We start from the raw sequence: 136,236 nt of genomic DNA on the forward strand, positions 1-136,236 counted from the left end.
GAGCAGAATCAGAAAAACTGTAAAATTATTGCCAGTCACGTTTATACCCCTAACCCCTCTTTTGCTCGACTGTAATTAAAAGCCTGTGAGTGGTTGAGGAGAAGAATTATTTTCCCTGTGTGGAATCGCAGCAAGCTTAGCCAATAATTTGGCTGTTGTTGGAAACGTTTGAGCTCTCCGCTGCACCTTCTCCTCCCAGAGGTCCCAGAGTGTGCTGAATGCTCCAAGATGGTGACACTCTTAATATATACTCACTGTACAAATTATTAGGGACATCTTACTGATTAATGAGCTGCAGCCCAACACACACACACACACACACACACACACACACACACAATCCAAATCTTAACTGCCCCAAAGATTTAACATTATCTTCTAACTCATACACTTCTTTTTATATACATTCCTTTAAGGTTGGCATAGATTTAAAAAGGGATAATGGCTTTTACTCAGACTACTTAATAAAAACAGTAATATGATGCAGTTTCACTGTGCAGACAAGGATCTGAACATGACTCTTTTCCCCCACAAAAGGTTCACTTTGGTGCCACCCACTGATGCCCACATTGTCAGGTTACCCTTTTTTCTAAGAAACCTGATTGCATTATTTGTCATTACTATCAGATGTGCTTACAACACTATTATGACAAAATTATGTAAGAGCTCAGTGTGCAGTTATGGAAGAGTATGGTGCACCACAAGACAAACTAAACAACATGGCAAGCCATATACAATAAAATAAATTTATTTATTGTTTATTTGTTTATTTACCTATATTTTGTAAAAATATAGATTTGCGTCTGCAAAGCGTAACCCGGTAAGATTCACCATTTCAATGCAAGGTGGCAACCTGTGGTGAAACTTTCAAGCGACTGAAGTTCTGCGGTGCATTTAGGGACACGCAGTATCCAATGAATGAGCGGCTTCTCTGACGATGCTGCCAAGCGCTGCCGGTCGACACGCCCCCAGCATGGATACAACCAGCAGGAACAGGCGCTCAGGAGACACGCTCACTCTGCTGGAGAGTGGTTTGAAGCCGCGATGGGAGTTACCACATCCAAGTTTTTAGAGTTCTTGCTACCAGCACCGTTGCACTAAAACAGAGACTTTGCCTTTTGTCTGTCTGCGCTTTTACCCGAGACGTTTCTCTCACAGGATGTTGATGATATTGGAAAGCCGGGTAAGATCATAAAGTCAGTTCTCTCTGATGAGAGCGACCTCCTCCTCCTCCTCCTCAACACCACCACCACCAACAACACACAAAGGGAACCACGGAACAAGTACTTTTTACACGCTATCAGATTATTTTTGAATGTCATAAAGAAGCAGAGGGGGCTGTTTCCAAGACAAAATGGATCACTTTGCAGCAGAGTGCCTTGTTTCTATGTCCAGTCGTGCAATTGTCCACGCTCCTAAAGGGAATAGGGAGATTAAACCAGAAATCCCGTGCTCCTCCAAGAACGGAGAGGAAATAAAGGAGCCCTTGGTAAAAGATAACTCTTCTCTTTTTGTGGTGGCGCGGATTCTGGCGGATTTTAACCAGCAGACTCCCAACAATGTTGCCGACCAGGCAAAAATAAAGGATGAGAGCATGCCGAACCTCATAGATGATGGAAACTCTGCCACACCTACCACCATCTCCGATCCTTCGCTCAAACAAAGAGGCAAAAGATTGAGAGGTCGAATTGAACAAGAATCACCTCAGAAAAAGCACAAATGCCACTATTCAGGTTGTGAAAAAGTTTATGGCAAATCCTCCCACCTCAAAGCCCACCTAAGGACACATACAGGTCAGTTTCATTGGATGCAAATGTTTGTTGCTGTATTGAACGCTAGCCTACTTGCAGAAATCGCTGCCTACGAGAGTGGACGCGATTATTATAAGCGTGAATACTGCTAGAGAATATGATTCAGTTTACAGTCAATGCGATATTTTCACAGAGGGAGGGCTGAACGACTGGTCTAATTCACTGAGCCTGTGTGTTCTTTGGATCCACCCAGTATGGATATGATCAGTATTTATAGTCTGCACTGCTGTGTATCTTATAATCGCATTGTTCCTTTAAGTTGGATACAACTTTGCGAAATGCCCTTTTAATTTCAGGGGAGGGAGTCGAAAATAGTGCCACTCCCACTCAAGACTCAGAGCTTTGTCACGGCTTTCCTCTTGCACCCCCCTGCATTGGACTGTAAAGACTGACACTGCAGTGCAAATGCAGAATTAAATTCCGATTTCGAGCTTTCCCCTGTGGTTATTAACTAAAAATCAAACTTTGGTTAGTTCAGTGGCAGCAGAAAATGTTTTTCCCCCGAGTAACGTCACCTAATGTGCATCACAGAGGAGCCTAGTGCAGTTATAGGGTTATCTTCTCTACACGGACATGCAAAAAGTTTCCCAAATCAGTCCGGTAAGTTGCATTTGGTACCGTCACACTGCAGGGAGAAAGGGTCATCAAATGAGAAATGAGGCTATCCACATCACCAACATATTTCATTTGACCTTCCTGTAGGAGCGTTCCTCCATATCTGCGCTTTGCATTCCGCAGGATAGGCTACTGAGGGGGGAAAGATGTAGATCAAGTCAAACTGGGGGGCTGATAATAGCTGTGCAGTCGCCTGTCTGCCCAAAGCCCTTTGTTGTGATGTGCCACACCCCCGCCAGACAGACTGCCAGCTGATCTGGCCAGCAACAGACTCAGCTAGCAGATCCCAGACTGAGGCTAAAGGAGCCTTTCCCTCTGCTCTATAGGCTACAGCCCACAATCATGCTTCCCACTTATATCATGCATTGGCACACTTAGATCAGCATCACCCCATTAGACTGATCAGGGGGAAATGGAAACACATGAGAACCACATTGTATGAACTTTATCTATCATGCAACTTACATCTGTAATGGTGAATAGGATTCAAGAGCTGCTGATTTACTAACTGCAAGCAAACATATTCAACAGATTTTTATTCAACACTATCAGTCAACTTGTAAATCCTGCTCTTTCTATTGTATCTGCCACCTTCTTTGTTAGGTCTCTCTCTCTCTCTCTCTCTCTCTCTCTCTCTTTTTTTTTTTTTTTTTTTTTTTTGGTAACCATGCTGTTGCCAGGATCAGTGGTTTCATAATCAAGATTGTCTCTTTGTCTTCTTTACATTTACCTGCATATGTTATAGCCTGCTGGTCCAGGTTCTCAGATGGTATCACACGTTTGTCTTTCATGTTTGTATGTTATTCCCCTTGAGTTTCTGAAAGAGGTCCTGCCTGTCAGTCTACCTTCTTCTGAATCAGTCTCTGATTGTTTTGATCAATTTCTTCTAACCACCTAGAGACCTATGTCCAAATTACTACTTATCTCCAAAATTCTCAACAAGGTAGTTGCTGTGCAGCTCCTAGAGGTGGTTTTAGCAACACTTTTGAAATTAAGTCTGGCATATCCCCAAAACACAATATTTGAATTGTAATGCTAATGGTTATTAATGACATCTTGCTCGACAACCTTTGGCACAAATGACTATATTTTTTTCAATTGTTAGACTTAGTAAATTTGTTGGTATTTCTGGAGATGCTGTAAAGTGGTTCTCCACCTTGTCTACTAGAACATTCACTGAATGTATTGGCAATGTTTATGTCTTCATCTGTCCCTTCAGTTACATGGGGTTCCCCAGGGGTCAGTTCTAGGACCTCTTTTCTTTTTCTGTCATATGTGCTTCCCCTTCGCCATATCAGTTGCTGCGGTTGTATCCCCTATTGCTTTGTGGATGGTGCACAGTTTGTATCTATTTTTTGCAAACTGAGCAATCTAAATAATGCATCATTTTTATATAATTGATTTCTTAATTCTTCTGATTAGTTACAAGGCTTTGCATGGTTTGGTACTGGCTTGCATAACAGCTGCTGAGCTCTTAGAGCCCTACAAGGTTACATAGGTTCTCTGATCAAGGACTCAAAGACATGTCTTGTCCCAGACTTGTAACAAAAGGAGAACAAAACAAATGCAAAGATTCTGGTTCTGTACATATTTATGTTTGCATGCATCATATACCTCACCCAGTTCTCTTTATCTACATCATCTTTGTGGACGGTATAGATCTAATAAGGTAGATCAGTGAAGAGGTAAGGGCTTTACCTGGATGCTCTTCATTTCACAGCAATACTGTGAACTAGGTGTAATATCCCTTTGAAGAATATCATATTGATGCCATGGTAGATAATAATGCCAAGGTCATTATAAACTTATGGTTGAGCATTACAGAGACACTATATGTCCCTCCAGGAATATTGCAGTGCTATTTTTTTTAGAGTGGGTGTGTATTGGTATTGTTAATTTTCAGTCCAAATGGTTTGTATTCTTGTGGCAGGCATGTGTAATGCCTGCCACAGCCCTATTTACACCAAATGCAACTTGGTGCATAGCATGTCTGCAGTGTTATGTTGTCATTGTTACATTGTGAAAAACACATTCATACTCAGAAAATGAAACACTGATTTGTTTTATGTGTATACATAACCAGGGGGCTCATAGTCCAGTAATATTACTGAAGTTATTTCCTACAGAAATAAAATGTCTGGATTCACACCCCTGTGTCTTTTTAGTACATTTTGTTCTCTATCCGCCCTACCCTCGTCTTTTGCCTTCTGCATGCCTTCCTGCAGGGATATACTCCTGTGTCTGGTTGTGCAATTGGTTTGTGCCCTATGAATTTGGATAATAATGGCAGTTTCTGCTTATTTGACTGGATAGTCGGAGAATGTGGGTCATCTGAGTTCAGCTGCTTTGCCTCAGTTGAACTTGCAGTGTTTCAGAGAGCCAGCAGTCAGTGTGCTTCCCTTCAGCCTCGACTAGCAGAGTAAAGAGAGAATAGATTCCTGCCCAATCCCAGCCAAACACCACTATCTAATTGATGGGGGGACACTATCACAGACACAAAACAAAGAGCCAGAGACCAGGCATCCTTACTTGGCTTCTGTAACGCCCAAAGCCTCATCCCAGCTTTTAAAATCCTTCTGTATGTAATTTATCAGAGTGCAGCGGGAACTGGAGCCTGAACTGCATTTTAGCTTTTTTGGCAATGTATGCAGTGCAAAAATTCAGTCCCAGCATTGGTTCAAAATTAACTTCACCTCACAGTAATGTCTTCGGAGAGGCTTCATATTCTTTGTTTCAAACCATGCATGGATTGCTGTGTGACATTTATCTTGTTTTTGCTTTTATTTTTAACTTCTTGTTATTCATGGAGATCAGCTATTTGCCATTAAGTACTTTGAAATAGGTTGCAAGTCTTGCTACTTATGACATGTACGAATGGAAAGAATGGAGATTTGATGAAATGTGAACTTTTGCTATATTTACTATACCTTTATCAAATTCTACAATATTCAGTTCACTATCCACCTAAGTCTATTAATATTTATGTTGGGGATATTGAGGATTCGCCACCACTGCAGATCCTGGCTGTGAATGTAATAACCTGAATACTATTTGTTTGAATCTTCAGATTTGCTTTGCACGCTCTTGGCTGTTTTAGAGCCCTACGAACCTATGACTTTTCCTCGAGCGCCACCATCAAGGCAAACTTTCAATTTGTGAAAAAAACTAAATCAAATATCATTTATTGTCATCTTTTCAAATTCAGTGGGCACATGACCCCTAAAAGAACTGCCCTGTTGATTTTGATGACCCCATGACCATAGGTGACCTTTCTTCTAGTGCCACCATCAGGCCAATCTCAGGCACTTTTAGAGTTATATCCTGCTGTCGTTCACTGACAGCAGGTCTAGTTTGACGATGTATTTTGTTTTCTTCCAAACCCGTGGATCACTGTTTGAAATGCAGTGATGAATTCTTAATGCTAAGTCAACTACTATACTGATTTCCCTACTGAAGTAATAAGACAATTGCTCATCTCATTGTAGTACCATATGATTTGAATCATGGCATAGTAGACATAAGTCGTATGTTGATGAGATCAGGTTTATCTATATCAGTGCATATAGAATTCCCAGTTAAAGGTCCTGCCATGGCCTGCTAGCAGGTGTCATTTGAGGTTTATCCTCATTTTGAGGTTTATCCTGCATTACAGGTTGTCAGGGTACATTGTGAGAGAGACATCAGGATGTAGCAGACATGAGAGTCTGCACCGAGTATAAATCACTCATTATATTGTGCTGAGTTTGATAGCATGGAATCCACAGCAGTTTGGGGTCTAAGGTTACGAGACAGCTTTGTCTGATCTCCTGCAGAGCGAGGTAGGGCTTATCTCATACACATACACATGTCCTATACCACGGAAAATGGGGTCATGTGATGCTAATACACAGTTTAACTCGGGTTTGCAGTAAACCGTAACAGAGTACGGGAAAAGAATGATGTGACCATTAGACCTTGAAACCAAAACCATGCAAGGTGAAACAGGTTCTGATTCATTCTAAGGAGTTTCACCTAGCACTAGTGAGTCTCACTAAATTTATTCTTTTTTGTTTAACCCTCTGTCTTCAGAGGCATAACAGTCCCTAATGACCAAGACCCATTTTCTCAAGAAGTGTCTTGTGGTCATGGAGTACAGGGAGTTCTCTGTGCGGCCTCATTACTCTGCTCTGGTCATGTCATGCAAACTGCCATCTCCAAAGGAGAGATGGCCCCTGACAAGCTCATTACAAGTCATGTCTTCTTCAGAAAGAACAGCTTGAGCCTTCTGTGCCCCCCACAGCTGGGCCTCACAGAGGGCCATCTTGTCAGTGTACAAGACCAGTGCTGAACTGTTTGAATCACTGGGTGGAACAGGGTCAATATTTCTCAAAGACAAAGAGGCTAATGGCATATTTTACAGTTGGTTTGACATTTTGTCTCGATCTCTTTTGTGCTTTACTGGGGGTACCTCTAATATTGTGAGATAGTCACAGAGCCCCCCACCAGCTGTCCTAAAAAAATAAGTGGCACCACCAGGCAGCATGGTCCCACTACCATGTAGACCCAGTTTTACATGCATGCCTATTTTTAGTTAAATAACTTATGCTTAATGACACATTTTACCATGAAATTATCCCAAATTCCACATGGAAAATGAAGTGGGAATCTCTACATCTCTGCCAGTGGTTTTATTTTTGGCCTGCTCCACTACACAGAGTGCACTGTGTTCCTGTGTGGTTGGTGGCAGTGATGAGGTAGCAGGGTGGAGATGGGGTTTTCCTGCTCTTCCCTTGAGTCTGACCTTGGCTTTGGGGCTGGGTAGCATCTCTGCTGGGGCACAAAAGGTCATTCTGTCTACCCGCCACATGGCAGGATTTCCACCCTGCCTCCCAATTCAAGTCTGTTTCCACCTAGAGTTTAATAAAACAACAGCAGTACAGTCAGGAGGTGTTAAACCCCACTGTCTTCTTCGTTTTGGTGATATTACAGTTGAAATTTGTCATGAATTCACCAATGGACAAATTCCAACATTCTGGCCTCCAGTATGATTACGTTTTCCTAAAGGGGGCTATTGTAAATGGAATCTGATTGGCCCATGAAGGTCATGTGTTGCTGCACACTATGTGTCCAATGAAAACAAGGTCTTAGTTAAATCTACTTGATCCCTGGGATGTAAATAAAACCAAACTGGAGCTACCATCTTGCCTGTTCTAATCCTCTGGGTCAGCTCTGCTGCTGTTTTTTTTTTTTTTTTTCTTTTTCGAAGATCCCAATCCTTGACAGACTAAGGAAGCCATATCTAAGTGCAGCAGCATCCTTGTTGTCCATATGTTATCCTATACCTTTACATGTAAAGCCAATAGTAGGATAGTTCCTGACTGATGTCGCAGTATATAACCCCATTCAACTGTGTTTAAGCAGCCAAGCATGCCTGACATTCATAATACTGAAAGGCCCCTGTCAGGCAATTGCCTTGCTGTGCTGTTTTCAATGGCCCATAGAGCTCATGTATTCTTTAGTTAGCTCTGGAGTAGTTTTATAAAAGCAGCTCTGTGTATTTCCCCCAATGCCAGCCCCTCCCTCTGTTCTCTAGCCTGCTCCAATGCAAAGCAAAATAGGTGCTGAAGCGTGTTGTGTTGCGAGGCCTTGCCCTGGCCGCAGCTTGTGACGGGGTGTCGATTACCAAAGGCAGGAAGAGAGGGATATAGACCTGTGGAACACTGCATTTTTCAACTCCACTGTACAAAAACCGCCAACTGCATTTCACACGCGAGCGAGGGATCTGCAGTACAAAGAGAGAGAACATACAGTACTGTGGGGTGGGGGTGGGGTTAGATACCAGGATATACACTGTCAATGCCCTCCATTGATGTGGGTCATTTATTCAGCTGCATTTGCAGCTAATCTGATTAACGTTTGAAGGGCTGCGACCTCGGCAGGAGAGAACACCCCTGTCAGCTCAGTGCTGAAGAGGGTCTGTTTGGAGGGTTGCACCCTGACAGCGTCCTCCACGATGAATTCGGCGAGGCTTGAATAAGAGAGGAAATGCCCGTTTTTGTGTAGACCTGATGTCAGATGAAGGGTTTTACCACTAGCTTGGTTGGTTTCCTTCATTATAGACTATAAGGTGTGTCCCCGTTCCTCTGGGTGATAAATCAGATCATGGCAGGCAGACCATGGCGCACTGGGGTGTGGTCCTCCGAGGAAGATGAGGAGCATTTTGTGGAGCATAGGGCATAGAGCCATGGGGGAGGAGGGGGCATAACCGTTTCTCACAGAGACATGAAAATATTCCTCTCTCACTCTCTCTGAGAGTATCAGATAAGATGTTGGACAGCAGGCACCATCTCCAGCCTGTATCTCGTCTTATCTCCATGCGCTGTAGTGAGGCCTCTTGCAGGGCTGTGGCTCTTTGTTTGATACTGGATAGCAAGGATATCTACAGTATCTCATATGAGCTGTAGTATTTGACTCCATCAGTGGAATGAGCTGGCATTGTGCTGCGTGAGTGAGAGTCACGGATGATAGGGTATCCCTGCTCCCACCTGCCATTGCCAGTGCTTCTGTGGACATACCGTAAACACCCATTAATGTCTGCAGCTGTTTCCATGTCCTTAGTTAACCAGGGTTAAAAAGATTAGCGGACAACAAAAACTGCAACACAACAAGGCTTCAGGTCGTTTTAGCTTGCACTCAAGGCTGAAAGAGAGAGCCCACTCAAACTAATTGAGGCAAATGTGATGAGCTGGTCAATGCAGTTGAGCTATCCCGTGCCTCCAAAGAGTTAAAGGGATGAAGTAATGTATGGCTAAGTGTCTGCAGGAATCAGACAGTCACCCTCGACCCCACTGTATGTCTCTGGGTGAATGTCAATAGCCGTGTGCAGTGCAGACCAGGGGGAGTGAGTTACGGTTAGTTCGCACAGCCTGTCTGATTGAAATGCATTACAGGAGAGCCTCTCCTGCTGGGAGCGAGGCTGCTGTTATTGTTCACAACGTGACAGCTATAGGCCCACAAGGGGAGGCAGACCATTCAATGGCAAGCAAGGTCCTCTCAGTAAAGACAAAAGATGATAATAGATCAAATGCGCACTAGTTTAGGGGCTTTTGCTTGACCAGTCCTCATCACCAACACCTGACCCACCCATGGGTTCTTTGTTACCCCTGCAGAGACGACTAATTCTCAAACGTATCTGCGTCAAACTCGCGATGGAGCCTTTGAGAAAACATGTTTTGACTGAGTGATTTTCTCAGTAATTTGACGCCTCCCCCACAGAGCTAATTTTTCATAGATGAATACCAGCAAACACTTGCTCTGAGCTCTGAAGTATTTCAAATCAAGCAATGTTTTCTTTCTTCCTCGCGTTCTTTTTTTTTTTTCTTTTTCTTTTTCTTCAGACCACACTGAATTCTCCGAGCCTTTGTTGTTATTTTTGGGGTAGGCGGGGGCTGCATAGAGCGCATGTTAAAGTTGGGTAACCGTGATGAAAAGAGGAGCTGGTAAGCCTTAATGTATGTTTATTGTTTTCCCCACACATGTTTGTGTTTATATCCTCATGGCATGTTATAGTGGGTGAGAGAGAGGGAGAGGCAGTTGGGTAGGAACTTAACCCTGTCTTGTCCCATGGTGGGTGATGTCATGGACAAAGACCCGCTCCAGCACTTAGTCAGTGTAGCATGGCTGTCTGACTGGTTGCTGGTTGCCTCCAGGTCATATTTGGTTGTAAACATGTAAGAAAATTACAGGATTCTGGTGAGCCCTAGCACTGGAGTTAGTGGTGTCCCTCTGATTTCATGTTGCCAAGCTGGCTGTGCCACTAAGCCAGCGCTGAGGTGAGGCAGCTCTAACCCCGATGAGCTGTGATCTGCAGAATGACTCTAACCTCACCGACACAGCTTGTAGAAGTCCACATAGCTTTAGTGTGCGTTTTGCCTTTGTTGGTTTCTGAGTAAGAGACATTTCCTGTTCTGGTACTTACTGTGTCTACGTGGAGCAAAGTTAACTTCAAGGTGATCTCTGATGCATCCACAGGAACTGTTTGTTTTTTTCTCTCCCTCCCTCCCTCCCTCCCTTTTTTCTCAGGCCACAGTGCTATGTACTCTCGTGCTCTTATGGCAGACTCACATGAGGCTTTTTAACCGTAAGCTGTGTGATAGTTTTGGCCCATGCCTGAGGAAAGATCAGGAATGTTATCTGCACTTGTTTGAAATGCTGGTAGCTGTTGTTGGAGCAGGTGACTGAATCGGAGTCCTCTGTTGCTCACGTCAAAAAGTGATTTGATCTCCCCTTTGCAGACTGTGTCCCTTATACCCCAGAGACCTACCCAGATTCCATTACTCTTAACCATTTCTGCACAAGCCCAGGAGTCGATTTTTAAGGCAAGAATGTGAGGAGGATAGAGGCAGAGGAGCTGCAATGAGCTGTTTATTTACTGACCCAGTGGCCCCAAAAGGAACAGTTATATAACAAGAGTACCTGTGACATAATCACATCGCCTTGGAGGGGGACACTAGTGCTTAGTAGAGGTACAGTTTGCGTGCATGATGTAACTCACTCAACGGGTAACTGGGTCATTGTGTTCGTTAGGGAAAAGCTCCCCTAATTACTCCCCCCACATGTCTCGCCCGCCATATCTCACACATTCTGAGCAAGACAAACCACACCCTGTGGATGTGGTACGCTGCCAGAGATGGACCAGCCAATCTGTAGGCAAAGCTATCGCAGTCGCCACGCTGCCCTGCTGGGACAGCACCGAGAGTGAATGGGAAGAAGAAAGGGCTGAGGGGAGTGGCCAACTGGATTCTCTCTTTCATGGAGATGCTGAGTTGTGGCTGCAGTCTATTGAAATATCTGTGCGAGTGACACCCTCCCACCACTGAGGATAATAGTCCCTATCATCATTTCCACTCAGGATCAAAGTGTTTGTTCCTTAATCCTCCCTAGCACTACCCGAAATTGTCTTTTACCACCCTCGTGGACATCCCAAGCCTCATGTTATGAAACGAGCTAAATTAATTGGGGCATTGCATGTTTTGCTTTATGTAAGTGAATGTTTCAAGGCTGACGTTACAGAGGCTGCCCTTCTCTTTTTTGATGCATAGAAATATTTTTGATCTAAATGTGCAAAAAGGTGGAAGGGAAAAATGGGCTGTGTGTCTGTTTTTGCTCTCTTTTCTTGAGAACTCATGGATCTCTAAATAGTATAGGACATCGCGGTGAGCTGGTGTTGGATACCTGATGCTTCCACTATGACTGTATTACTGTATCAGGGCAGTTAGACTGGATATCTCAGCCCAGCTCTCTGGTGTCCGGTTAAATATTAATGCTGTTGGATCCGTTACACTGGTTATTGAGCCTTAAGCAGCCTGCAGAGCTTAGCTCTACTTTTTAGCCAATAACTCGTTTTGCCATGCCAGGTGGCACCACAGGCTGTTTCTCTTGTTAATAAGGTAGGAAATCAGAGACTATCTTAAGTGTGTGGAGCGACTCAAAAGCCTACTGAGTGTAGTGTCCTTCTTTCCTCAGGATCTATTGCCTAATTCTCGTTTTTTTGGCTGTTTTGTTTCCGCCTCTTGGAGGGTTTGATCCAGAATGTGTATATAATTTCAAACAAACATGACCTCTTCGTCTTAATACATTGTAGCTTTTTATGGGAAAGACAACTTGAAACTGTGTGTTCCTTTGTGTGTTTACTCTAGTGGCAGAATGAGAACAGTGCGTGCGAGGATAGATGATTTGTGAATTAATCTTGGTAGAAAGGAGGTGTTTTCGCAAGGCTGTGGGAAATGTATGTGTGTATGCATACATCTGTGTGTGCCAGAGTGCATGAACACTGAGCCCTGTAAGAGCGAGCAGGAACTCCAGTGGGCAGGGCTGACTGAGTTTGTCTGGAGCTGAGGTGAGGCGTCTGAGGCTGGAACAGACTGGGCTGTCTAGACTTGCTCTGTCTGTCTGCATGTTTTGTAACCATGCAGTATAGGGGGAGGGACCATGCCTCGTAGTTCTTGTTTATGAGGCTCATTGGCATCAGGTAGCATATGAGCGTTTGATGCTGAACAGCACTGTTTCCATTGTGGCCCTGAGGGAAACCACAGAACAAAGATAGCGTTTGGCAGCCTGCTCTTATGCGCTTATTTGTCATGCTACCAATAAACATTTATGCATGTCAGTGTGTCTTCCTTTTCATATATCAAATCCCTGGCTTAGTTTTGCACATGATGATTGATGCTATTCTATGTGAAGAACTATAACATTAAAGGAATATGCCCTGCCCTTCGTTATAGCACCGCAAGGTCACGCTGGTAAAATTAGAATGCTGGATCTAGCTATTGTCAGGCAGAAAATCACTGAAATGGAACTAAAAGGAATACAGCATTAGCCATACCGGCCAGTGAGTGCAGAACACAGCGTTTAGACTCCATACACACTGTTTCCACATCAGAATAGAAGGAAACCACAACAAGATATATAGTACCATCTGGCTTTGGGTAGATGTGTGTCAAAGCCCACTTTTATTGCCTGATGGAGGGGGGAAGGGTATAATTTCCCATGCGCAGAGTCACAGATAGTTGCATGGTGGAAAATGGGCTGGGTAACCATTGTGAATATGATTAGCATCTGGAGCTAAGATAATTAAACTGTGTGGCTGTTCCTCTAGCAGAGGGGCAATTTTTAGGTGATTTGCCCCAAGTCCCATGGCTCACTGCAGCCTTTTTGTCCCCTCTTCCCTGATTTTTTTAAAGGTGTCTTGTGTGGATTTTGAATTTGAACATATTCCACCCCATTACTTTCTTCAGTGTGATCACATCTTGAACCTAAGTTTGTGAATGCATCACGTGGAAAGAAACACGGCGTGTCCGTTGCTCAAAACATTTTGCAAAACATTTTCCTCACTTTCCAGAGATGTTCCTCCGAAGGCGCACGGCAGATATAAATCAGCCGTGAACATGGAATAGCATTGTTGAAAGTTGTATTTGAAGACGAAATGATTGCTTTTTGTTGAAGTCAGCAGGGCACACAGAGTTTCTTTGTGCGGAACTCGTATGACCTATCAATAACCTTGTGATCGTTATGCCTTGATGACGCAGAGAGGAGTAAGAACAGAAAACAGCCCAGTCTTGTTCAGCTGGCCTAGTCTTGTCTGAAAATGTCTGTTAGCTATGCATGGCAGTGTTCATGACTTGTTGACCCGTAAACACCTTTTAATAAATCCGTGCCCTATGGTGCTTTGGTAAGCTGTTTGTAACATTGTGAGTGCCCGCAGAACAGCCAGTCTGGGAATACTTATCACTAGTTTATTGTTTATGGCTTTTTTTTCCCATTTGTTTCATATGACACTCAGCCACACTGTTACTAGTCCCTAACAACCTTATGTAACTGATTCCATCTTAGCCTGGGTTAATAGTTCAAGTCATAATGAAACTGCATTTTGAGAGCCTCTTGTCTCCTTATTCTAATGCATTTGTTCCTGTTGAAACAGGATGTTGGGTGGGGCTTAACGTGGACAGGCATTTTCAGAAGTATAAACCAATGAGAGCTTATTTACGGGGAGAATGGCAGTGTTGCTGGGTAGGAACAAAAAGTCCACTCTCACACGTTAGACTGAAATGATCTGATCAGAACACAAACGCAGTTTTTATTCCTCCTGCCTCCATCTGATTGACTCCTCAGGTGCACCTGCATCAATTACAAGGTCAACATGTGACCAATATAAATACAACATGACCCACATGTATGTTTATCATCCGTTGAAAGCCACAGTCAGGCCTCTTTCATCAAATGAAACCGAATGTTAGACTCAGGAGAGATCAACTGATAGGTCTCTCTCTCTGCCTAGAAAGGAAATCATATTCTTTGATATTTTCTGCGCTTAATGACGGCTATAAAAATAAACATTTTAATGAAGAATGACTTACCCAGTTGGAGACAAGATGTTGGATACCATTTTCACCTCTGTGCATCCAGTGGTTTGGTTCCTATTTCAGGTTAGCTTAGCATAAAGACTTGAAGTCTGTGGCAGTTGTTAGCCTAGTTCTGTCAGAGTGAAAAAATAAGCCTTGCAGCAACTCTGAAGCTGTCGTATTTATACAGTGAATTATGTGTATTTGAAGTACACTTGCACAGTATTCCTTTAAGATTAAGCAGTGTTGATGTTTTTTTTGTTGTTGTTGTTGCTGTTTCCTATATACTGACTACAGTGTCTCCTATCTTCTTTGTGCTACAGGAGAACGGCCTTTTCCGTGTACATGGCCCGACTGCAGTAAGAAGTTCGCCCGTTCTGATGAGCTGGCCCGCCACTACCGCACCCACACAGGGGAGAAGAAGTTTGGCTGCCCGCTCTGCGACAAGCGCTTCATGCGCAGCGACCACCTGATGAAGCACGCCCGGCGCCACTCAGATTTCCAGCCCGGCATGCTGAAGAGGCCCCACGGCGGCGGCGGCGGCAACACCGTGCGTCCCGGCTCCCTCAGCGACTACAGCCGCTCCGATGCCTCCAGCCCCACCCTCAGCCCCGCCAACTCGCCTTAAACTGAAACCCGGTCGCACTTTCCGCCTCCAAGCTACGAGGCCTGTGTTTTCTTCATAACACGTGTGTTGCACAGTTGTCAGCAACCCCCCTTTGCTAATCCTGCGCTTGCTGTGGTGTACCATACTGTACATAACTGCTTATTGTAGTGCAATTACTTGTGTGATCCTAAAAGAAGGTAATGCCTTTCCCAGATGGCAATATTTACATTCTGTACCATATGTCTGTATTTTTTTAGCTTCTGACCATGGCTAGTTGTCCAGCAGTGTTCTCAGTCAACTAAACAAGGGTTAGAAGAAAAAAAATCAGACACACTGACAAGTCTTATCAAGTAGTTTTTTTGTTCTTTTTTTCTTGAATGGGTGAGGAGAAGGGGTACACATACACCTCAGGATTGAAGACAGTTGTTTTTTCTGTAGTACCACAGTACGTAACAGTACTCACATTTACTGCACAATAAACGCATCACTTTACTCTGAAATTCAACAGGGGTTGAATTTTATGCCCTGCTCAGGGATGGCCTTGTTAGCTTGAAAGAATGAACATGGTGAAGAGAAACATACATATAGCAGCCTTACACTCAACACAATTTGCACTCTTTTCCTTTGTTTTTGTTAGTTTTCACTTTCAAGGAAACTAGCCCTGGTCATACAGTCATTCATACACAACTTCATGTTATTTTCCCCCTTATGTGTGTGTGTGAAATTGCTGTGTGTAATGAAAACAATCCCAGAACCCCCCCCACAGCAGTAAACAAAATAGTCCTGTTCCTCCACTGCAATGTTAAAATTCAGTTACCATTACACTGGGTTAAATAAGTATTTCATTGAACAGCGACGTGCAGCATGTCCTTTGTAAATCTGCATTGGAAGGGTAACAATCTTTATTGAGATACTCACTACTAGGAACCTTTAAATAGAGACACTTAAGTCTGAAAGCAGCTGTTTTTTCCATATTTAGAAAAAAAAAAGCGCTACAGTATTTCATGCAAAACCAAGAAAAAGGGACCACAGTTGAAACAATGTTTATCCCTCTCACAAGCACATTGGAAAAAGTACCAAAGACAAGAGTGAATGAAAGCTTTCTATTCAGTCTTGTAAGCCAGCCTGCACTGAGGCCTGGCTGTGGCGGTCGGCAGTATCACAGGTAGAGCCAGACAGCCAGCTCACTTCCCTCCTCCCGACTCTGCCTGTTGTGGCCTCCCTGGAGGAAACAGCTGCATCCCACAAGAAGCTATTCACAGCCCACAGGAGGGATGGGAACATGCCATTCCTGGGGAGTACTCCCTAACATTTCTGGCTCTACCTGTCCTGTCAGAAAACGAATCTCACAGTAGGGCACCAACCCTGCCAAACCACAGCCCGGGCCTCAGAAAGTTGGGGCAAATGTAGGCCAGAGTGTTACAGCGGCGCAGGGCAGAGCTGGGTTGGGCTGCAATGTGGTGGAGGGAACAAAGCAATTATCTGCAGGAGGCTGGAAAGACAGGGCAGTTTCTGATAAAGAGGCAAGTTTTATCATGAGCCGAGCAGCATAGAGGAAGAGACACCCAGTCACAGACGCCCCCATCGCCCCCTGCCACCACCCACGCACTTCAAGTTTGCTTTGGCCAACAGTGGAAACTGTGGGAAAATATGGCTGTAATTACTGGGTTGATCCAACCTCTGGGGTATCCCCTGTTTTTACAAAGAGTATAAAGAGAAGAGTGTCAACAACAGTACTACCTATACAATGCTAGCAGTGTGGGTGGGATGTATCCGACTCCACCCTAAGCACAGGGAGAAATCCTCTATTACTGCTGGAGTCAAATTTCAAAATGCCAAGGAATATGTCGCTTCAAATTCAAACGCGTAGCCTGAGCTCTCAAACAGCTGCTTTTAAACTTCTCGCTGGTAACAAGGGGGGCTTTTAAACTGTTGTAACAACTTTTTGAGCCAAAATGAACATATCAGCAAAGTGTGGGGCTCACCAGCCTCACTTCCTCCTGCCTGTGAAGCTCAGATGTCCCGTGAGAAAGCTGACTTGTGTTTCTAGACAGACATGCCTCAATAAGTCAGGCAAAAGGCACAGTCAACCTTCCATGCAAAAGGGCACCACTATCAAAACTGCTGCAGCCCCGCCAGTCTGTGTTATGCATACATTTTCTTTTAATGCTTCAGCACGATGATGGTCAAAAATAGTTTCAACCATTGTAGGTTGGTCCTGTCTGACCCCTGCAGACTGTTGCCAAGCTCCAATGTCATCATAATAAATTGCAAGCTCGAGCTTCTACCCCACTTCCCACCCCCACCAACCAGGCCAACTCTTTCCCTATAATCCTGCGCCTCTCTCTATATGCATGTTAACAAAGTCGCCCTAGCTGTGTAGAGGGTTTCTGGGGCAGACAAGCAGGTGTAAGTGTATGAATGGCAAGCCTTGTCCCCCAGTCTCCCCAGCAGCCATCTCTCTTTAAACTTGTGAAGAAAGCCACACATAATTATCAGCTTTATCACATCCTCCAGAAAGAAAACATCCCCTATTTAGATAAAATGCAGTACTTGCCTCAGTACACCACATGAAAAAAAAAAACCCTCTCTGTAAGATGAACTCTGTTAAATAGTTTCCAGGCTGCAATATGACACTTTGAATGCCACTGATCAGTAGCTCTCAGTGAGGGATAGATATTTACCGTTTGGGTATAATCTTTGATTTTCAAAAATTAATTCTTGAATTTGCTGTTGAGCAGCTTTTTTTTTTTTTTAGGTTCCTATCCATAAACTCACTTTTCTGTTGTAGTCAATCTTTGACTCTGTCTGTAATATTTATCATTTTTTTAACATGCAAGAAAAAAAAAAATCTTCTAAGTGGCTCACCCTCAAGCAGGTTTCATAAATCATTTCTTAATCCATAATCTGCACATTTACCTCAGGGTCAACATCAGCAAAGCGGATATGTGATAGTTTGTGGATTTTGTCGTTATATGCTAACATCAGTCACTGCACAGTTAATTTCTGCCAGCCTTCCTGGTGTTCCTGGGTGCAAAGTGCTCACTGCTGGTCAGTGTCCAACCACACTGGAAACACAGGAACTCCTCAGTACAGGCCCAGCTCCTGCCTAGTATGTCTTCTTACGGTCCTACAAGTCCAGCTACAACTTAGTAAGCACTGGGCACTCTGGAGATGTTTTTTTTTTTTTTTTTAAAGAAATTCCCCTTTAAAAACCCTTCACCCTTGGTGTCAGTGGACTCACAGTAGGCTACATAAAGTTCCTACCGTCTGATACTAAAAACAAAAAAGACTTGACAGCTCCAAAAATGTTGATCCCAGTCTATCCATCCAGACTGCACCATCGACACACGGGCCTCCACAGGCGGTGTGTCTAATAATTTTTACTTTCACTGTACCAAATCTACTTGAATCATTCAACACAAAAAGGCCATTGAACACAGTTTTGTACATGTCCATTTTTACTGTACTTGCTTTTGTTGTCAAATAGTCATATTTACTTCTGTGGAGAAAGGTGTACAGTCTCTGCTATTATTTGATTTGATGTATGTTTTTTTTTTTTTTTTCAGATTTTTTTTTCCATTGTCATCAGGTCATTTCAGCAAATCTTTTGAATTTATCATAGCATTGTGGTTTTTGTTGGGCTGTTTTAAGGCACCATTTTTGAAAAAATAGCATAATTTTAGCCCCATTGAGGGTTCGGCCCTCTTATCACAAACACTGAATGCTCTGTTGATGTCAGGATACAGGTTATTGCCGCCTGCTGTCCCAAGAGTCTTCAAGTTAAAAAATAGACGGGGCGGGGGGAGTGATGATAAGAAAGGGAAACCACCAGACCTCTGTGTACATCAATTTTTCAGATAGTGTGACAAATTTGCTTTATTGTTTAGCTTCTTTTGAAAGTTTTCCATAAGCATAGAGACCACAGCATTGTGAGTTAGCAATGTAGTCATGAAAACTTTTATTATTGTGTACTTTTGTCTCATATTAAATGTTTCATATTGTATATTTTCAAAATCATACCTCCTTTTAAAAATATTTGACTTCTGTTTTACCTTCATATCTTTTTGAAACATCGATCATTTAGCTGATGTTTGCTAGATGAGTAGCACAAATAATTGGTGGTTTATTTGTCCCTACTTGAATGACCTACTTTTTTTTTAAAGAAAACACTGGGCTACATTATTTTGTAATAATCATCCCATAGTGTCAGAGTCCCACAAATCCTTGTAGATCCTAAAATAATCTTTCTAAGAAATGATAAAAATCTTTTCTTATTTCATAAAGCCTAAAAAACATTATTTTCATACTGACATCCAGCCATTTGTCTCAGTGGGAATGTCATGACGTCTCACAGGCAAGAGACTCTGTCAGCTATACATTCCTCTGGAACTATAGCTGGACATTTTGTTTTTAATCCCACTTTATTTTAACCTGGTAATCCCACTGAGATTAATAATCTGTCTTTCAACACCTGTGTGAAAGGACAGACTTAAAATAATGACAAAACGGAGATACAAGGTTTCTGCAGGTCATTAACAACAGACTGGATTTATAAGTCACTCATGAATGAGTAATTCTAAATGTTTTCCAGCAGAAGACCCCAGCTGTTGAAAAGTTAACCTGCTATTACACGCTATTAATCATTTATTTTCTGTTAAATATGAAAATTAATTCAAGTGAACTGGTTTTTGCCTAGTATGTAAAGAAGTATCATTCTTCATGAAAATAGTTCATATTAATGACATGATTGTATCACTGATCAGACATCTCAACTTTCTGATTGAATGACTCATAATGACTTATTACAAAATACAAGCATGATACATGCAGTTGTGTGCCAAACACATAATGGTAATTCCATAAAGACGATTTAAACCTTGATGGCGCAAAAACTAGCTACTACCGGACATTAAACAAACTTGTACAGTTTTATAAATGTGACAGGTTTTTATGTTATGTACAGGATTGAATGAAGCAACTTTGCATATTTGATATGCAAGTGTTCTAAGTTAAGATGTTTCTTTTCTGCTTTATGTAAACATTTTGATTGTGTAGCTTTATTTTCATTGGTTTCCTGTTATTTAATTTGTTTCCTTTTCGCTGTACAATACACAAGCAATGTATAATGGCTTATTTACGTTTTTTTTTTTTTTTTTTGGACATAAACAATCTTAATGATAATGAAAGCCCAACCATTCCAAAGGATTGATAATTGAATTTGCTATAAATGTGCTGCTTACATCAAACCGATGCATCACTGCATTTTTGTAGGTTATGAATAGAACTCTGTCTTGACTGTGAGGTTTAACAAGTTGTGAGTTGTGCACAAGGTACGTTTTTCATTGCCATCGAATCCCAGGTTTACTCTCTCCTCTCTACTCTGCAGTCTCTTTCCAAATGAACAACATGCATTCAAGATTTCGAAACAAGAAGACCCAGAGCACATCTTCCCTCATTAGAAATGCCCTAAGGCTTTTTACGGTGGGGATAGTTGCTAATCTTCAGGAGGCAGCCATGATAGGATAGAGTGGTTCTCGAGCGGTGAGGACGACCTCACGCTTGATCAGACAGCAGAAGCCTGGGGTGTTCACACCTCATCTGACGCTCCGCAGTTTCAAGTTGTAACCAAAGGCTTGGAAGGGAAAGATGAATGTTGCAGTAATTTTGAAACCCAGCCCCAGTTTTGACTCCTGGGTTCAATTTTATGTGCTGTAGGTTTTTTGCCGGTCGATGGATGTTATTGATGTGCTTGACATGGACCTTTTTCTGAACCTCTGATAAGCAACTGTTTATTTATTATTATTTTTTTTTAATCAGTCACTTGAATGAACAACCCATTTTACTCATGAACAAAACAAGCTCCGAATGAGTCGACGTCGAGAAACACAAAAGAGATTGACTGAGTTACCTAAGAACATGCAGCGAGGCAGGGCCGCAGACCGTTTTCGTCGGTAACCCTCCAGTGACCGCATGGTCTCGCTCCACTGCCTGAACTGACACTGCACAGCGAACGCTCTCTACAGTAGAAACGCACGCTGACCATGGTCTTGATCAAGTGTTGGATATGTTTGCCCTCATAGGAATTTGTCTGTTGCAGGTTATTCAGCATACAGTGCTGTCAATGGCTTCCCTTTGATTATATGTTCTATAATGTAAGACTGGGAGAGAGCCTCTCGCCAGCCTATTGGTTCTGTACCCTGTACCTGTTTGTCCTCAATGTACCTCCTCAGTGTGATGTTAACTTGCTCTCTTGATACCTCTGTGTGTATCTCCTCTGCCCATCACCATCAGTTGCCTGTTGTAGTGACTCCATGGTGCTGCTCTCCTCTCCCAGCACCAATATAATCTATTCTGTAAATAACTCTGACTCAACTATGGCCAGTACATTCTGCAATGACCTCAATCTAACTGTCAGGTGTCATTTTCTTTTCTCAACAAACCAAAATCACTACACTCAAGTATTACAGTTGTACAGTTCCTCAGATTCTATACACATTCAATGTGCTGGTCTATAGTTGCTCTGCTGTACCTTTTTATGGCATTATTTTTTACATGTTAGACAATATATTGTGACCATGTCCTATGCAAATATGAAAAATAACAGATTGTTGAATAATGTATGTTGTCATAACTTGTATGCATGAAATAGTGAAGTTTACATTTGGAAATAAATTGATAAAATCAGCAGCTACAACATGATTCGTGCTCATTTCCCTTTTAGTTAACGGCATTTAGGATTATGTAAACCATTGCCTCAGTTTACTGGAGAAACTGCAGTCACAATCACAATCACATCACAGTGCAGTCTTTGGGTAAACACTAGAAATTGTTGATGGAAGCATTATGCTACCCTAGATATCATACACCTTTTTGTTGCACAAACATTAAAGACTGCTTTGAGAATTACAGTGAAGAGCTACAGAGGGGAGCAAAGTGGGTGGAGTAATCACAGATTTCTCCATCAAACATCCTTTTCACATGTGCTTCAGTATTTTTCTAGCAACAGGAAGTACACCTTGTTCCCTCATTGCACCCATGCAAATATTTACAGTAACTGCTGGGGTAATAACAATGGGCAGGGCAACAAATGCTTAGGAGTCTTTCCTTATTGCAGGATCTATTTCAGGCCAAATAGAATGAGAGATTATGGGATGTTTCCCTTATACACCCAGTGTGCTTGCACATTTAGAGGAAGATATGGTTTAGAGCAAAGTTCAACTTCAAATCAAGCTGTATAATATTTTAACATAGAAATGTAGGGCTTTCTCCTTGCATCAGAATTTGTTGTACTATACATTCCCTAACACTGTGCCTTTATCCCTTTGTTGGCTGAGTGTGCCAAAACAACACCAACAGAGATCACAGGCGTGGTCCTTCCAACTTAGAATGAATCATGCAATGTAGAAGTGAAACAGGATGTAAGAGAAAGAGGGTAATGAAATTCTTGACGAGGAGCCTGTTGTGCTCGCTGCTCAATCTGTACACCTCCTGTCTCCATGCAGGTTGGTGCCACCAGCTCACCATGCTGCAGCAGCAGACAAGCTGCCGCCCCTGGCACCACCATGCAACTTTGTGTGCCATCATCGCAGCCAGAGCACACAATGCGTTTAATACACTGCACAATGTTCCAGCAATGTTATGCTTTTCATATGTCATGTTTTTCATGTGTGGTAACACAAGGCCCGAGGTACCTTATATTTTAATTGACACTTTGTGCTGTCCTCAGCTTTGAGTGGTGCCAGGGAGCTGCTGCCTAGCAAAATTCAACTCTGAAATATACAAATCATGCATCCTCTCTTGGCTTGAACATTGACCCACTGGCCATGCAACAGTTTTTCACTCCCATCACACACTACTGACTGTGAAAATTCACACATATCATGCCTAATTGCAAAAAAAGTGCTCAGGTTTCGCTGGGTATGTGAGATTAGAATATTTTCTCCCTTTCAGTCACAAGCCTTTATTCTCAGAATGACACATTTCTCCTCAGTGGTGAGTTACACAGGCAAGGCACTAATAATTACACAAGCTCTGAATGAGAGCACATCTCTGCTGGTATCGCTCATCGCTCTATAGATAGGATGTGGGGGAGGAGGAGGTTTCAGTTTGACTGATTTATCTCTTCATTTGCACCTTTTTCTTTGGATTATCAGCATTTTGGGTTCCCCTGTCTCCAGGTAAAATTCTGTAAGCAGAGGCTGATAAATGTATTTGCAGTCTGATGAGAACACCAGCGAGGAGTATTCTGGATGCATAACATCATCCGAGGAACAGTATGCATGTGAGAGAGATGCAGCTAGATGAGGATGAGGTGTGGGTGGGTGGTATTACCCAATGCTGAGGGGTGTACCCAACCCAGACACACTCCAACTCTGCGTGGGAGACTCTGTGGACTCAAAAGGGTCTGCACTCCATCATGGTGTGTGGGCACTACTGGCTTGAGACTGACTCATAGTGGAATTAAGGCACAGAAAGGGAGGAGGTGGGGGGTCAGTAGCAGCATCGGTCCTATTCACACAGAGGCCCATGTGTATACCTCCCTCTTCCTCCATGCCAAGCCCCAGAAGGCAGGCTGAAGGGCCATGTGATGCCACCCACTCCTGAGTGCAGTGCATGGCAGGGCTGGCGCTAACTCCTGTGGTGGGGGTGGGATGAGCTCAGATATTGGAGGCTGGCACTGGCTGAGAACAAGGCTTATCTATGGGAGGTGGGGGGAGAGAGAGTAGTTTGGCGTTACCACTCTCTGCAGCAGAGGCATCAAAGACAGGAACAGTATTGTAAATGCTGTCAATAACACACAATTTAGGCGATAACTAATTGGGGTTGCGGTGAGTACAGTGTAAGTAGGATCTAAGATATTCAATTTATACACATGCAAATGCGTGATTGTTCCGTGCTTTAATTTCAACATCTTGATGAGACAACTGCTTAACATAAAAATCAATATTTATGAACTACTCTGTTGTGTTAAGGACTCTGATGGGTTCTGATTGTGTGAGAAAGCAGACAGATGCATATGAAAGGAAAATAAAAATCAGTTTAGAACCATCCTGGTGTTTTTTTAATAAGTGCCTTGGTTTAGAAATTACTTCAATGCATTTGGCAACATGGAGTCTGTGCTGTCTCCTCTTTGAGAGGATGAGAGGCCTGCCAAAAGACTGCTGTATGCCTGATAGAGCTCTTTGTTGCTTTGAACAGCAGGGAGGGCCCTCATGCAAATTCAAAGGAAATTCTAAGAAAAGGGGATCCAAAGAACTGGGAAGACAATGTCTCATTCTCTGTGTCTCATTCAACACTTGTTATGGAACAGGGAGGGTACAAGGAGTTGGTATATATTACTGAGGAGAGAGGTCTTCACATGCAAACATGTGAGAAACATTAATCATCTCTGTGAATTTGAGAGTGCAATCCAGCCTGAATGTCAGTTCTCCAAAAGTTAAACAAATCATTCCATATGATTAGCAGCCACAGCTCACGGCCATGACCTGGAGCATGGAGAAACAATTGGAGAATTGACTGTAACCCACACTGCCCTCACTACCAGCCCAGTCACGAGACTCCACTCAGAAGCATGCAACTCATCCCACACATCACAGGCTGCTGCCCACAGAGCAACCTTCTCCTCAGTCGCACTCCACCAACTCACAATGCCTGCTAGCTTGCTAGTCTTATGTACTGTACAAACTTGAAAAAAGCAAAAACTTCATTTCCATTCTTTGAATTCTCTCAGAGATTCATAACCTTGACTAATTGGTGTGACCCAGATTTTTTATTTATTTATTTTTTTTTTTTTTAAAGAAAACGACCACAGACCTGGAGGTTTGTGCTGCATTAGAGGTTCATACATACAATATAAGCACTAAATTAGGTCATTTGAGAATGCTGACAGACAGTGCTGGGATTGATTTGATGGTCTGAGTCTAGGCTCACATACACTGCACTATGGCATATACTGTCAGCTAAGTGGACTGATTTTCTCCTCAGCCTTTTCAGAATGAAAGGACTCTCAGCAAACACATCACAATTGTGGTGAATGACTGCTTTTTCTGCCGTGGGTGAGAAAATCTTACAAACCTTGAGACCTTTTCAAAACCAGTTGTATAACTTCAAAAATGCATGGTTGCCAATCTCACAAGAAGTCTGTTTTTCTGAATCCTTGATATTTTTTGGATATAAGAAGATTTTATATGATAGCTGGACTGGAAGCTTTTGGGTTAAAACACACAACATTTGACATAAGAGATGTTTTGGTGTTTCTCAGGCTGCTCCTTGCCTCTGTCTGTGAGAATTAAGCTGTAATTAAATTCATCCATGTTTGTGATGGCTGAGAGGAGATCACACCTTTCCTTGAATTCACCTAATATCCTCTGATTTCCTTTGATGTGGTGCTTGACACTATGTTTGTCTCGATGCATGACACACACCCACATCCAGCAAGCCTTCACAAGATTTCAACCAGACTGGGATAGATAGGATACTTGACATGAATACACTTGCAGATGTTATGCTGCTTTTTGCAGGCTTGTTCCACTGAGTAGCAGCAATCCTCTCGCAAAACGTACAAGAGTCTCTGGAGGAAAGAGGCAGGGTTTCAGCTCTGGAATGCTGCCCTACTTGGCAGTTGAGTCCTAACGATCTCAACTCCATAACCTCAGACCAATTTTGGTGGGAATTTTCCTCTCATTCCATTTTTCTTTGCTTTTTTCTAAAAACAGAACCCCAAATTAATTACCTTCCCCATTTATTCTGACTATCATAACAACTGCTGCAGCTAACCTCCTCTAAAAATTTGGATGGCGGCTCATGGATGTTGGGTAAGTATGACTGCCGATTACAGCTGCCAGCAAAACTGGGACTGCTCAAGCAATACTCCTCAGCGTGTGTTGTATGTCGAACAATAGTACAATAATATGGTGCTTTCAGCCATGTGTGAACTTCGTATGGGCCTTATTAGTATTATTATAATTATTATTAGTAGTAGTCGTAGTATTAAATATATATTGCACTAAAAAATCTACCAACTTAACCAGCTGTGATGTCGTTGGTCCAATCAGTCCTCCTGTATTAGGTCTGCTGTCTATTTTGAGTTTAAAAATTTTTTTATAGGCCATCCACTTGAGCAATTAAAGTATATATATATATATATATATATATATATATATATATATATATATATATATATATATATATATATATTTTTTTTTTTAAATCATGGTAAAGCACCTTTTTAGCTAGGTTTTTATTGTACATCATTCTTTTTTTTATATATTCTGTTTTGCTCTTTTGCATTTTATTGGTGTACAGCGCCTTGTGACTTGTGTTTGGAAAGGCACTTTATAAATACAGGTTTATTTACTTGCCTCACTTTCATGCTTCCCCAATGCTTCCCTTCTAAAGCCCTATGCACTACAGCACTGGTTAAAAATGAGTGTTAAAAATGAGTGTTCAAATGATAATCTCTACATTTTCCCTTACTATGCCTCCATGCAGAAAAAAACGACACAGACACATCATATTTGTAACAATAAACTATTTTTTTCCCCATATTTACATCTGTACCTAATGTGCAAATTAATAATTTAAAGTAGTGTAAAACTCTCAAAGGAATACAAAATCATATCTTACAGTCCTAACATGGTGAGAGTCCATGAACTGGTCACATAGAAACGAGGAGGAGGAACACTGCAGTGTGTGGAGTAGAAAGACAGAAGCGAACCGAGGGAGCAGTGGACATCCTTGGCCAGGACACACTCAGTTAAGGACAGCGTGGCATATTATTATCCAAGCATCACCAGAACAAACAGCAACACAAACACTGCTTCTTTACAGTAGTCATGTCGAATGAGCAGAAAGCACTTGGAGGCCCGGGGTTTGAAACCCACTGATTGGTTAAAGCACTGATGATCACAAAGGCTTGAGGTGCTCTTATAGCAGCAGGTGCTTTTTTTAAATAGCCTCTAGATATGTAAGAAGAACAGACAATCTCACGTTGGACCGGTGACACATCTATACTTTAGGTCACCACATAGTGCTAATAGCATGATTGCACACAATGTTGTGTGTGGGGTAGAGACACATAATTACACTTCAGACAGACAGGCGCTGGCCTGCTCTCACAGCCCACAATTCTTCTCACCTAATACAGTTACCAACAGGGTAGTTAACAGAGAACACACACCATGAACACTGCATATCTGAGAAGCAGTTCATCCCATGCATATTACTCAGTGTTTGGCACATAATGTACATTTTGCAATTTTAAACTGCTGATGGTTAATTTTTTTTAGAGAAGCCGGTTTGGCAGTGCTTGTGATATTTAGCAGTTTGACTAAGGGTAAGAATTTGCGTATCTTACACAACATTTTGACTCAAATTCTGACACACCAGACCCTTGCACCATGGTAAGATCAAAGGTATGTTTTACAAGCGTGATAGCTTACATTAAATCCTAATTCGGCATAATCCATAAGGTTGACTCAGTTTTATTCCTGCACTTCAAATTCTTTTACAAAACACACTGTGACAATTCTTTACAATATACAAGACACAGTTAACGTACAGTAACTATTAATGGTGCATAGACAAAATTGGGAGAGGGTGTAACAAAAATCACCAAATTATTGCTTTTAAGTTTAGTATTTACCTCCCGTTGTATTTCTTTTGATTGCAAAACAACTACAATTTTTCCCACAAATACGTTTTGAAGAACTAAGCAGAAGTATTGCATTCAAACTGATTAAAATAGCCAAAATATTCCACCCAAATGAGACACAGATCTTTTGTACTATGAAAAATACAGGACTTTCCCTTACATACAGAAAAAAACCTAGAACATGAAGAGATGACTTTTACTCTAAAACAAGTAAAAGACTAAATTCAATGAGACAGAAAACACAAAAATAGCACAAAGTCTGGCCAAAGCTGCTCACTGTTTCAAGTTCTGCTTCCCCCATCGTAAAGTAGTATTTTTTACTAACAAGGGAGGGGTGACAGGGATACAAGAAGAGCATTCTTAAACAGAGTAGGAAAATGTATGCCATTATGTTATGCTAAATGCAGAGTGCAGATGGTGTTGTTTCTTTAGTCTCCTGTGGCCTTAGTCTGGACCAGCTGAAGTGGCGATGGTGGCTATGCAGGCCTGTGCACTTTGTTCTCCCTCTCCCTGCGTTTCAGCTCCTCTCTGTAACAGTAGGAGCAGTAGTTGTCTGTCTCTGGCCGGCCATAGAAGGAGCAGTTCTCCCTCTTGCAGCGACGCTGCTGAAAGCAGTACAAAGGGCCTCCAGAGCTCCGCCCTTTGGTTTTGTCTTGGTTGAGCCAGGTGTGAGCCGAGGGGTCCTCGTCTGCAAACTCCAGGCAGTCCTGAATGTGTCCTGCATCGAATCCATTGGTGTAGGTGTGGGATTTGTGTTCCCCGGGCATGTTGTAGGAGAGGGTGTCGATGGTGTTAACAGTGCGGACCCCTGACATGCGAGCAGGGCTGTAACTCTGCGATGAGAGGGAGCGGTTCTGCTGGGGATAGGTGGCACACGTCTTTAGGGTGCCCACCACAGGCTTATGCGGGTCGTCCTGGAAGCTGGAGGATTGCACGTTGACATCTCGTAAGTGAATCACGCTGTGCCTCTGGATGGGCGGTGTATGGCTGTAGTGGGCAGACACAGGGACGGGCCCGGGTCGCTTAGCACCAATACTGGGAGAGGAGTAAGGCGCAGGGGCTGGGGCTGGGTGAGAGGTGTGGTGGGTGGCTGTGGGTGGGGTGGGAGGTGCGACAGGGACTGAGGCAAGGGGGGCTGCAGGAGTAGGGCTGTTCCTGCCCTGCATCTTGAGGCCTGGCGGGGGCTGTGAGCTGTGGCTGTGGTTGTAAGTGTGGGTGTGGTGGGGAAGCACTGGAGAGCAGCTCTCTGGGGGCGAGCTGTCCGACCTCTCCCTATGGAAGACACTGTCATGTTCTGGTTTCTTTGTGACTGCCTCGTTTGTGATGGGCGGCTTCTTCTCAGCCTCCCTCCTCTTCTGCTCCTGCTCCTGGCTGAAGCGTTCCTGGGCGCTGGTCAGGTAGTAGCTGATCATCTCCTCATGGAACTGATGTCGATGGCTAGTGAGGAGGAGGCCTGCAAAAATGAACTTGCGCTCCCCCTGCATGGCAGCCCGCAGGATGTTGAGGCTGAGCTTGACATCAGTGCTGTATTTCCAGTTATCCAGGCTCTTGTCCCCTGAGACTCTCCCAGCACTGTCCTGCCTTTCAGTGGGGGAGGAGCTCGAGGGCCTGTCTCTGTCTGTAGGGGAGGGGCTGGTGGCCTTCTCAGAAGAGGTGGAGCTGGCCGACTGGCCTGACTCCTCCTTGCTTCCTTTGGTCGTCTTAGACTCCTTCTTCTTCACCTTCTCCCCTCCGTTCTCCCCGGTACGACCTGAGCCAGAGGTGGATTTGTTCATTTTGCCGTGCACAAGGCCACCCAGACCTCCCATGTTTTTCTTCAACTTGATTCCCAAGGTTTTGCTGAAGCTACCGAGCTTGTTGGCCACAGAATCAGCCCGGTTCTTGTCTTTGTCCTTGCGCTGCTTGTCTTTGTCCTTCTCTTTGCAGGGCTTGCCAGTGTTGACGTTGGAGTTGCTGCCGACAGACTCACGGTCAGAGTCCATGGACTCAGCTAGAGACTGGACATCCTCACCTGCAGAGGCTGTGGGAGACTCTGGCTGAGCCAGGGGAGCCTGCAGGACACACACACACACACACACACACACACAGACGTTGCGTAAACAAATATTGAATATTATATAAACAATAGCTTCTCAGTTACATTTTCACATCATATTATGGAATATACAGTTCAAAAATTTATATTATATTATTAGTTTATGAGTGAAGAGCTCTCATGAATTCCTTAAATAGTTCAGATCAGTTAACAACAAACACTCAGACAGACCCTCACGTCCTGCTTGAACTCTGTTTCTTATCAGCACTCATAAACAAGTGTATGATTTACTGTGTAGCTGCATTCTGACACTGACAATAAAACCAAATTTATGGCAGTGAATGATATCATGAACATCTGGAGTGGAGTATCCATACTGAGCTAGATTAACCATGACAAACATGACACATGTGTGCCTAAAAAGTTACCCTTGTTTCAGATGGAATTCGGATCCATGTTACATTCATGTAGTTGTGCAGCAGATTGAGCTTGGCCTCCAGAGACAGGATGAGACTGCAGGATAATATTCATCCATGGTTAACAACAAGTAGTTTTATGATCATCCTGTAACCATTTCCAACAGACATGACATTTGACAAATGTTTTAACCAAATCCTCATGGCATAAGTGACTCTGGGTATAGGTACACAGTGAATATATCTATTGAGTATCTTATTAAATCTTATCTTAATTTTCTTGATTCTACCTTTTACATCTATCTATCTATCTATCTATCCACACACACACAGACACACACACACACACACACACACACACACACGCGCGCGCGCATGCATGTACGTATGTATATGTTGGGTTCAAAATGCTTTACATATGAACTGTTCATACTGCAGCCTGTTCAAGGATAAGCTAACCCCCTGACTGGCAGGAATGTGAATCAGACACCCTTACATAAACTCATTTCTAAACCCAGGGGCCAATCCGGTGAGAGTGTTGCTGCTTTAGCGAGCCCATTCCTGGGAAACCCTATGGATGACTGACGTGACTCACAATTTGTTCTCTGCTCGCTCTTTGAAGTGACCTGAGAGCCTGGAGCCCATAATCGGAGCTAAATCCCCCACATAGAGCACTTTCTCACTCTTTATGTGGGACTGCTTTGGTGCACGGCATCACTACCTCTGTACCATGTAGTCTCTACTCCCTGAGATATGATGCAAGCCTTACTTGGCGAGCTTGGCGTTGTCATTGTCATCCCTTCCCCACTCCCAGTCCCTCCCAGGGTCCACAGCAAAATGGAGTGCCAGCAGCTTGTGCTCCGAGTCGGTCAGAGGGATAACAGCTGGAAGAGATGAGATTATCAACATGTTAGTCTGGTCAAGCCTCATCACTGCAGTACAAACTGCCCGTGCACACAAGGCCATCATGGTGTCGGAGATAACCTGACACCGTGATGACACTAAAATACTGGGGATATATAACACATCACTCATTGATGATGCCTGTTGGCATGTTATATGAGGATAATGTGTGGGCGCATTCTATCTAGTGACATCTATCTTTTACACAGAAAACTGACCATGACCAATGAGTGTCACCCAAGACATTCAGCCATGACTCTCTGAGGGTAGGCTTAGTATTTTTCAATCCAGACTGTGTTAAAATGTTGATGCCCATCATTTATAACCACACATAGCACAAACTCAGCACTAGCTTTAGTGACAAGAACGTATTGTTATAAATGACATTTAATGTCAATTTAATGTCAACATTTTAATGCAGCCTTGGCTGAAAAATATCAAACCTAGCCTTTTAAATCTTTTAATTTGTTATTTATGTCACAACAGAGCCAGTCCCTGTCCTGTTTACCAAGGCCACAGCACCAGCCTGTCTAGCCTGGTGTAGACACTCTTTCCATATTTTAACATACGGTTTATAAGAAGTCTGGTGACCCAGTTTGTAAGCAGGGGCTTGGAAAGGCTTGGTATGCTGATATGGATGCACCAATACCACAAGCAGGAGTGGTGGGAGATTGGCATGACGACACCGCTGCTTAGATTGAAGAGGCACTGAGTGGTTCTATCACCTACTACTGATCGGGACTGTGCTGTACGTGATGATTTGCTTGAGTAATACAGTGCAATCACCAGGCAGCAGTGTAGTGTGTGAGCAGGAGCACTGAAATAATTTCATTCATTTTCTGCTGATATGATCTCACTTCTCACAAGCAGGAAGAGGTTTTTCAACATTAATCACTGGACGGAGAACATAAAACAGACACCCACCCATGCTTCCTCTCGTGGGAGGCGTGTGTGTGTGCATACTCTGACTGTATATGAGTGAGTGAGTGAGTGAGTGCATGTCCGTGTCTAAAGCCGAGAGCGAGGAGGTGCTGGACCCCACTGGCCCACCTGACAGCTCTCTTCAGGCTATGTACTGTGGGGGCTGTTGTCCACATGACAGCAGAGAGAAACAGGCTGTTCAGGCCCAGGACATTCCAGCCTTCACTGTCAGTCCCAGATGGAACATACAGTCTCCTCCCCGCCTCATCAATCCTTTCACTGCCAATAGCCAGCTTTGCTCTGCAGGCTTCATAGAGAGAGATACACCGGCAGCAACGGCCCCTCCTGTGCCACTGATGAAACTGCAAGTCAAATCCTCACTCATTCTTTCTCATGTCTCTGTGTGTGCTTTAACTTTTGTGTGTGTGTGTGTGTACTGTGTAGTGCATGATTGTGCATGCTCAGGGTGGGACAAAGATAGTAATGATATATCACACTGAAGCCTTCCTTTTCCCCCACAGAAAGTCAATTCAGTTACACCCAGACTTGTCTGCCCTCTCTGTTGATGTCCTCACTTATTCCTATATGACGCCACTGCATGCTGGGCTATAACAGATTCCATACCATCAGTGCAGCAAATACATCACCAATAGCGCTGTGATGAATTGCGCTAGTCTGGAAATCAGATCTTGTGTCATACCAGGAAATTAAAATGCACTTCACACCAAGCATCTAAAAAAGGTTTCACTGGTGGTGCCACTTTAGCAGAGCCTGGCTACAGAGTCAGACAGGGCTGCCAAAGACACATGGAGGTACTGGCATGCCGATGCTGAAATCCTGGGAAAAATAGGTGGAGTGGTAGATCTCCTTAAAGAAATATCTTCCTTAGAACACTTCAAAAAAAAAAAAAAAAAATTCAGTCATATGCATGAACACATGAACAGATTCAGAGGACAGCGAGCCACATCCCACTCAGTTCCCACTCGGGTCATGCAGCGGGCAGCTGAGGTCTATGGGGTTGCATCCTGGCTCCCACGATGCAGCTGTCCTCCCTTCTCGCCATTCCAAAGTGCTGTGTGTGCTGTTGTTCCCATTTGGGTTTGGTCCAGTTCCATAGTCTAACACTGCCAATTGCGCTCTAGGGGAGTGAAGTGTGCTGTAATGTATTTACTATCCCTGTTGGCAGCTTTGTTCTGCTGTCCTTGAACGACCGATTCCCATAGCATATGCATGGATGACATCATAGCCCTCTGTGGAATGCGAGCTGTGTACTCAGCAACATAGCTGCTAGCTCACCTCGCCTTGCACACTGTGCAGCTTTGATTCGGGGTGATGTAGAAAGAGAGAGAGAGGGGGACAAGCTTGGGTGTAACCTAGAAGGAAACAGCTGTTGGAAATAAGGTGGAAAACAGTTCTATTTATTTATTGACAGGCCCTGACTGGACATAAATATCTTTCATGTGTGTTTTTTCATAGTTGACATAAAGCGAGTATCTCAAGTGTGCCATGCCTCATTTCATGAAAACAGGAGAGCAGATTATCGATTCTCTTTAGTTTACTCCCTTTAGAGGACAAAGTCATACATTACAACCTCTGCACACACCAACCACTCTGAGCCAATTTTTCCTCTGTATTGCTATTCAAGAACAATTTGTACTGTCTGGAAAATGCACAAATTTGAATTCCTGACTTTCTCTGACCACTCTGCACAGCTGCAGATTTAAAGGGCCCAATTCACCACAGTAAACAGCTGTCATGCATATAAACAAGCCAAGTTTTTTTGCCACGCATATTTTAACAGCGGAAACATGGTGGTAATTAGAAGAGCATCACATTTTGAGAAACACATAAAACCACAACAAAAATGTTTTTTATCTGATTACCATATTGACATAATCATACTGACAGCCTAGAGAGCAAGACGCATGAGCGGTGAAACCTTGCCAGCACAGGATGGCCATACCACACAGTTATGTAGGTGGTCTTTATGCAAAAACAACCATTTACTACACTGAAACGAGAGTTAGAGAGTTGATGATGAGATGCCAAAGAAAACCTGGAAATCTTTTGATACTGGACCAGACCTTGAAATAGCTCTGGAGTTTTCCAAAGGGCCAGCTCCACTAATATGTCGCTTAACCACAGGAGCAAAAACAAGCTGGTAATAGGCATGGCCAGCGGCATTTACTGAGCAGCCAGTCATTATCACACAGTAGGTGAGCAGCAATTGGCTGACAGACAACATACCTGTGTACAGTATTCAGGGCTAAAAAAAAAAATAAATAAATAAGACTTAACTGCTCTTCTGGGTGTTCAAAAAGCAAAAAACATGAAATATATAAAGCCCTTGTCCTTTGCAATAACCCCTGGGCCCTGTTGGTTACCTCTAACCACTATACAGCCCCAGCAGCCATGCAAGCAGGCCATAAAAGGGGCAGTGGCGTGATGTGTCAGTGTGATTTAGACTCAGGTTACTGGGAGGGACTCCACTATAATCTTCCATAGACAGAAGTGAAGAAAGAGCCAGTATTCCAGCCCCGCCACTGGCACCTGAACATACACAGGCCAGCGGCCCCTCTGATGCTCTTCGCTGGCTTGGGGGAAACTGAGAGCAACCCTCCACCTGAGACTCGCACACAGTGGCCGGACTGTGAAAGAGGCACGTCTCCTCTTGTGGAGGGAAGGAAAGAGCGTTGGTTTGGTGGGGCCCCCGCAGCCCCAGGACCCTGCCCATATGTGGTGATGTGGTGAGGGCTGAGGGGCTGGCTGGGGCAACTCTGACCTAATTGGCTGTGGCAGATCAGGCCTGTCTGTCCAGCCCTGTGCCTTTCTGTCTGTCTAGCACCTGTTCAGAGGCGAGGCAAATCTGTATCAGGACCTGGTGTCCTAAACAGAGTCCAGGTGAGGGGTGTTTTCAACATGGCAACAGTAACCCTGAAACACAGGAGTGATACAAACAGACAGTGACCACTGTGCACAAACATGAAACTACACCGTTTACTTCCATGGGAATGCAGAGAAACTGAACGGGGGCAGTGGCTACTTCTGTATGTTTGCTGGGTATTACCATTCATCATGTGATATATAAATGCACTGAGCTAAGCATAATGCATTTTGATAACTTCCTGGAGCGTGACTGCGGACAAAATGCACTCTGATCCTATCATAGGATACCTTGTACCAGAGTGGCTATGTTCGGTCATGCACCGAGTATGTGATCAAGCTACTGTGGGTTCTCTGGACATACGCACCATCTGCTGGACAAAAGGGGAATACCCTACATTATTGTAAAACACCCAAAGGACAATTATGGGCTATGAAATGGTTTGGCTTTGATGTGCTGGCTTTGTAGAGAATGACTTCGGGGCAGGGATGGCAGGTTAGTAATCACGTCTGTCTGCTAGTCTGCTGCGTTGTTGAGACTGCACTGGTTGTACCATGCCTTAATGACTAGGTTGGTGTCTATAGGCCCAGAATAGGACCTTACATAGACACACAAACCAAGAAAAGCAAATGAGAGACAGAGCAAGACAGAGAGGGAGAGAGGGGGGAGGAAGATGAAGAGAAGAAGCAGGGGAGTTTGCGGAAGTCTTTCTGTGTGTGTGTGTGAGTGTGTGTGAGAGAGAGAGAGAGAGAGAAAGAGAGAGAGAGAGAGAGAGAGAGAGTGAGAGAGAAAGAGAGAGAGAGAGAGTTGGCCAGCTGCCCACGCAAATGACAAGTGTGTTCCACCCACTGAGGCAGATACAGAGGAGTGCTGTGACTACTGAGGCTGGTTGTCAAGGAGATCCACTCTATTTGCCATTTCAAGGAACTCCTTGTGAGGATTACTCTGACCTCGAGCATGAGCAATGTATCCAGAGTGGGAAAGTTAGAATGTGAATAGGCAAGAATTGAATCACTCAGCACCGCAGAAAATCACGTCACTCTCCATAGCATTAACAGAAAGTCAATATGCTCTATAAATCTTCATAACTCAAATTATTACCGAAGAGGCAAATGCATCAAAATATAGCTGGACATGTTGTGAACCAGAAAAAAGCTTTAGTGTTATTTCAGAGAGAAAACAAACCGTAACATTAAGACGTAGCATAAGTGCTGTCTTTTCCTGGTTTTAGAGGCTGCATTACAGTAAAGGGATGCAATTTTATGAATTGATTAGTCTGTTCTAGCTGTTCGGTTATTTACCTTCACCTGTTTGGTCATTAAATCCTCATTACCAATGACTGTTTATCAAAAATCTCTTGTGTGTAAATATCTAAAGCACCAACAGTCATCCTGACAATATTGTCACAAAGTGCGTGATCAAAGATACTGTAATGTTTGATCGTGTCCACATCACCCAGCCCTACATCCAGGCTTGCACTTTTGGTCAGTGTTGCTAAGTCAAGATGCCTGAAGAGACCCACTGTCCACTTTCTCTCTCTGTCAGCCACTCCCTGGATCCTGCTGTTTTAATAATGGATCACAGGTAATTAGACTGCTGTCTCATACATTATTCACCTGTAGCAGGACAGGCAGGCACTCTCCCTTTCTTGCAATCTACCCACTAAGTTCAAAGCAAAGAATGAAACTGCCTGACTATTGCATATTACAGTGGCTGATCAGCTGCAGGGTTTGGAGACAAACACTGCAGCTGCACAAACCCTGCAGCTGAAGTTTTGGAATTTTTTAAGGTGCACTATACAAAACTGCTGGGAGTTAATTTAAGTGAGGCCCATTAAGACTGAACTGACAAAAAAGTGCAAGAAACATGTGATTTGATAATTTGTTGAGTCTACATAGTTCACATCATAAGCCTGACGGATAAATTAAGTGTTAATTCCACATAATGTCAGCTGAGTCTAAATGGTCCTCAGGTAAATGCATAATGTGCCTGCACCTTTAAGAGCTGGTCAACAAGAGCTACCTATTGCAAGAATTCAAATCAAATCTGTTTTCTCTGTCAAAATTACATGTGACTAGTGGCTTCTGGATCTGTGATGATCGACGGCCGGTTACCTTGCTCACGCTGCTGGTCTCTCTGCTCCATGGACACCAGGGCGGAGAAGTGAGCCTGGTCATAGGCCAAGACCAGTGGGGAGCAGTGGCAGCGACTTGGAGGCACCTCCAGTGGCAGATAAAGCCCTCCAAACGGGATGGGAGCAAACGCTGCAATGCAGGTTTAACATCATTACTCTCTGCCAATTACTCATGAGATCCTGTGCATGTAGAGAAGTGTTGACAAGTTGCAGACTACCTTCTCCTCCCGAGTCTCTGAGCATAGTGTCAGCCACCACGACAATTGGCCTGCGCAACACATGGGCCAGCACAAACACATGGAACTCCTCCAGACTCTCATAGACCGGGTCCTCGGAGTTATCCACCCTGCAGAAAACAACACACAACACTGTTGGGTAGGGTGGGCTTTAAAACTGGCCCAAATGGTATAGAACCTAAATAAATGAAGAGGAGAATGGAAGCATCTTGCAAACCAGAAATACCACCTCATCTGCCAGCCAGTCAAGTTGCAGTTTACATCCATGTCTGTCCAGAATTATATAGTATTTAGTGTAGTGTAGTGAAGACTTTGAAGAAATTTGGTAAAAGGTATTTTTGTCCAAGTGGAAGTTATTCCAGTGAATAATTTCCAGTGAGAAACATGCTGTCTTCACTTAGAGACTGTTTTTACAGAGCATTACTGAGGACTGATAGAGAGCTTGGTCACTTGGTGCCATGATAATCACCTGAAGCTCAGTATCGAGAAAACCGATGAGTTTGTGGTGGACAACCAGAGGAACAGTAAGCCCCCTGTCCTGGTTGTCATGCAGGGAGAGGAGGTGCAGATAAAACGCTGAGTTATGGTGTTGAATACGGGCTATAAAAGTGTTTTTGCAGAACATTATGATGCCACGGCAAAGTTGACCTTTGGGATATAAAATGTCATCGCTTCATAATTTTATCCCTTCAGAAATGTGTGTTAAACTTTGTCACAATTAGCACATGTAATTCTTGAGTTATGGCCAAAAATATGTTTTGTGAGGCCACGGTGACCTTGACCTGTGACCACCACATTCTGATTGAGTCCAAAAGGACGTTTGTGCCAAATTTTAATAAATTCACTCAAGGTATTCCTGACATATTACATTCACAAGAACAGGATAGATGTGAGGTCACAGCGTCTTTGACATTTAACCTCCAAAATCGAATCGGTTCATCTTGAATCCAAGTGGAGGTTTGTGAAGAAATTCCCTCAAGGTGTTCCCAAGATATCACGTTTATGAATGGAATGGCTGTATGGATGTATGGACATGCTAATTTAATTTTGCACAAGATTGGATTACATGCTGCCTAAGGAGAACTGACTTGAAACATGTCGCATATGCTGATGTTTGTATGTATGTTTAGTGGGCCAAGTTTAGTTTGCCTATTGCAGAGCCAGCCAAGAATACTGGATTTCGCTAACCGATTCCGTCGGTCCATCGCTGACATTTGGATAGCTAACTGGACACACAAGGTTTAAGTTACATTTTCATCAAGTTTATTGTTTGGTGAGCATGTTTGCTTGTATGTAGGGATGTATTCAGTTATGAATGACAGAATTTACAGCTTTATCAGCAGCCGTAATTACCACAAATGTATTGTGGTTTTGTATCTTGAACCATGGTTGTTTATTTGTAGTTAAGGCAAGCTCGATAGCTGATTGGGGTGCATTGAAGGGAGAACCAAGCCAAACACACACTTGCTAAAAACAGCATTATCACAGTCCAAATTGAAAAGCTCCAAAAGACCTCAGGTCCTGAGAACCGGAGGAAGACGCTCCGTGCTCCCTGGACTGCACGCAATGACTGCTGATGGGCTCTACTTTACTGCAGGGCGCTGACAGAACTGCAGTAAAAATGTACTCTAGCAACGTGAAATAGCAGAGTAGAAAACTGTCTCAGTGATTCAAGCTGCAGTGGCAGTCCAGCTTCAAGTGGGCTTGCCTAGTTTTGTCTGAATTATACACACAGGAATCACAGCAACGATAGCCACAATAATATTATTATTTGTTGATATCCGTCAGTCTCGTTGCTGCGTAATTGAATCTGATCAGCTTGGATCTGTTGTGAGCACTGCCCTCGAGCCTCCTATAACAGTAAATGTGCAAAGTCTGATAGGAAAAGAGAGAGAGAGACAGAGAGAGAGAGAGAGAGAGAGAGAGAGAGAGAGAGAGAAAGAGAAAGAGAAAGAGAAAGAGAGAGAGACAGAGGGGCAGAGCTGGCGACGGACAGAAAAGCAGAGCAGAGACTGAGCTCTCAGGCATGCAACCACCAGGGGACCAGGGGATGCGCAACAATTAAGTTGTCGACCACACAAACAGTCACGCTGCCAAATTCACGCTAATGAAGAGCCTCTTAATATGTGGATCCCACTCATCCTATTTAGGGGCTCATCTCATACTAGGACCATCAAACATCCCTAACCTGATTACTGTCAAACTCAATGAGAGGTTAAAACCTCCCGACTAAATGAGTAAATTATAATCCTTAATGGACTATTTTTAATCATAGAGATGATGCCGTTGAAAAGGTTTGTGCATACAGTGTGCATTAATAAGGAAAGACAATGTCAGAGCAGTGTGTTACTGTCAGACAATGAAATCAGCCAAAATGTTTTTGCCAGGTTGTGTAATGAGGTTAGAAAATAGAGACTGCACATTTAACTTAATCGCAATAATCCCTGACAAGAATCTATAAGACTTTTGATGATACCACTACTAAAAACTTCCTGAGACTGAATGGCACTTTAAACCACAGCACACGCTTTAATGAGTCTCTCTATTTCCTTTCAGACATTTGACTGCAGTGTTTAGATAACTGACATCTTCTCAGTTTAATATCTTTTTGTTTTTTTTCCCACCAGATCAGTCAGCGCTCACAGCGTGTGTGTGTGTGAGCAGGCGTGTATGTTTATTTCAGTGGAAATGGAAACACAGAGAACCACAAGGTTTCTGTGCGTAGGGGGAGGAAACCAAAGTTAGTTTCCAACCTGGTTCTCTGGCCTGAGATAAACCCACTCACGCGCTTGTTTATGCATCAGGGGAGTGCACGAAGCACGTCACCTGCTAGAGCTCAAACCACATCACTGCTCAGGGTAAAATGTTACACAAGAAATGATGAATACTGACGATAACCAGTAGATGGCAGAGTGTCACATGTGAGCTTCAGACATGATATTAAATCAAAGAAACAATTTACAAGATCCACAGTCCAAGTGGGAGCAATAGGTTTTCCTGACAAACCCATCTCAATGAAAAGATCTTTTTTTATTTTATTTTTTTTTTTATTTTTATGGCGAGCCTTCTGTAGTGTTTTAATCAATATACACTGGCTGATTATGAGGCATGTAACACAGAGCTGTGTGATGCGGGGTGAGCAGGTGAACAGACATCTGGTCGGAAGATACTGATCACAGTGACATCCTGGGGACTTACCAATGTATTTAGGGGCACTGACACACACTAATGAGCTCTCTGATTGGTCCCGTGACATGTGATGCTGCACATTTAGCCTTCAAGCTCTGGTTCCTTCTGTTTTCCATCCCGTACAGTGACTACTGAGTAAACCTTGCTGGTAAATGTAATGTAATGTATGCACCGTGTCTTGGAAACAGAAAGTGTGAATGGTAGCAGGGTTTTCAGGGGAAATATGTGTGTGTGTGCGTGTATGTGTGTAGTGAACAGCTTACCCTCCACTGGTGTTCCCGTTCTTGCTGAGGTGAGTGCGTGGTTCACTGGAGGCCAACTTTAGCAGCTCATTCCACTCTCTCTCCCACTCCTCCTCAGTGTACACCAGCCCTGACTGTACATACACACACACACACATATACAGTAAAATGGTACAATCACGTGCTCATGCTCACCCACACAATACCTATTACTATTCCACTTCTGTGCTTCAATCTACATCTACAAGGTTGTTTCTTGAAGCTCTGCACACCCACACATGTAGACACTTTTAAATATGAGCATCTGGGCCAGCTCTTTCCCTGACCTATCTTTGGCAACAAGAATTTTCTAACAGAATTAGCAAATACTTTAATCTATGGATATCAAGAGGGAGAGCTAGTGCAGACGATTTGACCGTATTCACACTGCTACTAATGTAGGTATCAAAGACACAGAGAGATGGGTGAAGAAAATGAGCATCTGAGGCAATAATCACCATGTCCCAGGAAGCTAAAATCAACACGTATTACAAGAGGTTAGCAGAGGCCGATCTCTTGCGGCTCATTTGGATTTAATAATGTGTCATTAGTGAGAGAGTGGAAGTGATACATGTAGGAGGCACAGCGTGGTGAGATAAATGCTTTCCTGACCTCTTTGTTCTGCTGGGTCTGCTGCCACCTCCACCTCCTCTTCAGAGCTGCTCTCTCAGCTCCGCTCTTCATCATGGTGTACAGAGACTTCCTCAACATTAGATCTCTGTCATGGAAGCCCCACATCCCTGATCAGTGCAAACACACACACAACCATTAGCGCATGCGAGCGACCACAATGGCACAATGGCAACATTACCGCAATAACACGTCTAACATCGAAGACATAAACTCAGCTTGTTGGATGAACGCACAGGCTGAGACAGGTGTTTGTGACTCTTGACTGCACCAACATACATAAGGATGTCGATTAATCATTCTGACATGACTTCAGCTCTCCCTTTCATGTCTAACAATGCCTTTCATCACTCATCAAAGGGCCTTAGTTGTCTGCCAATGCAGATTACACTGGGTCTCCCCTGCTCCAGCGCTGCTCACACAGGGGAGTTGACCTTCTCCCTCAGTCTGGCCCTGGACAGGGTTATCACCCCCAAACCCTGCAGACAGACCCTACAGACAGTCTCAGTCTCCTATTCCCTGTAGGTCAGCCATCGCCCCTCCCTTCCTCTGTCCTTTCCATCACTCCCTCTCTTCTCCTTTCTCACCCTCTCCTCTGGATCAGCAGCTGTGGCACTGTTAACAGACAGCTGTGACACTGACTTTGGTACATCGTGTACAGTTGTTTGACGTCAGCCAGATCCTTGAATGTTATTCTCAAGGACTGCTGTGATGCATCAAATATTATTGTTATATATTACATTTCACATATATGAGTGGCTCACCTAAAGAGGCAGCATGCAGCAGGCAGTTCCCATCCCCTGTGGTGGCTAGGGGAAGCAGCTTCTTACAGCTGGTGCACATGGTGGACCACCAGTTCAGACGACCTGCACATAATAAGAATAAGAATAAGAATAAGAATAAGAATAAGAATAAGAATAAGAATAAGAATAAGAATAAGAATAAGAATAAGAATAAGAATAATATAGAGATGTCTGGAACCACTTATTATAGTGGAAAATGTCTGCTACAAGAATAAATCATGAAAAAGAGTTATCTGTCTGAAATGCTAACATATTGCCAGCACACAAAATTCCCTTTATTTCTTTAAAAACAAATGTGAAAGTCACCACTTTTGTCATTGTAACTACATTTATTTTTTGGTTGGAAAGCATAGACTCTGACAAACATTCAGAAATATTTACAAAATCAGTAATTATATAAAATTACAAAATATATTAACAAAAAAAATGCTTCAAAGAAATTGAAGAAGACAGAAGTTAAGAGAATTTCATTTAGGTTTCAAAGGGCTGTCAGAAAACACTAAATTTCAGTCTAGTAGCCTGTGATCTTTTAAATGGCTTATATTTAAATGTAACCTAATGTGACTCGGTCTGTCACATATGGAGCATGTACAAATAATGGCCCATTGAGACAATTAGCCACAGCGCATAGGAGCCATAACAGCTGAACATTGTAGGCATTGATTAGCACAGCCCATATGCTTGCACCCACCCTGCACTTAGCACTCCTCCCCAAAAACAACTCTGAAGCCGTGAACGTCTTCCTCCCCCATTTGCCTCCTACAGTATCTCCAGTTTTTCCTCCCCTGTGCCTGGCTCCATCACTTCCCTCCCACAGAGTGTGTCCCAGAGGAGGAGAGGGCTGCTTCACAGCCCTGGGCACTGCACGCTGCTTTACTTCATGCAGCCTCACTGCTCTGAGCCTGGGGTGATCTAAGTGCATCATTTATTTAACAACAGTAAACACACAGGAGGCTCTCAATGATTTGGCCTCAGTGTAGTTGCGCTCGAAATGCAGATATTTTTGTTCCGTCTCTGTTCATTTAATTATTCCATGCATTAGACATATGAGTAAATCTTTCCCCCACTGAGGGAAGATGGCTAGGCGTTAATTCCCAGTCTGTTTACTGACGTTGCATTCATGAATCACCAACATTACCTGTAAATGGTGACACATCTGCAAGGCACATGCACTAACACGGTTGAGATTCAAAGGCGATTAGATCAGGCTTACAAAAAAAAAAAAAAAAAAAAAAAAAAAACTCACAGGTTTTTCCTTTTTATTTTACAACTTGATGACAGCAATATTTTTACATGGATGTCTCAGTTCCGTGTCTTTACATGCAGTTTTTGATGGAGACCAGCTGGATGCATTTTGTCATGGCGCTCTGACATTTCTTACAACTGTAAATCTCTCACTGGAGATTGTGTGTGCCAGGGCTGGTTGGCTCAGTCCGTGGTACACTTTTATTTATGAGACTTTTTTAGGGCAACTTCTCTCCTATTCATGTATTTATATAACACATCACTGTGGATGTCAGTATAGTTTATGACCCCAATATTCTGTGACTGTCCCCAAATATTTCCTCCAAAATCAAAACAGATTTAGGTGTGAAAGCCTTTATGATCTGTGTACCCTCTGCATGGAAAAGCCTGCGCAAACATTTGAAACTAGTTTCTCTCAGTGAGTTAAAAGTTTCTGTTCGAAGATGAATCCCTTGGTAATTGTTGGTGCTCTGAAATGGTTGTGCTCTTGCTTCTAGATGATGCTGCAACTCCGCTTGGCTCTCACTCTCACTTTCACCCTCAGTCTCACTCTCTATTTCTTCCTCTCTCTTACTGACTTTCACAGGTGTTTCTCTGAAGCTTCAAGCCTACTGCTGCACTCTTGACAGAGTCTTCTAAATAAAGAATACACTGAAACACATAGGATCCTGTTAGGTATCACAAATCAGTAGTAAGATAATTATACTAGATTGCATTACTGTCTGTGGAAAGGTCTGTCACGGGCAACAGTCAACATTACATTGTCATGTTGCTCTAACTTTCAGGGAGTATCATAAATCAAAATGTCAAAAAAGAGCAAATGAAAGGCAACTAAAATTTATATGTAATTTTAAAGATGTTTTACTTCTCATCCTCTGAAGAAAGAATCAAAACAAATGACATAAAAAGCTGTTTCCTTTGATTTGCCGCTTGCCATGGCCTGGATGGCTAAAAACCCTCCTAAACATTCATCATACAACAGAAATTGCTCTGTTCCTAGCCCTGCAACAGTCCCAAGGACCCCTGGTGGTTGCAAACCAGGTTGGGACCCACTGTACTCACCAGCCTGTTCCAGAGCCATCATAGTGGACTGCTCTATGAGGTCTCTCTCTATGAAGCTCCTGAAATCCTCGCTGTAGACGCTGAGGTCCGGCAGCTGGAATGTGTAGATTGGCATCTCAAGAGGGAACTGCTCGCTGGTGCACTCGCTGGCCACATGTAGCCGTGCCAGGGAGACGATGGCAGAACTGGCGTGCGAGATCCCGCGGGACAGACGCTTCTCTAGATGGGAGAAAAAGGGAGACGACAACAATAGAAAAAGATAAATGGGATGCCATCGGAACCAAAAAAACACATATACAAGAATACGGAGGCTATTGCTGGTGGTGATATCACACTGGTTTGCCCCTGCCACCTTGTGCATTGTCCTCCTGCTTCTGTGCACACGGCCTATCGATCTTGCTGACATGGGTGGGTGTGTCACGTGTTTCCAGCTGCTTGTAGTAGCGTCCCTCGTTGAAGACTTGCGGCAGGTTGGCAGTGTGGACCTGCCTGAGCTCCTCATAGTCATTCAGAGCAGCACTGAGGTCCCAGTTTTTACCTGCAGAACACAGACACATGCAAAGGTATATAAACACCAATGATAATTTACTGTAACGACATATGTAGCTCATGTAAAATAAACTAAGGCTGTGTTTTTTGTGTGAGGGGAAAGTGCTACGTCATGACCAGGGTGACTAAAGGTTGGGCGGCGCCAAAAAAAATTACAATTGTGAGGGAAGACAGATCCTATAACACAGTGACAGCAATATCCTGATGCGCAGGAGGGAGCAACACAGAGACTCAGACACACCCATACATTCACACAGTCACAACACACTCATTTACAGGCACACACGCACACACACTTGTCTCCTCTGGGTGCCATCCCTCTGACAGAAATCCCTCCCAGGTTTAGAAGACACGAGTGGAGCCTCAGCCTTATTATAACTCAGTGGGCTGCCTTATGAAGCCACAAGAACTATCTGCAAAACAGCCTTCATAAAGCACACATTAACACCCACGACTACATCACAAACATCGAGAGGGCAGAGACGCACTCAGTGTACGCGAATATGAAATATGAGTATGTCTGTGAGAGAGGATACAATAACTGTCTGTCTCCCCGTCGAAGAGATCTACAGGGGAAGAGGTCTTCTCTCCTTCCTGTTTTCCACAAATGGTCTCGGCAGCTGGCACCACTAGTCATCATCACTCATGTCAATCAATGAAAATCAATCAATGACAACCTGATTCCGCCTTATGAATCTCACTGTGCTTCGGCTGGTCAGATACGAGAATGCAATTTAGGGTTCAACATCGCAGCCACTCAGCACCTAATGCATCCTCTTTACAGGCTGCTAAACATTCGCTTTCAATCAATGCAGCATGTTAGGCATTGTTTAGGCCTTGTTAATGTCCGACTCGCTCCTCCATTTGAAATGGCTGCTGTCAGCAAAAGCAACACTGATATATTCGTCTGCCCGCCAACTTATGTACATACATTAAAGCTTCCAACAGAATAACAGTGACAGCGCTGAACTCCAAATTGATTCCTGTTTTCTCATTATGGGAATTTGAATCAAAGCAGCTCCTTTTGTTCGTGGAGATGTTCTCTGCAGGGAGAACGGAAATCAAACTTGGATCATCATGCACAAGTACTCTGATTGAATTCTGCAAGTTCACTTTGAGCACAAAACTACATTTTTTTTTTTAGATAATTATTTTCAACATTGTTCATATGAAAGACAAGGTATACTGCGATTTACACGAAACTACATTTCCTCCATCCTTATACAAAATAGATTTGTCTTCTCCATTCTTGCAACAGTCAAATGAAAAACGCTTGTGAAAATTAAAATTGCCTGTGTCATTTTAAAGAGTGGTGACTCAGCAATGTATTTAGACCTACATCAATATCCAGGTTCACAATGCATTTGACAGTGGAGATGCTGCTTGGTGCAAATTCAGTGCACAAACCAGCCTCTAGGGGGAAGCACCACATGCACTTGTCAGGCCTGTCTGCCGCTTTGCATGTCTGTCTCCTCTCACTTCCCTCAATCAGGCCAGAGGGACACAGAGCAGCTGACTGACGCTAGCCTGGAAAGCTAATGCCAGAAATAAGCAGCAGGCATAATATGACTGTTTGAAATAGGGCACCCAGGCCCATCCCTGTCTTGTCTGAGTGCTCTGTCGTGTTTTGTGTCTGTGAGCCTCACTAGTGTGCCCCTGTGACTGAGCGCCAAAGGAGGACCAAAAAATAAAAAAAGAAAGAAACAAAGAGTCAGAGAGAGAGAGAGAAAGAGAGAGAGAGAGAGAGAGAGAGAGACGCCCAACATTTTCCAGATGCAGGGTGCATACTGTAAGCACACAAAACAGAGATACCAGGACAAGCCCGCACTGCACCACTCCCAAACACACTTTATGAGGATTTCATACCCTAATGGAAGGCTGATTAGTGTGGAAAGACTTCAGTGTGGTGCACCCTTTTATTCCAGTGAAGTAAACAACACTACATCTGCAGTGGAAGTCTGAAATACAGTCAGAGCTTTGAGAACATTTTTTTTTTTTACTGCAGCTTGACCAAATCCTGGAATCCACATGCTTTTGGTCAATGTGAAATTGTAAGAGATTGTATAAATGCCATAGAGTTCTTGCTGCACTTGTGGCCTCGAAAAGAATACCAAAAAATATCACTGTTGCACTAAATCTAGATGCTGAAGCCCGTCTATGACTGCGTGGCCAGTTTCTTTCACTGTATGTGCTTTTGCCCTCCTGCTTTTTTCCCTGAGTGGGTACTATACAGTATGTAAGCTGTACTAGTGCCAGTAGCACTCTGCTCCTCAATGAGTTCCAATGAATGGGCACAAAGCTCTCCCTGGGGAGTGCACTCGTAAAACCGTCACACTGGCCTCTAAATCAGCGGGCTGGCTCGCCACTGCGGGCCCCTCTCTTCGTTCGTTTCCTCCTTCTTTCCCCTTTCTGTCCCTTCCTTTCCTCTCATTTCCTGCTTTCTCCTCTTCTTTCCTCTCCTCTCGTCTCCTCTCCTTGCTTGAGTACAGCTGCCACACAACAGGGAGTGGGTGGTCAAAATAGAAATACGCAAATATCACAGCCTAAACTGAGCCTTCCATACAGTGTGTGGAGACGTGGGCCGGTGTCATGTGTCTTACCTTCCAGCAGGTCTCTGGCCAGACCCGGTTCTGCCCCTGTGGACCGAACAAAGTCTGACAGGACCGCGTCCATGTCCAGAGTCATGTGATCATGTGTGTGCGCTGCCCAGGGTGCAGCGGAGGCCTTGGTGGACGCCAGCCTTCACGTTCTCATCTGGAGAAAGAGCAAAGAGAAACACAACATGTCTTAAACACACCTCCTGCAATGCAATTCAGCTGCACTATCAGTGAAGCCCAGCACTCACTAAACCCTGTGAGAAAACAGTTACTGGTATTAATCTCACTTATTCACATCCTTGCCAATGGTCTCAGTCTGCTTCTACTGATGTGTAATGCTTCATAGCTCTCATGCTTCATAGTACTGTGAATAGCACTCCACTCCCACTGCTCCTCCCAGCTCTCACTAATGGTCATAACATGATATCCAGCAGCACAGATGTAATGTCAACAACACAGCCTTATCCAGGACACACCTGCCTATTCCAGCAGCTTTTGGCTGCCCGCCCATGCTCATAACAACACTAAACCTCTTCCTGCCACCAAAGGTCAGCTAGGGGTTGCTGGGTACGATCCAGTATCTTCAACCACATCAGCACTCTGAGCCGGACTGAGAGGAGGGATGACTCACTGTTGTTTGTGGCGCTGGTCAAAGAAGTGTGATGTTCTTTATTATGTCCTAGCTGAGGACCGTGTTTACATCACGGCTACATAGCACCCGGCCTCTAATGATCAACATGGATTGCCTTGCGACAACGTCATAAACAACACTTGCAAGACGCACGCAGATTCACTCCCTCAGCCCGGGGAATGTGAGAGTATATGCATAGCTTCCATTCCACTTGAGGCTGTATGGGTGTCCGAGGAGCGCAGCTCATACCATTGTGAGTGAAGAAACAAACACCCACAGGTTTAACGCTCTGACACCAGGCCTCTGTATGTGGACCAGAGGTCGGAAGGCTGCCCCATTCCTGGGATCTGACACAGGAGGGGAAGCAGTGCTGGAGATCGACAGATACCCTGCTACTGACTCTGAGAAGTAAAAGGGTTCCAGCTCTTATTAGCGCATCATGTGATGGGACTGTCCATCAGACGCTGGCTCGCTGTCATGAATGGACAGACACTCTGCTCTGGCAACAGAATTGACTCGACAAAAAAATGCTGTTGTTTTCTGCTTCCGAGGCTAAAGAATATTTAAGGATTAGTCTGTAATGTTTACAACTTCTCGCTTCTCAATAGCATGAACATGATACATATCTATATCCAATGGTAGAAACTGAAAGTGTTGAACTTGAAAAATCCACTAATTGAGCACTGATCATCTCCACACAAAATAAAGCCTCTGCTAAAAACAAACAACACTTTCCACTGAACAGCTGAGCACTGCTTGATCCCTACCATCACAGAGAGAATATCTTTGCTCAAGACCCAGCAACTTTAGTCTTTATCATATGCATTATTTATGGGTCAAAGCTGCACTTAAGCTGTAGTTTAGCTGACCTAGTTACTGTCAGCCATTCGCATTGTGTTGCATGTGCATTATTGTAGTGAGAGAGAGTTTCATCACATGCAAGCTATGGGAAACACAGGGCAGTCAGCTGTAGCCAAAGCACAACAAAAGTTCATCAGGCCTTTGAATGAGACCATGAGATCACTGGTAATGCATATCATGTATGATAAAAGGTGACCTGATCATATGACATCATCTCAGGGAGGCCAGGCAATAGTTTTAACTTCTCTTTTGGACAGCGGCGAATTATTTGTCATGTTATAAGAAATGAAAACCGGTGTGTAAGCGGGTCGTTGTCCTTTGACCACCGCAGAGACAAAATACATGTGCATCATTAAACTCTCTTGGGGCAGACACTTAACTCTGAACTGAATAATAGGCTGCCCCATGAAGTGAGAATCATGATATTGCTTTGCAGGGCAGAAAGCAATGAGTCTACTGGTGAGAAGAGAGACATGGAAGTAGCTGAACATTACAAGCCATGACCTAATCTTTTCCCATGAGAACAAACCTATTCAAAACATTTTCCCTGTGGGAGGTCATTATGACTCAGAATCATCCTGCTGTGTTTTTCTGTCTGATGTAAAACACCATGTGGGCCAAAGAAACCTGGTACTGTACAGACTTTGCTTAATTATGATGAGTGGATTGCAAATTTGTCACACAAAAGTTCAGAAAATATGAAGACTTTACACCACCAAATTTGGACTTAATTTAGCAGCCATCGGTGACGACAGAGATGCCTCTGATTCAGCTCCCTTCGGTTTGCTATTAGTACAGGAAAACAGGTCAAACGTACTTTCTGTATTTTCACTGAGGTTTGTTGAGAAGCCATCTGATGACCGTGGGACTGTCAGGACCAGACGGTGCTCTAGTCCATGGCTTCAGAGGCAGCCGAGGGAAGGAAGACACTGGGGAGGCAGAGAACCCTGAAACACACACACACACACACACACACACACACACACACACAGACATGTTGGAAGACATCCTTTTGAAACAGGAACTGACAGCCCTCAGCTCTGATGGGCTTCGTTCAGCTCGGAGCCATTGTAAAACATCCAATATACACTTAACCTGTGACCACTTCACTGGAACTTCTTGTGTCATATAGCAACCACACACTTTTCAACTTTTCAAGAATTATATTACTTGGCATTTGCATTGTAATCCTGAAACAGTTAACATTTCATTACTGTAGATCAGTTGAACATTCTCTCTCTATTAGAACAATGACGTGTTGCCTCTGGTTTCTAAAATCAATTCTCTCATGTGATATAATGCTTTTAGAATAGCTGAGCAGGCTTCACTCTGCTGCCTCATAACTGTTATAAAATCCCACTAAAACAGAGCCTCTCGTGGTTAATTGCTTAATTCGCATTGGAAAAATTATTACAAGCAAAGGAAATAGTCTGTAATGATGACTCTAATGGTCTAATAGTCACTATCTATGCTGTACAATGACACTAGCAATGGCAGTTTCTCAAAGATAAACATAAACAGTCCTTAACCTAGCAATTACTCTGAGAAAAAAAAAATATATATATATATATATATATTGTATAACTTTTAATGTCCTGCTTTCAGAAGTTATTCACTTAGTATTACCTCAGTCTCTGCTTCATTCTAAGATGCAGGTGTATGTGACTCCACTGTCATGGTCATGAAAGTGCAGCGCTAGCTTCACAACGTCTGCCGTTATGTAACACAGCGCTAACAAATGCTGATGCCAGTAAAGGTAGAGAAGGTCACAGTTGGGCTGCTCTGCACTGAGATGATCCTGCATGGCACAGTAGACGAAGTAAGATGTGCTTATGGAGTGCGTGCGGGGTGGGGGCATGCATATAGGGAGGGATATACTGAGACGAGAGTGGGCACAGAGTGCACAGGCACAGTGGACATTTGTGTCTCATCTCCAGCTGGCCACAGCAGCCCACACCTCTCTCTCCAGAACACGGAGAAGTGCTGAGTGTCAAAGCCTTCATGAGCAGGGACTGAAATATCTTGCAGTGTCGTGCATAATTCAAGTGAACAGCAGAAAGGTTCACATACATTTCCCCTTTTTATTTGTAAAAGATAAAAAGACAGGTGGAGACCAGCCATAGGGTGTGCAGTTCATAAGGGGAGGGGAGGAAACTAAAGGGTGGAAGGGAAGGAAAGAGGAAACACTTAAAAAAAAGGCAGGTGAGGCCAAGACAATTGAGTAAAACAATATCTGATTCAAACAGTGCATCAGCAACAGACGTACATACTAACCCTTTTAGTTGGTATTTCACATTGTATTTTTACAATCTCTCTCACACAGCATTTCTGACAATGGCTCTCCCATGGGACTTTTAACAGCAGACAGATTTGTCACTAAAAATGACAGCACTACAGGTTCAAGAGGGAAATCAGAGGAAGCTGACACATAATTATTGGTCTTGTAGGATTAACTAATTATTCTACTCTAAAGAAAATTAAATCTGGATCAGAATCTTAACTGATTTAACCAAAAAAAAAAAAAAAAAAAAGTCTGGGAAGCTTCTCTGGCGCAGCCAAATAGTAAAAAACTAATTACGGTAGTGGAAAAAAAAACAAACTAAAAATACAATATGCATCATGATACATGGTCACGGATACAATTTGTATCAATACACTGCAATATTCTTCTGAACTGAAGAAAATGTATAAAGACAGCTTAAAAAAAAAAAAACAAAACACAAATTACTACATAACTCCTGTGTAGACATAAAATATACTAAATGTTTTATAGCAATATGATAAATTGGGTGACAAAGTGACTCAAAGTAAACTAATTAAAGACTCACATTCCAGTTTTTAGATGTCATCAAAAATAATACTGTGATACTCAGCTGTAGATATAGTGTTGTCATCAATAGCATGACCACAACTACCACGTCTTCAGCCTTCCCTGCTGACACCTTGGTGATTGTTAGAAGAGCCTCTGGTAATTAGCCTGAGAGCATGTCCTATTCAGGTGAGAGATGAAGTGAAGAAGTCCACTGTAAGCTGTACATTTCCTCCCAAGGCAAACCACAAAGGTGTTGCACCAGAAGGAGGGGAGAGTGCATCTTTGCAACCAGCTACTTTCTGTTTTCGTGGTCAGCTGTTTCTGCGGTTCTGCACCCTCTTCTTTTCAAGCTGCTGTTCTTTCAGACTGCTGAGGAGGACACCGTTATGGCGTTCATACTGGAACTGAGCCAAGTTGTGTTGTCCTCTTACCGTATGCACAGCACACACACTTAGACACACACACACACACACACACCCTGCATTGTTTACCACTCATCATCCATTGACCCCAGAGCATTCTGCCTGCCGTCCCTCCATATTTACGAGGGCACATTTGTAGACAGTAAAAAACAGAGATGGAGAGCCCGTCTCTTAATCATCTGCCTGCACAAACACTGGAGGACTGCCCGCTGACTTCTTCAGGATCACTGTACACAGGAGTAATGGTCCACACACACACACACACACACACACACACACTGCAGCTCTACAGTATGGAGGCCAGGAACATCACAGATAAAATACTCATTTTTACCCTATTTTGTATAAGACACTAATATGCTGTCATAAAATAAAATCACATCTACCAAATCATTTTTCATAAATAACAACAATGATTTGGACACAAGCATGAAAAAGTCTGTATAAAAGCCTGCAATTAATGAATCGTGGGTGTCAAGGAGAGCTACTGATAGCAATTTACAGCTGAAATTGATAAGTTGAGTACCAAAACAAAAATAAATAATTACATACATAAATAAACAGATAAATAATAAACACACAGTACTTTTGTGTGGTGGCAGAGACCTATTTATTTATTTATGGCAACATTTGAACTGAACTAGCCCACCAAGTTTCACATGAACACTTGCAAGTGCAGGAAATCACAACCCCAAAGCTTGTGTGAATTTTACAGTTCGAAGGGTGGTTATGGTTGCCGAAAATATCTCTTATAAATGAAGGCTGTGGGAAATATCGTCTAATTAGCAATTTTACATTTTTTATTTATTTTGATTCGGAGAAAAAACTTATCTTGTCTTGCTGAATAAATACAAAAGTTCTAGCTGCCTGGTATGTATATGTTGTTGTTGTTTTTTGCTTGTGACAGCACACTCACCCGTTCCTTTCCAGTAAAATACCACTTGGACTTTCTCTACATCAAACCCACTCAGTCAGTCAATATATGCAACTGGTCTTTTCAAAGTAGATGGAAAAAAAGTGTGAAATGTCTCACTGTGACAGAAACTACAAAAGACTTTCTGATGACAAATTGCAGGCATCTGTTGTTGTGCAGCTTTTGCGTAGTACATTGTCGTGGTCTTTTCCGGATAAACGTTCTGATGTACTTTTACATAATACTGCTCACTACGCAGAAAATGTTCAGACGTTTGCAAGTGTCGCCTGGCATGCGTTGATTTTTTTTTTTTTTTTTTTTTTTTTGACTTTTTAGACAAACATCCAGGATTTTGCTTTGTGTTGCTTTGTTTGCTGGACAATCTTTTGACGCTAAGCGGGTAAAACGTGTTCACTGTACACCCTGCCCCCATTTCCGGTGGAGGTGTATGAACAGTTTGTGGAAAACCTGCCACCCTTCCATTACTAAGATACACGTTTCACTCAACAATTACCTGGACACAACTGAACAAAAATGATCTATTCTTTTCCACTGAATCTGTTTTTGTTAATTTCCAATGACATGCCCAAATCTGCTGTGACAGACATAGTGTACATTATTTAGAGACAGATCAGAACATAATATTAAATAGTCACAACACTGAAAAGGTTTGTATAAAAGACAGGTTTAAAAAATTAAAATAACTCTCAGGTGAGCAAAATTGCAGTTGAAAGCCACTGCTGCTGCATAATTTGAAGAGAAAAGATGTGATAGGAACATGAAAAAAATATTAGCAAAATATATTACAGTTCACACACAATTTAAGAAGTCAAGAGCTGAAGCGATGGACTGAATGTAACTCAAACAAGAAGTCTGCTTTGTATCTTAGCTTAAGTGATGAAAAAAACATAAAAAGTTACTCTTTACATATTACAACAAGGAGGACATTTTTGTTGTGTGAATGAGCAGAATCTCACACCAAAAATCTTAAAATGTCTCACTTGCTTTTAACAATGAGACACATTTGCACAAACATGGGCTGAAACAGAAAATACTTAAATATTTCTGCGCCAGGTTTTGCTGCAGGTTTGAAAAACGCCATTTCTCTAAAAATCAGTGGAAAGAGATTAAATCAAATCTTTCTTTTCTTTAAGTAAAGCCGAGGCAATACTCTCCAATCAATCACCAGTTAGAGACTTTTATTGGACCCACTTTAACGTTCATTATTTAACGGATAATTCTAGTATTTCTCACCATGGGCCCTATTTTTCCACTTTTTGGAAATGACTGATAGGGACACAAATTTTTGGAATTGGTCCAGTATTGAGCAAGATTGCTCAGGCCGGCCGTGAAATGGGCTGCAATGTAATATACACGGGGCAAGTTCGCTCGTCAAATTACGCGCACTGAAAATGCTTGTTTTTGCCATTGACGGGCTCAGATTGTTATTATTAGTGTCTGACAGCATTATGGAAAGGATCCCTCTGCGTTCTTGCTCAATAATGGACCAGTTTCAACATTTTTTGTCCCCTATCAGTTCTCGTACACCAATTAGAAACCTAGAAACCTTCAAACTGTCATGGGGGAAGTGTTTTGTCGCACCCTCCCCTATGGAAGCACCAATCTCAATTCCAACTTGACAAAGTGTAAAGCTGTTCGGTGTGAGGAGTGGATGAATTGTTGCTTTATTTAAGCCTGGATCTCACATCATGGGGAGCTGCTGCTTAACCTGTCAGAGGCAGACCATGTGCTGTCAGAGGAGAGCCAAGCCACTTCTTCATCAGGCTAAACATTTTGGGTGTAGGCTGCCATGCCTTGGCAAAATAAGTAGCAATGCACAATAATATTGGCACATTATCGGTATCAGCCGTTATTGGCTTCAAAATGAAACACCAAAATATCAAGCTGAGATGAAAGTCTCTGCCGATATGACGTGCCGATATGCCAATAGGTCAAATTTGCCCTGGTTGTGGTTATTATCAGGATTGTCTCAGGGAGAGCATCATCCAAGCTCATTTAAGTAGGATGAATCTTAACAGAAAATGTTATATAAAAATAAATATGGCAAGTTTTACACAAGCTAAGTTGAAGTACCTTTCTTGTTTTGCCCACTGAATGTGAACATTTTGAAAAGCATTGTATTTTATGTCTGCATCTGCCAGTGAGCCATCACAATAAGAGGAGGAATAATAATATATTAAATCTACCACAGGAGAAACTTGATGTTCTGTACAATTAGGTAGAAAAAAAAGTGGATATATTGGTATCGACACTGGCAATCTGCCAAAAGTGCTGGAAAATATCTGCATATCAGATGTCGGTAAGAAACCCAATATTGTGCATCCTTAAAAATAAGGCTATGCCTTTACTGAAGATCAGAGTACAGGTCACACAAATCTCATTTACTGATGTGTGGTCTGTGTGATGTGTTGCTAAAGAGTTGTGGCTAATTGCTTTTCTGTTGCTGTGAGCTTTCATATGATGTGTACTCTTTTTCCTCTTTTTTATACTGGCGGCAATAAGGAGCACAATACCATATCATAAAGCTTATAAATAAGTCAGTTGATCTCTGTGACTTGCCAGGGTTAGCTCACCTCACCACTCCAAAGTAAAGTAGGCAACCCTGCTCAACTGAATCAGTGCGGAGAAACCTTAGACCTAATTACACAACAGCGGGGAGAAAAGTGTCTGGCAAGGGTCACACTACAGATGTGGGCCTGCTAATAAAAGATTTGGATAACAGAACCTCATGGAGTCCATCCTCTGTTGAACAGAACAGTCTGGGTTCTCTGAGTGCTCGCACAGAGAATGAAATCTTATGTTTTGGCTCAAACAAACAGCTCTGTGAGGCCAACTGAGGTCTCGCCATCAGTGGGTGAGACGAGCTGTAGTTAGTCAGGCCAGGCACAAACAGGCTGAAACTGCTGTGTTCAGCACCGCTACATAAACACTCCTGTGCATGACTGCGTGAGTGCACTTACCGTGCTTTATTGTATGTTCCCCACTCAACATGTTTACCCATCTCAAAGCCAACAAAGCAAGCGCTTCCACGTAGGGCTGCCAAAAGACAGCTAATAAAAGATGGCATTCTCTTATTCACATTCCTGTGCACACCAAAATGTCAAGCCATCCTCTCAGTAGTCTCGCATAGCCTGACCCATCACCATACTTCATTTTAAAATGCTCTGGCTTGTTCTTTAAACCAATCACAATCATCTTGGCCAGCAATAAGCCCAGGATGCAGTGATGGTGCCCTTGCAAAACAGCATTGGGGATTAGCGGAAGGGGAGGAGAATTACAACTGAAATAGTCGGTCGATGGCAGGCTTTTACCTGCAGTCTACATCCTGTAGGTCAGACTACCCTCTCAGTTATGGTCCGAGAGTGTGCTTTACAGAACGAGAAAATACTTTTTTGTTTGTGTGTGTTTTTGCCAAAAGATGATATGGCAAACACTAAAAGCCAACAACACGCTGTAAACATTGCCGTCTTATGGTGTAATTTACTGTAAGTTAAAAAAACAACAACACAGAAACAATGAGAACAATGGAAAAATGCTGTTATACTCCACTCTGGGTAATAACATCCTCTCAGTGGAGAAGTTTGACAAACACATTTTCCAAATTCAAGGGAAACAGGCAATCTCCACCTTGCATGGGTGCTGAATAATCAACACGATCCATTAGCATGCCTCATAAAACAGCACACTCAAGTGGCATGGGAAATTCATGTAATGTGATATCACAATGTCTCGCCAAACTACACACTAAGCACTTCCGCTTTTTTCAAAGTCCTTGCTTGAGAGCACAAGATTCAATCAGTGAATTTCAATGCAGAGTGAAAGGACCACTTGCTATTCAGCCTTCATATCAATCAGTGAGCCTCAATCTCTGTCCCTCCTCCTCCTGCAAGCACAATGGCAAGCTTGTACTTGTGGTGATTGTGTGTGCATGTGTGTGTGTTTGTGTGTGTGTTTCTCCAGCGCACCGGGCGAATATAAGAGTAAACGTGTGCATGTGTGCGTCTGCATGTCTGTGTGTACGTGTGTACATGTATATACACTGTCATCAAGTGGATATTATTATAGACTCTGCCTGTGGAATGCATGACTGTCTCAATCAGTCCCTGCAAGTACATATTTAGTACAGGGAGGGCTCTTCACCAAACATCAACTCATCAAGTTAAGCCATTCTGATTTTTGAGAGCTCCATCTCTGTCTCTCTCTCTCTCTTTCATCACCACCTGGGAGTGTGCCACGTCTCCTTTGTCCCTCCATTCTGCACTCTGTTCACTAAAGGGACTCTTCCCTGCCTTCAAGACCCATAGCTTGCATTTTCTTTATGTGACCTCAAAGAACCCTGGGAGATATCAGTCGCTGCGGAATCCCATGTCTGCCCATTTGGAGAAAGAAAAAAAAAGAGAGAGAGAGAGACACAGGGAGACAGGCAGACAGAGAGATAAAGAGCCAGGCAGATGGAGGGATCCTCTCTCTGCAGTGTGTCAGACACCAGCCCCACCTGGTTGAATCGAGGCAACAGAAACAGTATAATATTCCCGAGTCCTGACCTCTAGACGGGTCTGTCTCAGCACTACATGCATGCTCTCTCTGTTTCCCTCTTTCTCTCTCTCTCTCACACACACTCCCTCTAAAAACCTAAAGAAGACAGGCCTCTGTGGCCCTTTGTGCCCTTTACATACTGAGAGAAATATGCTGTTGGAAGCAATAATGTCACTTTACATCTCATTGCTGTGCTGCACACAGCCAGCGCAGCATATGAATGGGCTGGAGAAACGCTGTCAATTTGCACTAAAGGCATCATCACATTAATATCTGAGGTAAATTTCAATTTACGCCGCAGTGGACAGCAAGGGAAGTGCGTTATGTATATATCCAAGGGAATCCTGTTCCTCGAAATCTTTTCAGTGGGTTTGATGAATGGTGAACGTCAGGCTACATGCCAGGACAATCTAAATTTGAATCTATCAACAGGACGAGAAATTATACTATAGCTCCCATACCACTCAAAATATGGTTTACAGGCACACACGCTGCAACAGCAACATTCAGAGCATCATTTAAATTCTAATAGCAGGCGTCAGGATTGACACAAAATATAGGGAATAACTCTATCTAATAAAGCAATTTTGAGACCAGTAAGTCTTAAGCTTAACCTTACATTTAAGTCAATCTCTGTTCAAACAGAGCTGCAGACACAGCTCAGCTGTGTGTGAACACAAACAAAGAGCTCGTTGCTGAGGGGCACAGGAGAAGAGCATAACCCCTTAAAATGTCAGTCCCTGCGGTCCCCCCTCCATAGTGGCCAATACCTCTTTTCCTGGCTGGCCTCTCTCCAGCAGAGTGCCACAAGCACACAGCTGTGACCAGAGGTCAAAACCCCTCCAAGGCAGAAGCTTCTGGGCTTTGCGTTGCTATAAGCTATAGAAATGTAAAAACCTTCCCTTCAACAGTACGTATATAAATTACACACTTACCAGCGTCTGTCAGGTATATTAATTACAAGATGAAAGGGGTGTTTCAAGGGTAGGAGCTCGGATGTTAAGAATACACAGATGTGACGTAAAGAACTGCTTGCTATCTGAATATTCATCTTCTAATCCCACGTGAAATGAACAGACCCACTAGCTGAAGCCAGCTGGTGTTGCCTATTTGAGTTTGTGCTGAGGGAGAGCGTCCTGTTGAGTGTTGAACCACGAGCTACAGACGCACAGCTGAGATTCTACTGAGATGATCTATTAGAGAATCCTTTCCCCCCTTACATGTTCTTTGCCAACCTCAACCCTTGCAAATTTCTGCCAACACACATGATTTGGTTTGTCTGTAAGATATCATCACCTACATATCAGTGATATCTGCAGGTAAAGATTATTACTTTTTACATCCAAGCTCAGAGGATGTATACAGAGTAGACTGCAAGTTGGATGTTTCCTGGACTGGAAACATCTCTGTGTTACAAAAGGACACACACACACACACACACACACACACACACACACACACACACACACACACACACACACACACACACACACACACAAAGTAACATATAACAAAGCAGCTACTGTACCTCATGCTCCACTGTCAACCTGATTATTTCATTTTGGTACCGTTGCACAGAATGAAAAAAAATAGGAAAAAAGCATGCAGTGCACAATGTCTTGTCATCTAGAATCATGTGCATTGTGCTGCTTCCGCTTTCTTAACAAGCAGCTACCCTATAGCATACAGAAATATCAGCGAGGTGATCAGTTGAAACTGCATATTGCACATTTTGGAGTTTCAATCACAAAGCAGCACCTTTGTTTGACACTGCCAACCAACAGAATTTCAGAGGCCCCACATATAGGAAAGGATACACAAACAAGAGCCTTTATAGAGGATTGTTATACTTTAGATAAAGATAATAACACAAAACACCTTTTTCCTTGTAGAAAAAAGGTCTAAAAATCATTAGGTTTCCACTCAAACATCCAATAATTTTCAGTCTATGCAACAGGAATGTTGAACTTTCCTTGATTGGTTTAGCCTAACCGCCATTTTGGTTGTTAGCAATGATCAGGAAAATTGAATGAGTAACAGTCTCATCTTACTCATCAGCTACTGTCAAGCTTTCCTACAGTAAAGCACTTAAATCCCAACTGCATAATTGCCAGAGTATTGCAGGTCTCGAGGGTCCTTCCACAGATGTTAACAATGCTGTTTTTAAGAGTTGCAGCCTGGTGCAGACACCTAAGAAAGCTGTGGGAATGACATAACAATTAAAGGTAATAGACTATACAATCTGCACACCTCACTACAAATAACATGCTTTCACAAAAAGCTAATTTGGAAACAATGCTCACTTGAAAATCAATGTCAGTCTGCTACCAATCCCTACCCTCAGGTTAGCACAAGCCCCAAACATGGAGGAGCAGGAACGAGGAGGCTTGGCACCTCGGTGCTGATGTCAAAGCTACTGAAAAAGGAGCAAAATGCAAGTGAATTTATGAAAACTGGATGTGTTGATGACCACCTAGCACTCAAACAGTGGAATAAATTAAAGATACGCAAAAAAGAAAACGATACAGCAATCTCATTTTCCACAATACTATATTGATTTTCTCAGCTCTTGTATCAATATGCATTGTTTATGCAATTCATTTTCATATCATACTATGTTTATATTTTAGTGCACTGTGTTAGGGTGCGTATACTGTGCTATTTCTGCTTTAATAAACTGCAATTTGAATTTTCAATTAAATAATTCTGGTTAATTTTGTCACCCAATTTGTGATATAGCCTAATGTGTTGTATTTTAGCAGTTTAGCCAGGTGTAATAACAGTAGGCTGTATTTTGAGCTCTATTTATACGTTTAGTCAATTCTGTAGAATATTCCAATGTATCTTGATAGATTATATTGTATTATATTATATTATATTATATTAAATTATATCACTGTATGTATTATGTTATGTTATGTTATGTTATGTTAGGCTATGTTAGGCTATGTTATGTTTTAGTGTGTTACCAGCACTTGGTGAAAATGGGAGCAATAAATGGAAAGCTTGACATGCATGAAGTCACACCCTACTTAAGAAAATAATCTACCAAAATATACAGCAGATAGGCCTGGACATTAACAAGAGGTATTAAACATAGAAATAAAGGCTATTGAAAAATATGGCTGTGCTGTAACCACTGACATTTAGTTATTGTTGAGCAAGCCCTAAATAGGATTTCAAGTGCGGGTGTTCTGCTTTGGGACGAGATCTTACAGTTGCGGGCAAAGGACAGCAAGCAGACCTGTGAATGTGGGTGGGACAGGCACACAAAAGCAGTGGGTGAAGGGGTGGATGCAAGATGAATAAAACAAACCTGTGAAGACTTCTACCCCAACTGTGGAGCTGCTTGGCGACTTAGCAGGAGTCTGAATGTGAACCTATATGTGCAGCTACATGAGTGGTAATGGAAGGGATTGTTTGAAAAAGAACTGTATTCCCAGAAACTCCTCAGTGGATAAATAAAGGTCAGCAAAATGCACTGTCCTTCCTGACCCGCAAGTTGAACCACAGCTTCTCACATCTCTTCCTCCTCATCCGTGAAGCCATGAGAAAAGGGCAAATGACCTCCCAAGCGTTGCGTGAATGGGTTTAATTTAACACTTGATGAGATGCTCTGTGTTCACGGAGTGGAGATGAAACAAAGGCAAGAGGCGCAGAGACGAAGCAGCAGTGCATTTTTCTCTGTTTCGGAAAATGAATGACGCATAGCAACCTGAACAGCGCTACTGCTCTCTTTTTCTCAGAATTGTGTCTACCTTGCATTTCCCTTTTAATACCCCCCCTGTGATGGGAATAAACAGTGGGTCCAAACGGAGATACATAAATTTCCAACAAAATAGCCTGCTGCAAATTTCTGCATAGAGAAAGGGGCCAGGCCTCTTTTTCTGAATGAATAAAAATGACCTATGGGAGCCTGTGGGAATCTAAACTGAGTCACCAGGGGCATCCCGTGCAGTAGTGTCCTGTTTGACTGAGGAGCTGCTGGTGATTTGGGGCAGGAAAGGGGGGTGGGAGTGTTGGGGGGGTGGCTTGTGCCCACTGGGCCTTGTGGGAAAACTGTTACAATGGCAGACGACTCCAGAGGAGCCAGCCTGCTGAGCCTCAGCACCCAACAAGTGAAGCAACACAAATGCAAATAGGTGAAAGCACACACAACCACACACACACACTCACCCACACACATGTACACACAGTCACAGAATGGTGTGCCATAAGGTCCAATTCCTGTTGCTGCTTCTGTAACACTGGGATAAAGATTGAAGAAATTGGGCTTTCCCTCCCTGCGTCCCACTCTCTCTCCATCTCACACATACAAACACATAAACACACACACACACACACACACACACACAAACCACACACATGCACAAAACAACCCTCAGTATTTCCCTTTCCGAGTGTAACTCTTTGAACCTCTCTAACTGGTATCGAAAGTTCACCCAGAGACACAGTACTGTCTTAATCTGTACGTAAACATGCTTATATGCCAGTGTTGTAAACTAACACTTTTTCAAAATGCATCACAAAAAGCCTACATACTGTACAGTCAGAGAAATGTGGGGCAAAGATAAACATTATAACTCTGGTTGTGAATATTACTCAGAAAATCATAAATTTTAACTCTATAAGGCTAATAGGAGCTTTGACTATTAGCTTCTAATCATGCATGTTATAATAATGTACTGAAGTGGCAGTGGCAGTAGTGCATAATAACTATTACAATGAATGACCTTTTCAGAATATCTTCAGCCACAAAAACTTGTAATTATAATGTCAACAATTTAAGTCAAATTGTCTCACATAGTGCTATATGAGCTCAGCATCATCTTTTCAGAACTAGGTAGTGATGATGATTGAATATAATTAAACACAAAATGGCACTCTACATACAAAGGCATATAATCTAGTGGCTTCTAGTTGTGTTTCAGCCCATAGCTTGTGGCTTTAGCAAGTCTCAATTCAACACTTTGACCACTCAGTGTCAAACGATGGTCTAAATTATGCTATGAGCAGTTCAGCATCACTTGTCATAATCCCTGCGGGATCCCCTTTTGACAATTCAGACACCAAAATCTGACAAAGAGGTTAAACAAGCTCCAGCTTTGCGAGAAAACACCATTAAATCTAGCTTTACAGTGGAATAACAGCTCACAAAAGGAACTGAAAAACAAGAACAGCATGGTTGCTTCACCTTGCTGACACACTTCTGTTTGTGGCTGCAGTCTGCACCAATATATTCAAACACAGAGTGTAAGGATTCATGATATTTGCCATGGAGGCCTACAGCTTCATTTCTATGTGACCAAGTTTGCTGACTGTGCTGGACAGAAATCCTTAAAAGCACTGATCAAGCCCCATATCCTCCAGATCCACACATGTTCACAGTGCAGAGAGGCCAGGAAGGTGAACTAATCATTACCTTCTACCGTCCCCTATTTTGATGTGCATGAAAGGAGCCCCTCTTCCTGCCTTCATGGCCTCCAGCTGACCTCCCTCTGCCTGCAGACAGAACACTTAACATTGCTTCCCCACCTGTGGAGATGTCTGAAGAACAGGGCCCACTTCAAAGCAGTGCAGTGATTGGGTCATGATTGCCATGGGCCACTTGACTCATTTCATCTCCTCTCAAGGACTAAACTTGGGGGGAATCAGGCATGGAAAGATGGAATGCTTTTGAAAGGCAACAGTACATTTTAGCCCCCTTTTCAGGTCTTTCTTGTGTCCCACATGATGGTTTCGTTTGACAAGAACCTAAAATTAGGCAAGAATCTAGATTCCAGTGGGAAAACACACAGATCCATTACTGAGTCTTCTGGAACATCTTGTTTAAGTGTGAAGTGAAAGCATTTTTTTCCCCCATAAAGCAATCAAAGCGTCTTTGTAATGATAGCTTATGAGGGTAATTTCTCTGTGAAGGTTTTTGAAGTAGGCAATGGGAAATTGGCACAGATGTTTTCAAAGGAATGTCATTTTGTATCAGTCTAGGAGCAGTTTGATACAGCCGCACTGCCACAGTGACATGAAAGCCCAACTGGGTTCAACAACAACCGTCATCTCTGCTCTGCTTTTCTCGAGCTAAATGCCACTGACAGGAACAGAATTCACTGTGGTAACTGATCAGGTGCCAAGCGCCCTCTCCCCAGTGCCCTGGTGCACTGAAGCCCTCTGTGGTGCTGGCATGGCCTGGCCTGGCCTGGCAGCCAGGGGCTCTGCTTTGTAGCTCTGCCCTGATTGTTCTATCTGTCTCCAAATCAGCCTCTACTGCTGTCAACTGCCCATCTCACAAACCCCAGTAATGAATTTGCACAGGGCTTGTAGGGGCTGAATAAGTTACTCTATCGCATACAGACAGTAAACAAGTCGATTCAACCTGATTCACTGTAGGAAATTGTGGCCAAATAATATGGGCAATGTGTACAAGCTTAGGTTTATAAAAACCGTGTTATACAAAGCTCAGACATAAGCTGGATATTAATAATATACATATTAATGATAGCCCTGAGGCACAGTGTTGTAGGCCCGGGAACATGAAGTTAATATACTGTAATAATGAATTAGTGTAGCCATTATCTTTACAAGCAGGTGTAGTGGCTTTATGTTGTGAAAAGGGAACAATAATAAAAAATAAATAAATAAATAAAAAATGTGAATGGACACAGGAAAATTAAAGCAGGCCGTGTCATTTGGTCCTGCAAGCCTTCCCTCATTCTGAGTTGAATAGCCATAAGTAAGGTTGCTATGACTGCCATTTGATGAAACATGTATTTGTATGTATTTCATCACCATGTACATGTGAAGCCATCCGGCCCAGAATACACGGTGATGATTAATATTCCCTGGCTGTATGGAGAACCTTAGCTTTCAAGGCTACACAGCCTCAATAAGCTAACAATTCGACCATCATAAAACCCAGCTCTCTATACATTACGCCGCTGCTCCTACATCACACAGGTCTGTGACTAGGCACACAGATACAGTACTACATCCATGTTTGCTGCATGTAACTCTGAGACTCCGGCTGCATCCCAAAGCCTCGGTGAGATTATCTGCCATTAAAGCTTCTGCATTCAACAAAAAAAATATAAAGACAGTCGCAAGGAACCTGAGACGCACTGCCAAGTTGAATACATTGAGGCACGTACTCGCATAAAGGCAGGTGCACCTGTCTGCAGTGCTATTGTGTTCAATATCAAATGAGCCATGCATTGGCCTGGCGCTTGAAAAAAAAAAAAAAAAAAAACAATAAAAAACAAAACAACAAAAAAAACAACAACACACACAGCCTGTCTCTTACCGAGCTTGTTTCAGTCATTACTCCCCATCGTAACGTTTTCAAGTCCAGACCTCTGACGAACAGTTAATTCCCATCAGCCTGTCGCTGTCTCACTCTCTCTCATCCCCATGTCATATTTCTCCGCTGCAGCAGAACAAAGTCACGCCTCCTCCAGGAGCCGCTGCCGCGTGACGTCGCCCGGTGAAGAGAGCTAGGCCACGCCCACCTATAGGTTAATACAGCGAGGAGCCGCGAGAGGCCGTTGTGCCGAAAAGCCTCTGAGCCTCTTCTGAAATCTCTGCAAAGCACGGCGTCTAGTGGCTCATTGCCTTTACAAACGGTGGCAACGCACCATTAAAAAGATATAATACACATGTTTATTGCTGCTTTGACTTTTAATCAATAATCATGATCATAAACAATAACAATGTGGCCTAATTATGAGTTTAGACCACGAATAATGACTAAATGTTATTCTTTATTGCTCTTGAACTGGATCTAAAGTTAATAGCAGGCCTAGGCTATGAGTGATGTTATTGTTTGTTTGTTTTATTTGTCACCAGAATCCTATATAGGCCTACAAGAAGCAGACTGCAATGCATTGTAGCTATGAAGTGTATTGCTTTTATTAAACTCAAAATGCACTTTATCAAAAAGAAATGGTGCAAGTAACTATTCATTATTGATTGAATAGTAAACAAACTACCCATAGCTCCCACAGTAGCTAAAATGCATGTTCCATGTATTGCTATACACACACAGGTGGCAGTGAAAGTGGTGATGTTTGGTGAACTGTGGTCACAGGTGTGTGCTTGCTTATCAGGCACTGAGCAACCGGACTTGTCTTAGCCAATCAGGACTGAGACAGGCTGCCTATAAACTTCCCTCTTTTTAGAATCACTAATCTTGATTAGACACTGAGGAATAGTCCCTTGGCAGATTTGCATCTTAAAAACCAAGGGCATTTTGAATATGTATGGTGCAACACTAGGAAATGCTGCTTTCTGCATGTATTATTTAGAGGTGCGAGTGGTTTAAAGACATGTCTCAAGATAGACTATAGGACCCGTGTGCAATTGGTGCACGTTAAAATCAAATTGTAATTTTCTAACATTATAAATACATTTCATATGCGCGATTGGAAATGTCCTAGGCTATGCCAGCACACCTCAAAAAATAATTCGGCCATCAGTGGCATCCACAGGGATACCAGAATTGATTGAATCTTCATGGACTAAAATTGATTGCATTTATTTATTGCATTTTTTCTATGCATTTTCTATATGTGCGCACATAAACTAGATATTTATGTTGGTATCTATTCATCTATGCATCCTAGACTTCACTGAAAATTGTGACAGAAAAGTGAGAGTGTTTTTCCGCCTTTGATAAGATCATTTATGAAAGCCTGACCACAAACTCTCCCTCATTGTCCAGTCGCTCCTGAGCGAACTGGTCCAGCAAGTTATTTCTGGGCTGGTGTCACAGAGCCCCATATCGATCTGCCAGCTACCTGCCGCACGGACACCGCGCCTTTGGAGACTGTCCTCTTTTCCTCTCCTCTCTCTCTCCTCTCCATGAGTCCTCAGGCATAGCAATGAAGTCCCTCGCCGTGTTTATTATTTTCTACTGGCTTGGATTCATTCGGTGTAAACCCTCGGCGTCCTGTCCGAGGGGACAGTTTCTGCTGAAGAACCAGTGTGTCCTCTGCCATCCCACCTGCTCTGGCTGCCACGGCCACGAGCTGTTTGAATGCACTACCTGTGGAGTTGGTGAGTAATATGTCCGCTTTTTCCCTACTCATAAAATCCAGCATAACAGCAAAAATTCACCGACGGAGCAACAACAAAAGAAGATGCGAAGTGTCATAGTCGATTTTATGCTTATGTGTTTTCTGCGTTTACACGCTTCATATGAGACGGGAGACATGGCATGATGTATTTTTATATAGTTTCACAAAGCATATTGGACAACAAATAAAATATCTCCAGCTAAATAAAGGCTACACCGCAGATCGGCACTAGGCTATTCACACTGTCATATATATGGCCACTTATTTCAAATTCCCATATGCGGCTATTCCACTTGTCTGTGTTACTGATGATATTGTCTTGTCCAAAATCTGAACATTGGATTGTTTGCCAATAGCTTGTGTAATTCTTCTGTCTTGAGTTGTGGCTTCACAGCTGCCAGAGTCAAACAAAGCAATGTCACTGACTCATTAATACAACAGTCAGAGAGGGTGTTCTCTCAAAGCAGTGCTATTTGGTGGTTACCAAAGCAGAGTTGCTCAAAGGGTGTGGAATTAGAGGAGGAATATTTCACCTCGGGTTTACCTTCAACTATTGTTAAGCAATAAGAAACAGACATTTTGTGCTAGTTTTTTTTTTTTTGCCCTCCGCACCCAGGACAGGACTGGCTGATTGCTGTTCATAGAGGCACCTTTTTAAAAACTGAAATAGAAATTTAAGGTGTGATCTTTCTTCCTGGGTTTTCATAGTGAAATGGGATAGTGTCAGAATGGAGCCTTTGTTAAACAGAGGGAAAGGGAAAAATATCCCCCCGGGCTAAAAGTACTACTGTTGCAGTTCACTGGGCATAACCTGTGTCTCTCTCTCATTCTCTCTCTCTCTCTCTCTCTCTCTCTCTCTCTCTCTCTCTCTCTCTCTCTCAACCCCCTCCCTAAGCATTTGTCTATTCATGCTGTGGCAGAAGAGTGCCTGACTGATTGTATTTGAAAGTCAGCTGCACTTGGACCAGAACTGTAAATGATTCTGTATATAGTTGATTTATGCTTTCGTTGCTGTTGCGTGTATGTGAAAGAGTATTTATTTTTATGCTATTCCTTTTTCAATGTTGCTTTCATATGAGGTGCTTCATCAAAGAACATTAAAATTATTTTCTCCCTGTACACTCCCTGTATTTAATATATGCCCAGCTGAATTTTTAGCCACATCTTTGTGCATGCAGAGGTGGAAGTCTGCGGAAGGTTGAAATGAGAAAGACAGCAGCTTGTGGGCCCTCTCCTCCTTGTCTCACACATCTTATCTGCAGCACTGAGCAGATGTGACAATACTGTAACTCAGCTGCTTCCAGAGCCGCCTCAGGTGCCACAGCTAGGCTAGTGGCAGGTGGCAGAGAATTAATCAGTAGGGCCGAGACACAACAACATCTCTTCCCACAGCTCTGATCTTCTCTCGTCTGCCTCTGATTGCCCTTGTTTACATATGTGACACCCAGCATCATCACCCAGTATATTATCATGCTATTTGAAGGCCATACGGTCAACATACTGGACTGTGTGGTCAGTTCATGATGTCAGTCATGGCTTTGAGATGCATGTATTTTGGTCAATAATGTATCATGAATTACTGTAGGCATCTTTGTTTAAAATTCATAAGTCACTAAGTGAGCCTTTTGCACACCTGTAGGTCTGCAGGTGCTTAGGAGAAGATGAGCAAAGACGAAGTAAATTCAGAACTTCGTCAGGTTATCAGATAACCTGGGTGAAGGTCTGCGTAAAAACATCTGATCACGACACTATGTTTAGTGCTGTCATTTGCTATAGGCGTTCAACTTTCTCACAGTTGGCAGCATGTCCTGTCATCTTTCCTACGTCCCATGTGATTGCCAGGCCCATTTGGCTCTGCGTTCTCATTTATTACTAGGGCTTCATTGATTCCCGCTTTTCAGAGGAGTCCACATTTACAAGAGGCAATTCCTGGCTGGAGTGCCTTATGGCTAATGGCACCTGCATCAAGGGAGAAAGTGGAGCAGCCTTTATGATAATAAGTCGCACGTGTTGCCCCCTCCACAGATGAAGACGGACAGGAACGCTTCCTCCACCAAGGTCGCTGTCGGATGCACTGCCCGCGGGGATTTTATCCTGACAGGGGTCACTACGCCTGCCTGCCCTGCATAACCAATTGTGAACTCTGCACCGATGCCAACATATGTGCCAAATGTCGGGAACAGTACAAACTCCAGAATGGGGTCTGCCAAGCAGCATACTGTGGCATAGGTAAATGTAAAGCACTTTCTTAGTTGCCGGCTGTGGTCTAAAGGAGAAAAAAAAACAACAACAAAATAAAACAAAACAACCTGCTATTTTGGAGTATTCAGCTTGTGCTCCAGTTCTAGAGGTTTTTTGTGTCTTTATGTTTCAGGGCAGGTCCAGGATCCTGACACAGGAGAGTGCTTTGACTGCGAGATGGGCTGCAAAACATGTTCCACAGGTAAGCCATACTATACATGCTGCAGAGCCTAACCAGGCTAACAATACTATACTGCCCCCATACTGCAAGGAAGCTTGTCATTGTTGAGTGCACTCCATTGAGTCTAATATACTTCACCTGTTACTGCATGACGTTTTTTTTTTTTTTTTTTATCATTTCTACACAGCAGACCCTGAGATCTGCAACAGCTGTGTGGAAGGATACTTTCTGTGAGTCTGCTTATACATTTTTTTTCTGGTTTCTGTCTTCTATTCAGTGTACTTTTCTGACCTCTCATAACCTCGACTACAACATTTTACAACTACTTAACATATTATAGAGTACTTAGCATACTTAACATTTAATACAGTTACATGAATTTTCATTCTCTTTCACACACAGTGGAAATACTCTGGAATGGGGTGGTGATCTATTTAAAAGATTTTGAATGCCAGACATTACATATAGTGCCGATGAGTAATTGTCCTCCAGTCAGGTTTAATCTGTTTTTATCTGCACTGAATTTGTTATTGTCCTGCAAAATTAAGAGCTAGATAACTGGATATGTGTAGGGTTATACACTTTTTTGTAGAATGTTTTCTGTATTTCAGCTATTTATTCCATCTTATTATTTGGTCCCAGCATAACACAGGCTACAGAGCTAGAACAGACCTCCAATTGTGTGTTTTTTTCCCCTGAGTTCAGGTCTTCTGGTATTGTGTGAGTCAGGTTACCCTCCATTCCCAGTCATGCACTGTTACCTGAGCCCTGGTATGAGCATAGAAGTGTAGAGGTGTAGTCTGCTTCATAGAGACACTAAAGAGAGTGCTTATTTTAAATGAGAGAGAGAGGGAGAGAGAGAGAGAGAGAGGGAGAGAGAGAGAAGCTGGTAGCAGGTGTCATTATAGTTGCACTGTCTTGAGTAACTCTGATTTATGGAATTAGCAGCAGAGTGGAAGGAAAATCCTCTGCTTTACTGCACACAGGCCCTTTATTGTTGTTGCATAGGTGCTGTGATATACTTAGCCTTCCTCTGTGCATCAACCTTGGTACATTTTTCATTCAACAATGATGGTTTTGGTGACTGACAATGATGACTTGTCTTAGTACAATCTTAGTAATTGTAATTCTTGTTCCCAAATTACATGCAGGCAAGATACTGCAAACATCTGTTAAAGAATCTTAACAGACTGTGGAGCCCATTATGAGCTGCAGCCCCACGACTGTGTCCTCTCAGATGCGTCATGTATGCAGCACCATTCTTCAGTCAGAAATTCTTGAATTTGATGTTGTGTTAGACGTGATGTGAAATGCTGTTCAGTTTAGACAACTGTGGCATACCTTGTTGCCCTGTAGATGGGAGCCCCAATGCTTTTAGAAAAGAAACACCTCATGATGGATGCGTGGTATTTATTGACATTTACCTTCTCCCCCACAGGGTTGAGTGGAGCTAAACCAAGAAATTACTCCCCACCTGCTTCCTGCATGATTTCTTTCTTTCATTTACCCAAGCTTTCTTAGCTTCAATACCTGTGTTTTTACCTTTCCCTCAACTCTGCTAAAAAAGTAAAAGCCCCCAAACAAAAGTTGCGTTGGAAATGCTGATGTGTCCTGTGGGAATGGGTTGTCTAATATTTGCACAGAGGGATTCTTAAAAGTCCCACAGATTCTTCAGCAGTGTACTGTTTCCAGGCCAGAGACAGGGCCTGGTCTGCGTGAGCTGCTATTGTGAATGTGATGATGGATGCAGTGTGGCGCTTCCAGCTGTTCCTCCTCAAACATGCACCACATCTCAGCACCAATACCACGGCAACAGAGCAGGAAATGTTGCCAGGGCTGTCTGCTCAGATCCTCTCATATAGGAACGTGGCAGGAAAGGCAAAGGAAAATGTTATAAGTTAGTGGCTTATTGCTCTTGCACGTGTTTAATTTAGAACAGTATGTCTTCAAATTCGGATTCATTCCTGCTTTAATGTTTTATGCGTGACATCTCTGCAACTCAATACCTCAGCTGCTTTGGGCTACGTTTTCTGAGGAGAGCTGTGTCATGTTTAATAGCTCAATTAAGCCCTGGAGGACTGAGAGGACAGGTTAATGACAGAAAAGTCCCCTTCTGCCTCCAGGCTGCAAATAAAACACCAATTAACATTGTGCCTTGAGAAATTAATAGAGCCATGATAGGCCTGGACAAAGGCAGCCTACGTCATGTTTTCATCTCTGTTTGACTTTCCTATTAATGTATGATTGAGTGGACCTTTTGACTGAGGAATGTATTGAAGTCAACAATACCGCTGCAGGTGTGCTGTAGTTTGGCACAGTGCATGCTGGGATTGTATCTTCATGTGGTGTATTTTGTCACTTCTCTGGTTTCAGTTCATCTAGCCTCAGAGTCATCCAACTGGGGACAAACTGCCTGTAGCAACATCATCCTTCTTTCACTGTAATGCTTTAAAAGTGACGTGTGGTATTAAATCAGTATAGTTTTCATGAGCTCTTTGATCTATCAGTAGCTTTGTTCTGCATGCTTGCCTCACAAAGAAAAAAAAAACTCTTTCTAGTTTAATAGCTACTGTGTAAGTCAGCTTTAGAAAGTCAGTTATAGATTGATTTCACACACGTAGACCAAGCATACTCTCTGGCTAATTGTTTACTAATTGCAATGGCTTTTCCAGAAACATTTTTTTTCTTTTCAGTGAACATGATGATCTTTCTTCCATTTTAAAGATTTTGTCTACAGTTTCAGGCACCAGTGTCGCAGGCACTGCCCTCAGAGCACCTATGAGGACCGGGACAGGGGTGTGTGTCTGACCTGCCCAACACCATGCACCGACTGCAGAAGTAACACACATTGCCTGGCCTGCCAGCATGGCTACTTCCTCAATGGTACCAGTGTGAAAAAATAAATAATACTTTCTTGATATATTTTGCTAAATGAGAGCATTGGCCTCTGCACGGTGGAAGCATCAGATTTATATTTTATATCCTTTAACATTACTACATGCATGAGGGTAATTAATCATTCTTCTTACAGACAAATCTTGGCTCTGTGTCTTCATTTGGATTGCAAAGCACCTCTACGTCAGCAATCTGTGGCATGAGATATGTAAATATATGGCTTATGCAAACAAGAAATTAGGACGCTGTTGAATGGACATGAGTGTGTTCCCTGTTATGGGTGTCTGGATAAAATATGAGCTTTTAGATCATAAAGCTAAGTCTTTAAATCATACAGAAGAAGATTAGCAACCAAGAGTGACAAGCTACCAAACTTTATAATTATTATTATTATTATTATTATTATTATTATTTTGCACCATGTTAATATTGCAAATATAAAGTGAGTGAGTATGTCTGCTGTAATACACTTAGTGGTAGATGTCTAAAGGCGTTGTGATTGTCCAGTGTGTCAGACAAGATCCAGTCATGGATGATAAGCTCATTCTCTGCACTTCAGCCAAGGCTAGTCCAAGGTCCAGTTTCAAAAGATCTAGGTCATTGTTTCCTGCCTGGGCAGTTGGATGGAATTTGGAGAGGGAGAAATCCTGGAAGGACAGACAGAGGAGAAGCGCAATAGAGAGCAGGATTTAAAAAGCCATGCAGTAAATGGAGAGATAGAGAGATGAGCACAAGGTGATCTTTTCTGCAGCACCACCATCAGTTTTCCACTGTTTTTAGATGCTTTTATAATGAAAACATGATTCCACAAATGATGCTTTGCAGTTGAAAATGAATCGAGGGCCTTTTATTATTTACTATTTACTGTTCAGTCTCTTGAAATAAGTTATGTTTCAATAACAGCAGTAAAGTAACTAGTACCTGCTACCATAATTTCTGTTGTGAATTCCTAATGGAGGAATACTCTGCTCTATTGCAAAAGGATCATGCCATCTTCTGTCCTGTCAGGTGGTGAGTGCGTCAAACAGTGCCCACAGCAGACCTTTAGTGAATCCAGTGGATGGCGCTGCCAATCCTGCCACAGCTCATGCCAGACTTGCCATGGACCGCACTCAACAGACTGTGACTTGTGCCTCGGTGGAAACCCCCCTCTGCATGGGCAGTGCCCTCTGCTTAACTGCCCACTCGGCCAGTACTTTGATGGTGAGGGGAACAACTGTGATGTGGGCTCATCTGAACTAGTTCATGTTGTTGATTTCTCTCAATAGGCATCTGTTTTGGAACATTGTGCTTGACCTGTTTTTGTAATAATCATTGAATCACAGTCATGGTTACGGGCTATTAAGTCCAATGTAATGCATTTCAGTTGAAAGCAGAGTCAGTAAAGTGTGACAAGTGGGTGTCCAGTGCCGGTGGAGTTAGTGGAGTTAAATATTGAAAAGAATAATATGATACTTTATTAATCCCCTTAGGGAAATAATCTTTTCACTCAACTCAGAGCTCAGTGTCAGCAACTGGTCAGCAGCCGATGGCAATCATTGCCTTGCTCAAGGGCACTTCAGCAAAGTGGATACTTAATGAAACAGGGATTTGAACATGATTAAAAGATTATTCGCTGTTTGCATTACGTCCTCTTTACTCACTACATCACCCTGCCTCAGAATCACTAAGCCACTTCTTATGTTATATTAGGGCCATTTAAAACCCATTTCAGTTAATTGCAGTGGTGCAGTTTAACAAAGCCTCTCTGCCTCAAGCACAGGGTTCTTCACCTGCTTCCCCCTTTGCTGTGTCTGTCAACATTATTGTCAATTTGAACCCAGATGGTCTTACTCAATTGTTACCACTGCTACAGTAGGTTGATCATTTACATTCTTACCTCAGTGGGCTGATAATTTACATTCCTGCTGCTGGTTAGGGGATCACTCAGTCTGGACAGACAATTTCAAGAGCACTGTCATTCGGCTGGGGATTTTTCCAAGACAGATATCGCTGCTGACTTGCATGCTTAAAACAATGGTTACACATGAAATAGGATTATTTCATGATTCCGGAAAATAGTTTAGGCATAATGTGTAATAGGACAGAACATACAGTGATTTATATAGTGATGGATGACTTGATGACCTTCCCATAATAAGAACGAGTCAGGCTGTGTATCTGCAGTAAGCCCCTCCAATTGTATCTCCTAGCAACAGACCTGAAATAGACTAATGATTTTTCTTCAAATATTCCATTGCAAAATGTAAATCTACGCACAATGTTCAACTTTCAGTAAAACTGGTCCTACTCTGCACTGCATCAGCAATGAGAAAACAGGCATCCACTCCAGTGCTCCATCTTGTTAATAATTGTCTAATTATTTGATCATTTGAACTGCAGCAACCAAAGTTCATAACGCATATGCTGCCCCCTAGTGGCAAAGCCAAGTAAATGAGTGGAAACTTTCCTTGTACAGTTCAATGGGATTTTTGTAATCTCTCTATGCTTTCTGCTTTATGTGTTGTTGCAATGTAAAATGTGGTTGATCTGCTCACTGCTCTACTTTCAGGAAAAAATGGCAGATGCCACGCTTGTGATGCGTCCTGTAAGACCTGCTTTGGCCCTCAAGCACTGGATTGTTCCTCTTGTTTCACAGGTAAAAACATGAACTTTCATAACTTGACAAAAGATTGAAACTTTCTTCCATCACTCACTGTATGTATGCGTGTGTCTGTGTGTGGTATAGGGTATTTCCTGGACCAGGACAGTTCTTGTGTGGAGCACTGTCCACCAGGCTCCTATGCCAACTCTGCCACTCAGCTGTGTGAGGACTGCTCACCAAACTGTGAGGCCTGCATGGACACGAGTGATAACTGTATTAGCTGCTCCAAAGGCAGCTATAAACTGTTTCTCCACCAGGGGAGGTGCTGGTCTAATTGTCCAGAGTAAGTAGTAGGACACTCCTTTGAAGAAAAATATTTGTAAAGGCAGTGCATTTATGTCCATTTGCCGTGTTTTCCCTTTTGTATCTTATCAGATCACTCTTGGATTTATTTTCAGAGGTTTCTTTGAGACAGCAGAGGGGTCATGTGAAGCCTGCGATAGCTCCTGTCTAACATGTGACGGGAACAAGTACCAGTGTCTGTCCTGTGCTAAAGACCACTTCCTGGAGAGTGGCATGTGTAGACTCAACTGTTCACTGCGGACCTACCCTGCAGATGATGGTACCTGCAGACGCTGTCCTCCTCACTGCGATGTGTGCTCAGACGACAGAACCTGTTTCAGTGAGTTATTAGCCACCTGAGCAAAATAATCTCTCAGTGGAAAAGAAGGTAACAGCTGTAATCCCACAATCCCTCCACTTTAAAAGAATAACCCTTTAAATGCATAATATGGCATTAAAGGGATGGCAAACCCAGTTAAAAACAGGGACTTTTTAATTGAGGATTATCATTGAGTACTATCTTCATTACCGGCCAAGCGGGTTGGTAAAAGTCAGTAAATGTAATAAAATGGAGATTTAGGAGCTGCATTTTCCACAGTTATTCATTCCCGTAGGGTTGGGTGGGTGTTCCCCCAGTGAAGTATTTTCTGTTTGTTGGAATTGACATAGCTGCAGGTCCTACTCGCACTGCAACTATATGTCAGCAAATGTTTTCATAATTAACATTGCAGTTGGAGTCCACAACTGACGCCATCACCAGCTAAAGCTCTACATGACATTGATGCACTTTGCTAGCCTGTCACCTCCTCTGATATTATCAACAATAGACTGGCAGTGGTGGAACGAGTACCTCAAATTGCTACTCAAGTAAATTAATAGTTACTGATTTAAAATGTAAAGTCGGGAGAGAAAGGTGTGATCTTTTCCACCACGGTTCAAACTAGATTCTTTTAAAGGTGCATTCTGCAAAACTGCAGAGGGCTGACTGAAGTGAGAACCCTGTAGACTCAACTGACAAATGTGGAATAAGCTCATAATATGATGGAGTCTACAGGGTTCTCATCATCAGGCATCTCACTGATTTTATTCTTTCTTTTTTTTTTTTTTTACACTTTTTTTTTGACAGTTGAGTCTAAATGGTCCTCCCTTCCATCGACCATCAGCATCTGCATTTTCATGGTTCACCTTTTATTGGATAGTTGGAAATGACGAAAAGTAGAACCAACAAAATAGAACCAGGTTCCTCTTCTCATCTTTGCTGACTGATGGTTCATTGTCAAAGGTTCACAATGAACAATGTCACTCATCTAATGGATATGATTTAAAATGTATTGAAATACAATTCTCAAGCAAAAGGGGACTTAAGTAAAAGTGAAATTAGTAACTTTAAAAAATACTTTAAAAAGTACACTTACACAAAAAGCTTCTAAATTACAGTAACGGTAGTAAATTGTAATTAGTTACCTCCACCTCTGTAGACTGGTAAAATAATCCTTTGTTGAGGCTAGCAGAGGATAGCAGGTGCAGTTGAGGAGCCAGTCAAAGCCATGATTGGATCATCCCCACTCTTAAGAATCAAAGTTTTAACCCCTGCTTTGCAAAATCGACCATTTAACGCAGGAGAAATCAAGCAAGGCCTCTCTTATTATGGAGAGGCCTTTAGATTATCACAGTTTCATGATGTTTCCTACATTCAACGATGACAATTAAAAAAAAATATGAAAAATTACTATTTTAAGTTTATTATCCCTTTAACCTGAAATCCTGTTTCTTTTGGTACACCTCTGTCCCGCCATCATTCCAGAGTGCAGTTTCCTCTACCTGATGCTGAACGGCGTGTGCAAGGCTAGCTGTCCCCTGGGTTACTACGAGGACATGGAGGAGGGCCGCTGTGGTCAGTGCCACCCCACCTGTGCCAGCTGCTCAGGGCCGCTGGCACACGACTGTGAATCCTGCTCTACTTTTGCTCCCAAATTGTATCAAGGTGTATGTTCCAAGGATTGCCCCACTGGCACTTACTATAACACTGGAGATAACGAATGTCAAGGTGAGTGCCTCCATATTAGGATCTGATTTGGTTCTATGAGACTTTTATGTAATGTCAAATGTGTATTTATAGAGCGACGCGACGTATAGCCTTCTACCCTTGTTATAATACAGAAGGAATAATGTAGAACACCTAATGCCCTTTTCTGTTCTTGAAGGTGTTTTATGAATGTAGAGAGAGCTAGTTATTCATTCCACTTTTATCTGTGATTTAGTGGACTGAGTTTTATGTGATTTTTTTTTTTTTATTTGAGAGATATAATTACTATAGAGAGCTGTTGTATGTATTATAGAAGTTTTGAGCTGATGTTGGTAGTTGTGTGCCTTAGTGGTTGTCTTATGTATTGTTACACTTAATGTGTAGTATGAATGTTATGGACGTGCATTAATGTGTCTTCTGTCACTGACATATTTCTGTAAAAATACTTATGACCCCGGGAGGAGTAGCTACTGTTATAAAACAGTAGCTCACCGAGATTGAAATAAACATCAACAAAAAGGTCTTAAGATATTTTTTTTTCTGTTTCAGTTGCAAAACAGCAGAAATTTAATCAGCATGTATAGAAATTTCAATAGCCCAGTGTCACACATTATTTGTAAGGGCTTTCTCAGGTAATCACACACTGGCATGTAAGTCAGTGGTGAAGTGGCCACACCTTTTTCCTGGAAATAGGGTGATGTAGTGCTGATACAACACCATCCTATTTGAGTATGTATCATGTGTGTATTTATTTTATTTTTTTTTGTGTGTGTGTGTGTGTGTGTACAGAGTGTCATCAGACCTGTGCGAGCTGCTCGGGTCCTGAGCCAAACCAGTGCACCCAGTGTGAGAAGGGCCTAGTGCTGGACCCAAACACGTTGTTGTGTGGAGTGATGGGTGACACAGACTGCCCGCCAAGGACCTACCTGCACGAGGACCAGTTCACCTGCATGGGCTGCCACCGCCACTGTTACTCCTGTGACGGGCCGGGGCATGACGAATGCCAGACCTGTGCTGTACCCAAATACCTCCACAGTAAGCACTCTGAAGTGCTTTTGAGCACAACAAAAACTGCAAAAATCCACCTAATCTTTAAATATTTTACACTGTATATATATTACAGTGTTTGACAATAAGAGATGATAAAATTGGATAGCAGGACCAATTAAAACAAGGCAAAGTGGTTAAGTAAAATGTAAATTCAGATAAATAAAAGACAACATTTAAGAACAGATACAGATACTGTCTGGTGAAAATCATTGAATATACAAAATGTTACCCTAGAAAACCAACTTTAATTTAATTAATTTGTTTAATTCATGAACAAAATAAATGATTGCTCAGTTATTGGACAGGTATTCCTTTTTGCCTTTATATGAAAGGTTTTCAAAAGTGTCAGGGTTGTAAAATTTTGAAAATCACCAGAATTAGCATTCCCAGTTTTTACCATGACAATAGCAATACACTTATTATTATCAAAACAAGAACAATCACAGTCCAATTTCAGACAGATTGCTTGTAATTCTGGATATTGTTATTTTTTGAATGTGCATGTGGGTTGGAAATAATGTGTGGGCATGTGGCTCTCCAGACAGCACCTGTGTGAGTGAGTGTCCAGCCGGGACGTATAGCACGAGGCAGGATGCTGATGGAACAGTGCTGGGCTTTTGTTCTCCATGTGACCGTGTCTGTTCCACCTGCTCCGGGGCGTCGCCCAAAGATTGCCTCACCTGCTCTCCAGGATACCTGCACCTCCTCCACCTCTGCGTCTCACACTGTCCAACAGGGTAAAAAAAAACAGCTCCATCACAGCCCACGAAATGTTTACTTGGTGTCGAAACACAATCTATTGTCCGGAACTAAGTTGGCGCTCTCCCACTCTTGGTTAGTGATATATAAGAACAAACACTCTTTTGGAAATATGCCAACATTGCAAACGGATCAAGGATCCAGCTTCTGAAATTGCCTCAGAATTATAGCAACCTCCCATTATTACTTCTGACTTTAACTTAAGTGATCTAGAGGTCACTTTACAAAATTTTCCACCAATTCTGCATATATTATTTTCTATACAATATTGTCCACACTATTATTACCTCAGCCTGCCTCAGAAAGCTGTGAGTGGATGAAATTCAGTGGATGGATCAGCACTGGCCTAAAGAACAATCGATCAGATGTCGGTATAGTGATCTGGATCTGGGATTTTTGCCATTAGAGAATCATCAGTCATAACTAGCGACTAGATGTCAAATCCTGAAGGGTCAAGAAATCAATTATATTTACATTTTAACAAAAAAAAGTGTTAGTAGTGATGTCTTTGGCTATACTGGCAATTTGGAGAATTGTCCAAGTTTATTTATGCATCACAAAACACAATTACATAGTGCTTCACATAATGGAAGAATAAAAATAGCATACATAAAAGGAAGTTTAAACAGAAAATGAAGAGTAGACTAGGCTAAATATTTTATAACAAGGCCAACGTATAGGACTAAGTTTACAGGAGCTGCTCAAAACAATTAGCAGTTTGAGCAGATTTGATAGACTTTTCCAAAGTGTGGGAGCTTCAACCACAAAACCACAGTCACAGTCACCAGAGTTAGGGACAGATAAAAGGCCTTGACTGGATGATCTGAGAGGCCAACTGCGATAGTAGGGGCTCAACAGCTCTGCTATGTAAGCGCGGGTCAGGCCATTTAAAGCCTTGTAAGTAGGCCAGTCAACAAAATCTTAGTCAAGTCTAAATTCCTGTGGATGAGCCACGCTGGATTGCTTAGTGCAAGAAAAGTGGGAGTTGTAGTTGTCTAAATGAGAAAAGACAAGTGTATGAATTAGTATTTCAATGTCCTTAGCAGATAAAATGGGTCTTATTTTAGCAATATTTCCCAACTGAAAGAAACAAGACTGAATATATTTATTAATGTGATGGATCTCAGTTTTGAGTCATCCAATCAGTAATAAAGGTATACTAATACTGGAAGGTAGCATGTATAATGACAACAGGAGAGATGGGAACGTTCCTAATAGAGGTGCAAAGGAGGACACATTATTATTGATGTGAATGTTAAATTATCTACCTGACATGTATGAGAAAAACTGTTCAAGGATCCTAGTTAATATGGATCCTTTCATGTGTCAGGTACTACATGGAGGGCTCCCGCTGTGAGAAATGTGACCATTCCTGTGAGCTGTGCACTGGACCAGGCCCTAAGTCCTGCAGGGCCTGTCTGCCTCCTCTTCTGGAGCTGCACGGCACCAAGCTGTGTGTTGAGCATTGTCCAGACCGTTTCTATCAGCTCAATCATGTCTGCAAACAATGTCACACCAGCTGCCAGACCTGCAAAGGTACCAGCGGGGAAACAAGATTTTCCTTTATGATAAGCTCTGTAAAGTCATTTAGTTTGAATGTGAGATTATAGTTCAGATCAAAGTCAGAGCCCGTTGTCCAGCTGTAGTCTATATCTTTCTTTTGTGTCAACTTATTTGTCATTCCTTTTTCACTCCTTCGCTGGGAGGTTAAAGAGCTTGTGTATGTTTGCAGATGCCTCGCCTCAAGGCTGTTTGACGTGTGATAGGGGTAGCACCCTAAAAGACAACGTCTGTTATCCGCGTTGTGAGGAGGGGCGTTACTTTTCCGAAGAGGTAAACTCTGAGCGAGGAGTCATATTCCAATGTGTGACTAATCATTATCTTAGTAAATAAAGGGAAAAGATAACTGTTAGCATGTCATTTCCATATAAAATGCACTTGTGGACACATTCTGTGAGTGAGTCAGTGCATTATTATACACTGTAAAAAAGGCACATGTGTGCACTAGTTGTCATATTCATAAGTGACATACTGCTGGAACACTGGAGTCAACTTCATCTTAATTTGAAGTTGTGCTCATAAGTGACTGACTGCCTTATGACCTATAACTCACTGCCATAACCATGATGTTACCTCAATATTAATGGATATAATAACCTGTTATTATATCCATATCCTGTTATTAAGTGTCATATGGTCAATTATGTCACTTTCTCTGTAAAGATGAGATCTATCTATCTTTCTATCTGTCTATAATAACAATCATGATACATTGTGTCCTGTCACAATGTCACAAAGTTCACACAATGTCAGCTCTCATTGAAAATGTTGTAAGTTAATAACAACAATCATAAATATTCATTATTATATTTGTATTATGTTCATGACAGTTAGTCTCATCAACACAACTTTGAATAACGTATTTCCACATTGAATATATATTTGGCCAATAAAGTCATCATTTTGAAAAATTGCCATTGCAGGAGACTTGTGAGCCATGCGACAGCTCATGTCGACATTGCACAGGCCCCAGATCGGACCAGTGTCTGACTTGCCCCCGTGATTTTGGCCTTCACGCTGTGGAGAACCGCTGTGCCCGCTGCTGCCAGGCTGGAGGAAATGACACTGACTGCTGTGTTTGTGACACTAATTCAGGTAGAGTCCCTGCCGGTGTTTAGCAGCACAGCTCTGTTGAGATATGACCACCTACTTACAGCCATTTTTTTGTTCTAGCTCTGTGTGTGGAGGCCCCCCAGCCCAAGTCAGATGACCAGGCAGCAGATCTCAGTATATCACCTGGAGCTCTCAAGCACACCTCAGCTGCCTGGCCTGTCGCCCTGCTGCTGGCGCTGGGGTTGGCTCTGGGTGTGTTTGCTGTGGTCAAGGCCCACGCCAGGAAGAGGCTTTGCTGGAGCCGCAGCTATGAGAGACTAAGTGGCAGCGCCTCGAGCAGTATGCCCCATGGGGTGCCTGAGCCAGACAGTGGTGATGAGGCGGATGTGGTGTACACCAGCAGGGGCGGATCAGTATATCGACGCTACAGCTTTATCCACGAGCAGGACACAGATGCAGACCAGGATGTGGATGAGAGCACTTATCTCAACCAGTCTTAGTATCGTAGATGCATCTGAGCCAGTAGAGCTTATAATAGCTGTATAGTGGATGCACATAGTCCCAATACCAAGACTGAAATTAGGGGGATTCAAAGCAGTTTAGTTGATTTTTAGGAATGGAATGCATTTGTATCTGTTGTGTTGCTTTTTGACTTCTGGTGAGAGTTAATTTTTATTCCTCAAAGTGCCTTCATCTGTATACTACATGTGATTAGAGGAGGCATTTGTGAGTGAAAGAATGAAATGATCATGTAGAATGACTTCATCTGTGTAGTCTGTGTTATTAGAAGAGGCATTTGTGAGTGAAACAGTGAAATGAAGTGATCATATATAATGACTGATATACAATACAATTTATTGTAAATAGAAATGTAACTGCAATAAAAGCTTATTTTCTACTTCATGCCCTCTGTACACTTATAAAACTGGCTGTATGGATGATGGCTTTTATGAGAGTGATATCTTCATTATATTTATTATGCTTTTGAGCAGATGTGTTGTGACTTTTGAGCAGATCAAGGTTATGCCACTTGACAAAACAGTATTATATGCACAATACCTTTTTACTGAAGAAGATACAAGGAAATACAGTTGTTTGAATTTCAAACATAGACCTCTCGTATAAAGATGTGTACAGACTGAGGTCTCTGCTGTACAGGTTCAGTTTCACAGTACAATGTAGAGAGTTGTGTTAGTGGTGTTAGTTTTGTCATAAGATCCACCAGGACATGCAGTAGATTCTTTTGTGTATTAGTTAATAGTTGCTGAAGCACATTTGCAAGAGACTTCCTCTTACGCCTTAGTTTGACACACCTATTGGCTGATTGGATTTGCATTACCTCTTGAAATAGTGTCAGAGCCTCTCCCCATTTGTTTGATGTTTAACCTGCAGTGTGGACAGTGAAACCAGCAGACTGGAGTCTTGATCTTTTTAACGGCACACAACTGAAGACATGGCTCTTACTGGATCATCAAAATGTCTCAGATTCTTCAAGACTTTCTCTCTCATACTCATATGTATGTCTCTTTCATTTGTACTTTGGCAAATCGGCTCTGAGAGGCATCAGGTCAGGTCATTGCCTGATTTCACATTACCAGAGCATTCCAGTGATGACCTGCCCGGCTGCCTGGCTGTCATCGAGGGAGATCTACAGGGCAAGAAAGACAAATTGGATGGACTTCTGACATCTAAGAGAACACATTTATCTGAAGAGTTCTACCTTAATCTGACAAAGGACTGTCAGGATTACATCAAAACTAGAGGATTCATCACAATGCCTATTAGTGAGGAGGAGAAAAACTTTCCCATTGCCTACTCCATGGTGATCCATGAGAAGATTGGGATGTTTGAGCGACTCCTGCGTGCTGTTTACCATCCTCAGAACGTCTACTGTGTGCATGTGGACCAGAAATCCTCTGAAGAATTTAAAGCAGCTGCTCAAGCAATTGTTTCCTGTTTCCCTAATGTGTTTATAGCCAGTAAGTTAGAAAGTGTGGTGTATGCATCATGGTCTCGAGTGCAAGCGGATCTGAACTGCATGAAAGATCTGCTGAAATCACCTGTCCCGTGGAGATACCTACTCAACACCTGTGGAACAGATTTCCCCATCAAAACAAATGCAGAAATGGTTCAGGCAATGAAGCTCCTCAATGGAAGGAACAGTATGGAGTCTGAGACCACTAATGACTACAAGAAAGGTCGTTGGCAATATCATCACATCGTTGGCGACAGTGTTGTTAGGACGGATACTATGAAAAGTCACCCTCCCATTAGCAGCCCCATGTTTTCAGGCAATGCCTACTTTGTGGTAACGAGAGACTTTGTGAAATATGTGGTGGAGGATCAGGAGATTCAGAAGTTTCTGGAGTGGGAGAAGGACACATACAGCCCTGATGAGCATCTGTGGGCCACTCTGCAGAGGATGCCCTCTGTGCCTGGGTCAATGCCTGCTAACAACAAGTATGATCAGTCAGACATGCTCGCCATTGCTCGCCTGGTGAAGTGGAGTTATTTAACAGGAGATGTGAAAAAGGGAGCTCCATATCCTCCCTGTTCTGGCACTTACAGAAGAGCAGTTTGTGTATATGGGGCTGGTGATCTCCATTGGTTATTTCAGCAACACCACCTCATTGCAAATAAGTTTGATCCTGAAATTGATGACATTGCCTTAAGATGTATAGAGGCATTCCTACGCTTCAAAGCAGTGAACTCTGAATTAGCAATGACAACCTTTTAATTTGTAAACCTTTACTTTGTAAACAACAGACATGTACAGTATAATGCATATGGCAGTAGGAGGTGGTGTAAACATTATTGTAAATATTGAATTAAAATCTTGAGACTGAACAAATATCTTTTAAAATATTATGTGCCAGTATCTATGTGATTTCAATGAAATCTTTGTTACCCAGCATTGCCACCTAGTGGGCTGATAGAGGAACTGATCTGTAGAGCAGAGATCCAGCTGTGTTACTTTGTGTGATCATACTTAAGATGTGAAGTTCCATTACTGAGATCTGGTAAAGCATGTCCAAACATGTTTGAAGTGCATTATAGTGTCACAGGAGTTATGGCCATTGTAGGCTACAATTTGTTACAGTGCAAGCATATAATGAAAAACATTGCCAACGACAAAAATTGCACTGAGCCAAATACTTGTCATCTTAAGCCTTGGTATCTTGCCTCCACTTCTCTTCCCAGTTAATGTACCAGTTTATGCCTTCCTTTTTTCTACTGGTCACTATTTGAAGGCTACTGTTTGTGCCATGCAATTTCTGTGTTGTTTTGTTTGATCTCTTGTTCTTGTTTTTCCCTCACTATGTATTAGTGTTTTTTTTTTTGTGTATGTATAAGTTTTTTTTTCACCCTGCAAATGTCATTTCATGGAAAGTGTTCTCTGCAAGTCAGAGGGCACATTCAAGGGAGGGGCAAAAATAAAGTTTTATTTTCCCCAGGCAGGATTGTAACAAATGACTTCAGCAGTGAACTTCAACAGTGAAAAGGTTGGGATGTGAAACCTGCTCTAAGAATGCCACTCAATTGGTCAAGAGACCTAAAAATGCTGTTTAAATCAGAGCAACCATAAAAATATATTAATTTCTCTCCTTTGTCACCTTTGAATATAAATATATATTTAAATGTAATAAAGCAGAACATGCATCAACCATTTGTAACAGTGTGCCTTAAACATACTGCAGATACAACAGTAACTAGAGAACCATCAACTTCTACGTTTGGCATAATATAGTACATAAAAAAAGGTTATAAAAATGCTTCAGGCAGCATGAGAGAAAAACTGGAGATCAAGCAGCCCGACACTAACACAGCAAAGAGTTCCACAATGTAACAGGCAGCAGAGTTTGAGAAAGGCACTTTTCTGACACAAAGAGCAAAGTCTCCAGTTACATTGCACAGAACATAAACATAAGAGTGGATGTGGATTGACACATTCTTGATCGTTCTCTTCCTCCAGATCTTGAAGTGCCTGCAGAGTCACTCCGGAACGGCAGCAGCTGCTATCTCCACTTTGCCATGCATGTCCTGGTCGATTCTGTACAGATGCAGCACTGATCAGATTTCTGTATGACTGGGGAGCAGCAACATTTAACAGGCCTAGTCTACCTGCTAATGACAATAATAACAGTAAAAGTTACACTGCCAGGGATCTATTTTCTGAAAAATTACATGACATGTCAAAAACCTCAAGATGACACAAGTTAGCTCTAGATCCAAGATATTGCAAAGATGAGTCATCAATGATGTGACGTTAAAGCGACCACAAAGTACAGAACACTGCTACTATCTGAGGAGCAGCTGATCATAGCCTTCGTACTGTAACGAAAAGATTCATCACACTCCAATGAAGGTATCATATGCAATTTTAACATAGCAGGGGCCTTTCACTGAAACAAATGAATACATGATTTGATCAGTTGATGTTTTGGAGCTCAAAAGCACTGACTAAAACTTTATTCTCCAGTTAGTGAAAATACACACCAAACCCCTTTTATAACACTATGGCCCTATACCACTGGTGTGATTATTTTATTATCATTTCTTCATAGCTTGACATCTCTGAACATTCATATTGTGTAAGCACAGGTTACTTATCAGTAAAAAGAATAATTCTGCCTGTATTAGAAAGGCTGACAAAGGTTTGTGACAATTACCAAACATCAGCAGGGTGTGGGTGTGCAGTGAGTCATGCAAGGAGCTGTGAGAACGGGCAGGCCAGGTGTTCAGTGAGGGCTAGTTACTGAGGGGACCATGTGAGGACATGGCTACAGTGCAACCACACACCACAGTGACTAGTCAGACCACAGTCCAACGGTTCTACCCCATTTAGTTGTGCAAACATCAGGAAACATGAACATACTTACCGACCATGCACCATTTTAAATTCTAAACCTGTATTTTTAGAATACATTCTAGTGAGTCTACTGGGTGGCTAAAGTTACAAAATAGCACGGGACAATACATTAAACTTAACCCCAACCTCCTAACCATTCATAACAGGAATGACAAATTCTTCACTTGCCAACAGCATTGTGTACAAAGAGCAGTAAGAGAGAAATTCATTTTAAATGGCAACTCATAAACATAATGTTTTAAGCCACATTTTTATGACAGATATTGTTTTGTAGTTATCAATACAGAAATTCAAGAAATTTCATATGAATTTGTGTTGAAATTAAATTTACAGATTGGCTCAGTGGTGGGATTTAGTTTGTGAAACAGTCACCAAACTAGCTTTTTGACAGTCAAATATATACTTCACTCGTGTATTGAGAAAACTCAGATCAACTGAGAGGAAAATGTAGAATAATGAGAAAGAAAAATAATTTATTTTTGCTAGAAGGTGACTGGCGCTCAGGACAAAAACTTGATACAGACTGGGGTGTATAGTTGCATTCCTAAAAGCCAACCAATCAGTTTATTGTTAGTTTTGTGAAATGCAAAAAATGCCTAGACTGAAGCCCTGGGTGAAAGTGCATATACCTTTTACGGGTTTTCCTATTTTTTTCGTCGTCAAACCTTAAGGGGCAGGGAAATGGGGTTAAGGAATAGAGAAATACACAGCCAACTTCAACCAAACATCCAAAAGAGCACCTTAAACAACTGATAAGCAGAATTTATGCTGAGGTACTTTAAGCTGCCACGTGAATCAATACACATCAGGCTAAGCCGTTTCAGACAAAAACAAAAAATGAATTGTGCAGTGACTTTTCTGTATGAGTGAAATGCCACACCATATCAGAAAAGGTAGACACCACAAAATCAAGACAGGGATGTCATTTACATAAATGACAGAGGCAAATCTTCTGGTTTCAATTTTATTTGATTATACTGGATGCAATTCTATTTCACAAATGTTTCTGGAAGCTAATTACCTTTTAGGGCCTTATAATGGCAGGTCAAATTAAATTTAATATTAGTTTTGCCCCAAAAATTAGACTGCAGAATAAAAAAAAATATTTTTTTCAGCAAGATCTTTTACTAGAAAAGTAGTGTGCTGAAAAAAAGCTCAATTTTTTAGATATCTGAAAGACCGGTACATAAAAGACTGAAATACAACTGTATTTAAGGCCTTTATAGAAATAAAACAAGTTTTGGGGAGATTAGCCTGTTGGTCAACTTCAAAGTTAAAGGATGACAGAAGACACCAAAACCGTCCATATGCACTATTTACTCTGGTCCTCCATGCTAACACTTTAGCATCGTTTAGCATGTTATGTGATCATAGTTGTTAGTGGTTTATTTTCAAAAGGAAATACCTTAATATAGCTTCTGTAGTCAAAGGTTTTTTTGTTTGTTTTTTTTGAGAACCATTTCATGTGAGCAACGATGCATTCATTGACTGCACAATAGTTCTGTATCCCATCACCCACTAGTTTTGGCTCCTAAGTCGACATAAGTCATGTAACAAGTCTCCTGGTGAAACAACTCCCTAGATTAAAACAGTATGTTGTTTTTGAATAATATTTAACATAAAGTTGACCAAATTCTACACCAAACTGCTACTCTTACACACCACATTCACCATTTCATTTCAGAGCTGCTTAAGTTCTCGTTTTCTTACTTCTGAGATAATGCTGGTCACCTGAACATCACTTAACAGAGAGTGTGCTTAAGTCTTAGCATGAGGCACCATGACCTAATGGCAGAGTTGACCACAGGGCCAATCGCCCAAAGACTTTGTATTCCCTTCTGGCCTTGGATTTATATGCTATATAACCTTTTAGGACTTTTTTTTTAATGCTTGCAGACACCGTTTATATCTTTGCAAGAATGTAATTTGTCACAGATAAGAAGAGGAAATGCGCTGCCGTGTGGGTGTGGAGCATACTTACTGTTTGATACAATCTGGTATAGACACATACTCCATTGGAACCAATTCTGCCAGGTCTGTCAAGCTGTACACATACTTGATTTTCTGGCTAAATTTGGAGCTGAGAAAATCACAAGGACATATTCTGTGGTACAATCTGGAAGTTACATAAGATCATTGTTTAATTATTATTATTAATGTTGCACTCATGCCCTTAAAGATTAAAGTTACCTTATGAAGGGTTTTGTGAGTGCCAAGAGGGTACGGATAAACCAAGAGGGATGGACAATTATTAAAGACTTCAAGTTCTTCCTTAACCTGTAAAATAAAGAGGAAGGCAACAAAGATCTTGTCATGAGGCAGCTGTCTCTGAACTAAAGCAACAGTCTGCACCTGTTGTTAGAACAGCTTTTTTTTTTTTTTGTTTTTTTTAACTCAGACTTACCTCCTGTCTATTTGTTGATAACACTTTCTGAGCCAGCCCACAGTCGGCATCTTTTTTCTAGATGTCGCTCCATTCAAATACACAATCATATAGTTCTCAGCAACCAAAAGCTCCAATGTGCCAATGACATACCTGCGAGAGGAAAACTCCATTAGCGCAAGTAAAACTGCTCTCTCTTAATGCAATTGAAAAACAGACTCACTCACACACACACACACACACACACACACACACACACACACACACACACACACACACACACACACAAAAAAAAAGCAGAGTTCAAATTAATCCTCACTTGAATAGATTGTCCATGATGTATCGGTAATTTGGTTGATTGCTCTCAGGCATAAAACACACAGCAAACACAATGATGGCATTCAGCCCATCTCCATAGTAACCTGCAAAGGAACATTAAAATAGACATTTCAGTGGCGCAACACAATATTCCTTGTCAGAATTTTTATTTATATAAGTTTAATATTGAAAGAATACACTGATGTCAGTTACTGCTCACCCTTGCAAAAATTTGATAATTGCCCATCACTTTGGTTATGTGCTTTTGTGGAACTTAAAAGAACAAAGTCATACCAACATTTTTCATGTGTATCATGTGCCAACATTAAGGGGCAATGCCACCGACCTCCATGGCTGATAACCCTCTTGTAGGGTTCAATGGCCTTCATGTCCACTCTGTGCTCCTGGTCTCCGATGCGAAACACCCTCCAGCGGCGGCCCTCCTCCCTCTCCTCCATGGCAGAGTACTCCTGGACAGATTCCACACCTTTTCGTAGGAGGTCTGTTGATTTTGGCTTGGGCAGATCATCTAAAGGACAAGAACATTAAATCCACAATTTTGTGATTCTGTGGCTATGAGGTGTCTGGTTTTATCAAATCACATTTATTTTCATTTTAACAGTCTTTTGAGCAGTCTGGATTTCTCAAATCACTTTGCAAATTATCAGAATTTTTCAGTTCACATGCATTTTCATTTTCATCACTAGTTTTCAACAAGCATTTTCATCACATTCATTTTTCGTTTACTTACTTCAACCCTTCATATATGGATAGCATGAGCTTTCTCAATCACAAATCATATATTAAGCACCTTGTCTTGCTTCCACTCACGCTGAAGTCAGCATTGCCCTATGCTTCAAATATGCAGCAACCGTGTCCGAGATACTGACTGTGGTAGCCCACTGTGTGAGCCAGGCGGGTCATGTCACGGTATTCGTTAGGAAAGAGATTGCCCTGACAATCTAGAGCTGGAATGTCACATGGTAATAGGCTTGAAGCGATGTTCGATAATATCAAATACCGCTATATTTAGGACTGTCACAATTTTTTTTCATTATTGTGTGATCGCAATAATTTGAGCTGACTGCAATCATTTTGCATAAACATCAGTTTACATAAATAATGTTTCTATCCTAATGTCATGGGCATTTTAAGGCAGTCCTAGAAATATTGGAACAAACGAAATACAAATGAAGAGATATGTTGCCCTGGAGTGAAGGGTTGGACGGGTAGAGGACTAGACAGATGGACACAGCCATCCTTAGGCCCTGTGTACCAGCAGGGCAAAAAACACTTCCAACAAACAGTACCATGTGACATTCAAGCTCTATAGGTTTGTAGCATGGGCAATATCTTTACTTGCAAACAAGTCACTGGCAGTATTGCCAAATCAAACACAAAAATCGATTATTATGTTTGTTTTTTTTGTTTGTTTGTTTTTTAAACATCAAACATGCAACAAGCAGGGTGGAATATAGAAATATAGGACAAACAAAACAGAATCACACCAAAACACTTTTGTCAGGATCTGGTAATCCATCAAATGAATGATGTAAAATGTGTACTGTTTCTATTCAGCTTGCTGTTTTTGTAATATGCTCTAAATTAAAAGATAATTCTTATTTTTAACAAATGCCTTATTCTAGTAGTTTTTGCTGGCCATCCTGATGATTGATAATGTTCAAAATTACATCACTTACTTAACTAAAGAGCTGGACACAACGTAATTTTGCCAAGAAGAGGAATCTTGTAATTTTTCAGTCACATATAATGGAAATGAAAAGTAATGGTGGCAGTGAAAAGACAAAAAATGAAAGCAATCAGAAACACTATTTTTATGTAGTGATCAATATCTCTGCATCCTTTGATACAGAGGACAATTATACTATGTGCTACATCAGTGTATAGGCATATACTGAACTGCTTGTTTTAATGCAACAATTCACTTTTTTCTAGGTTAATATTCAAAGTCACTGAATGTTGCATAGTGTTGTGCTTTTGTTTAGGTCTATGTAATCAGATCACTCTCCCTCTCCACCCAGTTCTCTGCAGTCTTCACTAGTCGTAGCTGGAGTGGAAATCAAAATGGGGGACAGCCACTCTGGAAATCTTTTGGGAGGCAAACAATAACTTTTTCACATTTTGTGTTAGCAGAACGGAACTCCTTTTAACAAGACTTTAATGGAAATGACTAGAGTTATGTGTTAGGAGAAAATTACAAGAGCCATCTTATTTAGAATGATGCATTATATTCAATGCAGCATCTGATCTTTAAGAGCATTTAATGGGATGGGGTAAAAATAAAAAAATACGGTTTAATCACTTTTTGGGTTCAACTGTTAGAGACTGTGGCCTGGCCTGTACATTTTTAACATACAGCATCACTCCCAATGAACTTACAGTAAGGTAGGTAAAGCTGGACAATAAAGTAAGTAATGAAAGTTTGAACATAACCATTGGATGGCTAGTAGTTGAGAAAACTAGTATAAAGCTCAAGCAAAGCTTGAGAATCTAAACAATTTTACTGTTTCTTCTAATGTAAAAATAACTGAACTGCTAATTACACAGAAAATAACACTGTAATTGACAAATTATTGATTTTCTTCTCAAACAAAAAAATCATTGAGGGGGAAAAGAATAATGGCATGCTGATAAACATTCACCGAAAATAAAATAAAAGGCATGTAACACAGGACACCCCTTGATTTGTTCAAACAATGTAACTGAAGGCAGAACAAAATCTGGACAGTTTTGGCTGATTGACTCATGGCTGGGAGAAAACATGGGGGCTGTCCAGGAGACCTTACCACAAGGAAGTGAGAAACCTGTTGTTGGCCTGCAGCCTGTTTCCAGGCAGAGAACGGAAACAATTCTTCCAAGCGACAAAGAGGAAGGCAGCAGTGTGGAAACACAGAACAATACAGAACATTTTAACTACACTTAAGGCAGTAAAGTGCCAAATCAAACTCACAAGACTAAGTAAGGAATATGAACCCAAGATCTGAGAGAATCTCACCAGGGAATAAAAGACTTCCAGTTGCAAAATTTTGTGACAAAGCCAGTAAATAACCACAAGAAAATAAGTTTTTTTGTGAACACATCTCACACCACCATAAACACCATCTTCTTCCAATTTTAGTGTAGCTTTGGACCGGTCTTGCCAGTGCAACTTATGGCCCTTTTCCATTAGTATCTACTCGGCTCGACTCTACTCGCCTCGACACGGTTTAGGTGGTTTTCCATTACAATTGAGTAGCACCTCACCGTGGGTGGAGTCGTCATAGCAAGGCGGCGCACCGTCCAGCTCCCTCTGGATTCTTTGGGCCGCCACCAAGCTCAGAAAAGTCTCCACGTCTTTATTTGACCGCGGTAGCGGTTTGCTTGCCATTTTCCGACTTTGACAACTTCACTGGCGATCAATGCGCACAGCCACTGTTGCCGTTTTTTTTTTTTTTTTTTTTTTTTTAAATGTCGGGTTTTGCTTTCGTGCAGGAGTCGCTCTCGTCACTCCCTGTCCAATCAGTTGCCTGCACGGCGTTTACGTCACATTTTCAGCTCGACTCAGCTCGCTTGGAACCCCGGCTGAGTAGGTGCTAAATGGGACCTGCTAGCAGGTACTACCACCTAATGGAAAAGCTCTTAAACCGAGTAGAGTCGAGCTGAGTCGAGCTGAGTAGGTACTAGTGGAAAAGGGGCATTAAACTGAAATTAATTCAATCTTTATGGTTTGAAACTTTTGTGAATAAACGTGACAATACAACAATACAAATTCTCAAAGTCGCTCAAATGTTATGTAGAAAGGTGTCACCAAAGGACAAAGAAAAGCTTTTTTGATTGTCATTACCTTCCCATTCAAACTCATTGCTGTTGTCTGAGGGTGTGTCTATGTCATCAAGATCCAGCTCTGTACTTTCATCCAGCTCATCTGAGAGAAGGGAACCTTCACTCTGGTCCAGAGTGAGGCTGATCTCTGGAGCAGACAGTCTCTTCTTGGTTTTCTTGCCATGGGTGACTGCATAGCCTGGAGAGGATGCTGAGCCATTAGTGGGTAGTAAATAACAAATCTTAGGCCTGGAACACACTAGAAGAGATAAAAAATCTGACACATAAAAACAATCTTCACATTCTTGTGCCTCTCCTTACTACTACTACTTTCTGTGTTCACTTCACGACCAAACTTTTAATAGGAGCTTTTCAATTTGGATTTTTTTTTTTAAACTATCGTCTTTTTTTAATATTAGGGAATAGAATCTGATTTTGACCCTTTATTCCTACCTTGTTGGTGTTGTTGTTGTGGAAGGTTGTTCTTTGCTCATGGCAGCAGCCTTGGCAGGTGGAGTCTAGGCAACAGCCAAGCTGAGCTGAGCCAATAAATATCAAACATGTTTGATATCGGAGTGCCTCTGCTTGACTCTGTAACTTCCTCACATTACAATATTCTTGGGGAAGATTTTTGGCTTGGCTCAGCCTTCAACTGTGAATGCCTCCCCTGATTGTCTTAGTGACAACCAATAGGAATAAGAATAGTAATAATAGTGATATTAACAATAAAAACCTTTCCAAAAACAAGATTTACAGTGTGCTTTAAAATGTAAGAAAAAAAGACAGTGCCTAATCTTGAACCAGTTCTTCACGTTTCGACAGCCAAAACACTGCCTCTCTGCTTCCTCAGCAGCAACAACTCTTTGCTGGTCTACGACAAAGAGCCTACAAAGAACCACTTAGGTCTGGGGGCTGGATTATCAATCAAAACAATGCTTCTAATAGCCAAGTTGAGACCCTGCTGAGTACTATAAAATGTCAAAAAGCGAAGACATTTACAATGCTGTAATGGCATGGCTCTCTGGCCATCTGTAGCCCGTGGAAAAGCAAACTAGTTCTTAGAAGGTTCACAAGTTGAAACAACTGAACTGGCACTAGTACCAGCCCCGAACTAGCACTAGCTTCTTGTTGGTAAAAAGGGTCAAATTGAGGCTGAAATCTGTTTGAATAACATCATAGAGCCTAGTGTGTGGCTGAAGAATAATCAATATCATGGGTCAATAGGTCATTGTGACAATGCAGTTTAACACTGAATTTGTTTAGTTACCTGCTTCTCCTTCTCCGGAGGTCCCGGCAAAAAGGTCGTCATCAAGCTCCTCTTCTTCAGGCAGGGGCCTAACAACCAAACCAATTTGAGAGAAGACCTTGAACGTCTGTAGCTCATGTGTCTGTGAGACCACAAAAAGCAAATATGCTGCACGAATAACCACACAACTTGCAACTGTATGACAGTTTGATGCAATACCTTGGAAAGTCCTCATCCTGCCACTCTTCCTTAAGCTCAACCCCTTCCATTCTTAAGCGAGCCTCTGTTGTGGCGACTGACTCCTGGCGCTCCAGACTGGAAAAAATAAAAATACGTGTTATGGCATCTTGATTTCTGTGATGGTCTCTGATGACTAAAAGGCCCTCTTGTGCTATAAACTTTCCAAGCTCGAGAGCAAAGGTAACAGAAATTATCTGGAACAAACAAAATCTTAACACATAATTGCTTGTCTGCAAACTGTGGCTTGTGACTTGTACAATCCTGAAAGGTGGCCTGCGCTTACTGCCTTTTTAAAAAAAGTTTCTGATTCTGACATCAGGAGAGGAGAAGCATGACACGCCGTTGCGGCACCAACTGCTGAATAGATGCTGTGTGTTGCAGCACTAATCAATACTCCACTCACGGTCGCCGATGTTCATTAAGAATCTCCCTAAGAGCTGCAACTTGCAACTAGCTATATAATCAGATCACTGGCTTCTTGAAAAGCTTGCAGACTAAGAAGCAGTGTGTTCAGGACTTAGTTTGTACCATAAGGCTACTTACTAACGCTAATCATTGTATCTGTATCTATGGTGCACAGAGCTTGCTTTGATGCATTAATCACAAATGCGCCTGTGCTTGCACTCCCAGACACAAAAACATTCTAAGCATTCGGTATTCAACATTTCATAACATATCAGTTTAGCTGTTTGGTTATGTATGGTGCTAATCTCCATGTTACATTTGAAATCCAGCTGAGAGAGAGACGTGCCACAGGAATGTGGTTTCTTGAAACTGAACCCTTGCAGCCAAAGTGCAGTGGGCGCCTGGTGACATGTGGCCGCAGTCAGCCACATCAGAAGTCAAATGGGTAACAGGATGAAGGTTAAAAAAACAGTGAGGCACTAACTTAGTTGTGAGTTAAAGTAAATTCTAGATAAACAAGCTTTTTTGTGGTCGATTCTGAACATGTTGACTCTTGTGTTCTTGGGTAAGGCCCCCTTCAAACAAGAAAAGCTCTCACAATGTTACGTTTAGAAAAACATGTTTCTGAGTCCAAGCCATAATTCTCACCACCAGGTAATGAACAAACCACAAATAATATTTGCACAATTTATGTTAACTTGATTTTACCTATCAAATGGCAGATGATGGTGAAAGGACCAACATGAATGGATGCTGATCATATTACTTAAAAAAAAAAAAAAAGAAAAAAAAAAGAAAGTTAAATCAAACAATGTAAAGTTATTTATTCTTGGTCATGACTGAAATAAGATTTTAACAATCTTTGAAAAGCAAAAAAAAAAAAAAAGTATTATTGACTGTTGTTAGAAACCTGAGTATCTTTGTTACAGACATGATTTTCCTCCTCCTCACTTCTGTCTACACCTGTTCTTTCCCATGTCTATTCCTGGAGCTGGGTATCATTTCAATTTTACTGTTTCTTCTTATCAGTCTGACTTTTTAATTGCTTCCCCAATCGATTCCTACTGTATCCACTGTCAGGGTCAGAGACTACATACAACTTCAGAGAAGTAAACTTTGTGTATTACCCAAGAAAGACACTGCTGTGTAGTTATTTTTGTCTCTGAAAACAACTAAGGAACATTTGACATAACGCCTCACTTGAAAGAACATAATAGAAGAACAAGTGCGGAAAAAAGCATTAAATGTTGTATTGAAAATAATTAGATTCCCCTTTGTATTTTCCACTTTACTGGGATGTTCACAGAAAGTGCACCCATAATTACAGTTTTTCCAGCAAGATTTGAGGGCAGTATCTACTACCCATGTGACTGTTGGTGAGTTGCAGAGAAAGTGGGGAAAATCTAGGAGATAATGAGATAAAATACTGGACTTTTGGACCTACGGTGCAATCATTTGGCTTCAGATCACTTGGACTGTGCTGCACGTAATCATGAAACAATTTGTAGGCTAATCGTTTAGTTGAGAGCAAACAAATCTATTACAATTATGATGATCAAAAAATGGTTTCAGTCATTTATCAAATAGAAAATACAAAACATTTGCTGATTAAAATCAGAAATAGCTTGACTTTCTCTGTTTTATCTCAATATAAAATTACTACTTTGTGACTTTTTTGGCTGTTAGATAAATCAAGCTTTTTCAAAAAAAAAAAAAAAAAAAAAAAAAAAGACATCACTGGGCTCTGGTAACCAATAATGATCATTAGTTGCTGCCCTAGTTGTCTGGACTCATAAAAAAAAAAAAAAATGTTTCAAGCAACTTCTGCTGCCACAGAGCTGTGCTAGCAACCGTGCTGCATGGCCACACACTGGTGGGTTCAACTATGAAAATGTTTTGGGTGCCCTGGGTACATGCCTACTGCCTAACTATTATAAAAGCATAGCCTAATTTGGCTTTGGTGAAGTACTCTCTAAACATAAGATTCCTCAGTCAGTAAACCTGCTGATGTGATTAGTCTATATAATGACATTATTGGAGCAGACGCGCCACCAACAAGAGCACATGAGGTTTTCACACAGATCATCCCTGTTGTTTATTCCCATGGATCACAGAGGAAGAGCTCTCCTGCTCAATAAATCAGTCAAAGGTCGATCCAGGTGATGCTGTCTGTGATGTTGCTCACAGATAGTACAGGCTATAGCCTACAGCTACTGGAACTGGCTTTTTAACTTGGGAGTGTGTGGGAACAAACAAAAAAGAAACTACATACTATATTATACTGTCACTGCACTACATTCAAGACTGAAACTCAAAACACTGACCTATTCCTGAGATTGTTATGTTGTCACTGCCCTCTCTTACCACCATTAGTCATGTTGCAGAGCATTATGGGAAGCTTTTTTACTTCCTGGATGGTATCTTCTAAATACCTACTTAAGGATATGGGAAAATGGCATTAGATCCAGATATTTAAAACAAAATCCCAAGCCTCCAGTGAAACATTTTGCATTGTAAAGCATATCCCTTTACTCTTTCAAGAACTGTCAAACAGAAACTGCACCGACGGCCGCAGTCAGCACGTCACCACTTAAATGCTTACGCTCTCAAGCACTGGCAAACAAGGAAACAAATAACTTAACACATAAACAGGGCGTGACATCATTTTTATGCATCCACAGTTCAGCTTTCCAATAAATCTGCATGTTAGTTATTAATACAGAGAGCTGTGAGATCCCCTAAACATCTACTGATGAAGGCTGACTGCTGCTGAGCTCATCTATGGACTTCTGTGTGCCAAGAGGTCAAAATGCTCAGCAAGACTGGGCAAAATAACTGCCAGCTGAACAAAAACAACACTAATCGGGACAAGGATAATGAAGTAAAATTTAATAAAATCTACTCACACTGGAGCATTTGAATAAGGAGTAAGCAGGCATATCAGGTCTTAAAATGGTGCAGGCACTGCTTTGTGGGGCATTACTGTGTATTCTTGGAAAACGTTTTTTGGCATAATATTTTTGGATTACAATTTGTTGTTGCAATCTCCCAGTCACTGAACTGCCTAGGCTCACAAAGAAACCTGGGCCTGTTGAAGATTTTAGTAAAGCCAATATATATAAGATGTAGGCCTGTTTAAAAAAAAAAAAAAAAAAAGTGTACATAGATAAGCAGTTACTACCTTCCATTGGGCCCAGAAGTAAAGCACTGCTGGGGCAGATTCACTGGAGTTGAGCTTCTTTCCCTTGACTGTTTGTGTTCATTGTCTGGAGCTGTCCTTTCCTGTGCTGTGCCTCCTGTTTTGGTTAGACTCTCCTCAAGTGCCTCGTCGCCTTTTTCAGCTGTGTAAGCGGCGTTGTGTTGTAACTCGTCTAGTTCCTCCTCATCACCTTCTCCCGACACTCCGGACGATGAAGGACTTGACGTCTGTCTGTTTCCCAGCTCCTCATGAGTCCTCCTGGGTGTGTCGAGATCTGGGCTACCATTGTTCAAATTCATATCACTTACACCCTTCAACACCACTTCACTCTCAATCACATCCGATGCCATGGCTTTCTCCCGTCGCCTAACTCTCTGGTGTCAAACAGTCTCTTATACGGAAAAGTTTTGCTAACTGATGCCACAAACTCTGGCTTAAAACTTAACTTAAACCACTTAGCTAGCTACATCCGATTTACACAACACAACTTCTTTACAAGTTGGTAGCCAGTGCGCTAGCTATCACTAGCCGTCCAGCTAGCCAGGGAGACTCTTGATGTCGACAGCTCGGTACGCCAACTAACCGCATTTCTTCCCAGCAAACGGTGTTACATTTCTTACAGACTTCACAGATGGTCAACTTTTCTAAATGCGTCACAGCGCGAACTGTGCAGCCCTGAAAGTTTGCTCGCTTTGCTCAAACTGTGGTGCGCACTGATCCTACTTGTGCCTTTCCTTCCTTCCTTCCTTCCTCTTGAATCCGCTCCTGCCAAAGTTGCAAATGTTCCGCTAACAGCTTGCTGACTACCGTTAGCTAACGTAGCCTAGCCTACAATAGTGGCCAGGCTAATCTTACCCGGTTAAAGCTAGGTCGATTCTATTAAAACTAGTTAATTTTCAACATGAAGCCGGACACTCTGAAAGCCGTGGACATTACTGTATAAAGTATGGGTTAGTTTTACAAGTCCGACCTTCCATGAGTCTCATCTGTCCAGTTGTTCCGCTACACAGTGTTCATATTTGCTAACTTCACGTTAGCTGGCTAAGATGCCTACTTTTTTTGTTGCTTCTCTTCCAGCTGGTGCCCGTGAGCTCAACTCGAGTTGCCAGTTGCGTCTCAGGATTTGCAGCAGGTTGGTTTTTATAATACTCTCCACCGCCATCTGTCAAGCAAACAACAGCATAATAAACTTTAAATACACCCTTATATCTGTCTGTTAATTGTCAAGCACACTATTTGATCTCTGTGACAATGTTTATTTTTTTTCTTCTTGCATTAGACCTCAAAACAAAATTGGCATTCAGTGAAATAAAGATGCCAGCTGTTCTCGATGGCGTGGCCCTAAAACAAACAGTGTTGAATTGCTTCGCCCTCTCACTTTAGTCTAAAATCTCAGTCTCATAACAGAGGGAGACTGATTCCTGGATGTAAAAGTAGGTGAAATGCTCAAACCTGGCTCCCCTGCGCGTCATGATTTTTACTCCCCATGAGCCGTCGCGCTGCCACTGCCCCCTGCTGATCATGACAAGTAAAATGGTTTAAAAGCTAGAATCAGCTGGATCACTCATATCGGCTCTGCACCAGTGTTTCATTTATTAGATTCATTAGTTTATGGCTCCAAGGCACAGAAGATAAGCAGGCAGCAGGTCAGCTTCTGAAGGAGCAGCTGGCAGCTGAATTAAAATAAGCTAAACAAAATAAGTAGAGCACTTATTTGTCTCCAGCTTTGCATGGTCAAACATTACGCATTACCTGTGTATACTTTGTATCATCTGAGCCATTCATAAAAAATGTTTTGGAAGCAATACTTTGTTTTTGTCTTCGGTTAAAAAAAAAAAAAAAAAAAAAAAAAAAAATCTGCATCTTCTTTTAAATCACTCCTTAAAACTTATTCTTAGAAGAAGGCTTTCACATACCAATCTGTTGTTTCTTATCCATCTGTTACTGTTCACATTGTACTGTTTTTATTGGACAAATTGTTCTAATTTTTATTATATTTATTGTATGGTTGTTTTATCAGGTCCTATGTTTCACATTTTATTGTGTTTACTTTTTATGCTCCTCTCTTGACAGTGTGTATCATTTGTACTTGTTATCTAAAGCACTTTTCTAACTATGTTTTGAAAAGTGCTATACAAATAAAGTTTATTCTTTATTTATTATCATTATTATTGTTTAATAAATTATAATAGGTCAGTTTATTGGAATTTGTCAAGCAGCCAGCTGCACAAAAGAGCAACTCTAACCTCAGCATTTGTCTCACTTTACATTTGGATTTCAAAAAATAATGAATTAGTTTATTTTATGAGTTGGCTGTTGGTTGGATCACTGCTAAATTGTAATTTTATAGTTGATTATTGTGAGAAAAAAAAAAAAAAGCTTAACAGTGATGTTTGATTGCCAGTCTGCTATCCTTGCTATGCTTGTGTTAGTCTCTCTGCCTGACTTCAACTGGCAGCTTGTAGCTCATTATAACATTTTCCTAGAAATTCTGGGTATGCTATTACATTTTTCAAAAAGTGTATATTTACATAAGGACATTAGATTTTTTTGTGTTTCATGACATTATACACAGGCTTTGAGGCAGCCAAGTAACAGCCATTCGAACCTCAAGTCCGTCCTCCTGCCATCAGTGACTGATCAATCTTTGCCACTAGGTGGAGGCAGATGATTACTATATGCCTGAACTCTTGAGGACATACAGTATTTATTAATAAAAATCAGACATTGCCATATCTTCAAGTCCCATGGAAAACGAACCTGTAGCAAAGTCTGAGATGCAATGCATAGAAATTTGTACATGGCTCATATTTTTCGAATTATGTTTTAACCCATGAAAAAGGAGAAGAGATTGTTATATTGACATTTACCAATAATATCTTTAATCTGCCTTGTGATTCAGACAGTATTACACCACATTTGTGTTGTGATATTCTCCTATTATCGTTCTTGCAAATACACTTCAAGTGAATCCTTATTATTAGGAGGCCTGTTCGCTTCTAGATAGATGCTGTTACTTCAAGTGTCAGCCTGATTGAGCTTTAAGAGCATCAGCTTTGGCTCAGACTTCCTTACACCGAGAAAAGTCCGCAGCAACAAATGCACCATAATTCCTCTTTTGGGGACAGTAAGTTTTAATTGCCATGTTTTATTATGAGGTCTAGTGGTGAACAGGGAGAGGCAGCTATAGATCTAATATCATGATGAAGGCTGGTTAATTCCCCCTCTGTGTGCAGCGGATCATTCAGTGTAATTTCTAATTAACACATTGCTATTTACTCTGTTGGATCATTAGGCCTCATCACAAAAGGATAATCCAGTCAAATTGGGAGTTTATGCTTCCCTTCCACTTTCCACTGTGGTACTGTTTGCTAATGAGTTACATTGCAATTATCCAACAAATAAAGACAAATGTTGCCCGTTAAGCCAAGACAAATCTATTGAGCCAGGCTATACCAATTATAGAGTAGAGTTGGAATAATTTATCCTCTTTCTTTCTTCATTTATAGCTGAAATGTTTAAGAAAAAATATCAATAGAATATAAAGCATAACACCGAAAGTTTGATTACTTATGCGTTTTGATGTAAACTCTCGCTCTCCTTTGTTTTTGTTTTAGTTGTTATGCTGATGCTGTAGAGCTCAGTTGTTGTTTTTTTCCACAGTGAGAAAAAGAAACTGTCTGTCAATTTAGTTTGATTGAACTTGTTTTCTCCCAAGTTTGCTTTTTCATCACCTTTAAAGTTAATCCTCCAAATGTTTGATGTTGTGCTTTTTTGACACAGAAGATAGTGAGGTGAATGCTAAAAATATGATAAATGATGCAAAGGTTTTTTTTGTTTTTTTTTTTGAGTAAAAAAATCCTCCCAGAATAAACTATTGCAAAGCCTAGACAGAACCACCGGAAAACAGTTGAAAGGGCAATATTCTAATGTTTGAGTTTCATTCAGTCGCTGCTCATTACTGTAAACTTTTCTCCTCAACACATGAGTAAGTGCAGATGAGCATCTATTGTTGTGCATAAATCTGCTGCAGCCAAGAGTTAGTTTCAACAATAAAGGATGAAGATGCATTGTTTGAAGCTGGATGAATCCAGTTCTTCTTTTTAAAAGTAATAGAAGAACTCCACAGCTCACCGCAGATACCAACAGACCCCTCCTTTCATCATGAAAGGAGGGATGAATGTTATGATCAGAGATGGAAGCTGTAACCTATTTGTGAAGCAGTATCATTAGGGAGGTTCTCCAACCAATTTCCATAAGTGGGGTAGCGGGAAGTATTTAGGCTACTCGAAGTATATCTCTAATGAGAAAAGACAAAAAGGATTCATGTGCATGTTTTATGCAATCTCTTTCTGGGCGTAGATGAATAATTATTTATGATTGCAAAGCCTAAAAGGGAGGCAAGGAGATAGCAACTGCAAAGAGACTGGTAAAAAATTTAAAGAGGAAGTTAAATGAATATTTAACGGAAGATGAAATATTTAATGGAAACAAATGAGCAAAACATTTAAAGCAGCATGATAAATAATAGTGAGTGTCATTAAAGTGGCCCTCATAATTTGTGCTATTTGCTGCAGTAGCCACAAGGTCTTTCAGATTCATACCACACTCACAGTGGTGTGAACTGAGGCTTCAGACAATTGTTATCCACATGCCAGTCATAACACAGGCATACTGAGTCTGTAACCCAGGGCTGACCGAGGAGCTGAGAAATATTAGGCTTGTGGTTTGTATAGATGCCACAAGGCAAAAGCCATTAACGTTTTACCAGTCCTCTTCAAGTTGAGGTTAGGGTCTCTGCAAAAAAAAAAAAAAAAAAAAGAATTATATAATCAAACATATTCTGAATATTGTTGCAGTGGGTTTCTCATTAGACATTCTGCTTTAGGATTTATTTTAATGTCACTGTTTCAGTGTGATAGGGTATGTTGAGATAAATCTCCGTACATTTTCTGTGTTTTGTGAAAGTCACCAAACAACATCAAAAGCAAAATCTGGAGTATATGCATCAGCACACGTTCATTTGTTTTCTAAATGTGAAAATAATTAAATCAGCAAACAAATAATTATTCAAGTCAATGAGAACAATTATCTCAAAGACACCTCTGAGACTTGGATGTGCATACTGAATTGATTAATTATCCTGCTAAAGATAATTGAGTGGAGCTAGATCTTTGACTGCGTCCTCTCAATATACTCAATTTTGATCTCAACAAGAATATAATTGCCGTCATCATTTATTTGGACTTCGTGCACAACATTGTTCATGAGTTGCCTATCACAAACCAAGTGCAACGCTGTGACAACGTGTGCAAGTTTTGATCATTATCCTTTGTAGTTTAGTTTTGCATTCATTGTTATCAACAGCTCCATTTATTCCAGACTTACGAGGATAAAATCTAAAAGTGAGCATGACTAGAAATCAAATGGTAGCTCAGGCTTGTCGTGTGTGACTTTTTTTCTCTTAGGTGCTATGCAATATATCCTTTATTATAATGCCTCATGAATAATGGAGCAGTGCACTGACCTGTGATCTTCATGTAGTCTGTCCAAGTTCAACTTTGTCAGTGCCGCTGTGTCATGCCCTCAGTAACCTGTGGACGGACTATTACTTACTTATAAGCCAGGCTGCGTCAGAGATCATTACCCCTGTGAATGATGGGAAGGCAGCCTGAGCCCAACAGCTTTATTTCCCCGCTCAACCCAGTGGACGCAAGACATCACATCCTGTTAACACCATGGCTCTACCATAAAGATATGCTCTCTCAATCAGCTCCCTCTGTCTTGATCGCCACTGAAGGGCCATCATTCACCAGCAGCCGGTGCAGGAGCCATCCATATTCACTTGTGATTGACGCCATTTAGACGATCCTGTCAGAATCACTGTGCTGTTTATTCCCTCTAGGGAACACTTTGCTGTTTTGCAACTAAGGGATTTTATGAAATATTTATGTTTACTATCGTCATGAGCAGGTTCATGCAATCAGTCTTTCATTGTGAGCAAATATTGGTCCATTTCATGTGGAATCTTTCAAATGTTGAGATAAATTGAGTCAGGTTCAGTTCACACTTTAATCACAGTGAACACACGACCAGCCATTGTCTCTGTCTAGATGAAGGTCAGTTCATTTGGTATGGGTTTGCTTGTCATAACATTTAATCGTTACATCCTTATGATCCATTTACAGGTGAAATCAGGTTGATATTTTATGTAGAAGCACACGTTCCATTCAAGGCCCTATATTCTATTAACCTGTCCTTCCTTTTTGGATTCTTTCTAAGATAATTCCCACATGGCTTAGCCTTTGATAAATATGCTTTTAGGTCTGCCTAATTAATGCATTCCGCCGTGATTTTCTTTGCTTGTCACCCACTCTTTAACCTCATAGCGAAGGAACAGACTTTTCCTACTCAAATTAAATGTCCTCCGAGACCCTGTACATGTGTGAGCTAATGATGTAGTGAGCTCCACAACTTGATATCTTAAGGGCCTTGTTGAAATGTTTTGAGAGAAATAAATTATATGACCTGACTATTATGGAGTGTGGATATTTTCCAAGCAAACATGTTTTAGTTTATATGTCTGTCCTCAGTTGATATTTACAACCTTTTCAGTCTTATAAACCCGGAAGTTTTGCTTAATTTATTTTTTATTCGAGGAAGTGGTGTGCAGTAAACAGAATATCAATCACAAACTGTAATTGGAAGTTCTTCTAGCTGTTTTATTGTCAGTGTAGCAAGGTAATGATGTTTGATGATTTGTGCTATAGGGTTATAATCTGCATCATGTATCTATGTTATCTACAAGGGTATCCCTTCACTTTACATTGAAACTTGAAATCAAAGCCAGCCTCATGTATATTTATACAGCTCTGACTAACTATCATGTCTAAAGCTATGGAAAAAGTCTCCAATAGCTGGCCTGACTCAGTGGTGTTGAGGCAGCATTTCTGAAGAGGCACTGGAGGAAAAGCTCCCACTACCATTCCCAGTACCATCCCCAAATTAATTACAGCAATTCAGCATTTTTAAATGTACCACTCAATTTTTCCTTTTACTGCCAGCATAATTAAAAATTGCAGCCATGTGACCTAGGGACCATTTGTAGGTATAATAAATGGGATAAGGTGGTGATCAGAAGACTCATGGAACTAATTCTACGTGATAAGAGAAAAGCCAGCACTATAGTCTGCAGGGCCGCAATATAACACCTAGTTTGTCACGGCCAGCAAAGTTTAATAAAACTTAACACATTAAAAATTACAAAACAAAATGAAGCTTGCACATCTAAACATTGTTTACAGCAGATCACAAAAATTAACTGATATGTGGCAGCTGGGAGAAAGTTACTCTGTACTTGAGGACTTTTGGGTCACAGACTCAGGTTAGCACACAGGTTTGCATGGTTACAGTAAAGGCGTCTCCAAATCAAATGTAAATAAAATGTTTGCACGTTTGAAACTTGAGAATTATCCTTTGAAAGAAAACACCACTCTGGCAGCTTTTTCATTTGTCTATCACTCTGTCAGAGTCAGACTTTTATGGTTCTCTCATTTGGCTTTAAGTTCTTAGGATACAACATAAGCACACTATCTGTTTGAGATCATTTTAAAAAATCATGGAGGGCTCCCACAGGGGAAATTCATCATCAAACAATCAAAGTTCTAAACCAAGTTTTCTTGTGGATAGAAAAAATATTTTAAGAGCCATGTGACATTCCTCATGGCAGTTCATGAGGCCTTCCTGAGAGCTGCTGAAGCTGAATCCATAGCTTTAAATAAGTTGGTCTCTCTCTCTCTCTCTCTCTCTCTCTCTCTCACACACTCTCTCTCTCTGGCCATGCAGACAGAAAGACTTGGACCTCACTGCAAAAGCTAATGGGGAGCCAAATAAATTTAAGCCATATTGATGCTTTCAGATGGTGAAAAGCAGGCAGGCAGACAGAAGACAAATGGACTAGGAGAACACATAAATGATGGCATCTTTAGTAATACTGTGATAGTTTGTTTATTCCTATACACTGACATCTGTTTTTGCTTTTCCCTCCGTGCAAGGAGGACAAGGTGCAGGGTCTCCTACTAATCAGTGCCCTAGTGGTGGCACAGACCTTTTTTTAAAGAGTTTGCTTAAGGGTATGTCAGTGGATGCTTGCCAACATGGGGCTTGAACCCTTGAAAAAATGCTTTTTGGCATCTTGCTTTTTGTTTTTATCAGTGACATGGTTGTAAAGACCCATAGAATTTTTAGGTTCAATTTCTTTGAGTCCAGTTTATATATATATATATATATATATATATATATATATATATATATATATATATGAACAATATTAAAAGGTAAAAGTCAGGAACTGATTATAAAACAAATTGTAAGACAAAACAATAAATACAATTAAAAAAGTTAAAATCAGTAACTGTTACAGTCAATAAAATCAGCAATTAAACCTTGGGACTGTCTCAGTGGTAATGAGGTCATCTTGTTTTTGAAACCCATTCCAAGTATCAGTAGTGTAATAACAGAGCACAGATCTTCCTAACTTCCTAACTCTATGAATTTTCGGCACCTGCAGGGTGAACCACGGCTGTGAGCGGTTACAATGGCCAAAAAAACATTCCAGTGAAGCGATTCCAATGAATACATGTAAGGTGCTTGGTACTAAAACATAGACAGGAGCAAGGAGTGTCAGGGAGGGGAACAACAGACACGAGTCAGACGGAGGAAAATGGTAGAATTCACTAATAAAATAGCAGAATGAATGAGCATGTTTTTAAGTTTCAGATATCCAGAGAAAGCTTGACTCACCAAAAGAGTCTGCTGAAAAAAACACTTTTCTCTTCACAGGAGATTTTCTTCACCAACTTCACTCCCAGCTTGCCTCTAAGAAGAAGAAATTTAGTTTTGACAAGTGTGCAGTTGACTGTTATCATGTCTCATCACTTCTGGGTGCTGCAGTCCTCAATATTCAAATTTACCTCCTGCTGCCGTTTGAGGCCACCAACTTCCAAATTCAGTGGTGCAGCTTTAAGTGCATCTGTGTTGGGAAATTACTGCCACTCAGTGGGATGGGTCAGTCAGTTTATGCCTCCTCAGTCCTCACACTGCCTTCAAGACAGAGATTTAACATCATATATGTTGTTTTTATTGATAAACTTCAGTCTATGGTCCGAAGATGCCATTCAAATTAGCTCATTGTGTTCATCTTATGGGGCAAATGTGCCAGGTCAGTATAATGCAGGCCATGTGGCTGTATTTCTTTTTTGTGTTAACATTAATTCTGAAGCAAAGGGAAAAAAGGAAAACATGCTTTAATCCAGTGATTGCACTTGGAATATGTACTGAGGACACTTGTTTAAAAGGCCGGCACACTAACCACAACTCTATTAAGATTTCTCACTTTATGTAAGGCAAAAATAACAGTTTGATACAACACTGAACACCAAAACAACTTCACTGTTGTAGAGCCACAGTGAGAACGTCAAGAAGCCTTCAAATCAAAGATTCTCCAACCTTGAAGAATCAGCCTGTCAGTGCACTGATCTTCATTTACAGTGAGCATGAGGACACTGAGTGATGGGAAGAAGCAAAACTTATAATTACTCTCTCTGTCACTTTTTTATGATAAATGTTTAAGTAATCATCCACACAAAACAGTAAATATCTTGTACAGAAGCTGCAATTTTCCCCACTCTGCCTCGGTTTCTGGCCCTATAAAGAATTTATTCACAACTACAGCCAAACAATGTGACTACAAAATTCTTTTCCTTGTCTTTTAAAAAGATGAAATATTTTCTCTTCTATGTAATACTCCTCTCTGCATTTCGAGAGATACTGACCTAAAAAGGTTGATCAAAGACTGTTGGAACTCTACAGCCTGCAGCAAGCAATAAATTGGTCCATTCGATGTTTTGCACTGACAAATTATTCTCCAGAGTCCTAACATTCTTGGTAGCAACTCAATTAGCAAGAGACAGATGTAGCAAGAATTCACATTTATGTTTCATAGATGTTTCAATATTTTATTATTTTAGAGCATGTTGGCGTGGACCTTTTTTATGTCATGGAAATAATAACTATTTGCTAATTCTAACATAAAGTGATAGTTGTTTTGGTACGTAGTGCAGATTTACGAGAAACTACACTCTGTATAAATCCCTATAGGCTTTTACACAATGTTGGAATGGCCTTAAGCATCCTTGCGCTTTTATGTGGCTGTTAAAAGCCAATATTTCTTATTTTGGCTGAGGGGAGACTGATCCTGCTCACTGTCAATGTAAAGAGAAAACCAGAATGTCGACAAAACAAAGTGGAAATACATACCTAAGAGAGAAAAAAATCACATATTAATGTTACCCTTTTACAACTGTGGAGTTTACATATTCAAACTTCATGAAATAGGATGGTTCATTTCAGTCATGTGACATGAGAGGTTATCTGATTGATCACTCACAAACAGCAAGCCAAGTTTGAAAAAAGGCTGAGTATTCATTGGTCAATCTGTTTAAAATATTTTATATATGGTTGAATGCTGGTTTATTAATTTTGTCACATTAGTTGGGTGATTAGAATAAAGTGAGATGACAGGAGCATAAAACGCTGAAATAAATTCACTATCATCTCAGGAGAGAATCCTGATTCACTATCACCTGGTCCTCTTTGCACGTGGGATTACAGACTGTCATTAATATACATTGGTCCCACTTGTCTATGTTTGGACGTATGATATTAACCCTTAGAAATGTTGGTGACCTTTTGCATAAGACCATATGGTTAACAGTGAGCGATCTCCGTGCTTTTCAAGCATCATTTACCACAGAAAGGCATGAAGACAGAGGGATTTACAGCACAACTCAACTAAATGTACAAGACCGGTAAAAGAAAGAAAGAAAAAACACTCAGTTCAAAGATTTCAAAGTCATATCATGCATTTGTTATTTATTTATTTATTTATTTATTTATTTAAAAGAAAAGTATGAATTTCTGTACATAGTTAGAATTTGCCATTGGTGGAAAAAAAACCCCAAACAAATAAAAAACAGCTTTGAATGGAAAGCCCTGATGGTGTCTGTTAATCATACACTGAATTTTTTAGATTCTTGAGGTTTATCAGTAACATAAGTATATGATTATTTTCATGTTTTGGAAATCAAATTAAATCAAATCAAAAGTTTCATGCTGATTTTCTTCTCTGTCTCACAGGATGTTGAATCTGTTAAGTTATTAGGTAGTTCCAAGGCATCTCCTCAGATAAAAAATAACACCAGCTTTCTAGACATGCTGAGCATCAAAACACATGGTGCTCTTTGTATTATGCAAATATGAAATGAAACCGCTTTATGGTCTCACTGTACGTTTGCTCAGAACATCTGAGGATACCAGAGTGCATAATTAACTGCCAATGAAATGTTCCCCCGAGTCAGTCTGTCTGCTTTATTAGCAAAGTAATGCAGTTATTTTTAATTGGCCATTTCATTGTAAACCAAATTAGATAAAATGACATAGGTTGCATTGCTCATGAGTAAGACAGTCTATTGTCTTCTTTACTTTTGTGTTTTGTAATGACATAACTGTACTCATGACGAATGAGATCGTATTACCTTTATCAAACATAGAAGATGTATTATAAACTGTGCTCCAGGGGTGGAGCTAATGCTGGGAAAGTAATGCTTTGGGGTCCCCTATTTATCACAAGTACTATAGAATATGCTATATATGCTACATTTAAGTGCAATACAATTTGACCCCCCCCCAAAAAAAAGTTGGTTGGTTGTAGTTTTGAACCGCACTATATGCATTTTATATGAGCTGTATATTACACATTATACCAATATATATGTCTATCATTAGGGTCTTTTATGTCAATATGGGTTCATGTCAGTATAGGTTTATGATATGATATGATATTTTATGTCAGAATGTACCAACAGATGCAAGTGAAATAATATTTTATGTTATTTTAAAATTGCCTCCTCTATATATTTTAATGTTTGGCCACACCAAATAAAGAAAATGACTGGATATAGACTCAAAGCATTATTTAGAGCCACAACAGGGCGGAGTTGCAGAAGCACTAGTTGGGGCTGTAATACTTGTGTTACTCGTTCCAGCCCTAGATGGAGTTGAAAGTGTTGAATTATTTAGATCAAAGTGAAAGTTAGGAAAGAAAAATGAAGGCAAAAGGCACCCTTTGTGGCATTACGCGAGACTTTCTTGAGATTTGTCTTGCAGCATAGCTTTGAGAAGACAGAGGGCTGAAGGGGAGCTGCGAGGACATCAAACAGATCTGCCTTGTCTTGAAGGAATACTGGAGACTTTTTGGTAAGTGGGCCTGTCTTTTTGCTGGCATAGATTTCAGAGTCGGTGCTGCACTTAGCAGCAGGGAGGCACCAGCGGAGAGCTACCTGGATAGCCTTCCTAACCACAGACCTCTCCCAGAATGGATCATTAGCATTGTGCCAAAGATGGATGGCAACTTTCTGCACGAGTTGCTGGCCGCCAGTGTAAGAGCAGGGGGCAGTGTTTCCTCTGGTCCCTTGGCCTGCTTGCTGACCTGCTCCTGGGTCTTAGTTAACATTCAGGGGGCCCTGACCTGAAAAGCAGGCTTGGCAGCAGAACCAAGGTCCCATCCTCCCCAAAGAAATTAGAGGTGGTAATCTTTCAGGAACAACTTGCTAACCTTCCCAGACCATGTAAATGTAATAGATGCAGCTGATCGCCCCGCTTCTGCATCCCAGCCCCTCTGTGTCCCCCTGTCACTGGCCATGGTGGCTTGTGTCCAATTTGTGTGTATTTGACAGCTCAGAGGTGACAAATGATGGCCGGGACTAAAAGAAGGTTACATTTAAACACAGCACAGGTCAATGGGGTAGGAGGCTGACTGCTAAATCATTGTCAGTGAAACTAATGATACAGCATTATAAGACAACAGGGCACAGTGAAAGATAAAGTGCAGCATGTCATACTGATACTATAATCAACCAATGTCTGTTTCAACCCCACATTCATCTTGATTTTGCATAGACATTCACATATTCTACTCCTGGCTGAATGGAAACGCTGTGGAATTCCATACAAATAGCTGTTTATATGGCCGGATCCTTTTGTGCAGAACAAAAATATCATGATATTATGGCTCTCGGCTATAAGCTACAGAGATACTTGAAATATACGGACCATTTTGATACCTTGCTGTCGGAAATACTATTATAAAATTTCAGCAGCAATTTATGATACAAAATACACTTTGCAAAATGCAAATATTTAGAATTGCTGCATCTAAGATCTGTTACATCTGCTGTAGTAATTTCAAAAACACACAAGAAGTGTGAATAACAAACAGAGAAAGAGCCTGGGAACCAAAGGAGTAGTTGTGGCATCTTGACAAGTCTTTAAGTAATTCCTACAAGAACAAACACCCCAAGGCTCAATTGCTTCATTGCTTAAGTCAAAACAGAGAATACATACTGCCTATACATACAGCCTATAGGCTGCCACGGAAATCAAAGTGTCGTCCACCGCTTTCAGTATAGTCTGTGTCAAAGCAACTTTAATTTGTTACGGGGTCTTATCTTCGCTGAAAAAAGAGTTTAATTTTTTAATGGAGGTGGCATAAACTCGTGTGAATGTGGTCACACTGACATCATCATACATCCATATCATCAGTGTGTCATCACTCATGCCATGTTAATTATTTATTTTATTTTGATATTTCTTAACATTTGTTTACAGTATATAAATGTGCACAAAATGTGTTGTTTCAGAATAACTAGAAAATGTTCTCAATTTCCAAAAAAAAAAAAAGAAAAAGAAAAAAAAATGGTGTAAAAGTGTGCAAAATGTGGTAGCTAATAATAACCATTAGTGCTAGAACCTAACTCCATGTAGCTGGAGGTTATGTGGACATGGAGTGTCCAGGAAGCTCAAGGACAGCTCACACTCCCAGATTAAACAACATTCACTCTCTGTCAAATGCCCAGCTCCCAAAACTGCCAAGCCAGAAGAAAATGAGCCCCCACACGACCCCGGCTGTGGATGACAGGATAAAACACAAGACAGTTGTGCCTGAAGGAGACCCAGGATAACGAAATAATCTTTAATCTCTGTCCCTTCCAGGCACTTTCAACACCTGTTATTCTTGATGGCATTGTGAGAGAGGGCAGCACACAGATTCATTTTAAGCCTGGTAATTATTACACTAATTATTCACTTTGGTGTGGGGTGATTACCACTCCTCGTTCAGGTGAATACTTGTCCGCTTGCACACCAGCTGAGGCCAAGGCAGCTCGATGGAACAGTTGTTCCACTCGTTTTTCCCTTGCAGATATTTGACCTCTTGTCATGTTTGCAATCTGTACTTGGGGGGGAAGGGAGAAAAACAGCCAGAAACTTTTAATTGCTCAACAGAAACAGTAGTGAAAGACACAGGTTTGGCCATCTGTTCGGCATATCCCGTCTCTTTAAGGGAGAAACTTCCTATTTAAACAGGTTGCATGATTCCCACTATCCTGAGTGACGGCTCTTCTGGGACACCTACACGTCTCATAGCAGAATTGTTGCTATGCAGTACTGCGTAATGATGAGACGTTATCTCTGTTAAATCCATGGCTATGTAAATGATTTGCATCCATAGTATTTTTTCCCCCTCCATCTCATCAATTATTAATGGACCAAGATGTATTATTTTCTATTTAAGCAGATGTATTTATAATTAGAGCCTGGGGGGCTGAAAGCCTTTAAGACAAATATTTCTGCTCTTTGACTGGATTTAATTCACTTAGTAAAAATCCAACATCAAATACTATGCCTGCATTAATGGGTCTTTCATGTTAAAAATTAGTATCATGAATATTGCATTTTTGTTCATATGACAATTATCCTCTAATGCTGTGAGCTCACATAAAAAAGAAAGAGAATCCCATCTGTGAAAATGAATTTCTCAGATTTTGCAGGTGTTGTGCTAAAATGTATAAGAAAGTTATTCACTCAAGGCTTTAGTGTCTATGTAGCTAAATTTTTAAAATATCAAAAGTTCATAAAATCATGTAAATTACCTCAGAAATATAAAATGATAAATATTACTGGATCAAAGATATGACACTGAAAACAGAGAATTTAACTTTTAAATGTTTTGGTGAAAATCTATATTTTTTATCTACGTATATCTTTGTAATGCTGAATCACTCTCAATATTATGACCTTAGATCCTGGCATTTTCATATTTCCTGGCATTTTGTGCTTTGATGCAGAAAACTAGTTTCCCCCGTTGAATTCAAATAACTCTTGGAAGTACAGTTCATGCAGCATGCTTTGATTTAATTTGTAGTTATGGGTATAAAACAGAAATATACACAGGCTGCAAACTGAGCTGTCATAAAGCCAGATGAGGGGAGGGAAGATGTGTAGCAGCAACAAGATTTTACTGGTGCTCCCATAGATACACGTTGTAGATACCTTGATTCCATTTTTTTTTTTTTTTTTTTTTTTTTTTTTACAGTTGATTATGAAGGAAGAGTCATCTGGATAATAAAACAAAACAAAGAACTTTCTATAGCACCTTTCTTTTACAAAGTACAAAGAGTTTTTATTAAAAACAAAACAAAAAAGATGATAAATGTATTCTTTGCAACCGATGCATTGCATCCTCAACACAGACGACATAATTATTACCTGCAAAGGACATGTAGCCTACTTCCAAAAATTTCCCATTTTGCAAATGTGGAAGCAATGGGGAAATAATCAGCAGCCACTACAAAAACCTTGATAATGCATATTAACATATGGCAGGCAACATGAAATACAGCACGACCTATGTATATTGCATGCATGCTGTGAATTAAGTTACCTACTGATAACCTTGAAGAGACTCATATAACAAAGCAAATACTTTTTGAAGTAAAAAAGGTGGGGGAATAGTAGAAAGAAGTGTAATTCTTTGCTAGGTTTCCTAAAGGTCAAGTTTTGCTGTCTTTGGAAGCACAGCTCAAATATAAATGCTCTGTAACACTGTTTCTGCTGATTGCTTTACTCTCTAGGCAATGTCAATTTTGTGGAAGTACTTGCAGATTAAGTCGGCGGGACGTCGAGGGCCCTTGTAGCTGCTGCTGTCTTGTCTTAGTGAAGGGTCCGAAAGCCCTTGTCTATTACTGGAGACACCCCAAGGACAGATGTTTTAGGCTTAGGGGGTGATGGAGAATAATAGCACATTAGATTCCTAATGTCTCTCAGATACAGGACTCAGGGGAGACAGAACTCCTGGGTAATCCAAATTCATCTCTCTCTCTTTCTCTCTCTGTCTCACTCTCTCTCCCTCATTTCCTCCTTTCTGTCTTCTTTTTCTTAGCTCCATCCAGAGTGAGGTCCTCTCTGCCTCTTGAGGTGCTGAATCCTAGCCTGAAGCTACAAGCTACACAGTCCATTCATCAAAAGCGTGACCCTCTCCAGTGAGGGACAGGATGCTATGGACTAATGAACTCATTACATGGTATGAACGTTATGTGTGTCATACCTCTGTATATACACAGGGGAGGGGATTCTTTACAGATAGCACAAAGCCATTACAACAAGCAAAACATTTCAATACAAAGAGTGTGTAAAGGCTGTGCCGCATATGTTGAAAGTGAAATGGTAATATTACAAATCACACAGAGACCCTATTCGGCTGCATACCATGGTGATGTATCAGATTTTATAATGGCTTGATCTAAAATAATCAATGAACACAGCTGCTGATGTTTTTAACAGCAAAATGAGCAACAAATGCATATGGAAGAGAGGCGGGTCCTATTGTTTTGGATACCCGCCAACATAGAAGTTTTGTTTGAGAAAGTGTACGATTGGATTCATTCAATCTTTTGCCAACTTTTTCCTGTCCTTGGTAAATATAATGCTATAAAGCTAATATGTAATGAACAGCACTGAGATAGCTTTCCCCTCTGGACTTTTTTAATTGTCATACATCATATGTAAATTGGGGATAAAGGGATTTTAATTTTTTTTTGTCCCAGCATGAATGTTCCGTGTGCTAAACACATGCTAGTCGATGTATTCCCTGCCCCCACACCCGTCTCCACAGGCATGGAGCCCCCACCCCCCAACTCCAACCCTGGGCCAAGGGTACACCTTGATGAGTGAAGAGGGAGGCTAATTCAGTCCTCAGGCTTAATTAATCCTATGTCTTATTTGATGAATGGCTCCCAAATTGTGCTGTAACAGTGGTATTTTTTTCTGTACACGTGTGTAGGGGGTTGCAGAGCGGAGTGTTGACACGAAGCTAGGAGAAAGTCAAAGTCGGGACTTCCGAGAGGCTGGACTTGGGGCTTTGTTTGCAAAGTTGGTGTACTCAGTGGACAGGCGAAGCCCTGTCCTCTGACGTCAGGCCGGCTACGGAGAGTGATGGCGTGCTGCAGGGAACATGTGTTTATGGATTTCTCCCAGTCAAGAGCACTAGGAGTCCACCGCCTTTTGTCTCACGCTGGGTTTGTCAGTTTTGACAAACATGATTTGTTGTCTGTAAACATGGTGCACTCTGTGATGTTCTTTCTATTTTACATGAATTTCTGCCTCAGGGGGGAAAGACATTACAGTGATGAATCCCATGTTTGACTTTCTAATGAGAGGTGCCTAAACTGTTCAAAACCAACAGTTTTTCTTTATAATGGATCTGATTGTGATGCTGAGTTAAATTATTTGACCAAGGTTATAGTTGCTACAATGTATGAGACACCTGCGATAAAGAGCAAAATACTGAATTTTATACCAAAGTATGATATATTATCATAGGCATACTCCAGGGACTCGTATAGGACAATACAATTATTTTGATTTGTTTAAATATATTTAGTGTTTTTCATTGCTGTGTAAGTGCCTCAAGACTATATCATGATATGAAAATTGCTCACAGATTCAAGATGCCTGCTTCTGTCTGGATTAATACGAGTCCTTTCGCCACAAAGGGTTCTGGTTTAAGTATGCATTGTCCTAACAGAGGTAGCACTTAAAACTAACGATGTCATAAATTTTTCTGCCTAATGTGGCAGGCATAAAGGGAGCTTTGGCGGGCGGGGTGAGGGTCTGGTGATTTGAGACGAAAGATGATGAGATTCAGTGGCCTAGCCCAGGCAATGAACTTGATTAAACTAATCTCATCTCTATCAAAGCATCACTCTGATCCCCTTTGTCCCATTATTCATGGCAATGGGATAATTACACTGAGATGCTGGGGCCAGACAGATAGCACTGTGACATGGGCCCTCAGACCCTGGGCTATGGCTGCACTACTATGTGGGCTGTTCATCTTAAACACAGATTAATTATGGTCAATGGGATGGTTCACATCTGTCACTCCGAGTGAGAAAAATGGAAATGATTGCCCTCAAGATGATAAAGCATGGATATTAAGTCATCTACCAGTTTGATGCTCAAAAAGGGAAGAATACAATCAGCATTTTAATCTTGAAATCAGCTCTACGGATGGCAGAAAATATGAACAACAACACCAGTAAATGTAGTCATATCAGTGTTTATTAACATTTTACTGGAAAGCTCAAAATTATGATGTGCTTCGGTTGCCTTATTGTCCTGAAAATATGCTCATAAAGAGAGGATGATGCACAACAATATTATAAAAGTCAAAGTTTTAAATATAACTCTGTAATTCTTCCCTGCTTATATAAACGTAACCTGTATGTGTATGCATGCATGTGTGTGCGTGCATGTGTGTGTGTGTGTGTGCATTATGATTCTCAGCAGTGGCTCAAATTTCAGTGAGTTTCAATACATAATAGGACCAATACCACATCTAAATTTGCTTATTGGTATACTTGACATTTTAGGCATACTTTATTATTTAATTATTTAAGACATCAAAATATATTCAGTTTTTAGTGGAGTGTTTTAGTGGCTTGAACACATATACAATGCTTTTGCTTAATGTTCATGTTGACAGTCCAATCATCTGAAAAATGCAGAAGGATGTAAATCTTATTTGCACTTGGCCGGGAGCTCATAAAATTACAACTTGAAGCCAAGCTTGTGTGTTACAGCAGTGGATCTGTTAGGTTACAGCTGATACAGCTACTTGAATGAGTGAAAGCACAGTGCATAATTTTTTTCAGTGATCATACTTTTGTTTGCCCCATCATTTTTTTCCCTCTTGTGCACAGGAGTTAACCTCTCCTTTGAGGCATACTACTGATATCTTAGGTCTTTTTTTTTTTTTTTTTTCATTTGCTGTTATTCACAAAACCTACAAAATGAGCAGATGACATTGGCTATTTGAACTTCTGAGTCAAGATACTATTAAGGCACTCTGAAGGCCAGTGTGATGCATTTTCCTGACATGGTTTAAGGCCAGAGGGTAGAGTTAACATAAGTAAATACAGACTCATTCTGGGTACCCATACCATAACCCATTAGCAAAGCATGATGGGAGTGGTGGCTTCTAGGATGACAGTGCCGTGAATCAGTGAATGGTTTGATGAGCATGAGAATTGTGGGAACAGCCTGAGCCCAGCCAATCACTTCCCAGGTTTTTTGGAATGGCAGTTGAAGCAGCAATTTTCATCAATAGCCAAAAAAAATAATAATAATAATAAAAATAAAAAAGGAGATTATGTTTGCAGCTCCAAAGTGATATGAATTTTGTCATGTGGTGTATATTCAATGGATGTATAATTGTTAAACACTGGCAGAGGTGTCCACTCACTAACTGCATCCTTGTGTTGATACTGCAGGTAACAAATAGATCAAAGCAATGAATCTTTTGCAAGTATGCATTCTCACATGAGTGCGCATACCGTACTCTGCAAACAACCTCTGAGATCACCAAAGGGTCTAACACAGTGTTTATGTGTTTACGCGTGTACTTTCTCTAGTATATCTGCATATGCACGGCTACATGTGTGTGCATATCAAAACAATACCAGTAGCACAGATATAACCTTTTCCTCTTGCAGCATTATCTGTTGTTGTTACTTGTTACTGGCTTTAGAAAAACTCAGAAAGCCCTGTGCTGAAAAAACAACATTTATTTTTGTTTTAAGGGACATCAAACTTTATTTGGGGTCATTTTGACCCCCAGCATGCAGGATGATAATATGTATGTTTATGCTACTAAAGAATGCCTCTATATATTAAACAAAAGTCCTGTGTTTCTACTTACAAATATTTTCCTTTTCAAGTAAAATGTTTTTTAATTAATAACACATAAATAATGGAGTAAGGCAATATTTATGTAATCAACTCAGAGGTGTTTGTGGTGCAGTGCTAACGCCTACACACATCAGTAGTTTATACTATGTGCACACTTGCATTTGCTTCTTGTGAGTGCTTTTTATAATTTATGGAGATTGTAATCAAAGAAAACAAGTTGGGACTTTTCCTTGATTTCAAAATAAATATGACCCCCGAGCGGCTTAATTGTGCATGCTGAGTTTTAGCAGGTTTCATATTTTTGTCTCTTGGTTTGCATGACTGAGACAGACACATAAACATTTAATTTCCATTCAGCAAAGAGGTGGAAGGTAATTCCAGGATTGGCCCGTCGGCTTGTAAAGTGGCCCACCCCACCCCCCTTTACCCCCCGTAGGGACTCCAGGGGACCGCAGGGAGTGATGAACAGAGACTAGCAATAGACACCCGGTCTGTGTAATTATCTCCTGGGGTAGTGCAGTCAGTCAGCCCTGCTCTGCCATGGTCAGTGCTGTGTGGCCCACAGTGCATGTCCCCAGGTTGTTTTTACCCAGCAGAATTACTGGGCCTCTTTCCCCCATAACCCCCCAAAGGATATTTTTCTCCAAATCGGTCTTTCAGCTGTCCCACAAGACTAACATACAGTCACTGACAATTGACCACATGTAACTAACAAGATTATTTGGCTGCATGGAGTACTGGATCATTTTAAATGTGTATCTATTTTAACCTGTTTGGACTTTTTTGTTTGTTAATAGCCAGATCAAAGCCTATTTCTTGACAATTTATGTTTATGATATTAAACAGGCCTCAGCCAGATTTGTGCAGTGATTATTAGTTAACACCCTCTCTTTGTCCAGTGGGTCTTTGTACTTGGATTCATTCCAGTGCAGTAAAATTGCTCTCAGCTGCAAATGTTTATTGCTGTGTTGTTTGTTAATGGTGTCCTTTCACTGGGCCAGCAATTTGCATGTATTGACATGGCTGACAAATGAGGAATCTCTTTTCTCTCAGTCCTCAAATCCACTGGTGCCGTGTAAAAATTCAGCATTCAACAGGCTAATGATATAATCAATGATACATTAATAAATATACAGAAATGTAACAGCTTCATTATGAATTTGTGTTGTGAAGTGAATTCCAAAATAAAAGTCCCTATCATGACAACAACAACAACAACAATGGTCCAACCTTCAGACATAAACCTAAAATCCAACTGCTAGTTATTGGTTTTTAGGGCGATATACATTACCAAAAGAAAAACAAAAAAACATGCAATTTATCTGTGTAAATAAAATTACTCAAAGTAAGTCAAGTGACTGAAGAATATGCAGAATGACTGCTGGTCTGACATCAGTTATATTAGACGAACCTCATGATCACTATGTGGTTGCTGTAGTGTTGTAGGTGGTTGCTGGAAAACAATGCCAGCAAAAATAACTGACCAATAGATACAAAGTGCCAGATGTGGCAACTTTCTCATAAAATTCTCTTGTATTTTCTCAATTTTTTCTGTTAAGAGGAAAAATGAGAAAAGTCAACTCCAGATGCACCAAATGTTCGTAACTCTCCAAACTGGCTCTTACCCAGGTGTGCTGAACAATGAATCCCACCTGTCTGTAAACTGGAGGCGTGTGTCTGAGCATTTGTTGTTGGCATAACATAACGCCCTGTAAACACTACATCAGAGTCAGATACCACCGAGCAACACGGCTGTAGGAAGCAGCTGAGACCAGGGTTGAGTGTAATTGTGTGGTTTGTGTTGAGCCAAGTCCAATTTCTCTTCTTTGGACAATAAAGTTTTGAGCGGAACTGAACTAAACTGAAATCTAAACGTTTTTTGCTGAGCATTCAAATGTCTGCATTCAGATATTGTTAGTTTAATAATCTAATCGTTATAATTATCGAAACACATAAAATAATCTAAATGTGATTATGCACTGATATTCATTTAATGCATTTTTTTTAATGTTCTTCAGTTTTAAAATGTATGTTTCCATGTGTTGGACAACCGATTTGTGAACTGTGACAATGAGGACATTGTTTCTTATCTTGGTAAGACTGCACTTGACCACTTGTAATTTTCTCTTTCCTGACAGAAAAGTAAAAGTAGGAAAGTATTGGTGAATCCCAGAAAGTAGTGGGCACTAACAAAATAAGAGCAAATCATGGATACCAACACAAATAATAATAACTTTGATTTTGCATCACTTGCTGCATCTGGCTCATTGAGACATAACAACTTACTAACATATTGTCAATTGCAGCCTATGGATAAAAGTAACTTTGAAACAATCTTTTCATGATGTAAACACAGCAAAACATATCATATTAATACACAGCAGATGATACTGAAAGTTGCTGAACTGTTCATGCTCATGTCGTCAAATATCATCATGTCATCTGCTCATAAGTATGTACAAAATGTGTTTTGGTGACTTAGACAAAGCTACCTTTTCAAACATGAATGGGAGTGACTGGGGTCAAGGTGAACAATGAAGCTGCAATTGAAGTTAAAATAGGACTGGAATTGTCTTTGTTGTCATTTTGGTCTAACTGGAAATATGTTTCTAAATATTATTAAAACCTACAGCCTGAATCTACATAGTTTTCCTTTGTATTTACAAGATGTCAATTAAAATCACTTTACAGACAAGATAGGTTTCCAAGATTCTTCTTTCCAATCTTGCTGGAAAAAATGATGCCATCTGTGGTGGGAGAATTTACCTGCTCTCTACGTCCTCCCAAATCTCCTGTAGGTAAAACTATGTTGCTTTTGGCGGCGCAAGAAAAGAAAAAGCTCCTAAGGTCTGACAAAGCTCGCATAAATCACTCTCCAGTCTGAGTGTGTGGCCTACAATGCACATCACTGAATCAGTCCTCCTTGCTTTGTTATATACAGGAAAACCAGTGTGTTACCAAATGATGCAACCAAGGCCAAACTGAGAGGGTTAATTGAGGGTTAGTTGCAGTTCAAAATTATTGATGTTTTTTTATGAACTGTGCAGAGCAAAACCATTGCTCAATCGCTGATTGTTTCAGATAATCACACAGCATTGCTGACAGCAGTGTGTCTGCCTGGAATGATGCTGTGCACACTGCTCGTCACTATAATTAAGAGATTGCAGGTCTATACGTGGATGTCCACAGATCATCTGAAAGTGACACATTCTTGGCTTTCGTCTTGGGAAGTTTTTCTTCTGAGGGCTTTTGTATTACAAGATGGTGCTCAGCAGTTTGGAAAGGTCAGCAGCCTGGGTCACCATAACATCCTGTAGTCCAAGAAATGTCTGATAATCTTGTTGAACAATTTTAGTGATAAATCGATGATCTGCAATCTGCTGGCAGAGTTTTCTGATAAAACAGGCAGTTCATTTAAACCGTTGCCGGTGCTTTTGTTTTTTGACTGTCCAAAGTTGTTGGCTATCAGGTCCATTTTAGGTGGTTATGGGTGATACTCATACATTAATGGAACTGAAGAGTGGAAATTTATCATTTGGAGGTAACAGTGTCATTGTCTTTGTCTTTAATTTCCACACTGGTGATGCATTGCTCTGTTTGTGTGAGAACTGCCAGCCACTGCTGCACTCACTGCAGTGTGGCATCACATGACCAGTGTCTAGTTGACTTCCTTATTTAACACCACCTGGTGGCTGTAGTTCCTAACTCATAAACTACTTTATACATCCCTTAGTACAAAAATGTAGATACAGTCATTTTTTTTTTTTTTTTTTTACTCCAATGCAATCTTTGAAACATGTACAAATTGTAACTTTAAATCAAGTCATCAAGTGCTTGAATATTTTCACTCATTCACTCTGTGTTCACTCTGTCTGCAATTTTCCAGACACATAGTCACTTTACAATGTGCTGAATAAAATCAGCTCACACCTCTTCTTGTGTAAAATATGTTTGCGGTATTTCCAGCACTGTAAATCTGTCACCATGTCACCAAAAAGTGACATAAGTGCGTCATGAAGCCGGTTGTTCACTTTTACTTGTCTCATGACTCATTTCATGAGCCTGTTGTGACTGGGCTCTATAAATGTCTTATCAAGGAAAGCATGTTTGATGTTTCCAAAATGCTTTAACTCGCACTAAATCCCACCATGTGTTATGTTGTGCAGTAAATGAGCACTGCAGCTATAAAATTACCCTCACAAGTGCCACATTAGAGTAAAGCATTTGTGAAGCTCCTAAATTTTGCATTGCATCTAATTTAAAAGCAGCAAACCCACCTTGAGGAGGAAGGCAGCTGATACTTCACATGTGTAATATTTTTTGGTCTCCTTGGACCCTGCAGAAACATTTCACACTGGACATGGAGTAAACTATCCATAACACAACTGTATCAGTACATATCCTACCCATCTTTACTTAGTTTTTGGCTGGCTGAGTGCACTTTAGAGATTTTTACTTGGATCATGTCTTAAGTAAATCAATATGTCTTTCAAGCATGGCTATTAACAGCAGTGTCCTTTCATTCCCTTTTTCTCCATCAAACCACACTAATCCTGATTTACACAGTTTAAAACCTTGGCCATATCCCCTACCTTCCAAGGAGATAGGGTAATTAAATTGGTACTTTTTACAAGTCGTACTCAATAAATCTGAATAAATTAACAAGGCATTACTAAGACTGCTACATTAAATTTGCATAGTGTGTTTAATGAATATGCAACTGCAAGTGAAAAGGTCTGCTACTGTGAACTCTTCAAATTAGCATAACTACTTCCAGCATGTTTCTTAAATAATGCTCTCATTTGCACATCACTGAGTTGGCTAATTCTAACTTCAGTCATTGTAGCCTCGTAATTAAGACTCTTGCTTTAATTTTTAATGAAGTTTACGTTACATCAATCCTGACAGTAATGAGAGGGACATGGAAACAAAAAGCCGGCTAATAATTAAATTCAGCCACCAGTTTGAGGCATAGTAATTCCTGAGGAGAAATTACATGACTAATTATTAATTTGATATTCGTACCATTGCATGGGTAGGCTCACATAACTGCTTGCTCTGGTGTCAGTTATGCTGAAATGCAAAAGGCCTTTTCACTGCCCCAATGACTAGAAGGGCTCACATGGATTTTAGTGCACAATTAATCACGTTGACACTCAAGATTAAATGCTTTTTATTGGTACCATTTTATTAGACCATATTACCCGGGTTGGTTTAGTGCCTGTTGAAATCTGTCAATGGGATATAGGAACATACACACAGTAATGAGTGAATGACAGTCTTGATTTGGGAGGAATGAAAACTAGAACTGACTTCCAGCAGTTTCACTGAAACAAGAGAAACTTTATGAACAACAGGCCCTCTCTGCAAGGCAGGACTCATAACTCTGATTATTAAGAAGACTTTTTCCATATTCCCAGAATGTGTTTGTACAAAAGTTTAAACTAAAAATCAAACTTCGTAATTAATGAAAACACAGAAATCTTGCCAATATTTTCATTGAAACTGGTTTAAAAATCAGAAGTGCGTCACTTGTCCATCATGAGGAGTCATTACTGTGTTTTGTGACAATTCAACATGAGCTATATTCAGAGTTTTTAACATGGACATATGCAGTTAATAACATGAGATCCATAGTTCAGACTAGTTAAGGCAAAGTTGGGTTAAGAATTTAAGAAACAGTGGAAAGCTGCAGAACATGCAGACTGTGGTTGTTGTGTACAGTGTTTGCATCAAGACTGGGCATTTCTGTATTTTCAAAAGGAAAATTTGTAGGGATAGGTGTCATCCATCAAGAAAATAAGTCAGATGAGCTGCTCCCATCACTGCATCATTTAAGGGTCTCATAGGATTTCTTGATGACCGCCAGGCTCTGGTATAACTTCCCAGGAAGGTCCGGTAAATACTCTACACAACAACCTATCAGAGATCTACTGCACAACAAAATACCCATTAAAACATGATAAGACTGAACTACAAAGCACTTCATCTGCATCATCAGACAGGTGATATCAGGTGCAAGTCTTTGAGAAGACTCTGAAATAACAGGGTAGATGAACCTCTGCAAGCCTTGTCTCTTTATTATGAAACAAGGATGTTTTTGATCAAAATTGTTCTGCATGGAGGTTTTCTGTATCTTAGTTGTCAAGACAACTGGCTATTGAAAGTTAATTATTTGGGATTGTAATAGCTTGGGTTTAGGCAGGGGAATTGGACATTTCCCTATTTGATAAGGCTTTTAATTCTCTCTCTGCCTGCAGTAGCTTAGACTGACAATGACTTTTTTCTCTAATATCCAGCAGTACTTGACATTTCATACAATTCTTATACTTGTGCTTTTCCATCAGTGAAATACACCAGCTTCAACCTCAAAAAATTAGACTCTCTGGTAGATACGCAATTGCATTCTTTTATTTATTTTTATTCTTTTTATTGTCGAAAAATAAAAGCATTGTACAATGTAGAGTTTCAGTCTTTCATGTGTATGCAGGCTGAGTATATTTCTCATCTATAATGCAAATGGTTTGTCAAGTCTGAAGTACTTGTTCCTGAACAGGTCAGAGTCAACAACATTATTTTCAAGTGTAGACCCTCAAGGGTCTAGTAATCAACATCACAGTTCATCAGCTCTGTCACTACTACCCTTCAGAAATAAATCCTCTCATATTCCAGCCACAATATTGCTTGAAGAACACTTAATCAACAGGATTTCAGACACACAAATACATTATTTCCTCCCAAATATTAGCCACGAATCCCAAGGTCCTTGGCTGCCAGCTAGGGGTTGCATCCTCACACTGGCAGTGTCACAGCAATCTTGTAGAATAATGATGTTGAGTCGGCACGGTGCCCTGCCTTATAAGCATGCTTTTATAGACACACAATAATTCCAGTCTTGCTTTAATTAATATGACAAAATCCTTCCGCAGGGTTGTTTCCTGTGCCCTTTTGATTAGCTGTGGATTAACAGGACCTTTATGTTTTCCTTAGTGCACCCATGTTTTCAGCACAGGTTAGCTCCCCTATTACTAAACAAATGAATCAGTGCCTGGAAATGTGTCATGCATATTACCTTTCAGCAGGAGGCACACTGAGCTGGTCAACCATAAAGGAGCAGTGCAAAGTATGCCATGCAACGCTGCTTGTTTGTATTGCTCTTTAAGGGTCTTGGTGATTTACTGTGAGACTTGTTTATGCCTAACAATGCAAATCTTAATCTCACAACAGTGCATATCGTGCCCCAATTACAGTATATCAGTATAAGTGGAAGTTGCTGATTGGTCATTGTGTTACTCTCTTGTGCAGAACCAAGGTTGAAAATACGTGGTTATTGTTGTCTGGATAATGCAAATAGCAAGTGAGGCCAAGACCAACTCTTCCCCTCCTGGATGGACTCTCTGTCTCTAACAAAAGAGGCATCTTAGAGATATAAGATCAAATTTTCTTCAAAGTCAAGTGTCCAAATTTTCCTAACTTTTGCTCAGACAAGTGTGAGTCCAGACTTGTGTTTTGTTTTGCCAACTTTTTGTTATTTTGATACCTTCCCTTCGGTTGTTCCCAGCACCAGCGGTGTGTTTTTGTTTATGGATGCTGTAAACCCTCCTGTATTGTTATTGTGTATTGTGTTGTTCTGGTCTTTGGATACGTTACCTATCCTTGGAGACCAAGCATTTCCCTCATGTATTAGATGAAAGACAGAACAAAATGCCCCTCAGTTGGTCCCAGTTGGTTAAGTGTGTTCAGATCACTGCCAAGGTCTGGATGAGCAGGAGCCACACAAAGGACTGTGCTTTCCAACCACGCAAGCCCATAATAAAAAAGGATTTGCCTCAGTTTGATATCTTCCTTATACATCAACCCCAGAGGAGATGCATGTTGGTGGAGCCGCCGAGCACTTGTCCATGAAACGACGATGTCAGCTCCCCCGGTTTCAGCCCAGACGTTACAGTAAAGCTCCTCGACGCTCCCTATTCTAAAGTGTAATTTATTCATGGAAAACAGTCAGGCCTTAACAAACCACAGCATAAAAAAAACATGCGTTTGAGACGTGGCATAGCAACAGCTTAGACACTTTTCCAATGAAGAAGTTGAAAAACACAAAGAGCAAAGGACAATTGGTTTGGAGGTTCAAGTCCAAAATTGAGAGATTGTGATTTCACTTAAATGTTAACAAACACAAAGATCCACTTTGCTTCACTGAAGAGTAATATAATGCACAGTGTATGAGTGTATTTGTTGGTGTGTTTTGTGTGTGTAGAGATGGGGGATGAGGGTGGTCACTGTCTTACTAACTTGTTCACCTATCCACAGATTTTTTTTTTCTCCATTAGTGGCAAATTAGGCAGGGAATGAAGGGGATGTGAGTTAGTGAGTTTAAAAGGCCTCTCCTGTTAAAGTTGGTATCCCTTCCGTGGCATTACTTTATTCTCTGATCCCTTCCTCACTGTGGAGCTGCACAGACCCACGATTATCCACCTCAAAGCCTGCCTTCTCATTTTATCCTCTGTGAAAGGTGATTGCACGATGCTAATTCATACAGGATTTTTTTTGTGTGTGCATAATAGGCCTTTTATCTTTCTCATCACTGCAAAAATTCACTCCTCTATTGAATTTGTTGTTAATATATTATGATCTCACATCGCTCAATATTACATTATTCTGTCATTTTCAACGATATAGATCCAAAACTTTCCATGATAATTGTTGATATGAATCTACTTCCGCATAATATATGGTGTGATAGTGGGAGTTTCTGCATTTTTTTTCTTCACGATCGCTGTGGAAATTGATTCGATTTCATATTGTTATTCTCTTTTCTTCCCTCCCATTTACATTTTCTCTCTCTCTTATCATCTTTGGTGTGACTTCTTGTCTCTCATTTTGCAATGGCAGACTTTTTTTCTTCTTCTTACATCTGTCAGAGGCTGAAGATTATGTGTAATTTTATAGCATGATTTGTGTTATGGAGTCATCTCCTAAGCTAAATGATGAAATGAGAGTGAGCTGCACTGTCTTGTCTGTAATAAATTATGCAGGGGGGTCAGGGGCCTCTGTTTTGGTTGCAGCTGACGGCACAAACATGGACCTCAGGTAGTACAGTCATCAGTCCTGCTGTTTCTCACCATATGGAGTCAATGAACTGGGAACCCCACCCACCCACCCTTCCTTACAACACACCACACACACACACACACACACACACACACACACGTACACACAATTGCACGGAGATAGATAGATGACGAAGGGCTGCTTCATTATTTCATACTTTCATTTTCCAAAACGACTACAACAGAAATAAACTTTACAAATAACATAATGCTCTGACCATTTAACCTATATTTTGATATTTGCAAAATACACATAAAAAATAGACTGACTGCTAATCCTAATATTGCAATTACATGCAAAAAAAAGTACTTATTTAGTTTATCATGATTAGCTGCATACACTAATCAATAATATACTCTTTCTTTAATTATAGATCAGTATTTTAAAGCCCATAACCAAAAAAAAAAAAAAAAAAAAAAAAGTGAATGAATTTTTGGGTACATCAAGGTCAGCCAAAACGTGACGTCATGTATCATCCATTTTAATGCAGCCTATGGTTTACATGTGGCAGAATTGATTGTATGAGACAGCATATTTCACAAGCTGCCATTTAACAGAATAACATGGGGAAACTAATGGTTTATACTTCAGAGCCTGTCCCCATCTGATGGCCACAGAAGGAAACTACCTCTCACTTTAGTATTGTGTTAAAAACATAACCAATGATTAAAAAAAAAAAAAAAAAAAAAAAAAAAAGCCAGTGGCCAGTGTAAGAGAGTGCGCGCCCTCTTGTGTAAAATCCCACGGATTATTTGTGCAAGGACCTTTATGTGTCTTTTTATTGTCTTTATTTGTTTTTAATAAAGCAGTGCGCTATTTGCTCTCACCTTTTCCATGTTTCGGTTTTTAATTGCATGAAAACAATCGCGTGCAAATTGAATTAGATGTCCCCGCCTATGTACAATTGAGATATCTGTTACAGATGATGTGCCGTATAATGAATGCCTAATTTATGTAATTAGACCATTAAGCATAATCCGAGCATATGTTGTAAATGCCCTGAGGTCTTCTTCCAGGTACTCCCTCTGATGTCATCCAGAAACAGCTAATGAGTTTGACAGCAATCCCGGTCTTTGGCAAAATAAATAAAATATTTAAGTTATTATATGGACCGATAAAAAAAAAGAGGTCATTATCTGTCTTGAGTTTAGGATTTAAAATTCGTGAGGATAAGAGAGAATAGGCTTTCACATGTGACTGAATTACTTTAGTGGTCAATATTTCATGTTCAAGAGGGCAGCATGTGAAGATGGCCTTTAAGTAGAGTGAATGTGTCTGCTCAAAGGCTACATTTGTCCGCCATTGAGGAGAATTTTATCAGAGCCCTTCATCTGCCAGCCTAATTAATTGTCATTCTACTGAATATTCATACCTTATCATCAGCGCGTCCTTAATTGCACCGTAAAACATCTCTGGGGGCTGAAATCACCACGGACTTAATTAGAGGCATATGCCTATTGGTTGGAGAATTACAGTACACGCCGGGTTACCTGCCTGTCTCCAGCGAAGCGCGTGCTTAACACAAGGACCGCGAGACGGCGAGTCACTTTGAATCTATAGGCCTCGTCGTGATAATCATGCGTGATAAAAATGGAAAGCGCGGGTGAAATAACTGCAACTGAAAAAAGAGAAGGGAAAAAAACCCTTTATCATTGAATGTTGCTTTGGTCTAATCTTTTGCATCTTTTGCATGAGATTAAATGTTTGTATTAGGAATACAATTGACGCCTCTAGGAAATGTAATTTAGTTCTTTTTAAATCTATATCGCGTGGAGTTGCGGCTTCATATGAGAGACAGCAGCCTGGGTGCTCTGTGCAAGTTATTAAAAGTTAAAGTTGGTAAAGCCACTGCTCAGAGTGATGCACCTTTGACTTTTGTGGAGCTGGTATCATATAAGAGAAATTTCCATGACAATTAACCCTAAATCGACTTTTAGGGTCGAAAGACTGCGTACGTCTACATTCCCTAATTATTTATGACTTAGGTAAATACTGGGATCATTATAACCTGCGGTGCTTATTTTCAAAATATTATGAGTCAATCTCCCCACTAAAATTTTTGATGTTTGCTTTTGTAATAAGCATCACACTCAACTTTAATTTTCTCTTAATCGCTCCCTGAATAGCAGGGAGTTTTTTTTCTCTCCATGGGTCTGGGTGGCAGCATATCTCAACTTGATTCAGTGTGACAATATTGTTTGGCTATCATTCGCTGCTTTAGGATGAATGGCATCGATCCTCTTTTAACAACATTTGTTTCCTATTGTGTTTGGGGGTGCAGCAGTGGAGGGCAGACGTGTGAAAGTGGCTGTTTGATTCTCTTTTTCATCCCCATGACCTCAGCTTTTGTGTCTCGTCACCCTGGGAATGTCACGCCTCACTACTCTACTTTAAGATGTTTCAGAAAGTGCCCTTTGTTTTCCCTTCTTTTTTAGGCTCACACAAAATTGTTCTTGGTCCCCCTCGCTATAAAGGATACTTCAGACTGAGGCACGGTTCACAAGTGCAATGCAATTTGGCTTATCCCAACCTTTGTTCGGGTCCCTACAAATGACCAAACATAGTGCAGACTTGATCTACTGCTGCTTGAACTCAGGAGTTTGGGAGCAGCTAAAAACCCTATTCAGATTCAGAGTCATGGTGGTATTTTCAGTGTGTGCATTCGACAGGGACAAAAGGCCTACCAATATCCCATAACCCTGAAGCTCAAAAAGCCACACCGTCTGTGAGCGAAAAAAGGGAAGGTAAAAAAAAAAAAAAAAAAAAAGAAAGAAAGAGAAAAAAGGAAGAAAAAAAAAGAAACTCAGTGCTTCTCTGTGGCTCGGCTGGTTAAAGTAAGTCCCGCAGGTTAACTTGCAAGGCACATAGTTCCATGTCAGCAACTACACAAATATGAACCAATGGAATTGATCCGATGGTTCTTCATATTGAGATTATGGTGTTTTATCAAGGATCACTTGTGAAAACTCGAGGATCATTAGTTATTTCCCCATAAATCCACACACACCCAGAAAATATTTTGTTGAACTCTTATTTGCTTGACTTCATATATCAACAGTCCATAATAACCGTAATTCCCCATAACGATCTTTATTCTATATGCGCCTCGATAATTTAGAACCCCAGACGGATTTGACTTGTCTTTTCAAACGGATATATTAATCCCACTGAAACGAATTTTTGACTCAATAAAATAGTTTTTTAATGAATAGGCTGAATGTCAGGGGTTATTTGATACTTGGCAGTGTGTTGTCATTATCCACGGTGCTTCAGATTGACCACTTCCCTTTTGGACAAAACATTTTCAGATGAACATAAATAGGAAATGACAGCTGTTAAAAGGCACCTTTGTGGGGGAAAACCGAAAGCAACTGCATGCAAGAAGTTTTGTGCTATACTTTTTGACTTGTGAGGGAATTATAAGAAAAGCTCGACTTTTTCCCTTCAAATAAAATTCTTCAGAATAGCCTCCGGTATCCTATGTGATGCAAACAGGCATATTATAACACATTTCTAATTTCGGCTTAATATTGCAGATACACTTCACATTGTTCTGTCTGCTATGTAACATGCCTTAAAAATTACTACCATGCGCTGCAGTTTGTTTTGTGTTTGTGTCTGTTTCCTTCCCGTGGCTTCTCGGTTGCACAGCATCTTGCAGAGATTCTCTAAACACCTTACACAACAGAGAGGACGCTGTCCTCTAACTCCTGATTTCTGGGTCAAAATAGCCTGGTGTTCCCGCACTGCGATTCTATTCGTAATCCGTCAGACTGGTGATGGGGTGCATTGTGGATTTATGGAGGGAAATTAGCATAAATTATGAGCAAATCTGTGTGTGCGTGTGTGTGGTCCCTCGTATTGTAAACCCTCCAAGCGGAAAGGTGGCCCTGGCCAAAAGCTTGAATAGCCATAGCTCAAAATAGGCTTCCCATTTGGTTTTCACATTCATATAATTGACTTATGGATATTTTATACAGTTTTCACCACACCATCCTCGAGGGTTTATTTGCATTTCTGAAGTACTTTTCAATCTTCTTTACATAAACACAAAGGGCTTGATTGCCTCATGAAGTTTCAGTTTGAACAGCATTGTTTGCATTGTGTTGATGTTTTCATACTGTCTACTTCCTTTGCTCAGCTCTGGGCAAAATTAGCTGAGGAAAACTAATAGTCGGTTCATCAACAAACTTGCTCATGGCAAATAATTTTGCATGGCGTGTGCAATTCGTAAATAACATTATTAAATATTACACAGAGAAAAAAAATACATATCCCTTCAGTAAAAGACCTAGACCTACTGGGTGGCGCTTATTTATTCAAATCCACATCATATTAAAAAGATTTACCGACTGACTAAATGTGCATGCCAGATGTTACCTCACAATTTATGTGCGCAGCACAAAACTTTAGGAAAACTACGTACTGATTAAACACAAAACTGAACAAATAAAAATATTTTAATAAATACATGTTTATATCATTCAATATATTTAGAGCTCATCAACAGCACAGATCGCTAAAAAAAACAATGCACGATGACAGAATATCAGTAATTTATATGCCGAATAATTTCCATGTCAAACATTAAATTTCACATTAGTTTTCTATTTGTGAAATGTAACTGTAAAGTCCGCTGAAGAAGTATGTTAACGCATACCTTCACACACTGAGTGCCATCGCAGTTCAATTCCGGTTGCCGAGCCTTTTCACCCTTTTTCTGTCTTCAAATGGAAATGATTTCTATTGGCCCAAGGTGTCCATGTAAATAGGTGTAAATGAAACCAGATTATGCCTTCCTCCCAGCCCCCTCCTCCCATGGCAATTGTCATGTGATAGCAAAGAGGTGGCACATTAATGGAGCGCCTCTACAGGGGTCTTTTCTGCTCATGTCACTACATAAAACTATCAGATGGTTAGAGGAAGGACATGGAGGCATCCACTTAGCTCGTCTTATCAAGGACGCCAGATGAAGTCTATTCAACTCTGCTAGCGGGACAAGCTGACTTACTTTGCAAGAAAGACTTACAGCACCCGTCACCTCATAAATGTGCACCGTCCCGACCGCCTGCTCCAGAGGCGCTCAACCTGTACCGGGTATTTTACGCAGGTGATACTCCAGCACAGCTCCAACTTTGCGCGCATTTAACCCACCCTCAGCGGCTGTTTTCATGAAGAGTGGCAAGCTGTCGCCAAGGAATTAACGGAGACTAAATTTTGCTTTTGTCAAGAAATAGTCTATCGAGGATGCCTCGTCCAGGGAGAAACACTTACAGCGACCAGAAACCACCGTACTCCTACATCTCCCTCACTGCCATGGCAATCCAGAGCTGTCCGGAGAAGATGCTTCCTCTCAGTGAAATTTACAAGTTTATCATGGATAGATTCCCTTATTACAGAGAAAACACCCAGCGATGGCAAAACTCTCTGCGGCACAATCTGTCCTTCAACGACTGTTTTATCAAAATACCACGGCGCCCAGATCAACCAGGTAAGGGCAGTTTTTGGGCACTGCACCCCAACTGCGGGGACATGTTTGAGAATGGAAGTTTCTTAAGGCGCCGAAAGCGGTTCAAAGTGTTGATGGCATCTGATCATTTGGCCCCAAGTAAGCAATCAGATGCTGCCCATTACCTTCAGCAGCAAGCCAAACTAAGACTCAGTGCTCTGGCAGCCACTGGCACACACCTGCCGCAAATGTCCAGCTACAATCTCGGAGTGTCTCAGTCGTCAACTTTTAAGCACCCGTTTGCCATTGAGAACATCATTGCCAGAGAATACAAGGTTCCAGGAAGTCTTGCGTTTTCCACGATGCAGTCCATGTCTGCCGGCTATCCCCTCCACAACCAGTTGACTACAGCCTGGCCCCATATGTACAACAGCAGCGTGATTGACACGGCGGCCCCAATTTCCATGGCAAGCAGCGACTACAGTGCCTACGGCGTGCCCATCAAGTCCCTCTGTCACGGGGGACAGTCTTTACCGGCCATTCCTGTGCCAATAAAGCCCACCCCGACCTCCATGCCCGGTTTCTCGGCGCTACCTCCACACATCCCCGCGTTTCTATCAAACTCCCCCCAGTCTCTGAGCCCGACATCCCCACAGACAGCGACCAGCCAAAGCAGCCCCGCTACCCCAAGCGAGACTCTGACGAGCCCCTCGACACTGCAGTCGGTGGCTGTCCATTGACCAACAATACAATGAACTTTTCCAGCAATGAACTTTTGGCTCCCAGGCCCCTTTACCAAACCCAAAGTTTATATTCTTGTCGTCGGGGGAAAAAAAGCTATCAAGTGGAGAAGTTGAGTTGCATATTGATTTATTTGTATATGTGTTGAATGTGTCGCTTTAAATTGTGTCATAGAAGTCCAGCACAGAATCGCACAGCGAAGTATTGCTCTTCAAAATATAAATTATTTGATAGTTCTATTTTTTCAGTTTATTGTGAAATGTGGGTGTTGGAAGTGGAGCCACTGGGCGGATTGAAGAGAGTTTGTTTTGGCACCGGCAACTATGATTTTAAGTGCTTGCAATTTCCATGACAGAATTTCAGTTTCATCAAATAGTGAAAAAATCACGTTTGCACCATTTCTGTGTGACTAATGTAGGCTAATGTCAATGAAATTGCGAGGCAATGAGTCTGTGTTTTTGTTTGCTTTTTATACTGGAATGATGGTTAAAGGTATACCAAATAGGCTTAGGGGTTAGATTTGTTCTTACCATCCCTGTAAAAAAAAGAAAGCAAACAGAATTATGAAATCTTTTCATAAATTGAAAAGCAGTGTTGTCAAACGTCCTCAACTGCAACGTGTGAATATTGCAAATAACTGATACTGAAATGTTGTAAAATGCACTTTTTAGTTTTATGTTTTAGATATCTATTTTCCAGGAAAAAAAAAATAAATGTTGTGAAGCATTTAATTTAAAAAGCTGTGGTGGCCATGTGTATCAGATGCTGTAAATTTGTATTTTTTTCTTTTCTTTTTTTTAGGTAAAGCATGCATTCTAAATTTGTGTTGTTACTGTTGTTGTTGTTTTGTTTTTTTTGTTTGTTTAATTTGCAAGCATGCGTGCTTTTGAAAAGTGTGCAAATAGTCTGCAATGAATTGAAAAAAAAAATCTGGTCATCAAAATATTTTCTCATTAAAAGTGAAGTAAACAATCACAATGTTTCTGGAGATTTTCTAATATAAATATGAGGCCACACATTATTATGATTATTATTATTATTAGTATTAGTATAACTTCTATCACCGAATGTGTTAAAATAATAAAAAGTACGTCGATGCTATTTTTTCAGTTTTTCATTGGAAATAACTATTTCAGTGTAATAGTTGTCGCATCGTAAGTTCAGACGTGGGTGAATCCGGAGTGTGTGAGCGCTTTGCAGACATGAAAGCGCCTAGAACAGCACTGGGGAGAGAAATGAATCGTGCAGTCGATTAGGATGCATGGAGTTGCCATGCCATGGTCACAGCGCAGACAACTGGGCTCATTCATCAAGCTGTAGGCTGTACACAATTAAGGCCAACAATAAACATTTAGACAAGCAATACGTGGAGCGAGCTATAGCGGGCCTTATGTCTAAATTAATCATTATGATATCGGGGTTACATATTTTTAACTTCATAAATGTCACAGGATAATTAAATATAATTGCCATGATGAAAATTGTAACACTCTGCACTGGGTTAGGGTGACAGTGCAGTCTTCTTTTTCCATTTTTTCACCTCCCATATTATTTTATTTTTTCATTTTCCTTCAGCTGCGTAGTTTAATTGCTCATTAGTTTTTTGGGGGGATAGAGGGAGGGATAAATACAATTAAATGCTGCTCAGTGCGCAATACATTTTCTTACGTTCACTTATTTGATTTATTTTAAAGAAAGGCTTAAATGAAAATAAAGCGCTTTATCTGCTCCCCTCATAGAAAGCAACAGCCTATCTCGGCGTATTAAACAAATACATTAGAATTCCGTCACTTTATGCAATCGAGTAGATCAAATAAAGGGTCTCCGGCCACTTCATTCTCCCTCATTCACTTGAATTGAAAGTGCAAAGAATTGCAAACTTAGACTGGGCCACCAATGTAGATTTAGCCTTTTTTCAGCAAGACAAAAAGACTGATTTTTCACAAACACATTGCTGACTGGGGAACTAGGAAACGAGCTCCGAGACCCTTTTGGAATTTAAATCCACCCCTCCCCCACGGACTGTTTGTACAACAGTGTTAGTTTTTTTCCCACTTTGTGCATTTGTATGTATAGCATTAATGCTGACTCTGGATGATTAAATGTTTTTGAAGTTGCAACGCTAGTTCCCAAGCTTTCATTTCAAATCTGATATTTTGCTGTATAGTCATGACAACTATAATTAAACCACATTAATAGACAATTAAGCTTCTTCATTGAGCGTATTTATATGGTAATTGACCCACTTAAATAGAATAACATACATAAAAAAAGTGCCAGCACTCCTCAAACAGAACATGCTTGGTAAAGACGCCAACTTAAACAACATGTTGAATTCAGCGTGGTGAAAATACACATAGTGACATTATTTTGCCTAATATTAAGTGCTTTTCAGTGCAGTTATTTAGTTTGTCTGTATTGTCTAGATGTATTGTTTGTAATAAAATATCCCATAATAGTATAGTATAAATAAATATAAAAGTGTTTGTGAAGATTTTTTTTCACTGTTAATGCAAAAGTAATGTACATGTAAAAAAAAAAAAAAAAAAAAAAAAAGATGTGATTAACAAATGGGAAAATTTTTGACAGAAAGTTTTAATTTTATGCATTATGTGATCTTCTGAATCAGAAGCACATAGATGGTGCATTCCACTTGAAAACCAAGACAGTGGATACTGAGAGAATAAAAATGACTAAAATGTGGTGTTTCAGTGTTTTCTCTCTAGTGTCAGTGGTTTGTCAAGAAAATTTCAAGATTTAGGGTGTGGTGCAGATGGAATTCAAATCACATTCAAACAAATGAACACCTTCAGTTTTATCTGAATGAAAAGCAAATAGCTGAGCAAGCCAGTTGCGCCTCTGAGTGAGTCAATGGGATGGGCTAAAACCACAGGTATTAA

General features: G+C 41.1%; 6 protein-coding genes across 8 annotated transcripts; 4 read left to right on the forward strand and 2 right to left on the reverse strand.

The window, feature by feature from the left end:
- Positions 1 to 992: 992 nt before the first annotated feature.
- Positions 993 to 21,599, forward strand: klf13 (Kruppel like factor 13). Its single transcript, XM_030053331.1, has 2 exons — positions 993 to 1,793; positions 14,629 to 21,599. The coding sequence occupies exons 1-2, from the start codon at positions 1,355 to 1,357 to the stop codon at positions 14,931 to 14,933; spliced, it is 744 nt and encodes a 247-aa protein (XP_029909191.1). The 5' UTR covers positions 993 to 1,354; the 3' UTR covers positions 14,934 to 21,599.
- A 5,597-nt stretch (positions 21,600 to 27,196) lies between these two features.
- otud7a (OTU deubiquitinase 7A) lies at positions 27,197 to 65,046 on the reverse strand. The gene is made up of 13 exons (XM_030054527.1): positions 64,946 to 65,046; positions 49,762 to 49,891; positions 47,456 to 47,609; positions 44,659 to 44,844; positions 44,307 to 44,525; positions 41,961 to 42,062; positions 41,179 to 41,306; positions 40,549 to 40,661; positions 37,079 to 37,206; positions 36,841 to 36,990; positions 30,788 to 30,902; positions 30,031 to 30,115; positions 27,197 to 29,618 (listed from the first exon to the last, which is right to left on the reverse strand). Exons 3-13 carry the CDS (start codon positions 47,538 to 47,540, stop codon positions 28,044 to 28,046), a joined length of 2,886 nt encoding a protein of 961 aa, XP_029910387.1. The 5' UTR covers positions 47,541 to 47,609; positions 49,762 to 49,891; positions 64,946 to 65,046; the 3' UTR covers positions 27,197 to 28,043.
- A 1,355-nt stretch (positions 65,047 to 66,401) lies between these two features.
- On the forward strand, positions 66,402 to 82,305 carry LOC115360648 (proprotein convertase subtilisin/kexin type 5). The gene is made up of 16 exons (XM_030053688.1): positions 66,402 to 66,696; positions 68,742 to 68,945; positions 69,091 to 69,159; positions 69,326 to 69,368; positions 71,876 to 72,021; positions 73,042 to 73,236; positions 74,585 to 74,671; positions 74,762 to 74,960; positions 75,076 to 75,299; positions 76,764 to 77,006; positions 77,775 to 78,020; positions 78,577 to 78,772; positions 80,125 to 80,330; positions 80,527 to 80,627; positions 81,278 to 81,449; positions 81,528 to 82,305. The coding sequence occupies exons 1-16, from the start codon at positions 66,522 to 66,524 to the stop codon at positions 81,905 to 81,907; spliced, it is 2,886 nt and encodes a 961-aa protein (XP_029909548.1). The 5' UTR covers positions 66,402 to 66,521; the 3' UTR covers positions 81,908 to 82,305.
- Positions 82,306 to 82,926: 621 nt separating this feature from the next.
- Positions 82,927 to 84,144, forward strand: gcnt3 (glucosaminyl (N-acetyl) transferase 3, mucin type). The gene has a single exon (XM_030053544.1). The coding sequence runs from the start codon at positions 82,927 to 82,929 to the stop codon at positions 84,142 to 84,144; it is 1,218 nt and encodes a 405-aa protein (XP_029909404.1).
- A 679-nt stretch (positions 84,145 to 84,823) lies between these two features.
- Positions 84,824 to 99,047, reverse strand: bnip2 (BCL2 interacting protein 2). Of its 3 annotated transcripts, XM_030053690.1 has the most exons (12): positions 97,873 to 99,037; positions 94,266 to 94,361; positions 94,068 to 94,135; positions 92,823 to 92,999; positions 89,325 to 89,507; positions 88,980 to 89,082; positions 88,682 to 88,813; positions 88,468 to 88,554; positions 88,259 to 88,357; positions 86,907 to 86,942; positions 86,288 to 86,315; positions 84,824 to 85,458 (listed from the first exon to the last, which is right to left on the reverse strand). In XM_030053690.1, exons 1-11 carry the CDS (start codon positions 98,238 to 98,240, stop codon positions 86,303 to 86,305), a joined length of 1,362 nt encoding a protein of 453 aa, XP_029909550.1. In that variant the 5' UTR covers positions 98,241 to 99,037; the 3' UTR covers positions 84,824 to 85,458; positions 86,288 to 86,302. The 3 variants fall into 3 exon arrangements, with proteins under 3 accessions (XP_029909550.1, XP_029909551.1, XP_029909549.1); XM_030053691.1 differs by lacking the exon at positions 86,288 to 86,315 and having other exon boundaries at positions 97,873 to 99,047; XM_030053689.1 differs by lacking the exons at positions 86,288 to 86,315; positions 86,907 to 86,942 and having other exon boundaries at positions 97,873 to 99,044.
- A 33,346-nt stretch (positions 99,048 to 132,393) lies between these two features.
- On the forward strand, positions 132,394 to 133,335 carry foxb1a (forkhead box B1a). The gene has a single exon (XM_030054138.1). It carries the CDS (start codon positions 132,394 to 132,396, stop codon positions 133,333 to 133,335), a length of 942 nt encoding a protein of 313 aa, XP_029909998.1.
- Positions 133,336 to 136,236: the final 2,901 nt, after the last annotated feature.

Source organism: Myripristis murdjan, chromosome 6 (assembly GCF_902150065.1).
Source record: "Myripristis murdjan chromosome 6, fMyrMur1.1, whole genome shotgun sequence".
Classification (NCBI taxonomy): domain Eukaryota; kingdom Metazoa; phylum Chordata; class Actinopteri; order Holocentriformes; family Holocentridae; genus Myripristis; species Myripristis murdjan.

What these genes read in the sequence shown, in the direction of transcription:
- gcnt3 (XM_030053544.1), top strand. Translation starts at nt 82,927, where the DNA reads ATGTCTCTTTCATTTGTACTTTGGCAAATCGGCTCTGAGAGGCATCAG.
- klf13 (XM_030053331.1), top strand. Translation starts at nt 1,355, where the DNA reads ATGGATCACTTTGCAGCAGAGTGCCTTGTTTCTATGTCCAGTCGTGCA. An exon ending in CCACCTAAGGACACATACAG is followed by an intron (nt 1,794 to 14,628) that starts GTCAGTTTCATT and finishes TTTGTGCTACAG; the next exon opens with GAGAACGGCCTTTTCCGTGT.
- otud7a (XM_030054527.1), bottom strand. Translation starts at nt 47,540, where the DNA reads ATGACTCTGGACATGGACGCGGTCCTGTCAGACTTTGTTCGGTCCACA. An exon ending in GATGGCTCTGGAACAGGCTG is followed by an intron (nt 42,063 to 44,306) that starts GTGAGTACAGTG and finishes TATTATGTGCAG; the next exon opens with GTCGTCTGAACTGGTGGTCC. An exon ending in AGACCCAGCAGAACAAAGAG is followed by an intron (nt 40,662 to 41,178) that starts GTCAGGAAAGCA and finishes GTGTATGTACAG; the next exon opens with TCAGGGCTGGTGTACACTGA.
- bnip2 (XM_030053691.1), bottom strand. Translation starts at nt 98,240, where the DNA reads ATGGCATCGGATGTGATTGAGAGTGAAGTGGTGTTGAAGGGTGTAAGT. An exon ending in ACTTCTGGGCCCAATGGAAG is followed by an intron (nt 94,362 to 97,872) that starts GTAGTAACTGCT and finishes TATTTTTTCCAG; the next exon opens with TCTGGAGCGCCAGGAGTCAG. An exon ending in CTCACAAAACCCTTCATAAG is followed by an intron (nt 88,358 to 88,467) that starts GTAACTTTAATC and finishes TGATTTTCTCAG; the next exon opens with CTCCAAATTTAGCCAGAAAA.
- foxb1a (XM_030054138.1), top strand. Translation starts at nt 132,394, where the DNA reads ATGCCTCGTCCAGGGAGAAACACTTACAGCGACCAGAAACCACCGTAC.
- LOC115360648 (XM_030053688.1), top strand. Translation starts at nt 66,522, where the DNA reads ATGAAGTCCCTCGCCGTGTTTATTATTTTCTACTGGCTTGGATTCATT. An exon ending in ACTCGGCCAGTACTTTGATG is followed by an intron (nt 73,237 to 74,584) that starts GTGAGGGGAACA and finishes CTCTACTTTCAG; the next exon opens with GAAAAAATGGCAGATGCCAC. An exon ending in AGACGACAGAACCTGTTTCA is followed by an intron (nt 75,300 to 76,763) that starts GTGAGTTATTAG and finishes CCATCATTCCAG; the next exon opens with AGTGCAGTTTCCTCTACCTG.